Below are 144179 nucleotides of genomic sequence, written 5' to 3'. Positions count from 1 at the left end.
TGACCTTAGACTAGTGCATACATGTCCCATAATTCATCTGAGTGGAGTATGTTCCTGTATTCTCCATCATTAGTCATTTGATCTTGAGATGTAAAGTCTAGTGATTTTCCCTTCATCATAATAAAATGATGTACTTTCATTGAAATGTTGTAAACGTGTGTGTTCTAGGAGAGTACCACCCACCACCCAGCCCTCCCACACCAGGTAAAGAGCAGGGAGTCCCAGCACGAAGGGGATCCGATGGAAAGTTGAGGGGTAGGAAAAGAGCCAGTGACCCGGCTCCACCTCTGGACTCTGACATAGAGGTAAAGGATTAGAATTCTTTCAGAGTATTCATCTTTGCTTCCCTCTCGGACCATGAGGGTAACAACCCGTAACTGTTCTTTCGCCGCAGCGCGTGTTTATCTGGGACCTGGATGAAACCATCATTATCTTCCATTCACTCCTCACAGGAACGTTCTCCTCTCGATTTGGCAAGGTACGACCTCCTTCCTTTTGACATTTAGTTGTGCTGCAACTCGTCACACTGACAGCAGTTAATTAGAAGACAAGACAGTTTTGGCTGAAAACAATACAAACAACAAATCAGCGTCGTCTTGTCTTCCTTCGTGAAATGACCTTTGGTTCTCAGCAATCAAATGCAATCTGCGACCTTTAGTTTCCATCCATGGGCATTTTCACATGCTGCCTCTCTGCCTTCTTGTTTCTTTTCATAATGTGCTGGATTGTTTAGCCATCCCAGCATGCTGCTGCTGGGCGGGGGGGGGGATTGACAGCCAGTGGGACCTTTACATAACACATAACAGACAGGCAGCTGACAAGGGGCGGACAATGGTGCATGTCTTGGTTTTTGGCCGAGGATCCGTGTTTTGAATTCTCACAGTCCCTCTGCGGGTTGACACAAGGCTGATGGGAGTTTGGGAAAAGCGTTCCTGATCGGTTCAGACCCCCGCCAGGCCGTGCCCGCCATTGTTTCTTTGACTTTCTTTTCTGCCACGGAGAGGGGTGTGAAAAGAAACAAGAAAGAAGAGCCACCGGCAGAGAGATAAGGCGAGGGAGTGGATGTGTTGACACGTGGCCCATGTGCCAAATATTTCTGGTTCCTCCCGCCACCATAACAACCCGCCGATGGGTCGAGTGACATCAGTTAAATCTAGAGGTGGAATTGAATGAGTGGCAGCAGAAAAAACAGATTCAAGTTAAAAGCAGCTGGCAAGCTAGCAGGACTTTTGACTTTTTTCCCCTCCAAAAGTTTCACTTTTTTTTTTTTTTGCCCGACCGCGCCGCCTTGTGCCCAGCGTCTGTCTACATTTAACAGAACAGGCTCATTCATATTAGAGTCGGACGATTAAAACGTTATCATAAACAAATGTTTGGACTTAAAAGCAAAGGCAGGTCTGGGCCCAGTCTGAGGAAAGACTAATGGGTGTGTTGAAAGACAGTTGTTTTCACCAGCTTGGTGAGCCAGAGGTGAAGAGAGAGAGAGCCACATAAGGATTTGATTCCCTGAACTATTATAGCTCTTCCATTATCTCATCTATCACACACACTGCAATCTGCTCCGTACTCTCGTGTGTGAATTTTATTCCCCATGAGGTGGGTCAAGTCTCCCTTGCTTTACCCACCTCAGTTTGGGAATGAAGGTGAGAATGGAGAGATGTCAGTGCTTTTTTTTTCTAGTCTTTTCTATTTTGTCCTTCTACTTCTCTGCAATGATGAGAAAGAGGTGTTTATTGGTCTCACTGCGTAGAGCAGCCCTCGTTTGTTTGGAGGAAGGTTATTACAGATCATTATTTCAATTACCAAACGAGCACAGTCCCGTCTTAATCCTTTAACCCCCACCTCCTTCACCCTTTCCATTCATCCCTTTGGCACAGCGTTCCTCCCCATCACCATTTCCTTCTTGTCCTCCTGTTGAACTTTTGCCACCCTTTGTTCTTAATCGTCTTTATCTCTTTATACCCCGCCCCCATTTGTACCATGGTGCTTTATAAATGTCATCCAGCCCATTTTTCTTCCAGACTACATCTATGCTCGTCATCTCAGGTTCAATTATCTAGCATTCACCTTTGGCTGACACGTCCTCTTGTCCTACTGCCAAAGACAAGCCAAGGCTTCCATTAAAACAATGTGTCACACATAAAAACGCACGCCTGCTCCTGTTGTCTTGAATGACGGCTCGACGGTGCCGTTTGTCATCCTGCCCAAGCTTTGCATGTCAGCTGTTTCTCTGGGTGATGAATTATAATCTCTTTATGAAGAAAGAAGAAAGAGCACAATTTATCAGAGATACCTAAACCCTTCTTTTATGACATGACCAAGCAAGTGAATTCAGGTAGAATCTGTAGTGCATTGTTTTTTGTTTGTTTTGTCTATTGAATCCACAGTTATGAACGGAAGCCTGTGTCAAAACAGCAAATCACACAACCGCACTTTGATGCCACACAAGGAGAACAAACATTTATCAGAGAATTTTAAGATGAAAATTAATTATCATGAAGCACATTTTTATAATTGTCATACAAAGACATTGTGCAATATCAACAATATGTTCATCTTTCATTACTTATATTGAAAACATTGAATTTCGTGACTATTTGATCGATATTGTAAGGCAGGGGCATAAAATATTTAATTTATTAAGATCAGCTATAGCGATTAACCCTTCGCCCCCTCTCAATATGAGAATCTCATTATCCCCAGCCTGGCAGAGTTGTCAAATTGTGCAGCTTTAATTTTTAAATATGTTTGTGTGTGCCTGGTTAAAAGGAAGATTCAAATTCACGGTTGCTATTGTATATTTACACCAATGCATATGTATTGGTGTAATAATCTTAAACCTTACACACATCTGAGAGATGGGGAATTCACTGGAAGATCACTCCTGCCAGCGTGGTGCAACTGTCTCGGGCAATATTAAAATCAAATGATTAATGATTAAAGAGTGGTTTGTGTGTGCGTGTGTGTGTGTGTGTGTATCAGGACTCATCGAAGGCAGTGTCTCTGGGCTTGTGGATGGAGGAGATGATCTTCAACCTTGCCGACTCGAGACTCTTCTTCAATGACTTGGAGGTGAGAAATGGAATGTTTAGATGCTGTAGCTACAGGGTCACAATTCGTTTTGCTGAACTTGTCTTTTTAAACCAGAGGCTGTTATCTTACCTACTTCATAATTCAGCGCAGCACGCTTCTTATTTAATATTTTTTTGGGCAACTGTGGATTATATCAATGAGGCTGGAAAATAAGAGGCAGTCAGGCATCATCGGGCATCGTACGATGACTTACTGGTGACCAGACAGCCAGAGGTTTGACATTTGGGTGCCGTTTTATTACCTGGCGTAAAGCACAGTAGCATCCATTGTAGAAATCCCCCTCGCACAACATCCATCCTGTATTATTTCTTACTGTAGCATTTTCCAAACAATTTGCCCTCCTCAGTTGAACCAGAACGTTAAAAGGAGGGGGTTGTTCACTGCTGACATGCAGTAAGTGCTCTTTCAGTCAGACCTAACCCGCTGCCTAAAAACCCACCACGGGTACAACCTCTAAAAAGGGTGACTCCTTTTTAAAAAACTACCAGTCGTTATTAAAATACAGTTTTACTACCTGCCAGTGATTTTAAGTTTTTTTTTCCAACCAACATTCCTCTGCCTTGTTCTGACAAAGAAAATAGATTAGCGAGGGACAGAGAGAGAGAACAAGTACACTCTGTGCTGTAATTATAGGTGTGTCTGAGTATATCTGAGAGGAAAATTAGCCAAATGGGAGGAGAAACAGTCAAGAGGAGGGACAGAAGCCAACAAATCCATTTGCAAAGCTGGTTCTCGCTCCCTCTTTTGTTACGTAAATCTTTATGGCACACCTGGCCAACAACTGCTGTAAAGTTTGGACTGCAATTATCTTGTCCCTCCCGTGTCAGCCGCCACATCAGTGGCCGTAAATGTTATAGCTGTTCTCATAATCGTAATACCAGCAGAAGATCACAGAACCTTAATTTGCATGTCTGGCTGCAATTAGTATTTAATAAGGAAAAGCAGAAACTGGCTATGTCTGTGCTGGTCTTCATTTACAGCTCTTAAAAACTGGATTGCCCACGTATGGGGGAAATGTGAACGTGGTCATTCGTATCGGTATAGTCGCAGCGCTGCAGGGAACTGGGGCACCTGAGCAGGAGATGGCTTTCATCCCTTGGGAATTGAGTTATGTGTCGGTGGAGGGAAGATGAGGTAGCGTATCCATCTGGATCAAGACGGCTGAAAGGGGATAGGAGGCCCCGTCAGTCCTGGGTCACAGCATGACAACTAGAAGTTATAGTGCTGTGCGAGCTTGTGTGGGCGGATCAGTGTGTGTGTGTGTGTGCGTCGTTGAGAAGACAGAGAGCTGCTACAAGTTTGAAGCGGGTCATAATAAAGAGGAACGAGTATTTAAAGAGGCAGTTATTGATTTCTCCTGACTGGATCGGATTAATTAACAGCTGGTGCTCGTCAAAAATAGCACAATGTTATACTAAAAAGAAAACTTACTTTAATTCAATACATATTGACAATACGCCCTCCAGCGCCTCACTGCGTTGTTCCGACACCTTATTTTCTTTTCCTCATCTTTTTTATTTCTGTAGCTGCTCTCGCTCCCGCAGGCTCCCCTATAGAGCAGAGGCCTGCCTGTGCAGGGCGCTGCTCTGACATGGATCCCTTGATATATCCGCTCTCCTTTTCATTTGCCAGGAATGTGACCAGGTTCATATTGATGACGTGGCATCAGACGACAACGGACAGGACCTGAGGTAAAGCTTCCGCTGCGTTTCTGGACCTGCTTACCGAGTTACTGAAAATCCGACAGCTCTCCCGTGAACCAGACTTGCCCTCTAGGTTTTATTGCACTTGGGGAAAGAAAAGCAGGTGGATGAGGAGTGTGTTTCTGTGTGTGTTTTCACGCATATAAGCATGTGCATTTCTTTTATTTCCTTGACTTGCACGGCCGTCTAATATGTCGCAATGTTACCCACTGCTCTCATTTCTCCTCAAAACATCTCTTTATCATCCCCTCTGCTTCCCTCGCTCCAGATGTTTTATTGCATGAACTTGTTGAAGCACTTAAGGATATTTTCTAGAGTATTTGAGAAACAGCCAGACTGAACCAAAGGGCATTTTGAAGCACTTATTTTCTTGAGCTTCATCCTTTTCATTCCCAAAGATGTCTTTCTATTCATCCCATCCACACAGAATGTATATACGTCATGATTTCCCACCAACAAAGCTTCATTCATGGCCCAAATTCAGTGTTTACGATGTTCAATAAAAGAAAAAAAGAGTTTTATGTCCCTGACATTTTGCGGTTGCGCTGGCACACCTCCCCAAATCTGATGAACAGTTTATCTTGCATTCTAGTTTTAAACAGAATGGATTCAGTCTACAGTTTCTCGAGAGCGACACCATGATATGTCCTCGCTGAATGCTGATTCTGAGAGCCCCCCCCCCCCCCTAAATTGAGATGATACGGTATGATATAAAAATGCAGATTAGTGTTATGATCTAAACTGTTTTCTGTTCTGCGATCTTGCAGCACTTACAATTTCAGTTCAGATGGCTTCCAAAGCCCAGCAGGGGTTGGATCTCTGTGCCTGGGTTCAGGGGTCCACGGAGGCGTGGACTGGATGAGGAAGCTGGCTTTCCGATACCGCAGAGTCAAGGAGATCTACAACGCATACAAGAATAATGTTGGGGGTAAAGTTCTTGTTCTTTAACGTTTCGGAGAATCATCCATAGTTGCTCACAACTTTCCCTTTGCATGTGCATAAAACATGAAAATGTTGGTCGACTCGTGAGATGCAGCCAAATTTCATTACTAACATATTGCATATTAGAATACGTGAAACATGATTAGGTAATGAGCTGAAAGGAGTTTGCTGTCAGTTATTCTGTGTGGGCCCTCCTGCACTGCTGATTACAGCTGGCTGCTTTGACACTGCTAGGAGTGTGAGTTTCAGACTCAAGGACGTTGTGCAACAGAGGAAGAAAATAAAGCCTTGCAGTGTCTCAGATGAGAGATCCTGAATGCATTTGTTTATAAAGGATTATGTCCTGCCTATGTTACGGAGACTAAGCATCGAGCTCGTGCTTCTTCCCGGTTGGTAGGTCTGCTGGGCAGCCCGAAGCGAGACGAGTGGCTACAGCTGAGGAGGGAGATGGAGGTCCTGACAGACCTGTGGCTGACTCAAGCACTAAAAGCCTTGGCTCTTATCAACTCAAGGTTGGTTCATGCTACCTTGAATTAGCAATAACTTTCAAATATTCCCTTTTTTTAATGTCACTATTTATTTCCTGATATAGCCTAATATGTGCCATTGAAGGTCTTATTAATTCGCCATAGTCTAAATGCCTGTGTCCTGCCCTTTTTAAGGCCCAACTGCGTGAACGTGATGGTGACCACCACCCAGCTAATCCCAGCCCTCTCCAAGGTGTTACTGTATGGACTGGGTTCAGCTTTCCCCATAGAGAACATATACAGCGCAACAAAGACAGGTGAAGACCACTGAGGGATGAAGGGAATGATTGGGGGGGGGGGATAGGATCAATGTAGATCTTCTGCTCTCATCTTTTATTTTCTATGCCATTAATGTATTAAATACATGTCTTGAGTCTTTCCTCAAAGGTATCATATTTGAATCAATCATCTTTTCAAAGGAAAAGAGAGCTGTTTTGAACGCGTTTCTCAGAGGTTCGGCCGGAGAGCAGTGTATGTGGTGATAGGAGACGGAGCTGAAGAGGAGTCCGTGGCCAAGAAGGTATAATTCAATCGGTTTTTTATAACTGAGTTCTGAAAAATGGGCCTCGACTAATTGGTTAACCTTAAGACACTGCATTTTTTCAGCCTCTGTCTCTTTTTATGAGGATGTTTGCACTGAAATGTCAGACTTTTTTCTTTACTGTTTTGGCATTTCAGCAAAGCTTTTTTTCCTTTGTGCTTTTGCAACATGTCGACCACATAAAAACCACAGTTTGTATTTTACACCTGTCCTGCATCTGCAGGAGAAACTATACTTCCCTTTAGTTTGCATGAATTAATTAAACTTAAATGCTAATCAACCCTGATTTTTTTTCGTAGAAGAACATGCCATTCTGGAGGGTGTCGTGTCGGCCTGATCTGGAGGCCCTTTATCATGCACTGGAGCTGGATTACCTCTAGAGGGCGCGAGATGACATGTTTCAACTCAAAACCAGAGAAGCTCCTGAGCTCAGTTCGTATTAAAGGTGCACTCGACTGATGTTGTGTCAGTATTGATGCTTTACGATTTGGCACAAGTCAGTTCATCCCTAATGAACACCGAAGAGGATCGTTCTCTCCAAAGCCAAAGGAACGGTGAGGATCTGATGCAAGGCTGGAGCTACAGCACAAAGACATGAAACCAAAAGTGCTGAGAGTGCTGGACCAAAAATAAAAGACCAAATGTAAAATAAGGGACCAAAGCATTATCATCGATCCAGGGAACTATGATTTAAATGTATACATATAAAAAAAAATACTTTTAACCTGTCTTTTCTCAATTCAGTTCATCTCAACTTCATGAAAATGTTGTACATCAGAACATTAATGCACTGAATGCAAATTTTACATCCCGTTAGTTACACAGCGAGAACGTCTCCATAGGTTGAAAGGTCCGATTGTTGTTTATTCTACTGTGCTTTCATTTGTTGTGAGATTGAACCTAATTCCACTGGCCAATGTTATTATCAAGAGAAATTTGGAAAACCAGACTTAAAGTCACTATTATTTTATATTGCTTTATTCATAATAGATGAATGTTACATACAATTCTAGGTAAACTATCTTAACTATATCTTACCATTAAAATGTGACCTATTTATTTTTAGCTGCATTCACAACACAGAGTGGTATGAACAGTTTCTGGGATTCAGGATGCCTTCAATGACTAAAACTATGCTGTTGTTAAAATGTTTTCTGTATTATAGGCTGGTGCTCTAATCTTTTCTTTTGATTCTGGGTCGTGTATGTCTCCATGTTGTAACTGCCCTTCTTTCCTGTCCCTGTTTAAGTTCCCAATAGCCTGTCTGTAATATAGAAGAACTCGTATGGTTGTGCATGTGCTGATTACACTGTCTGTCAGCTTAGCTATGATTTGTATATAAGGCTTTATTGTTGATTTGTTTCGACAGGCAGTTAAAATGGATTAATACAAATAAATTAATTGAATTGTGGGGAAAACACGCCTCATTTTTCATCACAGTTCAGCCCAAACGTGCACTACAGTTCAAAGGTTTGGGGTCACCCGGAGAAACGAAGGTCACTTTCATAGCTTCTCTAACCAGCTAAACTGTTTTCAGCTGTGCTAACTTGATTGCACAAGGCTTTTCTAATCATCCATTAGGCTTGTGACGCAATAGGCAAATAGGTTGTCCCATTAGAACACTGGAGTGATGGTTGCTGGAAATGGGCCTCTATATACCGATATTGCACCAAAAACCACACATTTTTCTTTCAAAAATTTTCTTTCAAAAATAAGGACCTTTCTAAGTGACCCCGAACTTTTTCCTGCCACGGACCAGCGCGGATTAAATGAATTAAAAAAGAGGAATCTAATCTCACCAATAAACTTTATATTATGCACTTGCAATAACTGTTAAACAAATATTACACCAATATCTACTCACCATTAGTTGTGGTCTCAATAATTGTTCTGTCCTTCATGTTCAGGTTTTTTTCTTTCATAAATTCCACATTCTTGTCTTTTAATCCAGGGTTCTTGTTTTATAATCCAGGGTTCTTGATCTCTATGTGCCGAAGCAGTTTTGACCCCTTCATCGCCTCGTTAACGAAGCCAGCCATCTGTAGATAAACCCGGTATAAAATGCCCCGCGGCCCGGTGGTTGGGGACCTCTGGTGTCGATGAGTGATGAATGAGACTTGATGTGCTTACTGTAGTACTTTTTCTTTTGGAAATGTCTCCATCTTCAGGGCAGGAATTGAACTACAAGGCCAAAAGTCCTATGCGTTATCCAATTCTGCAACGATTATAAGGTCAAGGTCAAATTAATTTCGAGAGAACGTTCAAAACAACGATCTTAAGACAAAGTCCTCTACACGCTGAGAGTAACCAAAACAGAGATGATTAATTTGTCAAAGATATATTTCAAAAATGATCACAATCATGTCAAAATAAGGTTGTGTATCTGAAGCTGTGTCTGTTGTGTTATTCTAAAATAATTCATGCGTCCACCTCCTAATTCAGACCCGCACCAAACATTTATATATTTTTTTGTCTGACAACAAGCCCCACATTTGTGCAAAACTTAATAGAAATCAGATGATGATGATGATGAATATATTTATTAGATAGAATGTTAGAGTACAAGTACAGTCAAGCAGTAGCATGTAATACAGTACAAATACAGTCAAACATCCTGTCTAAGAGGAGCATTTCAAAAAAGCCCTTGCGGTCTTGTTTCCGTTGAAAGTCCTTAGTGCTTTATGCTTTAAATGTTGCCAAGAGATGAATTGAAAAGATAACTATCTTGACAGAGGTAGTCACATAACATATGCATATATTTGATAAAAAATATTTTTATTAAAGCAAAAACGAAAAAATAATCAATTAAAATAACTTGATGCATCTTTTAATGTTCAAGTAACAATTCTTATTTTAAATGCAAACTTTCATGGCTCAAACATTACTAATTTAATAAATAGTCAAATATATATATTTACATTTAAAGTTGTACAAACCAATAGAAAAACAGGTTAAGTGGCAAGAATTACTAATTTAATAAATAGTCAAATACATATATGTACAATTAAAGTTGTACACACCAATAGCAGGTCACGTGGCAAGAATTAGAAATTTTCTCCTGCGTCTGATGCTGGCAAATGGTTTTCATGTTCTGGCTTCAGCTGGTTCTACAACATAAATTAAAAGTACGCTCCTAAGCAAAAGAGTCAACTCTGATTTGAGATAATTTAAGTGTCACTCAAGTGTCACATTTGAGCAAAAGAAACAAACCAATGCTGGTTTGTTTCAATCATGCTCTGTTGACAAAGACCATCTTGAAGCCTCTGATAGTTGAGTTGATGCTTTTGAGCGACAAACCAGCCTGCAGCATCTTTGTTCCCGCCATCCTGGGATTGAATATGACTTCCTGCTGCATTCTTCCTCCCGGACGCAGGGGGTGCATCCTGCAAGAAGACATGCAATGTAAAAGTTGATACTTTGAATTATCACTCTCTTTTTTTTCCACAGTGAAAGTTCTCAACCTTTTCGATGATATGAATCATTCAATTAAGACATGCATGTTGGTAAACAATGAAGATCATCATCGTTACCTGAAGTGAACCTTGCTCTGGATCAGCCCGGCCCCAGCGACAGTCAGCACTCCGCTCACCGGGTGTGAATACGGGTTGGTGAAGGTCACGGTTGCTGCATGTTTTTTGTTCTTTATGATGGAGTCTTCATCCGCAATCTTAAAGAGAGAAGCGTGTTTGTTTTTTAGCCCTGATGATTACAAAAAAAATATTCCTAACACAACTAAACTAAACAATTCCTATAAACTTTGGAAGCATTACCTCCAGCAAGGAGGCCATGTTTTTGATGGCGTTTTTTTGTTCGTTTTTTTTAAACAGGATTACGGAAAAACCGTTGGAAGGATGTTGATGGGAAAAAAATCTGAAGACGGGTCTTGGTCTGGATTTACAAAATAAAAATTAAAAAATCCGGATTTCAGAATTGAGGCTTTTTTTTTATAAGACCATTTACAGATCAACTCCGATTCACTTTTACTTTTCATGGTTGGTGTATAAAGATACCAAAAACAATTTAGAACCTTCTGATGATGCTCCAGATCACCGTGTGAACGGTGTAAATCCAATTAGGAGGGAAATGAGCTGCTTGGCGGAGGTCTGTGCTCTGAATGCTTTTCTAGTTGTTGAATTTTATCTTCATCCATTTAAAGAACAAAAAAAGAACAAAAACCCAAAACTCTTGCTTTCCTAATCCCTCAACAATGTTGCCGTCTACTGATAAATAACAGTCAGAATATTGCACACCTGTATGGTGAGCTGTGGACTGGCAATATTGAACTCTTCTGCAGCTAAGACCCTCTCCTGGGTGGACGTGTCCTGCAGGACCACTGCAAGGTTGATCAGGTCATCTCCAACCACATCCTCATACTGCACCGGGAGGATCTGTTGGTGGATAAGCTTGACTGGAGAGACAGAAGGGGAAAGGAGCAGGCTAAACAACACCGTTCCTTTAGGATTTGAATTTTGAGTGTGCAGGCGAGTGAAAAACGAAGCTACCTTCCATTGGCGCTAGCTGTATGGCACCGTGGGATTCCATTAAGGTGTTTGTTGGGCTGTGGTTGTACTCTTTCACTTGGGCATTGATGTGCACCTTCATCGTCTTTGCGACTCTTTGCATGTTGGTGATCTTCACAGTGAAGCAGACCGGCTCCCCAGCAACAGGATATTTATCCAGCGTCAGGGAGGCTGCTACTCCCTTAGACAATCTGGCTGAATGAACATGAACAAAGTTTGAGCATGAGAACATGTCTTACATATTATTCTTTTGCAAGTCTGATCAATGTATTCAAATTACCTCTTCTTAACGTTGAGTCTTCTGAGGACGTCGAAGTTGTGGATCTCAACGTTGCGGTCGGGCCTACAGTGTAAAGATCAAAAGTAATCTGTGAGTAACTAAGTGTGCCTTCGCTTGAATATTAAGCCATTTCATGACTGATTTCATGCTTTTGGCTCATACTTTTGATGTTTTTGTAATCTCCGGTGATGTTCTGCATTCTGGAGAAGCCAACGGCTTTGGTGCAGATAAAGGATCCGACCCTCTCTGTATCTTTGGCGAGACTGACCATCCGGCCCTCGCTCAAAACAATTGAGTGGACATCGGCATTCACCTCAGCATAGACAAAGGGGACGTCATATAACAGCTCAAACCCCCGGTTCTTGATAGCTTTGACCGGGGCCGGGCCACAACAGAACACTCCTGAGATAGAGCAATGTCAAAAGGGAAAGTCAGAGTTAGTTTATTCAGACATTTTAGAGATAACCAAAGAAGAAGCGCTTTGATTGTCACACACACCTCCACTCCTCTCCTGAGGGGTTGGGTCCAGGACCTGCCAGCCATCCAGTCCAAACCCCAGATCGCTGCGAGCCATCCAGCACTCCACCCAGACGTGGAAGTTCCTGTTTCCATGAGATATAAGAACATTATCACAACACGTTCACGCGCTTTACCTTTGTCTTGAACCGAATGAACATCACAGATTTCAAAAGCCATGTAATAAACGATAGACAAACTGTGTCCGAAAAAACTGTCAAACATATTCAGAAACATTGAAAACACCAACCATATGCTGTCCTTGCCGCAGTTCAGCTTCTGTCCAGTTTCGGTGTAGTACTCCTCGATCACCAGGTTGTCGTTGGTGTCATGAGCAGAGTTGAAGTTGGTAACAATGCGACATGGAATGCCAAGAACTCTCATGACTGCAAAGTTATTAAAACACAGTTAAAAACACAAACGCTGATGAAAACATGTGCAGAACTACTAAAAAATAAAAAAGGTCACAATGAAGTTTGTTATTATTTTGTGCTGCTTGGGTATCTTGTCAGAATTACCTGTGCACATGACAGCTGCAAACACCCAGCACTGCCCATACTTGACCGGGCTGTGGCCCGTCTGAGCCCACTGTCTCAGGATCTCCCCACTCCCAGTCCAGGAAGAGGGATGAACCCCTTGTTTAAAGTCACCAGACCAGTTCCCTTTCAACACGCCACGGTCATCCTCGCTGTTGATCTGCAAGGATGGCGGAGAAAAAAAAAAGGTCAGTTCCCAAAGGCCATGAAGTATATGACAGTTTAATAACCGTCGATTTACCAAACAGCATAAATTACAGCGTTTTGGCACGAGACATTTATTATTTGAGAGCTTTGTGACGCTGGCAAGATGGGACTTGTTTCTATTTGAGGTTCACATGAGTTGTTTTTAATCACAGGCGGTTTGCACTCACCATAGCGGACACGACCCGACTGATGTAGACCGGGTTGTTCCGTTTCAGATAATCCATTCTTCTGTTGTGTTGGTGCTGAGGACTGATCTGGAGCAGACTCAGGCATGTCTCCAGAACATCAGACTCGTACTTCACAAGGGAGAGAGAAATAATTCAGAGAATTAATGTAAACAGAGACTTCTGAATAAGCGGATTATAATAAAGGAACGCAGACTTGCTCTCAAGTATATGAGATTGCTGAGCTGCTGCGAATGAGCATGCTGCCACTTTACAACCAGGGCCAGTCTAACCTAATGCACCCAACATACATGATTTCCGATGGTGGGAGGAAACCAGAGCACCCGGAGGTAAACCATACATGCCCTCCTCGCTGTGAGGTAACAGTGACCACCTTGCGATCGAAGGTAGGTTCAAGTTCAAAACTTTGCTGAAGCCTTTATGATAATAGAGCACTTCCCTTTAAATGGTAACAAACTTTCAGAAATTTGACGGGCAGATTGTTGGTTTCATACCTGATCGAAGGACCACGGTCTTGACGTAGGGTTCATAGATGTCCCCATAAACAGCAGTCCAGAATCATTCAGGACATACTCCTCTCTCTGGTCCTCAAAGGGAATAAAGACCGTGTCCTCTGTGGAAAATAAAACTTGAATTTGAATACAATAAACAACACACATCTCTGTGCACACCATAAATGGTTCAGGCTGGTGCTATGATGAATCCACACAAAGAGTTGATGCAGCCCGCTCACCAGGACACCAGGGGTTGCAGAGGAGAACGAATTTGCCAGAGGCACAGGTCTTCTTTCTTCTGTTCTGAGTGAACGCACACAGCTGAAATCGATAGCAGCCCACAGAGGCAGAGGCAGGAGAGGTGATGAATATGGAGGGATTCTGCAAGTCCACATTCTCTGGGGCAATATAGGCTTTCCATTTAGAGGAGGAAACTTTCTTGGAAAAAGTGACTCTCATCACCACAAAGAGGCGCCCTAAGGAGAAGAGCAGGGTAGGCAGTTAGCGGAAGGACTTAAGAAAAGTCTGCTCTCGTACAAATATCCATCCAAGGAAATCTAGATAGAATAAAAAATCTGAACAACCTAGCATAACTTTGATTTTCAGAGAGTCTGTCTTGGGATTGAAGGGTCGACCACCCAGTTGAAGACAGACTTTGAACGGGGCTCCTCTTCTGACCACCGCCATTTTGGAGTTGCTGAAACTCTCGGTCCTGTGTTTCTCCAGGTTTTCATTATTTTCCAAACTGACATTTTTTATCGTGAAATCTGCAAATAAAGAAGCATTACGTGAAAAATGTTCAACAATTACATTTCTCTAAAAACAGATTATTATATGCAATGATCAAAAAAGGTTCACAAAGCAAATGAGCAGAGAACAGACTTTACATTTCTGAAGACGAATCTCACCTTCCATTTGACAGTATCCTTTTCTCGCTGCAAAGACGAATGCCTCTCTCGTCACCCGCTCCACATATTTAACGCTTTGCTCCACCCTCAGAAAGCATTTCACATGAGGTAGATAATTAGAAAGTGAACCGGTTTTTCATGATGGTTGCTAAGGCCCAGACAAAACAAGAAGCAAGGAACAGGGAACGGTACAGCCAATAGTTCAGTATGTTCAAGATTTTAACCCTCATTACGTGAGTAATGAGACTCTCCCTTTTCAACTTGGAGAACACAACGTTAATGGGTGTGAAAACACGCAACAAGCTGGAGATACGGGTATGGACAGAGAACATGCTCGGAGACATGTTTACCTGTTCTGATATCATTCCTAAGCTTGTGCAATTGTTCTGTACCAAATCCAAATCATCTCTTAGCATTAAGAAATATTAGCATTAACCACCTTCGGCCTGGTCTTTTAATTATAATTACCTTTTTTACATATCCTCAAACAAAAACAATATATTTAATATTTTACCTCATAATTTTCAGTGATTTATGTAAATCAATGTTTAATTTTTTTTAATGACTGCAATTAATTTGCAAATGACTTCAAAATTTGAGTTTAATTTAGTTTTTGTGCATTGGTTGAACTTTTAATGAAAATGTTTTAGTCTTCTACAGAAAGTTGTTCTTATGGGTATAATGGTCTATTTCACAAAGTGGTGAATGGTAGCTCTGAAATGATAGGTCCAAAAGCTAACATGTAAGTATATTGGTATGTGTAACACATTTTTAAAAATAACACAATGACTGTATCAGTCAAAACATTTTTTTGTAAAACTGAGTGCAGGCTTCAAGGAAAAGTTACTGCTCCCCCAGAAGAGAGGCAGGAGTTCATGAGAAGCATTTTTCCCACAATGTTCACACTCACACGCACAGGCATCTGGTTTTAACCACAGGTATGCAGGCAATGCATACCTGTGGTGTGTCACATCCATTACGTGACACACTGTCACGTAATGGATGTCTACTTGATGTCATGACAATGGAACATTTTGGCGACATTGTGTCTCCACCATCAGTTGTTAAATGTCTCATTTAAAAGGAATAAATTAAAACAATTTACACAATAATTCACTTTCAGATTTCTACCTATCCTCTTCTCGTCACTCTCATTGCGGTGACTTTATAATAACATGATAGCTTTTATCTTCACTCTCAAATCACATGTCAAACGGTTAATATGTATCAGTATCGTGATTAGTGATGAAAGGTTCACTTATTCACAAGAGGACGGGGCAAAAGTCACCACTTTGTGAATCACGTGATTACCGGTATATAAAAGATATCGCTACAAAAGTACATTTGTAACTTTTTTGGAACCGTGGTTGGAGAACTTTTCACACAGAATGACCCCTTTAGAGGTTTGTATTAGTGTGAATATTAATTGATTACTATTGCAGCTTATGGTTTGTCTGCAGAATTACTGTAGTTTGTAATGGCATTTTTTTTTTTAAACATTTCCTATAAATATACTGTATATATGTTGTAATAACAAGTTGTAGTTTATTTTATGTACTGAATTGTAAAGATTACTGTGCTTTTGACGAAAAAGAATAGAAAGACTCAGGTCAGTTTGAAACAGAATTTCTTTCATGATATAATGGAACACTTTTTTGATTGTTTGCATTTGGAAAGGAGCAGAATGGCCAAAAGAAATGGAGAAACTTTCACATCTTTATTACTTGCAAAACAAGAATCATAGGTCATCCTTGCAACACAGAATATACTGTATTTTTAACACTTAATACTGCTGTACAGACAAAACAGTATATCAGTGTAACAGCTCATATTTAAGATTAAACAAACTTGATGTCAATAAAAAATATTGGTGCTATTGATTCTGATATACGATTCTGTGCAACAGCAGATTCATAGCATAATAAAAGCATTTCTGACGGTTTTAGATTAAACTTTGTTTGGGCTTTAATTTTGTTGCGTAGGATATACTACTGGAAATAAAATTTGTATGGAATCACCCTTATGTAAGCCAGAAGAAATACTTGAGATGCAAAAAGAATGCCTTATTTAGCAGGAAGTTGGGTGTCAAACAAAAGGTAGATTTGACAGACAAAAAAAAACATTTATAAAGCTTATAAACTGTAATTAAGCATTAATGAAAAATATATACAAACATTCAACAATATTTGAAATACTTGTGAATAAAATTATAATTCCATTGCTTTAAAGCCTGAAGTTGGTCCAAAGTGAAAATCATCCGTTTTATTTTTGAGTAGAAATCCTTGGTTTATTATAAACTAGGAAGTCTGAGATGTCATGCCACACATTACTGTCACGGTAGAGGTAGTTCATTGAAGACTGCAGGGATGGCTGGAGGGTGTGAGGGTAATATTCAAACAGCCATAACACAATGCCCCACACCAGCATGGCAAACAGTGGGAAAGTGTCGCGTTTAGGCTGGGGGATAAATCCTTTTTCAACAAGTAGTCGAGACAGTGCAAATAGGATCCTGGACAGCAAGTACATATTGATCTAGGGAAGAGGAAAACGTTTTACAGTATTGAACATATTTCTTAAGAAACTACTAGATTAACAACATAAATGCATGCAAAAAGAAATGTCGCATCCTGATAGCTAACCTACCTGACAATTGATATTGTTGTTATCTCCAAACACTAACCACCCCCCGACACAGGCAGCCAGAAAGGAGTGAGACTGTAAACTCTTTCCCTGTAGCCGCTCCTGCAAGGCTTGCAGCCCTTTGTATGTGAACACAAAGCAAGCCAGATTGCGAGAGTGGGTGTAAGTTGCCTTCAGAATAGCATTAAGCTTGTTCTTCAAACTACAAGAGGAAAGAAACCAGATCAGACTTTCAGCGTCATTGAAGAGAATTAGAATAAAAAGCCAATTTAAAAAATGCAGCGCAGATTCTTACCTGCCACTTCTGAATAGAAACGTCATCACTAGGGCATGCGGTGCTCTGATTTTAGCCCCATACCTAAAAGCAACCCAAAACAAAACACAACTCAATGCAATGCAATGTCTGGAAACGCAAATAAATAGATTAATATATCCAGTCCAGTATTTCTAAATGAAAGAAAAGTATTATTACTACTACTACTACTACTACTACTACTACTAACATTGCAATACCAGAGGCTCCTGACGGGTAGAATTAGCGACCTCTGGCAACCACAGCTGATTCGCCTTTTAGGCACCAGCTAACATGGAATCTAAACCATTATAACTTTACGAGCTGGTTTATTTATAAAGTATTTCTACTCACACGGCGCCATTTCTAAATCCTTTCAACACTGCCAGCGCTGCTTTGTATTTCTCTTGCTGCAGAAGACTGTTAATGGTGTAAAGAACAGTTTTCATCATGTCAGGAGCAGCCATGACTTTCAGTAGTGTCGACAGGACATAAACGAACGTTGCACACACACAGAAGCCCGGATGTGTGTCACAGGGAAAACTCGCCGTAGTGTGGTATAATAACTTGCGTTCCTATATAAAAGGGGCTCGGCTTCGTTTTACTCTTTTCATGCTTGTATTTTTTAAATATGTGATTTTGAGATAACAAATAAAATGTTGGCATAGTAGAACAATAGGAAGATGTGAATGTAAAAGAGTTTGTTACGTTTTTCGCTTGAGGTGAAGCTTCCAAGCATTAGTCGTGGAGCTGTTATCATTTAGCGCTTGATGATCACGAGTTATTGTGTTTATTAACAATTGTGTCTATTGCATTGCATTGCTTTGACTTGATTTTTGCACTGTGCAGAGCCTGTTTAATTTCATTGCATCACTGTGTGTAATGACAATAAAGTGCTATTCTATTCTATTCTATATTTCAAAGCTTTGAAGCCTTGATGAACCGAAAGGTGGTAGATTGAAGCAAATGCTTATTTGGAACTTGCCCCTTTTCTTACAATATCCAAAAAAATATTTATTTCCCCTTCTCCTCTTCTGGACTATGATGTAGTGGCAATCCAATTCTTCAGGAAATTAGTCAATATATATCGGAAGCTATGTGTAATGTATATGGACATATATCCATATACATTACACATAGCTTCCGAACCTTATAAACAATATTTCCCAATTACAATATTTTATAATTTTTTTGTAAAACATTTACAGAAGTACTTGCTTTAATTTTATATGAAAACTCATTTGACACTTATACAGATTGTATTCTAATACAGTATTGAAAACAATATTCCCCGATTTAGTATGCTGGAGTGGAATCTGAGCAAGAGCTTCATTCAGGATTTTCTATTCAGAATTCAGATACAGCAAGGAATAACCCATTAAAGTAAACGTTTGATCTGGATAAAAGATTTTTGAACATTACAAGGCATTAAAAGAAAAAATAGTATTCATTAAAACAGTATTTTCCTCGGGACTGCTGTGAAGAACTCACGAACCGTCTCATCACCCCTGCCAATTTAATGTTTTTCAACTGCATTTTAAATAAAGTCAAAGAGATTACATTTCACATACAATATAACTGTTTAGAAATATGACATTACTTATTGTAACCACATTGATTCTACATGTGGGGTAGAATTGACAAGTAACAGTAACATATTATTTCAAACACCTTGCTGTTTTTAAGGTTGATTTGCATGTGCTCCCTTATTTAATTTGCATAAATGTACAAAGTAAAACTCTTATGTAGTCAACAAATATGAACTTGTTGTGTTGACAACAATAAATATTTCAGTATCGAGAAAGAGTCCAGTGTTTTAGTCATTTTATTATTTCTCAATCAATCCAGCCCATTGTTACATGAAACCCATTCTCCAAATAAATAGTATTTCGCAACTGAATTTCACTATTCAAAAAAATTTGAGCCCCCCCCCCCCAAAGAAAAGATAAAACAGTGATTCCACTATCAACATGATTTACATTGCAATCAGTAACGGCTAAAACACAACTTTGCATATTTCTTTACATTTTACAATCCCTGGCGCAGCAGGGAGTAAGCAAAGTGGTTAACTCGGTGTCAAGGTGCTATATTATACGTTGAAACCTGTTAAACCAGTCAATATTTTAAAATCACAAAACCTTGTGTGTTCTTTTTACAATAATCACTTGGCAGCAACAGATTTGCAGATGTGGCGTGTGTATTGAATTACCGCTAGTGAGGGGACAAGTGTGTGGAAACTGGAAAGTGAAATATCTGACAGCATTCAGCAGGTAAAGGTGAAGGTGATTACACTTAGTGTAGATGGAGCGGTTACACCAGCAGCTAGTATCAAAATGATGAATTAAATACACACAGCCATGTGGTCAATACAATAGAAATTCATGTTTTGTTTTTTTATTTAAGGGAATTTGCTGAAACTGAATATCGAGTTATATATTTTTATATCCTCTTAGGTCACAAAATGAAATATCTCATTTACAACCGACTGCTTTAGACAGATATTAGTTATTAAAAAATATTAATTTACTGATTGAAATGTGTCTACATTAATATTTTAAATTGAAGTTGACTTGCCATTTTATTTCAAATGCATGTAGCTCATTGTGTTACCAGTTAATACAATCAAATACAACCAACATCTTAGAAGTGACAACTGGTGAGAAACGTGTAACCATTCAGGGGATAAGAAGCGACTACGCGTGTCAATTTAAGACTTTTAAGTCAAATAACTTACAAAAATAATCAGTTATAATCCTTTGGTAAGTTCCGTAGTCGTTTCCTTAAAGTGATACTCTTATGCTAAAAGACACATTAAGTTTCGTGTTAGTGAAACAAACACACTACTGCTGTACAAATCTGAATACCGAACACCCTATAAAACTAGGGCTGCTTTCTATGACGTTAATTGGACTATTAAATTCTACCGGCAACACAAAGGGCTATACTGTTTGGGTGAATGTGTTAAACTTTGCATGTATATTTACATAAACTGCATTCGTCACTGAACATAATTATCTCTGCTAGCCAGCTAAAATTAAATGGAGGGGTAGGTCATGATTCAACAAGTCGTTTTCTATTACACCTACAGGTTATTACTCCCACTTAACTAATAAAGTTCATAAAAATCAACAGACCGATAAAGGAGGTGATCGATCGGCTGACATTAAAAACAGCAGAGCATCTGGAGCAGGCAAAGTCTGTCAAACCAAACCAGCTTTCACCATACACTCCCGACTTCATATCAAGAACAAGGAATCAATATATAATGTTTAAAACTTAACAGAGTCATGAAATGAAACTGTTTGCTTTATCATTGGCAAAAACAAATTCTCTACAAAACTATTGCACATAAAAATACAGTCCTCTTTACAACCACAACCTTCTCGTCATGTGCCCAGTAATTAAGATGTAAAATTCAATAACAATATGAAGAAATCAACCCGTCAGAATGAGAGAAATTTCTTTTTAGCAGGACTGATTTCAAGAACGTTGTTAATTAAAGCAGCCTCAAGTGCGCTGCGGGAAATGGCCTTGTCAGCGTTTAAAATATAAAATGTCCATCAATCCATCCAAAGTTTCAACAAGTGAAGAATAATACAAGTTAATCCTGAAAGACCCAAACTACACTGTATATGTAATCCCATGAAATTGAAATATGCTTCTGATGCACTATTAGTTATGAAGCTTTTAAGTTTCAGTGAAAATGCACAAATATGGGTTCTCCTCAAATTATTGTAGTGCAGAGGCCAAGCATGTCCAAGGTCCGGCCCGCGGGCCAATCGCGCACCGAGATCAGATTTTATATGGATTTTAAAAGTTCAACCAATGGAAAATGAAAGTTGACCATGAAGGCCACTGCTTCCAGGAAAGGTGGAATATTTTTATCATGAAAAATCAGGATTTGCCATGTGAGTGTTTCCTTGTTAATCCTATGGTAAAACATATTAAGACATCCTATCCGAGAACAACCTCGCCTAAAAATACAGGCTGAATTTGTTGAAGTAATATATCACAGCGATGTGTTGGCCAAATGGATGACAAGACTTGGCTTTTTGGTTGGCATAACAAAGCATCGGAATGCGCTGCCGTTTTGTTATCAAGAGCAGCTTGTCACGCAAAGTTGCATTTTACAGTTTCTGCATGTTTCTCCTGGAACTTCAGATCATTTGTGTTCCCTGAATGTGTTCATCTGAATGCTTACACTTGGAAACGTCATTGTTGGTTGCATGTAAATGGAAATATTAAATAACAAAATATTAATGCGCATCTTTGATTGTATTGAATTTGGTCATCAGAGACTGCTGGCCCTCACATTATCAGATCTGCCCCCCCCCCACCTGGCATAGCCCCAAAGAGCAGGATTTTACATAGTTTATTTCTTCACAGACTCATGCATGCATGTGATCAAAATGCACCTGCAACATACAGTGAGCGCCAACAGGACGGGTTGACAGAGGTTCCTCTTCTGCTCCATTGCCTGACAGTCGGACGGGCAGGGTCAAGCAAAAGCCCGTAGATGCAAAACTGAACTAGGGTGTGCAGGATTTATATGTCCATTAAGGGATGAATGAACTTAAGGAGGCGGCACGCTGGCGTAGTGGATTGCGCTGCCGCCTAATAGCAAGAAGGTTCCGGGTTTGATTCCTATCTGTTCCCGTTTTTACGTGCCTTTTCTCCAACCTTCAAAAACATGCAGTGAAGGTGAAGTGATTACTCCAAACTCTCCGTAGGTGTGAGTGTGTGCCTGAGTGGTTGTCTGTCTTTGTGTGGCGCCGGAACGCACTGGCGACGCGTCCGGGGTGTACCCTGCCTCTCACCCGCACTCAGCTGAGATAGGCTCCAGCAACTCCCGTGACCCCCGCAAGGCGGATGAAGCGGCTGTGGACGAGATGAATCATCTCGTCTACAAGAAAATGGATGGATGGACGAACTTAACGAAAGCACGGTCACGAAATACGGTGATGCGACAGAAAACATAGACACAAGTCCAATATACCAGTTTTTAAATCAGGTCCTGGCTGCGAGTAGAGTCCATTGAAAAGCGCTCGTGTGAAATGGATACGGCATCTTCAAGGCAAGCTCCATCATCTTGTGTTACTCCTGTCCAAAACCTTCAGTCTCTTCAATGGCAAACATTAGCTTCTCCTTCAGCTGCTCGTAGCTCTTGTATGGAGGCAGGTCCAAACGATTAAAGCTGCATGGGAAAAAAGAAACGATAGGAATTAGAAATATGCATATGCATGCTGGATTTCATGTATAACTGAGAAAACATTGATGCTGCTAGTTTGACTGATTCTGCTTTGCATAAATTTATTGACAAAGGTTTTATGATTTATGAAATTCTGACATCTGGTAAGAAATGTTCTCTCAATTTTAACAGTGTATCTATTCTGCTGAATAAACTCTTTAAAGTTATTATTCAAATTAGAATAACCAAACAATCTGATTAGAGCAAAACATGACCTTTAGTGACAAATTAAAGACAAACAATATTGAATGATTTACAGATGGCGCAATGGTTTGGTTGATCTGATGAAACGCCCGAAGCTTGGAAACTGAATTAAGAGTCAGAATAACCCATCTTACCATGTGTGGCTTCGTGGAAGCCAGTTCTCTTTGCCCACTTTCTCAATGCAGAATTTTTGCGGCCCATTGCTTCCTGTATTTAAATCAATAGAGCAGAAATATGGCGTGAAACATTCAATTCTGGTTGGCATATCCAATATGTGAGTGTGTTTTATATACCCATTAGATCAGCAAAGCCACCGACAGGAAGACGGCAGGTTCCTGTGACAAACTGCAGCAGTCTCATCCTCTTCTCGTTGTCCATCTCCTTCACAAACTGTCAACAGATCATTCTCCGTTAAAAGCAGATCCAGAGTGAAAACTATATCGTTGGCCTCGTAGCATGATGGCCCATTATCAATAAGCACTGCCTAAGATTTAGCCTATTATGCGATTAGGCTAATGATATATGATTCTAAATTTCCAGATTAAATTTGGTGGAAAGATATAAATCCCCACCCTACATGACTGTCAAATTCCATAAACCTCGGTCAATAATCAACCGAGATACTGAGGAACAAATGTTGATGCTCCATTGACTGCAAATGTTAACAAAATATTCATAGTGATCCAGAATCCAGGATCATCTCCTGGATTAATCTGTTCCTGGTAACATTCCCAACATTTCCTGAAAATGTCATCAAGATCCATCTGTAACTTAAGTTATGTTGCTCAAAGACAAACAGACAGACAGACAAACAAACCAATCCCCACCTCCGTGGAGGTAATAAATCTGTCATTAGACACAAATGTCATTTGTCATTGTCACAAATGAAGCACAAATGTAAGAACCAACCTGCCAAAACCACAGGATCTGTTTGCTGCTTCGAGCATAATGCCTGTAGATCGTGTTCCTCTGCCAGTCCACCAGGTCTATCTCCTGCATCCCGCACAGCATTACCTTCACATAAGAAGCACAGTCAAGTGTTGACCGGGAATAACTCCTGCGTTCCTTTCAAATGTTCCTGTTTAAACAAATGCTGTAGAGAATGGGCGTGGTTACGTAAGCACCTCTAATTCTTTAGCATCGAAGTACTGGAGGTACTGCTGGGGCAGAACTTCATTGAAGCCCTCAAAAAATGCTTGAGTCTGCTCCTCCACACCTCTGGACAGTCTCCACTCTGCCACCAACCTACATGAAGAAATGGGTGCAATTACAAGCAACACGATATTGGTTAAAAAAGAAAAGTTGTTAAATTATCAAATATAAGTACCACATTTTAAATCTCAACTAGAGAAGCACTCCGAGCGCAGACCTCCGCCGAGCAGCTCATTACCCTCCTAATTGGATTTACAGTACATGTTAAAGTTTTCTATTTTTTCCTTACATCATTCTGGATCCGATCCCGATGATATTTGGTGGTGAGATAGAAATCCCCACCCTATATGACTGTGTCAAATTCCATAAACATCAGTCAATAATCAACCGAGATATTGAGGAACACATTTTGAAGCTCCATTGACTGCAATGTTAGCGTACATTTCAAAGTGATCCAGAATCCAGGATCTCTTCTGGATCATCACCAAATTATAATCAACTGTTCCTGGTAAGATTCCTAACATTTCCAGTAAAACCATGCAGATACCTTTTTCAGTTATCTTGCTAACAGACGGACAGACAGACAAACGCCGGCGAATACATAACCCCCGTCTCGGCGGAGGCAACAATACAACACACAACACATCAACTCTCTATTTAACTGCTGTTGTTTCACACCGGTGTTTATAGACTTCATTCATTATTGACCATTACTTAAAACCAGAACTGGCTCACATTTTGCACACACAAAGTGTTTTGGGATTTTGAAACAGTATGTTACACCAAAGCTATCAATGTAGTGTGTGCAGCATGAGAATAACTGAGAATGTGAACGTGGTGTTTGGAGACAAGTGGAGGGTGAAAAAGCTGCACCTGATGTATTCCTCCTTATTCTCCTCTGTGACCTGGATGTTCCCTCCATCTGGCTTCAGCTCATGAGTAGTGACCTCCCCCAGAATCTCCTTGTCAACTGAGAAGAACATCTCGAGTCCACATTCTTCTATGTTATTATCTCTGTGGGATAGTCATGGTCATTATTAACATCTCGAAAAACAATGCTGGTAATTAATACAATGTCGACTGAGAAAGTCTCCACCGGACTTAAATGTGTTCATCAGAATAAGAAACCACCCAGAGATTTATCTGCATGAGGGTTTCAACATTCACTAGTCGCAGTTTTTGTGAGAAAGAAAGAAAAAAGAAAAAACTTGACAATGATAATTGGAGAAATGTAATTTCTGAATTGAATTTATAATCACTAAAACGTGGTCCTTTAATTATATTTCAATACATGGATGTCCTGTGTTTAAGGAAAATAATTGATGACACCATACATTAAAAATAAAAATATTAGTTCAGAAAATACTGAAAAACAGTGGGTGTCATGGAAACATCTTAAAGACACTACCGAAAGAGGCAATGTAGAGAAACAGTGATTCTACGTCATGAGGTAAATGTAGACCATACCTCTGCTATTTACATTACAGACATTCATACATAATATCGTAAACGACATTATAAACCAATGCCCCCAAATCATCGTTGCTATTTAAAGACTGCATGTGCTGAAACACACCAAGAAAACCAAACCGTTGCCAAAGCAACACCAAGTTTTAGAAAGCCAGACTCACTTGATCCAAATGAGTGAGTTGTAAAACTCTGGATCTATGGACTCCAAGTCTTTGAGAGCCAAGGGCTTATTCAGAATGCGCTTGTAGAAAGGGAGGGAAAAACCAGTGTCGATGAATTTGCCATGGAACAGGGCCTAGAAGTGAAAAATGAGGGTCAGTCATTGCTTTGGTGGCAATCCCACGCCATTTCAAATACTGATGCCACCACCAAGCAACCGTGTTAATAAATAGTGCAATTACCATGGCAATGAAGCGTCCGATGAACTTGAAGTACTTAAGATGATCAGGGTTGATGTAGGAGGCGGGGTTTATCTGTAGGCAGTAGTTGTCTTTGCCTGCATACTCGAACAAACAGTACATGGGGTTCAGTACCTCATGAGAGAGTAAGAAGAACCACTCCCTGAAAGAAAAGGGAAAAAAAACACAGAAGACAAGTAACAGTTAAGGCTAAGTGGCTTCACAACATGTTTTCAGCCATTTAACACGTAGCTGTATAAACTGATATTACCTGGCCACACCTCCATAGTCCAAGCCTTCCTCGCCAGGGAAAATGATCCACAGTCTCCGCCTCAGATCTTGGGGGTGGAAGCTCATGATCTTTGAATGCAGACACAAATTCATGTCTCGAATATCAACAGGATCACACTGGTCAACGGAAAGTCACTTAAAATGCTCACCTGTTGGAAAGAGTCCTCAAACAGTGTCTTCCGGGAGACGGTGATTTTAATGTGCTGAGGCATAGACAATTGCTGAAAACAAAAAGAAATGTCATGGAGCATGAAGTTAAGAACCCAGAATAAGCAGCACCAGGATAAAAACTCCTTTATCATTAGCGATCAGGCTCCTGTTGTGCAGCTCATACCTGACACCAGAACCTGAAGTATTGCACCTTGGCTTTGAAGTCCCTGACATATGTGATCTGTGGACCATTCTCCCTATGGAAAAAAAAGTATTTTCAATTTTCATTCAACGTTGGCATTTATATAAATGATGCATGTGTTGTGTGCGAAAATATTCATTTGCATTTGTGGCTTGCCAAAAACAAACAAGGGCTCACAGTGATGATTTCCCCGTGCGAGGGTCGATGTAGGTTGTGGTTCGCCGGTTGTGGTCTACAAAGTAGGGGATGCCATCCACAGTGAACCTCATCTCCCAACCCTCAGGCAGGGGCTTATCATTCAGGAGCCTGAACAAAAGAAAATGCACAATGATTTGATATACGAAAGCCATCAAAGAACAGAGATTAAAATGTGTCGTATAGTTAAGCTTTTAATTTAGAAGCACTGTGAATAATAGGGTTTCTCAACATTGATGTTTTCTGGACGTAAAAGGTGCAAGGGAAGCAGGATATTTGACTGATGTTGTGAAACACAATTTAAAAGCTTAAAAGTATCACAAGTCCAATATTGAATTTAATTAATTAATTCAATCCTTAATTTGCAAGGACAAAATCGGTGCCACTTCTCTGTAACCGACTTTCTCTTTCTCTTCTGAAGACGCCGAGCATGTTTCTGACTCTTAAAGCCTAGTCACAATTATTTATATTCAGAATAATAAAATGTGCAACAGTATCAAGGTTTACATTACGTAACACACACACACACACACAGGCACTGACCCTTGAGTCCTGGGGTCCTCCCACTGGGTCGTCCGAGTTGGGTGATGAACAAAATACACTCTGCCATTCGTGTCAGTTCTTTTCTCTGACATAGGACATAAAGGAAAACAAAGATTTTAACTATTTGATTCAGTGGGAATTCCTTACCATGAATTTCTGCAATGCCACACCAACACAAGCTGTTTTAATCATGAAAATATAAGGCCTGTGATGTTTACCCCAGCCATGTGGCAAAGGTCCCAGCGGGTCAAACTCTTTATTAGCTGTGACTGCCAACTGGTCCTGGAGCTGAGCCAGAAACAGAGAATGGCACATCTGAAACAGTGACACTGGTACAAACCTGCAGTATAGTTCAAATATATCAAGAAATGGAAATGACCCCCAAGGCCATTTCATCTCAGATACTGATGAGCGTTTACTTTTTTTCTTATCTGTCAAGCGTGTGGCTTAAAATATGCCGGATACGGCAGTCCCTTATTGGAATCATGCAGAAGCAACTGCAATAAATCTGACAGTCAAATAAGACAAAGGTTTGAGAGTTACAGAAAGTCAGGACAGGCAAATCAAAATATAGACAGGTTTAACCTTACCATTGCCAAACGCTGGGAACAGTCAAACATGATTAGGACTTTACTGTATTTCTGCTAGGAAATCATTTAGATAATGTTCAGAGCTATTCAGTTTCAAGTTATCGCATAAGACATTTGAAAGTAAACGTATGCATATGGACAGATTCTGGATTTTTCTAGATGACATATTTCAGCCCATCAAAAGAAGCAATTTGCAGTGTGCAGTGAATTGAACTGCTCTCACCCCATAAATGAACCTCTGGTTAAACTGCTGCATGGCTCCCTGCAGCTGGCTGCGCTGGTGCTGCCACTCCTCATAGTTACGCACCGACTCCTGCGTAGGGCGTTGCCACGTAGTCGTTCGCGTCATGTGGTCCACATAGTAAACCCTCCCCATGGGGTCCACCCTGCGCTCCCACCTACAGAAAAGGTAGAATAAAAGCAACAGCTATTGAGATGAAAATGCTGAGCGACCGCTACACCAGGCATTCCTAATCTGGAGATCAATTGTTTTAATCTGGACTCGTATTTTAATCACTGACATTGCATTAAATATCGAATGGCAACAATAGATACTTCTATAATACATTAAAAAAAAAATTAAAAAGAGAGTGAAGAAACGAATCCACAATTCCCTTGTTTTTTTTATTTTATCATCTTAAAATAAATTGGGAATCATGTCCCGATTTCCGATCACGAGATCGGATCATCCTTAATTACTACTACACACTTCTGCTGCTAGCAGTTGTAGCATAAAGATGAGGCGATTAAGTACCCTGTAGGCAGAGGGTCCGGTCTGTCCCAGGTTGTCCTTTTCTCAATGTGATCCACATAGTACACTCGTCCATTCTGGTCCACCCTTTGCTCCCACCTGTCGGGAAAACCACGAACAAACAAGCGAAGACAATGCAAACAGGATCCGTTAGAAGGTCAACAGAAGACAAACCGATTCCATTACTGAAAGGACAAAAATAATTCCCAAACCCGACTTAATGCAACAACACAGCATGTCATTATTATAATAATTGAACTGTGCTTTGGTATTTTACCCTGCTGGTAAGGGGCCATTGCTCAAGGGTGTGATTCTTGGGGTTGTTGTGACCACAGCTGCTGAGGAGGACGTTCCTGGTTTGGGACCACTTGCTGCCGCCGCTGGGCCAGAATCCTGCCGATTTGAACACCCACTAGCCAGAGAGGAGCCGTCAGAAGGCGGACCTTCACTCAGCTCACTGGGGGAAGAACTGCTGGAAGAGGCTGTGGAGGAGGCCACAATCAGAGGTGCTATTTAGCTTTGGGCACACGTCCTTTACAGTCCATCGTAAAGTGAGCACTTTTATCAAAGAGACAATGGTGTTTGTTAAGTCTTTGACGTCGTGTGCGCTCTTCCTACTTGGTGACGGGGCCGGTCTGCGAGGTGTAGGTAGAGGAGGCTGAGCTGGTACGCAAAAGCGTGAGGAATTTGAGGCTCTTGGAGATCGGGAAGGAGAATCCAAACCGCTGGCAGGGTGACCATTTGGTACGATAACCCATTCCTCCGAGTCACTGGAAGGAGACGTGTCTCTGCTCGACCTTGACCTGGAGATCAAAAAAATTATATGTATTCAATTTGTATTCTGTGGTCTCGACAGACACAAACGTGCTTCTGTCATCCCGAACCAAAAATGTGCAAGTATAGGCATTTAAACAAAAGGTAACTAAACCTGTTGCCAGAGTCTTCGTTTCGTCTCGCATTTCCATTTGGAACAGTAGCTAGAACGACAGACAAGAGAAATCATTTATACGAAAACTATCTGGAGTATTACCGCAACAGTACAACGAGGCATTTACCGGAACTCAATGCTCAGCCGGTACCGGCTAACAACAGCTTCTGGTAAGGTTTCTTTTTTACCATACAAAAAAAGACTATGATTTTACAGTTGATATATAAACATGTCAGTTCTCTCTGATGAATAAATCATCTAATGAACAATTACCACAAATATATTTTTCATATTTCTGTGTAAAAATATCTTATTCAACAGCTGACAAACAAAAATCTGTCAAGTAATTGAAGGCCACAATTTTACATTGCAGTTGTTTACTCTATTTCCCATTTAAAGTCTACTGAAGGTGGAAGGTCGAATCTCCAGGTAACAGATTAAGTCATAGAATTATACACATTTATGTTCTTAATAGTACACATATATAACGGATGATCAAACATAGCAGGATTGCGTTTGATTAGCCGCTTACCATTCTCTCTCTCTGCTGAAGTGAAGGTCTCTGGGTCGACCTGCATGCCGTCCAGGCAGACCGACAGGTCACCCACGATGTCCCTGGGGTCTCTGTCTGAGCACAGCAGCAGCGTCTGCACCACCTCACACACTGGGGAAGGCCCAGAACACCGTGTTATAGAAGCGCGTAAAAACACGTCAAAGCACATTCACCACCCACAGACACTGACCTATCACGGTGAATGCAGACGATGCTAACAGTCACTGTCAGCTCAAACACTATCTTTAAAAAAACACAATTATTTGAGTAACTCAATCTCTAACTACACCAGAGGCATCTGGTGGCAATGCAACACCCCGACATCCATGCATAATTTGTTGGAGCTGCCGGGGCAGCCAACAAATTATGCAACAAGTGAACCCGTGAAATATGAACTCCAGTCCTTCAGTGAGTTAGTGTCTCTTGTTTTGGATGCATGCTATGGAGAAGATGGCCAAATTCATTGATTCGTCGTCTTACTTATCCGAAGTTATGGGTTACGGGTCAGCTGGAGCCCATCTCAGCAGGCTACAGGCGAGAGGTGGTGCACACCAAAGACTAACAACCATTCACAGTCACACTCGTCCAGACAATGTAAAGTGACCAATTCACCTAAATTGCATGGTGGGAGGAAGCCGGAGAACCCGAATACAACCCGAAGAGAACCCGCACAGACACAGGGAGAACATTAAAAACGGCACACAGAAAGGCACGAAACCAAGGACCTTCTTGCTGTGAGGCAGCAGCAGCGCTACCCACTGTGCCACCATGTGAGAGTCATCTCACATGGTGGCACATGTGAGATGATCATTCCATGAGAAAATTCAACAAAAACTGGAAGTTTCAACGGCACGCCTGATGGACTGGGACATACATATAACAGTTGTGAAATTCTCCCAAACTCAGACTCGTCTTAAAATGTTTCTGAGAAACATTAAGGCATCAACTGAAGTGCACGTTGTCCTCAAGTTAGAATTTATTGGAGACGTTGGGTTGCTGTTGTTTCTTATTTAATTGTGCCATCTAACCTTTTGGCTAAAATACAACATCAATCATTTGTCACCTGAGGTAGCGTCGCTTCACTCCAATGCGCCTCAGATTTTCTAAAGCAGTGCACCACACCATTGAATGTGTTACTGTGAAAAGCACCTTAGAATGCACACTAAATGAAATGTGCCACTCAAATGAAGACGTCTTGACTTTAGCATGGCTGCAGTGAGTCGAATCAAATGTCCAAAACGTCCAGCGTGAACTGACGGAGCCGTTCATAAACAGTGCTACAACGTGAGGATCTCATACTAATCTACCTCAGATCTTCAAACTAAATTTGACATAAAAAAATAAATTAAAAAAAAGCAACCTGAATTCACAAGTGTCACATACGGTAGTTGAAATGATTAATTTGTTCAAACGGGCAAAAGGTTTTCCAATAACGACTCTCTGTTTCCACTTTTAACATAACCACAGGTTTCTAGCACAGCGGCATTAAAGGGTTTTGGTGCCCCACCAAGCATCTCAGAGTTCAGGTGCAGACATTGACTACACAACTCCATTCCCTGCCATGCAGAGGTGGGCTGACTATTATTCTGCATGACCCAGTTATGCTTGAGGTTCAACTGACAGACTAATGATCTGTTATTCTAGCTCAAAATGTTCTAGTAGGGATTAGAGCTGATATTTGAATCATGCAGAGTCGTCCCAGCCCTGCAACGCATCCCCACGTCACACGTCACATTATCGCCATGCTTGACCTCATGTCTGATTTTCTTTATGCTGCTTTTTGCTGTGTTTTGTTTCCTTCAGATGGGTTCTCTGTCTTACCACAGTTTCACTTTCAACTCATGAGTCTGTAGCATATTTCCTGAGGATCATTGTTTTGTTGTTGTGTCTGGGTTAAAGGTGGCTCTCACCTCGCACACCACACACACACATAATTTTATCCCGGTGTCTTTGGACCAATGGAGCTATGAAAAGTAATCAGGCCTGAGTGTGAACTGATTATTAATACAGTTAGGTAGTTTTTTTGTGTGTTTACGTTTATAGGGTAAGCAAATATTTTCTACATATGCCGAGTTAGAATTATGCAACCCCTTTGTCTTAACAAATATAGTTTTCATTAAATAAAAATACATCTTATGTTTGTTTGCTCAGAGTTGCCTTTGTTTTCGGTTCAATTTCGTTTGCAATGTATCTGAAACAGGAGTGTTACATGAACAAAAAAACACCAAAGAGGGAGGAACACAAAATCATACAAATGATTTACTTCGGTAACCTGCAACCAAAGGACAACCCGTGGTTCATGTTAGGATATCGATCTTATTTTCTATTTTAGCAAACACTTCATTGTAATAATCATTGTAATAACCAATAATTGACAGCTGTAGTCCAGACTCAAACCAGGATAAATGTTGAGAGGAGCGACGATGGTGCCACGCGGACACTGGCAAGTTTTTAGAATTTTGTTCAGTATTAGAAAATGAAAGTGGAGCAGTAAACAGTAAACGCAGACATGTTGACAAGGCCAGAGTAGAGGTTGTAAACGCAAGCAGGCAGTCACAAGCTTAATTAGACCAAGGAAAAGAAAACCTTATAAAAGCTCCATAAACCCTCTTTAAAACAAACAGATAAGATAAGCACCCCGACATAGCAAATGTACAAAGTGTCTGCAGTGAGGAACAGGACGACACGTTGTAAATGAGATTACAGGGGGGGGGGGCTACGGCATCTGGAATTTTATCATAGTTATAACATGAGATATGTCTTATGACAATATGAGAATGATAAAATAAAATAAAAGGTGAATGGAGAGTATAGGGTGATATCACGTAAAATCTGGAAATAAAAACAATGCAAAGAATCCAGTAAAAACGGGAAGAAATAAAGTCCTTGCGTATAAACTCACGCTTCAAGTCGTTCGCTTTAAGGGTCTCCCTGAGCTCCACTGATGCCATTCCTAACAGGATGTCTGCTTTCAACGTCTGATGGCTCCAAACACGAAAGATTAGCTTGCTGAACGGAGTCACAATTCTGTGGGAGCGTGAGACAATAAAGACACAAATCAATATCAGACAAATTAAGATTGAAAAAGAATTTGCAGCAAGATAATCAGCTCAGACAAAAATCAATGGCAATTCTTGCTTTGATTGTGGAGAACCAGGGCTGAGGCTCCTTAATTAATATTTCAACACATCACTTTTATTGTTTTGGCTAATTAGTTAATATAGTTATTCATCAGCCAGATTTGTTACGGAAAGCTTTGAAGGCTTAGCAAATTTCTCACGGTCTTCTAATTTGGCCTTGACACCGTTACATTTGTCAGCGGTATATAACTGAGCATTAAAGCTTCACTGAAATGCTCTAATTCACGCATATCCACTGTAGGAATGACCGTCAGATTTAAGAGCCTCAATGTATGGAGACTAACCTTCACTAAAATTACTGGCTGACTGTATGCATGGTTGAACAGTTGTACTCACACTGTGAGCGGCTGCTTCCATTTGGGACTGTGTGTATTGTTGCACTTGTCAGTCCTCTTTGACTGGCCATCCACAGCGACCTCCACATAGGGACTGGGGCCAAACCAATTCTTCTTGTTTTCCTTCAGCTTGGCTGAAAGAACTAGTAGGGGGCACACACACACACACACACACCATCATAACTAGTCAAAGGCTGTATTCTAGGACAGAAAATGAACCACCCATTCACTCACCCATGCCTTTAGCATCAATGAAACAATGTTGAGCATTAAGCCCGTTCTATTTTAATTACACAAGCACAGGAACTCACCTGTTATTTGCAATTGGGCTTTCATGGCTCATCCATTACACTGAAGCCTCGTTTGTCTCCACTGAACGGACCTGCAACCAGTGGCGGTATTGCTTTACATTTATTCGACTGTGACCTCATTTTTCGGGTGAACAGACATTAATAACTTACAACTGAAATACAACACGATTATTCATTACATTTAGATCAAGGGTATATGTTAATGTAATAATGCATTTAGAAGATATTGAGTGAATTGATCAATAACGTAGTGAAAACGTGCTGCCTGCTATTTACAACATTAGAGCATAACATCCTGTAGTAGCCTCATAGAAATGCCTGTCGGTTTAGCAATGTCTTGGCTGTCAACACACAAGCCCATTCTTGACTAAAGGTTCTGACCGTGACTTTACTCAGACGCATTACTGACCAAACCTCGAATACTGTTGAAGAGAACTATTAATAGAAACTGGAAGTTCTATCTTCAGGATCAACTTTGTGAGCCGACGTCCTGAACGCAAAGGATTAGCTTAGCTAACAACACCCGGCTGCCTGTCCAGCTTCGATCGATCAGTCGAAGAAATTCACGCGTTATTACGTTAAATGCTAAATATCCATACCCGTAAAAATCAGACGGTAAAAGGGCCCGCGGATTTCCGATTGCAGTTTCCGTTTAACTTGCTATATTGTTGACAGATCGCTGTCTGCCATCAGACCAGCCCTCTGCTAGCCAGAACAAGTCCAGCTACTTCCGGTTCGCGTTTTCCAAAGTAAAGGTTTACGTGTCAACAAATAAAAAAAAATATATATATATATTTCAGACGACAGCTTTCCGTGGACTTTCAAGGCGGTAAAGCCTGAACCATGACATAGTTGCCCGAAAATTAAAATCACGTCACATATTCGTACCTTTTATTACTCTAATTGTAGTACTATCAGTATGGTGTTTTCAATTATTTATACCTTTACTTTGAAAACCAAAGGGATATGACGTCAAAGCTGATAATGACGTCAACATGTACATTTTCTTTACTGAGCCACACATAATAAAGAATATAATGCAACTTGTGATCTGCTCTGAATCCTGTATTACGTGTTGGATTAAATAATAACACAATAATTACATTATATTGATAATGATGAGTGGCGCTATGTGACGCATCATTTCTAGGCACGCCTACTTCCTGAGTTTGGTCTCGTGGTAGCAGCAACGTAAGTCAGCTGTTAGCGTATTTGACCTCTTGGTGTCTATAAACGATGTAATTCGGCTAAAATAAAAAACCCATCTGATAAACAATCTTAAAGCCTCATGAAGATGTTGTCGCGTCTGTTGAAGGAGCATCAGGCGAAGCAAAATGAGCGAAAGGAGCTGCAGGGTGAGAAGATAAACGCTTATCCATCATGCTAGTGAAGCCAAAACAAACGCAATAGAGTTCGCCATATAATTCATGATTTGTTTGTATTGGTGTGTTTACTTATGCAGAGAGACGCAGGCGTGACGCCATTGCTGCAGCAACGTGTCTAACAGAAGCCCTTGTAGACCACCTAAATGTTGGGTACTCATTGTTTTCCGTTTTCTGCAGATTTCCTGTTATTTTATTTCATGTTAGTCTTTAGTTGACATCCTGGAAGTCACCGTTCTCAGTTTTTTCCTAGATCAGCAAATGAACTAGTTTGAGTTAAAGCTGCTGATTATTTACCTATACTTCAATTGATTTATCTTTGCTTGAAACAAAGCTTCATTTTGATGTTTATTATGGCCAAAACTAAAGACTTGAATATATTTATTAAGCTGCCAACTATTTTCTCTATCTTATATGATATAAAACAATGTCAGAATAAAAAATAATAATTTCATAAACAGTTTAAGGAATTAATAGGAGATAAAATGGATAAATATTTTCCCTGTCAAGCTCTTGCAATATCCACAGGTATGCAAATCTGTTTCTAAAAACATATATCAGCAATATAAATATACTCAGATAAAAGAAAAAGAATAGTAATCAAAACAAAACAAAAAAATTACATAAGTGCATGTCATTAAATCGAGCATTACTCTGCTATACTGTCTTTGGGTTCATTGCCCCGATAGAAGTCTTCTACTGTTATCCCTCTGATAAAAGCCAATTTTATTCAGCCTTATAAACATGTTCCTTGATGTCACAGGGTACTAACAATTAGTCACTTAATCAAATATAAGTTAAATTAAATTCCATCTATTCTGATAATTATTTTAATAATCTTTAATAATCTCCCAGGAATTCTGGTTCTATAACAGATTTCAGTCAAGCTGATCCAGACTTCTTTCTCTTTTTACACCAACAAAGTAAATTTATCCAAAATGTTGCAGATTAGACATAACCACAAATAATACATTAAGATTGTTCATCTTGTAATAGCTATGTTGAAACCAAGACAATTAAAGATCAGGGCTGGAATGCAAAGATGATTGAACTGTTCTTTTTATAGGAAGGATTATGCCCAAAATCCTTAATGACGTGGGGAGATTTTGTCTCGTTTGAACACTGGGAAAAAGGGAAAAATTATTGACTTACATTTCAGAAATCTAATAGAAATTCCCTCTCACGTGTCACTTAGTATATATATACCTTAATCAATTATCCAATTGTGTTGTACTTTATTTGTCTTTTTGTGTTCCACTGCAGTGTTGCCCAAGCATATGTGAACCAGCGTAAACTTGATCATGAGGTGAAGACGCTCCAAGTTCAGGCGAGCCAGTTCTCCAAACAGACTGCTCAGTGGATCAACATGGTGGAAGGCTTCAATCAGGCCCTTAAGGTACAATAAGTGACCGCAGCCAGAATCAACTTAAAACAAGTTGTTGTTTTTTCTGTTATACAATTGTCCTGTATACAATATCAACAGGCCAGAAATCTGTCGAAGCTAGCCTGGTTCTGTTGTTAGGTTAGATTGGTAGTTGTACGCCGTACCGTTACTGATTGTCTCTGTTCTCTGTTTGGAACAGGAAATTGGCGATGTGGAGAACTGGGCTCGCAGTATTGAGCTGGACATGAGAACCATTGCCACAGCTCTAGAGTATGTTCACAAGGGTGCAGCTCAGTCGGCTTCAACTTGAACTTGATGGTTTACAGTGGAATGAAGCAGAAATGCACCCGACACTCGTGATGCTAATATTTAGATGTGACCAGTTAGCAAATAAGATTTTGGCAGTTGGTAATTGGAAAAAAATAAAAATAATAATAATTTGAAGGAATTACATTTAACAATAGATTAAGGAGCCACCAGCCATTGTCCATAGCATTTTAGGAAGATTTATTTTCAGCACACAACAATTTTTGCCACGAGACTGCTGATTCATGACAATATATGTCTGATTCGTTTTTTTGTTTTTGAATGATGTGTGACTGTTTTACGTCACACGCCATATTGTTATTAAAATGTTATCATTTATTGATGGAGCATTATTTTTAATAAAGTTTTAACAACCATGTGTACATAAAGTACCTGCTGTGTCTTTATTCCCTGGGAATCAACGGACCTTTAAAAGGCAGTTACACAGTTTTGTTGTCAAATGCTTGAAAGAATGTGATGTGCCTGGAAGTAGAGCTCGTGTTTTTTGAGTAAGTAGTTTATTTAAGGAGAAACTACTACTGTACTTTTGGCTTGTCCCGTGAGGGGTCGCCACAGCAAATCAATGTTCTCCATTTCACCCTGTCCTTTGCATCGTCCTCCACAACACCAGCCACTCTCATGTCCTCCCTCACTACGTCCATGTATCTTCTGTTTCGACCTCTAGCCCTGTTCCCTGGCAGTTCCATCCTCAGCATCCTACCGATATAGTCCCTGTCTAGTCTGTCCTTACCTCCAAAATGTCTAACCTTCACCGTCCCTCTTATTGTCTCATTTCTAATCCTATGCAACCTGTTCACTGCCAAGGAGAACCTCATCATCTTCATCTCCGCCACTTCTAGCTCCGCCTCCTGTCTTTTCCTCTGAGCTACTGTCTCTAAGACGTCCATCATGGCTGTCCTCACTCCCTGGGACCTTCTCATTTACACACATGTACGCTGTTTTACGTCACACGCCATGCATAGACGGAGCAGTTTAAAGGAGGTTGGTGACTCTGATACAATAATAATAAGTTTAATAGTAATAATAGTAATATGTACAGAAAGTGAAGTAATGTAAAAGTTCACTTTGTGCGTAAAAACTTCTCTGCATTCTCCAACCCTCATACAACAAATGGTTACAGATTGGGGATTACAACTTGCAGGCCTGTCTTATGGGATAAACCACAGGGATAAAGCATTTCTCTGACCAGGGTCTCAGAGTTAAGACGGGAGAGTAAGCAGAAAGTGAAGGCGAAGAGGACGATAGCTTGTGGGGATCCATCAAAAGGTATGATACGATAGTTTTTTATATAATTATCTCATTATTAAACTATGAAATGCTGTCTCTGCATGTTCTGAATCAGATTTCTTTTAATTTAATTTAAATTTATTTTTTTCTATTAGAGTTTGAATCCACAAATGATTGAACTGAAATATTTACAAAAATGTAATCACAGATAAGTAGTTAAAATTTAAGTTTGATTCATTTTTCCTGATCCTATCATATTGACTTATGTAAATATTGTTCTTTTTATACCAATATCTGCTAGTTGTTTGAAACTCAGTTTTTCCTCTATCTGAGTTTTATCTTTGTTCATACCAACAGTAGCAGTATGAGTCTTGTATCTAATTAAATGTCTGCTGTCATCTTCATGTCTGAAGTATCTGTTCTTCATTCTATGTTTTTCCTACGTAATAAGTCAGAAAACTAATTTGTTTCCAGCACAGAGCCACTTAAGCAGCTTGGCCACAGGCATTACATTTAGGCTTTAAAACAATGCACCCCACCCTCCACCCTCTCCCTTCCTCACAAATGCCTTTCTTTCTTCCGTAAGAGCATTAAGCAAATATTTATCATGCGCCAAACCAGACACAATATTCCATCCTCCAAAAATCAGATTTGGCACAGCCATTTCAGAACATATGACCAACCTGTTTTTTTGTTATTGTTTTTTTTTAGATAGCACGAAGGTGACGGCAAGCCATTTAATCAAGGAAGCAGCATGGATACGCATTACCTCTACAATCTATTTGGGTAAGAAACACCAACACCAAAGCACTGTATTATATAATTGATTGGCTGTAAATGAACTTTTAAACCTACAAATTTAAGCATCTCGATTTCATTTTCTCAAATCTGAATCCCTTCCTTCACTATTTTCTTCTCCTCTCCATTCTCTTTCAGGGGAAATGCTTGGTTGTGCCTCAGTGTCACCTTTGTGGCCTCATGGGTCATTGTGTGGCTGTACAGAGACAGCCTGGAGATTGAGGCCATCGCTGATAAGTATGTGTTTGTGACTGGCTGCGACTCAGGCTTTGGAAACTTGCTGTGCAAGAAGCTTGATCGCAGAGGTTTCCATGTGCTGGCTGGCTGTCTCACGGAAAAGGGAGCTGATGACCTGAAAAGGCTGGCAGGGCCTCATTTGAAGACTGTCCTGCTGGATGTTACCAATCTGGACAGTGTTCAGAAAGCCATGGAGTGGACCAGGAAGGAGGTCGGTGACAATGGTGAGAGAAGATATTCATTATTTGATTGTAACACAACTCATTACATCTACCCACTTTTTGTCACAAAGTCTGTTTTTTTTTTATTGTCATCATTCCTTTAACAGGACTTTGGGGTATTGTGAACAATGCTGGACGCTCACTACCCATGGGTCCATCTGAATGGATGACAGTGGAGGATTTCCACAGCACACTGAACGTCAACATGACTGGGGTGATAGCCATGACAATAACCTTCCTGCCCCTCATCAAAAAGGCTCGGGGCCGTGTAGTGAATGTGGCATCGGTGTTGGGAAGAGTCGCTGCAAATGGTGGTGGATACTCCATCTCCAAGTTTGCAGTAGAATCTTTCTCTGATTGCCTCAGGTCAGAGTTCCAAAAGTTGCATCGGTCGTAATTTAGAGCATAATAAGTCATATACCATTTATATCTTTCTTCTTCTACTATAAAACTCTGTTTCTTATATTCTGAAGACAAATTATTCAAGTCATAATCTTCACGACTTCCATCTTAAAAGGAAGATGTGATTATTTATATATATATATATATGTATATAAGAAGAAGAATTATAAAGTAGCATGTGCAATTTAACTTTATTATTTTTTTTTTAATCCGTCCATCTAATAAATATTTCTATTTTCAGGAGAGATATAAACTACTTTGGAATCAATGTTTGCATCATTGAGCCAGGTTTTTTTAAGACGGCAGTGACGAGTCTGGGTCCCCTCGAGAGGGAGCTGCATCGTCTGTGGAACCAGCTCAGCCCTGAAGTACAAGCCAGCTATGGAGACAAGTACCTTGATAGGTGTAAGTTGTCTGACGATATTTACTTGCTAAATGAGAAACAAAATAGAGCATTTGCTTCATAAGACAAAAAGAAACTCCCTCAACTTCCCCGGACTGCCAAGAATTGATGAGATTTCCGGTGTTTCTTCATCTCTAGATAAAAAAAAAATCCCTTTATATTTATTTTCTCAAAAGATTCCACCGTGCTGTGCCTGAAGACATATTTAGAATTCCAATTAAAACTTCTTTCACACATTTCAACAATCAGAAAATAAATAATACCCTTAGAAATGCGTTATTTAAAGGTTGTTTGAAACTGTCAAAATGCAAACTGGTCTGTGAATATAAAATATCACGATTCCCAATTAGTATATTAAACACACATTTGCATATGAAGTTAAGAACATGCAGAGATGTTGAATTGCTAAATATTTCTAAGATATCTTTCAACTAATTCCAATTCCAGACATCAAGGTCCAGCGTTTGATCATGAATGCTGTCTGTGACTCTGACCTTACCAAGGTGACAAGCTGCATGGAGCACGCTCTGACTGCTGCCCACCCACGCGCCAGATACAGCGCCGGCTGGGATGCCAAGCTTCTCTGGATCCCCCTCTCCTACATGCCCTCCTGTGTAGTTGACCTCGGGCTGAAGCTTGTGCTTCCTCGTCCCTCAAAGAGCGTTTAAAACTCATGGTCACTTTGAAAAAAATGAAAGCTGTCAACCTTTTTGTGCCATTTTGATGCAGTACAGCATTTGGCTCAAATAAAATGTTTTGCCTTTCAAAATACCCACATTCCTCATGACCCACTGACAATGCAATGATTTAAAAAAAGAAAAATCGTATATGTTATATGATGCTGGATTAATTATACTTACCGGTACATAACAATAATACTGCTACCTGGCATACTGTGCCATGTCAGTATTATTTGGCATAGAAAATTAGACAATACGAAAGAAAATTATGAAATGGTATTATATGTAAAATTATTTACTGTTTAATTATTGTTTTGCTTAATGCTACACTGTGCCTTTTGAAAATGTTATTTATGGCCCATTAAATGGATGCTGTTTAACATTATAGGGTGATCAACAATTTCTCAGACTGAAAGTACCATTCAATGTGGACACAAATAAATGAACTACCATAAGAAAACGCCTTTTTGAATGTACTGTGTAAAGTACTGCCTTTGCATGCGGATTATCATGCTTTCATTTTAGTTGAAGTGCTACTTTACTACACAGTGAGACTGACTCAGTAAACTTCAGGCTTATGCAAACTGTTCTCACACTTTTTACACAATTCAAATTGTGAGTTAACTAGCAGCAACACTTTTCTACAGAAAAACTAAAATGCATACAGCATAAAAAGCATTCTGAAAAACTAAAATGTGCTAATGCCAAGGGCATAAACACTGAGACTCCTACTCTGAAATTCAAATTAGTATTTCATTTTGATCCAAAGAAACAAAAAAAGCTAGTATGTGACTGTAGATCAATATGGCAGCCTGAAAACATGAACAAAGATCTGAGATGAGTATGTATGTATGGTTGTGTGTATGTATTGTAAGGTAAATGTCGTGTCTTCTTAGTGTTATGTTGGCATGTAATCACGTTGTGGAATTCCATCTGGTATGTGTGTATGTTTATATGTATGTAATGTATGTATGTAACTGCCTTCTCATATGTATTTGTGACAATGTGATTAGTACCAGTAGTTCACTGAATGGTGAGTGTTTCAAGTGTTTTTTGTTTTTTTTGTTTACTTTATTGAACTTTATTGTGGGTCCCGGGTGTTTGTGGAGCCTATCCCAGCTGACTACAGTCAAAGGCAGGGTACACCCTGGATGCGTCACCAGGCCCTAACCAAAGTTGTCAGCAGACATGCTGATGTAGAATTCAAGAAACCATAAATGGTTTTTTTAATATATATTAAGACTATGACAATCCAAGGTGATCACAGTGTTTTCATCCAGCTGATTGTTATAAATTACAACATGACCCAATTCAAAATGCAGAAAATGAAATGACCAAATGCACATAAAATAAAATTTTATTCTGATGGAGTACAAAGACTGAGATGCACAGCATTCCTTCCTCTTCTCAGCCCATGATCTGGTAAAACAACAAAAAGCGAATTATTATCATATATAAAAAGCTCCAGTTTTTGCATTGAATCAGACAGTGGGACTCAAATCTTATGGTGATTAATACTGACGCTATTCATCCAGTTGATGTAGGCAGAGACACGGGTGAAAACTGTGGGTTTCTTGTAGGTGTTGCAGCCAGAGGCAGACACAAAACTGGTCACACCGTGGACAACCCACTTTCCGTTGACACTGCAGTTGAGGGGTCCACCAGAGTCACCCTTCAAAAAATGAAAATAAATTGTAGAAAAACTTAGACCCCGATTTACAACATTTCAACAGACTGTGAGCAACTGCCCCATCTTCAAGTGCAGTTCACTTGTGCCCTCTTACTTCTCATATCCCCTTCCAATTTGAGACAACCTTAAGCAAGTTTGTGCGGAACATGAAATAAAGTAATCCCGCATGTCACTCAAAATATCTTTCTGGAAATGAGGGTCAACTTTGTCATACAAACTAGAGTAACTAGACTGACGTATCAGTTCTTCTAAGTTCTTTTAGCGTTTCCTGAGGTCGGCTAATGCCCAAACATTAGTTCTTTTGACCTGATCACCGAGTGACACTGGATTAGGGGGGAACACCGAGAGGGAGAGAGCGGGCTCAAACTCGTAGATTTTGTTAGATTTTTACTTCACAGTTGACTCATAAATCAGGTGCTGATGTTATGAGCCCTAACCAAGAACCAATTGTAGGTTGCCAGGTTGGGGAAATAAAAATAGTTATAACTTTTTTAATAATAGGAACAGGATTAGTCTCAATCGGGTAAACAAAGTTTCTTATTATTGTCCTATAAATGCTGTACAAATCCTGCATTGACTCACAATGCATACTTTAGTAACAACTTATAACCCAAGGTTAAAAAGTTAGAAAGTTGCTGCACTCTGATTATTCATGTGGGATCTTTTTATAAAGAAACTCCACTAGTTTATCATATCTGAGTCTGTTTACTCCTTCCAAGGCTTCTCGTCTTGTCACTCGAGTCTGCTTTGGTTTGACTTTAAACTGAAAAAATGAAACAAAAAGCTGGGGGTATAGAATCATAAACCTCGGTGGGTTGCTCCTCATCTTTGTGTGGAAGAAGACAACGTCGTGTAAAACTGCTGTAAGTTTAGCAAATGTGTGGAAGAGTAAGACTATTGGTGGAGCTCTCTTTAATCATAATAAATAAGAAAAATATTTGTGTGTGCAATTTTATTTTATTTTGTTGCTGTTGCCATGACTGTTTGAGGTAGGCTAAATGCACTCATGGTGGAGAATTGTGCAGATAACATTCTGGCACATGAAACAAACTGGATACATATTGGATGCATTAAAAATGCATTGAGTATGCATTAGATCATATCTCTGGTCATACTTGTAACATAAATGTAAGATATGAATACTATATCAATGAAGGTTCATTTGACTTAAATAAAACCTATTTTTTTGTGCCGTTTAAACATATTAGAGAAAATGTCAGCTTGATATTCAACGCGTATAAGCAAGGTCTTCACAAAACAAGCCATGTTGGCAGAGCTAGGATGATGGCAGGGTTTGCTGGGTTAAAGCCTCCTCCAGTAGCAGGTTAGAAGTTTGGCAGGGCTTTTCGTGACAAAACAACCAACCAAATACCAAGGATAGATCCCAAACGGCTGAAATGCAAAAAGTCTCACCTGGCACCCAGACTCATTGCCACCTCCAGCGCAGACCATGGTGTTCTTCACGGTGCTGCCCCACCAGCCATAGCTGGAGCAGGTCATGTGGTCAACAACAGGGAGGTAGGCCTGCTTCAGCTGGGCAGAGAGATTACCTCCGGCTGCATGGGGATGGCAGGAGAAACCGTCATGCAACTGTGATAAAGGCCGTAAAGAAGTCTGCGTTTCAATCTGCATTGTTATTGTGACAGCAGACTCACTCTGGGTTCGACCCCATCCTGTGATGTAGCAGTTGTTGTTGTGGGGCAGGACCTGACCAGAGGGGGGCACGGCACCGAGCTGAACATAGCTGTTCAGTGTGGCATCAGAAGACAGACGCAGCAGAGCAATGTCCCACCTGTGAGTGACAAACACTTCCTCATATCAGTGCAGAATAAATCATTTACTTAACCGTATAACAATTCATTGTGGTTTTGTTTTAGGGTCAGTTGTTCTTATAGGGATGGGGGCTTGAAAGCCGGGTCTTGTTGAGGACCGGTTTCCAGTCTTTCAATTCCTTTGAATTGTTTGTATTTTCTTTTTGCGAAAAATATTCCCTTATAGATTCCATTGGGTGTGAAATGCCGTTTGGCTTTATTTCACAAAAACACTATGACTGCAGAGCAGCTGGAAATACTTGCAAAGAGGATATAACATCGAAAGGGAGGAAACATTGGGAATGTGCAAAAAGCATACATTTGCTCACACAGCATACGATAACTTTGAACGGATGTCGCGTTTTTGATCAGCTCAGGAGATAATGTTAGCCCAGCAGTGGCTGCAGCAACTTTAGCACATCCTCTACTGCAGGTTACTACCTAACACTGCCGAGCATGATAGCGCTATTTGCCTGATAGGTAAACCTGCTATTACTAACTACTAATGTTAAATGAATCCCTTCTCATGCATTACATTTAGACAGAGTCAGACCAGCTCAGACTTACTCCAATCTACCAATATCTCCGTTCACCGAGGCAGGGAAGAGTTAAATGCTCTTTTTTCCCCCAAATGAGGATAAATAAGAAATATTAAACTGAATTGAAAATGGAATTGGAATTGTGGAAATATTATCATTTATTAACCCTAGTTGTTATACAAATTTCATTAGGAGTTGTTACCGGTTCACAGTTAATAATTATTTTATTTGGATTAATTTCTTAGTCTATCAAATTTTATTTTAAACTTGTTATCTCTTAAACTTTAACAGATGAAAATCCAAAACTACATGTACTTTCGGGTCAAAAGCCCTTTTCTATCTCTTTCTGTCAATTTCGATCTCTGCAATTAACTGTATTAAGATATGTTTTCATGTTCATAGGAGTAAATCAAATTAGGATTTTTTATTCAGTAATTTCTGTATAGTATTTAATTAAAAAACTGATCGAATTTAGTACATTTTAAAGATAAAAAAGCCTTGTCATATATGTCACAAAATTTCTAAATTTACAAATATTTTTTCTTAATGTAATTTATAACCAGACACATTTTGTGTTTCTAATGTTTGTTGTATGTGATGTCACATGTTTGTCAAGAGTTTATATTTTTGCATCTGTGTCAAAACGTGATGAGGAACCACTGACCCCCCAGCAACGTTGTTAGAATTCCAGTTGGGGTGGAGGTAGACGCGGCTCACGCTCATGTACTGCTCTTTACCCTCCTGAGAGTTGATGTTGTGATCTCCAACAACAACACGCCAAGTCCTGGACCTATAGTTGCAAAAAAAACATGAAGAGTTCATGTTAAACTCATTCATACATTTCCTATTTGGTGGAAAATTATATTTATTAAACAAACAACCCCAATCAAAAATCAATATTTTACATGTAAACAACATTCTGTTTAAAAATTCTGGGGGACTGTAATGTTGGACTAGCAGAAGTTGACATGCAACGTGTACTGTGGAATTTAAAGGCCCGATATCATTCTCTTATTAACAATGCAAAAATGTTGCTGAGGTCTCCAAAAATGTCCCTTTCCCTCTCCCTTTCCTCCAGTGTGTGTGTGTGTGTGTATGCACATGCGTGTGTGTGTTGGCAGAGCACACTAAGCAACTGTATTGTCTCCTCCCTGTGTCGGAGGTGCAAAACCCACTATGATGTCAAACCATTGGCCTTAAATGTGAACTATGCTTCAAAGAAAATATTTTCTTGCAGGTAGAACAAGCAAAGAGAGAGGATGCTTTTTTCCCCTCATGTCTGGGGCATCTGTCCAGACAGTGAATATGTCTTGGCTCTGTAATTTAACCTCCAGAAATGATTACCGGTAATAATACAAATTAGTAAATTAGTGTGTAAATGTTCAGTAGTTTTTGACCCAGCAGCCACTAAATCAATGAATCTCCCACCGGTCCACACAGTGAGCTGCGGTCATGACCCATCCTCTGCGGATCAGGGTTCCTCCACAAGTGTGGTAGAAGTTGCTGCCAGATTGGTACTGCAAAGAGATCTGAGGAAACAACAAAAGGTCGCATTACAACCACATGAATGAAAACCACTCACCATTGGTTTTATGTACTTCTTGGCTGAATTTCTGATATTTAAAAATGTAGGAACCACGAGGACTATCTTAAGGTCACCTTTTGAACTTGTCTTTAAATAAGTACACACAACTAAATGTAAAAAAAAAAAAAAATCTAATATCTTATTTGAAAATATACCATTCTCTGCATGAGTTGATTCTTTGAGCATATTTATTAACATTATTATTTTTAAATCATGCCTTTTACTTCAAGGGATATTTTCACATTGCAATATTGCTGCTTTTACTCAAGTAAAGAATCTGAGCATCATTTCCACCACCGCTGTTGTAAAACTAAATGATTGTACCTGCCAGGGCCAGGAGTTCGGCCTGGCCACCTCACCTCCAACAACTTTCTCCTCAAAACTGTCGTCCTCTAAGTACCTGGGCTGCGGCTCCAGCTCAGCCAGCACTGCCGAGACACAGGATTACAGTAAGACATCAAGCATGTGTGTGTGTGTGTGTGTGTTTAATGAGAGGCAAAGAAGAGGAAGACAGTTCTTACCGAGGGCTGTGAGAGAGGTCAACACTAAAAACCTGAACATGTCTGTAGCTCTCCTAAATCTTTGTGCGATTAAAACATCCAGCTCCCATTCTTATATACCCCAACGCGTCCTGTGTTCTGCTGTGTTGTGTGTGTGCTCACCTGTGTCGGTCTCACAGTTATCATCACAGTGGAATTACTGCATGGAATTACTGAGTCAGCGACAAAACAGCTGTTTTCTGTTTGTTTTTTTCTGTTTGTGTAAGAAACTACTTCCAGGAATGGAAATACATTTTCCCATTTTTTTTTTTACATTTTCTTTCCTAAATTTTCTGTTCAAATAAAGCAATTCTTGTGTGTACTGTAGTGTACTTAAATGTACATGTACTGTAAATATGCTTTAAATGTTATTATTTGACTAGAATAATAGCATTAATAGAATATAACTACAGCAATTGGGGCAATCCTATGATCAAGAGGTTGGCGGTTCGATCCCCGGCTCATGTGTATGTACACTGTCGTTGTGTCCTTAGGCAAGACACTTCACCCACATTGCCTGGGCGCGTGCGCACGTGGTGACCAGCAACTGCTGTAAACCTCCAAGGGACAAATGAATAGAAAGTAAGTATTTTAACCTGTCCAAACACTGAGCAGCAGTCAGGACCCATCTTCTCCACACCACAGAAATGATGATAGTTTCCATTAGATAAATACTGGAGAGACACCTGAAGCAGGAATCATGAAATAGCATCACTGAAAAAAAGGCAACATCTCTAAGAAACATATTACAGAGAGCAAAAAGGAAAGTTGTCAAAGGAAGTCACAATTGAATAAAATAAAGCTTCTTATAGGTGTGTTCTCCCATTTCAGAAAATAGGCAATACATGCACCCACTCCGCTGGAATTCCAAGGAACGGCAAGAGCCAACAGGACGTCGCCGTGCCAACAGGAGGAGAAGCTCCATTGCACCAAAGCTTAGTGATCCCCCTCACTTGATTTGTTACCTCACTAAATAGTTTTGCAATGATTTTATGGTCTCAATTGTTTCATGGCTTCTCCATCATGTTCATTTTATAAATTCTGGTTCAATTAAGCAAAAAGATAAAACAGGGTGTCAATGTTTGTCCTCTGGTCCTCAGTCAGATGCCATATTCTCTTCACAGCTAAACTACAATCCAAGTGACTTCTGACTTAAAAAAAAAACAATACAGGGGTTGATAATAAACAGCAGTCAACAAACCAGTGGGTGATATCATGTTGACATATGGTACCAGCTGCAAACCTCACACCCTCTGAGCTGTCATTGGCTGGGGGGCTCCCCACCCACTGCCCAATGGTTGATGACCAGAAATGTTCCTCACAAAGCAAAAGAAATACATCCAGAGGGAAGGATATATATGTAACCCACACGTCTAGTGAGTTACATGTGATGACTGAGGCTTTTCTTTTATAATTTGTTAAGGGAAAAGCGAATCTTGATTCTTGTTAAGTGATATTACTAGAACGATTCTTTTTGCCTTTGAGTTATATGAAAAGTTCACCGCCACTCATCCGTATACTTAAAATGAGACCACAGCCAGCATGGCTCTGGTATTTATTTTGCTGTGAATTAAGTGTGAAATCAATAAAATGGCAGTTTTCTGTAACTTTCAGTCAACTCAAGCTGTTTTCATCTGCGGGCTGTTGCTTCACATTTAATGAACAGACATCAGAGTGAAAGCAGTCTTCTTTCTGACTCAGTCGGATAACAAATAAGTTTATATTACTCACAAAATGCCAAACTGTTCTAACTGTTCAAACAATTCTATCTCTGGACATATTGATTGTTGCTTTTTTATGTTTCTACAATCAGAATTAGAATCAGACGCTATCCGGAAGTTACAGAAAGCAAGCAGTCACATACTCAAATACACATACTGCATATAGGAATGACAATGCTGCACTGGAAATGCGCATGGATTTTGTAATCCAGGCCAGTCCCGCATGGGAAACTGGAATCATGTGTGTGTGGGGGGGGATTCCAGTCCAGAACAGGGTGAAGGAGTCAATGAGAACAGACGAGCCAGAGAGGAGTGTGTGTGCAGTTCTTGTGTATAGAGTTCATGTGTGTAGATTCCAATAAGAGCCACGGAACACTGTGACCTGTCCTTGCTATGGTTACAGAAACAGATGGGGTTTCACTCTATTCAATGTACGTACAGAAATATCATTTTGTTGTTCCGATAAGAACCTTGAATGACATGCATCATTTGTGACGTACTATCGAAAATATTTGTGTGTTAAACATACAATACATTTGTAACAGTATTCGAATGAAGAGGAAATGTGATGTTATTAACATTCAAGTGTTGGTGAAATAAAGTGTCAGATTCAATATTATACTTTGTTACGCTGCATGTCCATCAAATGACTTTAATTCCGATTCATAGCTTCTTGAAAAAGGTTAAATATATCAAAGATACATTCATGAAAGCAGTTTTTGGATGAAACAATGTCCTTTCAGTCTTTTTCGCTGTATTTGAATAAATATAGATACTATATATAAATATATATTATTTGGCCTGAAAGTCAAATTCGGACTTGTGTACTTATTTTATTCCTACAGAACAACACTAGATGGTGCTGAAGAATAACAAAACGCCCTCAATCTGTTCTTGGTTATTCAGAGTGCTCTGTAAGAGACACACAGACAACATGTGGTTCTGGGACTTTCTCTTGTGGCATCTGGATCTTAAATATACACCTAAAATACACCTAAAATACAGTTTGTACTGCAGCACTTGATGTTGCAAAATAATATTTGAGGGCAAAGTCAAAGAGTACTTTCCCCTTAGAAAAGATTTATATCTGGCGTGAGAACTGGGTTGAGGATTTCAAGAGGATTTCGCTCCTCTTGCTTGCTCTGACCTCTTTGACATTGAACAGTTGTGTCATGGGCGGATTACTTGATTATTTATGCACAGCCAATCTCTAAGTGAATATATTCATATATATATATGTGTTACTTGTTCTTAGCTGGATTCAGTGATATTTCCATTAATAGGTTTGGGGACAATTGAAATGCCTCTGATGGGTCTGTCCTTCATAAAACGGTCTTTAATGAGACAGAAAGTCATTAAAACTATGTGGATTTGGGATTATTGCCTTATCAGGCTATTAGAGCGATAGCCAGGCTGACTGGTAATTGAGCTCGCCCATGACACAGAGGGAAAAGGTCCTAATACTGCAAGACTTCAGGATCAATAGAGGTTCCGGGTTTTGAGGGGGGGTTTTTTGAGCAGACTTTCAGACTCCTTGCATACTCTAACACCCCCCTCCCCAAATCACCCCAACCCTTTCTTGCAGAGGCATAAATCAGAGGATGAGATCAAAGGCAGGAAGTGCTAATTAAAGATGTTTGCACTTGATACAGCTTCCCCTCATTAATGAATAGTCGATTTGGTTCCCATAAAGATGTCTCTCACACACACAGGAAGGAAATTAAGGTCCCCCAAAAAATTAATGGAATGCACTGATTGGGTCGATGATATAGAGTCAAGGAGGTTTATCACAGAGTAACCGATGATTATGTCAACGTGACTCTGCTTGAGAAGCTCAGACAGATGTCAGCGTCAAGCTAAAAGGTTTAAATGACATTTCCTAGTAGAAACGTAATTGCTGTTAACGTACAGCCATTGCACCACACTCTGTTTTTCGTGCTGTGTGGCACTGTTACCATCAGAAATACAAAAAGTACTGAAAGGCAGGAATGCTGTGTTGTGTGACTTGTATTAATAAATTAATGTGTTTATTTGCTTATCTGTTTTCTGCTCTGTTCCATAACAGAGCCTCTTCTGATAGCACAGTGGGTTTTTGTATTTAGTATGTTTTCCCTTTTTGGGGAGGTTGGAGGTCTGGTAGCTCAGCTTTCACAGCTTTGTTAGATTAGGTTACTCACTTTTTTTTTTTGGTAGAATAGAGGGGATGTTCTGCATCCTGCAGCGCATTGCCTTCATTCTTTTGTTTGTTTTGGATAGGTCTCTTCCTCCTCCTGACTCTTTCAGTGATGATAACATGTTTAGTTGCTTTCTTTGCCACACAACTTCTTAGAAAGCAAACCACATTGTGCAACAAGATTTAAATCAAGGCCCTTTTATTCAGAACACTTGGCCTTGATGAGAATTGTCCCTGCTGACCAAAGAAAACATCACAAGGCCAACCCTGGACTAGTTTCCCTGGAAGTTTGTTCAGCTTTTGTGCAATAAGAGAAAAAAAATTACATTAACATTAAGAACGTGGAGGAAAACATAAACTCTAGACCCACACTCAAACTTAATGGGGGTCTTGGATTAATGGAAATCCCCACAGTTTCTGCTAGAAAATGAGCCAGTCAGACACTAAACAGGCTACATTCGTCACAGAGGTAAATGTACATCCGATTCCGCATCCACAAGCAGCGACCTCTGCGTTTACTTGCCGGTGCAAAACACTTCTCCCACATGCAGTGCGGTGTTGCAGCGTTAAAATGCTGCACACGTGGCACAATGCAACACGTAGTCAGGGAGCGGCAGTGTGTTATCACATCTCCCTGCTGGGTGGGGAAACGGGGATGCATCACAGATGCTGCGCATCCTGCCGAGTGACAGCAGTGAAACTGATACACTGGCCTGTTTGCAAGCTTTAATTGCAGTTATAACACAGTGAAAACAATCAATACACGCTCCTCCTACCACCAAACCCGTTCCCTCTCCAACTGGTTTCCTCTCTCGTGTTTAATTCTTTGCTCATCTTTAATTGGCCTCCATTTATATTTATGTGGCAAAACGAAGGTCATCTTTGCACAGGCTGTGCAAATATGTGGTTTGATGGGGAAGGGATGAGGTGGTGTTAACTACTGTGCTGCTGGAGAAAGATGATCTGCTGCGGCTATGAGTGCCCGACTGATCCTGTAGAGCACCGCTCATCCATCTCTGTCCTGCTGCGCTGCATTCACCTCCAGCTGCTCGCCTCCTCTTTCCTCTCTGCTCTCTCTTCAGTGCCGCTGTGTCCTGACCCTCTTATGCAGCAGGGAAAGGGTCTGCTGGAGGGCGACAGAGGGAAGCCCTTGACACGCCACGACATTTCATCCTGTGGGTGAAACTGATTAGGCCTCATATTTTCAATTAAAATTCTTAATAGAAAAAAAATGTCAAGTTCCCAACCAAGCAATGAATAAACAGTTAGAATAAACTTAAATATATTTATTGCTAAAGTGATAGAATAAAACATGTCATATCACTGCTACACAGAAATCCAATTAACACAATCACATAGTCCAACGGCAGCTCGTGCTGCTGTTTAGTCAGACATGTTTTTATTACACTACACATTTATATCTGCCACTGGCTGCCAACATAATTATTCCCCAAGGGACAGGGAATAGAATGGCGACAATAGCTTTGTGTTCATTAGCACGGCTGTCCGTTTGAATGAGCGTCTTCTGATAACTTGTTAATTGAAAGACGAATGTGTCGCTGCGTGAGTTTTTAAAATTCATTCAGACCATTAACATACCCCCCCCACACACCCCCACACCCAGAATATAATAAGCCATCAGAGGCTGTACAAGTCAGACGAGGTGCAGTGAGGCTTCAGTGTGGTGAAATCGTGCTGTTTGATGTCGGGAGACAACTTCAGTTTTCACAACACCGCCGGTCTGACAATAAGCAAACCTCAGATCTCCAAAGCTAGCGTGGATTCTGCCAATCATTTTTTTTAACCAGAGACAATTGCAAACACAAAAGAGACCAATTTCAGAGCTTCACTCACCTGTGAAATATTGCTTTCATGCATGGTTACTATTAATATCATAAGCGGAAGTTAGACGGGGAAGATTAACTTTGACCTCAGTGGCTTTGACTGATCGAAGGAGCTGAAGAGAAAATGTTCAGTGTTTGAATGGTCGCAGTGATTTCCTTACAAATGCACGTTATGAACGTCCCAAATAGGCCTTTGCAGCTGAAATATTTACATTTGTAAGCTATGTAAGCTGTGCTTGATATTCGTGTTAGGATGCCAGTGGTTTTCTCATCCTCACGTGTCTGACGTGAACTCGGCTTCTTGTGTGTGTTCCACCTCACAGAGCTAAAAATATGAGCTAAAGCTATTGATTGTGGTCAGACAGTTTGGAAGTTCAGAAACACACGAGGAGGTCCAAAATGATGACCCTAACCCACTGCATCTCTGTTGGAGTGATCTGACACTCCTCAGACCGAACCATACTTGTATCCTATTGCCGATCAATTGACATCAGGATAAGAATTCCTAAAACATTTCCAAATATGTTGTTTTTAATATACCAAATGTGATTTCCGAACAACTGACTCTGGTTTCCTGAACCAGACCCCCCCCCCCCCCCCCCTTGCTAGAGTTTGGTTTGAGTAACGACCAGCAGCCTTCGTCATTTTGCATTTCTCATAATCTCAAAGCCAGACTTTTAAATTTGAACAAAAATAAGTGTGAATTCGGTCAAAACGAGTCATTGTTAAACTCTGTGGTCGAAGTACATGCTTGCAATTTCTTTTCAATCATCTCTTCAATGAAAAGTGATAATTAGGCGCCTAGTTTGCAAAGCCCATACATGCAGCAAGCACATTAAAATGTCTCTCTCCTGATCGACAGAGCACTAATGAAATGAGACACAAAGACGAGCGAGGGAACAGGGGTCACAGTGAGGAATATTTAACAAGTTACTAATGACAAGAAGCCATGAGGATTAATTCGTCCTTAAAGTTAATTTAAATGTTCTTTTGCTCTTCTCATAGGAGTGTAATTCTGTGAGCAGGGAGCTGAGGTAGCGTTCCCATGCTGGCCATTAATGGGACCTCAGCTGTTCACTCAAAACTGCACTGCAGCAACGAGATAAAAGGTTATCCTTATACAGATTAATTCATTAATAGTGATTGAGAAAAGCAGATATAGTTTCTCATTCAACCGTGTTGCTCGAGACATCGCCAGTGAAATGGGATCTGCCAGCTGGCAGCTCCATTTGTTAAAATGTCAAAGCAGTGAATATAAAATAAGTGGAAAGTTCTTGCATTACTGGTTTCCAAAAAATGTCACGATGCCCATCTCAGATTGAGCTCCAGGCGGTAAGAGCACAAAGTTTGTGGATAATGTTTGGAACGGTTTTACTTCCCCAAGCAGATTTGTGAATGTCAGTTGAACTATAAAGACACAGACACATAACCCAACAAGTTTCTGATATCAAAAAAGAATGTGTAAAAAATAACAAATCCAAATACCACTACTAGTCACGGATCGTTGATGCTGAAGCAACAGCGGGTGTGCCTTGCATGCGAGTGAATTGCACAGGAATTGAACAGGAATGCGAGAACAGATTACAGGTCCAGGGACCCATTTTACAGTTAGTCAGTTTATAAGATCACTTGAAGGGGAAGGCCTCTTTGCTAACTGCGCCACAGAGACTCATGGTTCAGTTGGGGGGGGGGGGGGGGGTAACGAGGCTTTAAGCTGATGGCTTCCCCCCTCCTGCTGATAAAGGTGTCCTTGACTGATAAAGATCATTGCCCACTAGGGCAGAAGGCATTTGTGTACGCCGAAAGCTGCAGATCCTTGTTATTAGCTCTAACGACCATCTGTCTATGAAGACCTTGTCTGTCATCCTCTAATGACATCATCCTCTGGAGCGGTGCCAAAACAAACTCCAAAGCAGGTTAGGTGTTGCCTGGAGACAGACTCAGCAGATGAGAGTCAAGAGCTTCTTGTTCTCTCAGTGTTCCTGCGTGTCTGAGGCTAACTAAAGAGACTTGACAATGGGACCCCAGACTGTGTTCATATTCCCTGCCAGCTTGTGACACATATGTGGCCTTGGTCAAAGAAAAATCCAATCTGCATGAGGAGAGGAGAGGAGAGAACTGTTGTAGATTGACTTGTAGTCATTTTTAAGGTATTATTCTCAATTTTAGCAATGTTTTAATAAAGCGGATTTCCATTTCCAATTGATGGCAATGATTTTGTCGCCTGAACCAAGGTCTGTCACTAACTCTGGGAGAATGATGGAGAAAGAAACATGGCATTTAATTTGATAGCAGACATAAAACAGGAATGACACCGACTACATTACGGTTGCTGTTATCGCATGTGTTAAGAAGAGGTGACTCTTTTTTTGTCTGAGCATGGCGGAGGCGTGACTTGCAGTTTTCCAATCACCAAGCCTCAAAGATCCTCAAAGCTGCTACGACACACTGAAGGGATCCTTGAGATGCTCCACCAGTCTATCCTATATCCTAGAACTAGAGTCCGGCAGCAGCCGGTCATGGCTGGTTATGTCTGGCTACACCACCCTACTTCATGGTCCATGATAAATGCAGCAATCTATTCTCTACCCCGTTAGCTCTACGCTTCAAAAATATCATGTCGAAAATGCCTTGCATCTCACAACGGTGGCTTCTTTTGGTTCTAGCAGCATTTCAGGGTGTACTTGTCCTTTAATGTGGCAGCGCAGACTAAGCTGGTACAACCCCAAACCCCAGCATCTTGACTCTGACACAGTTGTGTTCCAGGTTTTAGCATGTAAATGTATTCAACAAAAGTTCACCATTCGGTTGATTTTATGATGTGTTGCATGCAGAAATTGTAAAAGCATCCATCTTCGTTAAGAGATGGGCTTTAAAGCACACACTGGTGAGAACAGCACCGTTCTGACCAAATACTTCACAAATTAAAACACAATGCTAAGACTCTTTTAGGAGGAATCATTGTGCATTACCTTTTACTTCACAATCTGCAGAATTAAGTAAAGATGTTCCTGCATTCATGGAACCCCAGAGTTGCTGCCAGTACATCTGAGGTTTCTTTTCAATTTTTATGCTTTCAAAAGGCCATTTGTAAGATAAAGAGACTTTTATAGAGTCAAGTATGGAGATGTATTCATAAAACAGCATGCATGAATGTTCACTGAAAAATAAGAGAGGTCTATTTATTCAGGTGTCTCTGAGGAGCATTCTGCTGTCATTGGAATGATATTCTGGAAGTGTTGTGCTAAAAGCAGAGACCCATGACTGCAGATCAACTTGTGTTTATGTGCGTAAGCAATTTAATATCTACTGTAATACCAACCCCGTGTGTGTCACTGGTGTATAATGTCTACTCAGAAGTCACATTGCCTCACTGGAACATGGCTGTTGATCAGTATAAGATGCCTCATTGTCACAGTCAATACTGTAGCAAATGGCAATTATGGCCAAATTATGAACACCTTCATGGCTGAGCTCCTTTCTCTTGTAGGCAATATGGCTTCGATGACAGATTTGGCACCGGTTTTCATGCAACACATCTGTCTTATTGCTCTTGTTTGGCACCCTCTCCCACTCTGATATATATAAATGTTTCATTCAATCGACTACAGAGACTTAGCTGAGGGTATAAACAGAGATTTCTATGAGGGAGTTGTGAGATATTCCATAAAATTGTGCATAAGTGTCCATGTACCTGTCACACCTTGAGCCTGTGCTTTTCCATGCATTAACTTCAACTGTCTTCTAGATCCTCCTCCTGCAATCAGCTCATTCCAGTCGCATGTGCTCCCAGGCTCACCTGCAGCCAATCTGTTATCAGCCCGGACACTACATACACTCAGCACACTCGGCTCAGACACAACACACTTGCCAGATTGTTGTGATTCACGCCATCATTTCCAGCACTGTATCCTGATCCTGACTCCTGATACCTGCCCTGCCTGTTTTTGATGCTGCCTGTTTGCCTGCCGCTCTTCCGATTTTTCTACTGGTTTGGACTGACTACCCAGTCTTTGACAATAAAGTTCAGTTTCTGGATTTTCCTTCTACTGTTGTGCATTTGGGTTCTCACCTGCTTTTGTCAGTGACAGTACCGTATTTTCCGGACTATATGTCGCGCTTTTTTCATAGTTTGGCTGGTCCTGCGACATACTCGGGTGCGGCTTACATATATTAATATATGAACAGTCTCACGAGATTGTTCGAGATCTGCACTTCGAGAGAAATCTTGCATCATCCGAATTTCAAGAGAAATCTCACGAGATCTGAATCACGTGATCAGTTTGTTTACCTTGTTCTTAAAGGTCTGATATGAAAAACTCACTTTTCCCATGTTTCTACACTATTCTGGTCATTATCAACCCAAAAACAGCTAAATAAACCATCCAGTCAATCATGCGTAGTTTATGTAGATCTGTAATCAAGTACAGAAATCTATCTTACTGTGACATCACAGTACGAAAACATGCACAAGATGTGGGCAGATGCATGCACATACGCGCGTGTACGCAATGAATTTTGTTTAGTTTTCGTTTTCAGAGGCTTTTCTGACAGAGCGGTTTGAGACAGAAAAGCGGGACACTGTCCTGCAGCAAAAAAAACTTTTGCTCCATTGAGCCTTCAACAGTACCTGCCATGACAAAAGTTGCATTTTCTAGCAATGCAAACAAATGTGTTGACACATACTGACACAATCATTTTGCTGCTTCAATAAGCAACTACTACTACCAAAACCATGTTCGACATTTTCTTTTAAAAGTGATATGCAGTCTTCTTGTCGTGTTGACAAAGTGCTCCCATGTTTGCACTCCAAGTGTTGATGGAGATCAGGCGTGCTGCTGTGATATAACGGGTCTATTTTGCAGCTCTTTCAAAGCACCACATTGTTCTGTTTCTGTCCCAAATGATTTTAGATGTTCGTCGTCAAGGATTTGGAGCTGCAGCTTGTTCTCTGAAACATGGATGAGTGGTTTTACTTGGACCCTGATAATCCTTCTGAGCAAAGGACAATTCACTTTTTAATTTGAAATATTTTGATATTGAATCACTTGCCTTTTCAGATTGCACCAAATTTGCCATTATATTCCCTCGTTCCCCAGAAATTATCGCTCCTTGTTTGAAATATATCAAAGTAACAATTCTCCAGATTGTGAGAATTACACGCAGATATAGAATTAAAAGCGTCTCAGTTTGCCTCCTCAAACATTGCACAGTACCGCTTTGCTACAACCCGACTTCTTACCCATTTTACAGTTGCTGTCAGTGATACTATTTCTTCATGGGTTTAAAATTGAAATAATAACTTTGGCCAGAAGAATGGAAAAGATAAAAAGATAAACCTGGTTCCTTCATAGAAGGAACTTGTGGAGGGAATGCTGGAGAAGACGTTAAATGGGGAACATCGGCGACACAATATCACGTCTTCACTGACGGTTCAACAGCAATGCTTCATGAATGCGTTGCAAAAGTGACACACGACGCTGGACTTCGTCACTCGCGTGGAATCCACCTGCCGCCCTATCCTCGCCCTCGCCTGCTCGGAGCGAGTTTAATTGATCCGGGGACAGCGCGTCGCGACCGCCTGCGGTTCTTCCCTATTAATTCGTAACGCCGAGCCTTTCGTACTGCAGTTTAATTTTCAAGCAACACACACACACATATATATATATATATATATATATATATATATTTTAAAGCAGCACCAATCAACAGCAAATCGAATGCACCTGGAATAATCCTTCCCGCATCGCTGTGGAGGCAGCTGGAAAAGGAATGGATGCGAGCGGGCGAGCGGAGGCGCACGGAGACCCTCCTACCTGACGGACCCCCCCCCCCCCCAGGACGCCTCGACAACTGCTTCTACACGCCGAAACGGGGAGAAATCAGTGGATTTTATTTTTAATTTTTTTTACATGTGTTGGAATCGCGCACGGAGAGCGCGGAGAGCCATGCTGCCTCACGCACAGAGGGAATCTACCGTCGTTTAGATTTTACAAGTCCGTTTTCCGTTGTCATCGCGGAGGTGGTTCATCAATTCGTTCACTCCTCTCCCACCCGTGATCTGTTTCTTGCACAGCCGTCCAGTGCAGGTGTTTTCCTCGTTTGATTTGTGCGTGGCAGCGGTGCAATAACTCTGGTGATAACGCAGTAAGTGCGCGAGCAGAGGACAACGTTGGCATTGGTCCGTGCGCGTGTGGGATATTTCTGATGATGGAACTGTGAGCGCAGCTCGGATAAAACGCACACATTCACACACCTGTACGCGGGTATCTCGTGGCGACGCTCTGAAACGCACCGCTGGAGCGGCTGCAAGTGACGCAACCTCCCACGAAGGCTGCATGACACATGCATGCGTGGAAGGGCGTGAATCTTCAGAGTAACCTCCTTGATCGTCTATAAAAACCAGTTTAGGAGCCAAAAAACGAGCAGTGCCCTAAAAACCCATTCCGGGGGAACACGATGGATCACAAGGCGGAGTCGGAGGAGATGGACTACAAGCAGCCGGCTCCCATAGAAGTTTTCGCCAGCAGGTCCACGCTGCACGGCATCTCGCACATGTTCACTTACGAGCGGATGTATATTAAACGCAGCCTGTGGATCTTGTTCTTCCTGGGTTCCCTTGGGGTACTGGTTATGGTGTGCGTGGACCGGGTGCAGTTCTACTTCCAGTACCCCCATGTCACCAAGCTGGATGAGGTGGCGGCTCCGAGGATGGTGTTCCCCTCCATCACCTTCTGCAACCTCAACTCCTTCCGCTTCAGCCGGGTGACGCGCAACGACCTGTACCACGCTGGGGAGCTCCTCGCCTTGCTCAACGGCAGGTGTGTGTGTGTGTGTGTGTGTGTGTGTGGTTCGCATAACCTGTGCGTAAAGCGCAGCCTGTAGCCTCCAGCGGGTCTTCCTGCTGGTGTGCATGCTATCGGAGGCAAGCCGGCAGGAGTACCGGTAAATGACTTTGTAGCCTGGAACCGCTCATTGAAACACACCAGTATGCAGAATAAAGATTCCCAGTAGACAAACTGCCTGCCTCAGATTTTGGCCTCAGGGAACACCATCTGTAAGACTGATTCCAGATGTGTCTGCAATATGAAATAGCAGTCATATAATTGAAATGTTTGGCTGCAATAGCGCATGTTTAATTCGGGCAGCATAGTTCACGACGTAACTATTAATTATTGTAATGCAATTTATTAAATATCAGTAAATCGTTACATCCACAAACTCAGTGACTGATTTCTGCCACTGAATTTTAATATGTGAAGTGTATGATTTCATTTTGGGTTTTTTTTCCACTCACTCATGGAAACAAAACCTGGGCTATGTTATTATACGGGCTTGTATGTTAACTTTCTCTTTGCACATGTGGTACTACAGATGTTGAAGGTTCTGGAGCACAAGACACATAAGTGTTTAACGAGTAGTAAACATCTCTTACCAGCGCTACAAAAAGCAACATGAAATGCCTTTTGCCTCTGGATACAAACAAGTTTTTGTATCTCTCATTTAGCATTTTGATGCAAATTTTAATTTGGCAGTGTTTTCTTCTTCTTTTTCATTGATTTATTCTTCATTGATTTCTTCCCACAGAATCCTTTGGGATTTATATTCTGGTTGGTTGTTTGAAAATGTTGCTTCATGCTTTGATGTCATCTTGCTGAATTGAACCACATAAAATGCTCATCCAACTTACTTATTCTGTCTAACCATATTTCTAAAAGAGGAAAATGTAGTTTTGTGCTGCTTTTGGAACACATCAAAAGCAAGTACCAGAAAATAGCATTTTACCCGTGCAAATGTATCTGATAATACCTGACTGTTTTGTTAAATGTAATAAATTACAACAAGTAAAATTCTCTTCTGAGAGTCTTGTTCAAGTTGGGCCAGACATAGACCTCTAGGCTTATAGATGTTGGACAAGGTCAAATCCATTCCTGCATGACAGCCATTACTACTATACACTCGACTTGTGGGTGTTGTCCTGTTGGAGCCGGTTGTCCTCTTTTCAGCTTGTCCACCTTGGCACCAACTCTTCTCAATGTATTTCTATAAATGGTCTGAAGGCATAAAAGTAGTTCTAGTTCACCGACAATGCAACTCTTGGACTGTAGAAGCTGGAAGGCTTCATCTAATTTGCAAATGCGCTGTTGCCTCACATCAAGAAGGTCACAGGTTCGAATCCGACTTGCGACCATTCTGTGGTGAGTTTGCATGTTCTCCCCGGGTCTGCGTGGGTTCACTCTGGTTTCCCCAGCTTCCTCCCACCACCAAAAACATACCAATGAGGTGAATTTATGTTTGAATGATTGTCTGTCTCTGTGTTGCCCTGCAATGAACTGGCGGCTTGTCCAGGGTGTACTCCGCTTCTCGCCTGTTGACTGCTGTGATAGGCTCCAGCCTGACCCGGTAACGGACAAAGCGGTTTAGAAGAAGAAGTTTCAAGTTGGAGATGTTGCTTCCAATAATTGGAATGTGCTAACATTTGTGGTTGCAAATTGTACGTCAAAGTCTTGTCATTGGTTAAAAGATGCAGATCTCTTTTAGGATCTTTAGACTGCTGGGATAGGCTCCAGCATGACCCGCGACCCGGTAACGGACAAAGCGGTTCAGAAGATGGATGAATTAATTAATATTATATTATATTATATTATTTTATATTATTATATATTGTATACTTTTATTGTATTGTCATATAATAGAAATATTACACTACAGTATAACACTATTGTTGTTGTAATTTACATTAAGTAATATAAAATGTTGTGATGCACGGACAGCAAAGACAAGACATGCACAACCTTTTATGGCTCTCAGTGAAAGTGATCTTGGACTGACCTTAACCTGAGGCAAATTTAGAGAAAAGATATATCAATGAAAGGTTTGTCCTATAAAGTCTGAAAGAGTTGGTTATTTAATATTGTAGTGATATTTTACATCATCACCAACTAAAACAAAAACAGCAGCCACTCTGGGGTTTATAAGATTGTATGACAATATAATGTCCAACCCTCACCTTAATCCGTTCTGATTTACTGGTAAAGCAAATTCAGAAAGATCACATTAGATCACACATCATGTGAATTTCTCGAGGGAAAAGATAATGGGAGCTTTGTTTCGAAGTGGATAATGAAACGATAATGGACAAAGTGCCACTGGTGCAGTTCAAGCAATGTGAATCACGGCACTGGATAAATGGATGAGAAGGTCTTTAAATGCCCTGCAGATGATGTGAAGAAATGTCTTTGTATACCAAAACAATACAGCACACTCATTCTCTATATTTACCGCTAGTGCAGTCTACAATTCCGATCTGCTACATCCAAGCTCATTTTAATACCATCTCAAGCACATTAGTTTGTGTATTATTTATTGTATTGATCCATGCAACTCTGCAGCCGACAGAGTACCTCCCCATGCTATCTTTGACATCTATATGCCCCCCATATTACAGGTGATACCTGACAGGAATGAAATCCTTGCTGGGGGCTACAGCTGTAGTGCTTATAGATTTTGACCTGTGCGCCTCCCATCCTGCGTGGATTTGCTTCACTAAGACGCTCCGGCTGTGATGACAGACCATTAAGATATTAGCAAAGGCCTCCACCCCTGTGATTTATTAACGCAGGTTCAGTTAAAGTGCGGTCAGAAATGAGAATTGTGTTAAAAACAGGGTACAGATTTAACGGGAGAATGACAAGCGAAAAATGGAAGCAGAATTCTCCAGGAGAAAACTGAAACCAGAGGCAATTAACTCCTATCTCGTAAGCGACATGATGAACAAGCCTTTATCCCCGTGTAATTAGCACTGTTTGCTAAGCATTGATTAACATGGCCTCATCTTCCTCATTGTTTCTTTCCTTCTTCTGTTCCATTCCAATTTTGGAGAGATGACTTTTTACTTTCTTTCCAATGCAGGGATTGATTGGGTTCAAAACAATCCGGTGACAAGCTTCTCACAATCAAGATGCACGCTCTAGGCTTTGGTAGAAAACACAAATTACATTCTGTGTGGTTTTGTTTTCGTCCCTCACAGTCTCAGGAGGATACAGCAGGTGATATCCACCCATGGAGTGAAGCCCGACTGGTTCAAACACAAGGACGTTTAGAATTGGGACGCTAGAAACGCCACCCCAACTCGCTCCTTGCTGGCATTTTCATCTTGTTAAAATAAAAAATGCATCACTTTTCCAGTATGTTTTTTATTTTTTTTGCAAGTTGTAGTCACTTTTTCACTGCAGAAATATTGTTTCAAAAGTTATTCCATGATAATTAGCAAAATAAATGTAATTTTGGAGTAGATGTAGGTCGTGCGGTGTATGCATATCTAAAGTGCTTCTGCTGGAGAAACAGTTCCACATAGTAATCAAACTTTAACCAGTATTCTGCGCTTATAAAGACAAACTCTACATTTACATAAACTATATGTTAAATGGGAAAAAAAAATTCCTATGTTTAATAGCCACATTATCTGATTCAATCAGAGATACTAATTTGAGATTGGTTTTACTTTATTATTCCCTTTGTGGTTAAATTATTTTTACACTGACTTGGCCGGAGGACGCACACACACACACACACACAGGGCCTATAGACACGCAGCCGTAGAGAGTGGTTGGGTGTTGGGGAACCATATGGCACCGTGGGAATAGTTTGGTGCTTTGCTCAAGGGCAACTTGACAGTGCCCAGGAGGTAAGCTGACGGCTCTCCAGCTATAAATACACACATCAACTGTGGTCCACGCTGGACTATAACCGGCCACCCTCTGGTTCCCATGACAAGCGTGACCGGAATTACTGACGCCCCTGGATTATTGGGATTGGACTCCAAAATTTGTTCCGTAAGGGGTCAGGAAAGGAAGCTGGTTTTAGGCTTGTGTCGTGATCGTTGACCAGAGTGACTACTGCCCCCTGGGCAATTAAGTGCCAGGCAATGTATTTTAAAGATTAATGTGATCTACTTTGGCATTTTGATTTGTTGTTTGCGGTTGAAAAGAGATTTATTTGGGTTCACATCATCTCTTTGGGGCCCTTCTTTGCAATTCTGTGGTCTTGTTTCAAGCGATATAATAACTGTTACGCTGTGATCAAACTTCTGCTACAAGGAATCATAGCAATCATTCATTTCAAGGACACTGCATAAACAGTGTGATTCCCCTCAGTATTTAAATTCTCTTATTGCTAATTGGATAATTATCTGGGATTATATCAAGCAGTGTCCCTTAATGTGTGGCACAGCCTGTGGTGTTAACGGCAACTTGAGGCAATGGGAGTATGAACTGCTGCGGAGAAACTGTTTAATGACCAACAGATATCTGAGAAGTCACATTTAGAAAGTGTTTGGAAATCGATTGGATGAAACATCTGCTTATCACACACACACACACACCTACACACACTAATCAGATAAACTACGGCAGGAGCCCGCATTCATGCAAACCAGTCGGTAAACCAAAGCTCGTTTTACAGTCTGCAGTCTTGAAAACCTCTGCAAGCCATTCGTTTCTCTTTCATTGAAGACATGCTCTCTAATTCAGGTATGACAGATGCTACTGTGTTATATAGCCGAATAAGGAGCTGCTTCTCTAGCCGCTGTCATATCTGAACCACATCAGCCACCAGCAGCTCCTCGTGGGACACACATGGGTCCAAACCGCTGCAGAACAGAAACAAGTTTGTAACTGTCAGAACTGTCAGAATGGATTCTTTTGTGGCGTCATGACCTCAAATAATCTTGAGAATTCAGCCGCCTCACAGTGTAATTTCTGTCAAAGTTCACTCCGCGTCAGTGGCTGTTATTTATTTACTCCCTTCTCCCCGCGAGGCACGGCAGGGATGCAGATGCTTCTTCATTTGTTTTAGACCCTGCAAGAAAATTAAAGTGGTCCATAATCCAATTCTGTCATCCCCGCCCCTACATAGCGAATTTGCAGCGATTGCTTTAGGGACCCGTGGCAGGACAATATTAAAAATCTTTCCATATTATTGTGATTGTGAACGCTTCAGCTAAAGTCTCCTGACTCGGGGATCTGAGCGCGGCGTCTTAAGTGCTCCCCTGGCAGCCTTGTGTTGCTTATGAGACAGAGGCTGAGGATGCAATTCAATTAAGTTCAGAATAGTCCACAACATGCTGCATCATCTTATAACAATAAGAGCGAGACAGTGTTTTGATGTAGTCCCAGTATGGGTCAGAGTACTGAATGAGTTTTTGAGCTCTGCTTTTTACCAGTCAGTAATTGTTCTGTGTCTTTTGACCATTCCCAGGCCCCCAGCTGAGCTTTTCATTTAAACCTGCTGTGATTAACTCACTGCAGTTACTGTTGCATCCTTTCACGCGTTTAGCAGATTAGGTTTGTTTAGCACCCTGAATTTATAGTGTCATAACAAAGTAAGCTTTACGAGGTATCCAATCTTTGGCAGTAAACGTCGCAGCATATGATACTTACTGGCAGTTTAGGGTTCAGGTGTAATTCCTGCAAAGCAAACAGGTTATTAATTTTTGAGGTTTATCAAGAAACTGACAATGGCATGAATGTTTTAAAAAAAACAACTTTTTTTAGAAATCCAACTATGGTGATGCCATTACCTGTTCTACTCTGCCTCCCATTGTCTTGGGAGCACAGTTGTGTAGTGTGTCGCTCTGTTTTGTGATATTTTACTCACGTATTTGTGTTTAGTTCTGTTTATTACCATGTTGATTTATTAATGTAACTTTAATCAGAGTGAGATGAATGAACATGCACAACAACACATTGTCTGTAGAAGGAGAAATTTGATTTTTCTCCATTTATTCAGCATGCAAACATTTAATTATTTCATCATGACTGAGGACGGAGCTACTAAAGGTTCATCTATATTTGTTTATGCTTGCCAGGCCATATCATAATTGCATTAATGAATAATATTATTTCTCAAATATGCACAGGTCTCGTGTTTCGTGAGGCTTTCAATGAGCTCTGAGAATCTTTCCTATGCACTAACTTTAACTCTACCTCCAACATGGAGCGTGGCGGATCAGAGGAGCAGTGAGAGAAACTGTCCTCATTTCATATACAGCTCATGCCCTGATGGTGATTATTTCATTTCTTTGTGTTTCCATGAGGTAAACAACGCTGCAGCTGCAAACGGAACAGAATACGGCTCATGTAATTTGGTTGGGACACGAGTTGAGAATGCAGTGCCAGTTGAATATTAAGGCATATTTCTTTTCATTTTTTATTCATGGACTAACTTTCATTATTCCCATCATCAAGGGACACAACCTTGTTCATGTGCACTGACAAAACTTGACCTTGTGGAATAAAAAAAAGAAAAGAACAAATCCATTAAGATTTTACCACCAATTACAGTTTGAAATTGTGCCCACAGCCATGAGAAATAACTCTACTGTCAGTGTGCACAAAGTCATTCACAGATTTATTGTCAGAGGAGAAGGGTGTCTGTTCGTCTCTCTGTGTGTCTCATTCCTTCCTCTGGTTTCTCGTGATTCGGGACAGACTTATTCACGTTTGCGAATGTAAATTGAGCTGAAAATGTATTAGAATAGCACAATATGTGAATGCTATTACGAGGTGGCCGCTGTTCCATCACATTGCACTGATTTTCAGTACTTCATATAAATAGAAGGAAAGACTACCTTTATTCTCAGTTAATTAAAACGCCTTTCTTTCAGTGTGATCCAATCTGATGGACTCGGTGTGCAAACAAATTGTTCTCATAAGTGTCTGTCAGTAGTGCTTAATTTAAGCACTTCATAATTTGGACACTGGTGCCACTGACGGCCCAGAACTCGGCAGAGGTCATCATCAATGGGCGCTCCTTCCTACAAGCGGAGCCATGCTATAGTTAATTGAGGTTAATTGAGTGACTGTGAGATAGAGGTTGATGGTGGTTGTCAGGCAGAGGCATGTCAAAAATAGCTTCCCCATTCAACCCATTCAACCCGAATTACAGCTTTATGACTATTGACCTTCATGTATTTACCTCCTGAAAACAGTCCACAGGTCAATATTATTTGGCAGAATGATGATCACAATTCTGAAAATAAAATACTTTGATTCTCTGAACCCATTTCACACACACACGGTGGCTTGTGGGTTCGGCTGTTTGTCAGAGTTTGTTAACCGCAGGTCAAAGAAAGCTGCCATGTTTGATTCTATCAGAGGGAGAATGCTGCTTTTGTATCTTTGTTTTCACATGTTGATTACTATTTCGCTGAAATGCTGGTTTAATGTGTGTCATGTGGTGGCAGTGAATGTCGTTATAAACTGCGTTTGTGTTTGAAGATGATTATCTTTCAATAAAACAGCCTGTGAAGCCCCTACAGCCTCTTTGATGTCTTCTCTGTTGTTTACTATTTATATATTCACTCTAAAAATGCATTCTTTTTTTTTTTTTTACTGACGAAGGAAGAGAAGTTATAAAGGTTATGTCATTTTGATAGATTTGTTATGGGAGTGCAAATCAAACCTTGGTCGTGTAATCATTAAATTACAATGGTAGGAGGTGTGGTATGCTTCTGGGTCGGATGCTTTATTTATATATTTACAAATAGTTTTCCTCATGTCCACGTCATGAACTAACCTTCTTGTCCTTGCCCTTGAGCAAGGCACTCCCCCCCCCCCCCCCAACTGCTCCAGCTGCGCTGATCATGGCGGCGCTTTCACCCTATGCCCTCTCCCAATGCTAGGGGCCCTTCATTGTGTGCTTGCAGTGTAAACATTACAATGACAATAATACAAGCTTCCTTCCCTTCGTTCTTGTCTAGGTACGAGATCCGGGATCCACACCTGGTGGAGGAAACCGTCTTGCAGGTCCTTAAAGAGAAGGCTGACTTTGACAGCTACAAGCCCCGCCCCTTCAACATGCGCGAATTCTACGACCGAACGGGCCATGACATCAAGGACATGCTCCTGTCCTGCTTTTACCGGGGCATGGAGTGCAGCGCTGAAGACTTCAAAGTGGTGAGTCACAGTTGTTGATAGCTAAATGTCCTCTGCAGGGCCGGCTGAGGTCCGCAAAAGATGGGACTCAGCTGAGCTTAATTTCAGTAGAAGGTCAGGATTGATATAAAGTTATAGGATCTTTGAGTAATCATAGCCTAGAGTTTGTGTTTGGGTAATAACATGAGCTACTGTGGACAATCGTAAAGACAATTTACCATGAAGTCAATCTGTGAAGCTCCATTAGCTGATATCTGTCTATTCTCTGTCCCTGATGCGACTGAGCCGCAGGCTGTGACCGACTCGCACTGTGTGGACACCTTTATATGATGATGCTGTAGACACGGCATCAGTTAAAACTACTGCTAATGTGTCTTCAATGTTGTGCAGCTGTTGTCATCAATAGAGGTTATATACATCACACTGTCTTCAGTTTTAGCCGCTGATCTGACTACCCCCCCCCACACACACACACACACAACACTCAAATGTGCTGATGCGTCCACATTTGCTGCAGTTAGTTGAGGTTGTGGCAGACGGTGCTTCACATCAGCTCTCCTGCGCCATACAGTAGTGGACCTGAATAGAACAGCTCAGCAGAGAGGATTAATGGTGTTGAAAGAATTTTAAGAGTGAGAGAAACATTTTTTTTTTTAATGCAAGGAAAACTCCCATCGGCCTCTGATTCCAAACACATGAGAGTGGAAGCAGCAGAACTGTGATTAACACCAGAGGCAACCTCTGCTTGTTTGCCCCTGCCATCGGCAGCGTGCTCCTTTCCTCTGGAACAACGTTTGCTCATTTCACTCACAAGATTGGGCTCATGTGTTTTAGCTCACCTGGTGTTAAGTACAGCAGGATGGATTGATTCCTTCAATTCGTATTAATAGGGGACCTACAACTTCTGAAACATAGCCAGCCAGCATAGATGATGAGAAACCCCCGAAACTCAAGTGAAATGCAGAGACTGTACTTTTCTCCAATGTGTTAATTAAAGCTGCACATATCTAGACACATGAATCCTGAATGTGGCCAGTTAACAAGACAGTTATTGGGTACGCGTTGTATTTTAGTGCATCCCTGAGGACTCCTTAGCACTTAATATATTGGTTAGATTATTGATGTCACAACTTCCAAGTAATTGTATTTTGAATACTTCAAGACACCTATGTGTATGTGTCTGCCTGACAAGTGTGAATACGAAAGAGAAAAAGGAAGAGACAGACTCAGAGAATAGAGTCCAGGCCAAAAACCGAGCCCTTGGAATGAAACTGAGCACAGTGGTCAAGCGCTGCAGCGACTGAGAGGCACAAAGACCCGTAGCAGCAGTAGAAGGACTATCAGAAGACGGACAGGTTTGTGCTCATTTAACCTTTCACAGTCTGCAGTTCTATTGTATCTCCCTCCTCCAGCTGCTCAGTCGTTTTACCAAATGCAGTAAAGAATGGCAGCTCATCTTTCCTTTCCTTTCCTTTCCTTTCCTTTCCTCATCACATGCAGTCTGTTCAACTGTCAAAATAAATAACATGTTGTAAATCCATGAATACTATAAACACTGGATAAATTGATGAAAGTAACTGAAAATCAGGTGGAACTAGACCTTGAGTAATGAAGGAGGAGTTTCAGATGACCAATCAAACAGTGTGTTTAGTTACCTGACAAGTGCTGGCTATGAATACAGTCCTGATCTACTCTAATTTAATTATATTTGTTTTCAAACAAGATGATGTTAAAGGTCCCACATTATGAAAAACTCACTTTTCCCATGTTTCTACACGACTATTATGGAGGGTTTGGGTCATTATCAACCCCAAAACAGCTGAATAAACCATCCAGTCAATCCTAGATTGCGTCGTTCTGTAGTCTCCTACTGATATGCGGCTGGCAGAAATATTCGTTAATGTGACGTCAAGATGTGTGTGCACATGCACGCACATTCTTGCACATTCGTTTTCAGAGGCTTTTCCGACAAAGCTGTTTGAGACAGAAAAGAGGGACACTGTCCTGCAGCATCTGTTTGCTATTTTGACCAAAGACTGTCAGATATTTCATATCAGTGTCGGGAAACTGCGTTTTTTGTTTCATTTCATTGCATCACTGCGTGTAATGACAATAAAGTGCTATTCTATTCTATTCTATTATATTCTATTCCATTAACTTGTGGAAAAAGAGTATAATATGGGGTCGTTAAGGCTGAGAGTCTGGTGCAGTGGCTGCCGTTTGTACTATATATTTACTGTGTTTATTCATCATGATTCAAATACGCTGCTGCTTGCCGCTCCTCTTGAACTGTTTGTGACACAGCTCACTTTTGTTCCACCCTTTTTCACTGATGATTTTGCCATTGTTCTTTGCCAGACAATTCCCACCACTATGCCTCTTGAGGATAAATCAATCAATTTACGATTACTGTAGGACTCAGAGACATGGATCAATCAGGCTGTTAGTGAGTAATGGATGCACCCTTAATGAAATTATTTGAGAATAGCAAGGTGTAGGGCTCTCCGTGACTTTCACTCCTCATCAGGCAAGTCAAAATGAATTGTGAGGTAATGAGGATTTTTTTATGCATTTATTCAAAGTGCTTATTGATTTATTGCCATAAATGTGGCATAAAATATGAGTTGAGCTCAATAAGCTTTTTAACAACATTTCCTGCTTTTTTAAATGATCTTTAAACTGTGACAATGTCGCAAAATAATTTCTTCACATGTATCCGACGTGATTTGATGATTCTCTTGACAGAACGTTTTCCGTGCATGGACTTTTCAGGGATATCAAGCCTACAAATTCAGTTGTCTTTATTCAATGACATCGGGATTCAAGACTGATTGTGTACGAGTGAATGTCAGGAGGGTAACACAAATAAGTCTCAGTCTTGCTGCACATCTTAACATAAACTAGCTGATTGCTGCATACCTTTTTTTTTTCGGTACGAGCAAATTGAACAGACTCTACAAAGCCATAAAACCCTGCGCTCCTCTGACAGCCTGGCGGTCGTGGACCAGCAGCAAGTATTGGGTGCTTTGGCTACCCAGGTATTTAAAGCTGCTTTTGGAGACACTTGTGAACGCAACGCTTGATGCTTCCAGTGTCTGCTCCCTTCCCACCACAGCCCCTATCAGTGCGCTGTGTGGGAACACCCGAATGCTACTCTGGAGGCCGGCTGTTTGACAGACACAACGAGAAACTGGCAAGACCAGCAGCGCATTCGATGAATGACAGGCAGTCTATTCAAAGCCTTCTGTACCAAAAACCCTCATGAACATCCTGCGTGTAAACAGCAGATGCATGGATTAGCTTCTCCAGGCAATCTTGGTGATTATTCACATGGAGCTGGCAGGTGGCACACTGGTTGCGTTATTCTGCTAATTGCTATCCAGAGTCATTTTATTCTTATTATTACCACTATTATTTTTACTTGTCTGTAATTTTATACATATCATACAAAATGGCTAGGTACATTCCATTTAGCCTTTTATTTTCCCCATTAATCCTTTCAACTCACTGGAAGACAAATGAGTGGGAATCATGATTAATTATTTTGAAAGTTAAAGTTGATTCTGATTATTACCTCGGCTGATTGATGACTACCAGTAAGTGAATGTGTGCAAGATTGCATGATGTTGTTTTTGTATTCTCTGGCCCATTACTATTAATTATGACATCTGGAAATGTGACTGAGACAGGTCAAAAATAGCATGTGGGGATAGACTTGATAGCCCAATAAGTCCTCCTGGGAGGCTGTCCTTTCATCTTACCAGCTATTGTGTTAGGGTTTTCTTTGTCTCTTGAGGCCATCCACGACTTTAAAAATATCATTCATTGTTTCAACCCCATGTTAAACAAAAATAAATAAATCATGAACTGGTTGTCTTCTCAACCCAGATTAGAAAAAGCAATGTATTATGGAATAAACATGTTCTACATCTATTTTTGTATTTAATAATTCAACCTAAACATCTGCTTAATTCTTATTGTTTTCCTGATGTAGTAATTTTTTGCCAGTTCAAACGAGTTTCTATTCAGGGATGGGTTTTGACCTTACTGATGAGAAATCTGTTTGCTTGAAAGAAAACAAAGGGAAGTGTCTCCTTGCTTGCACCTCACTTTAAGACCCCAGAGGCAAACTGTTATTTGGGCTTTATAAATAAAGATTTATTGATTGATTGACTGACCGACCTCAGGCACGTTTTTCTAAAGTTGAATGTTTTTAACTGACACCATTCCTGTCATTCATATCATCCAAGAGAGCAAGCGTACATGCAAATGTCCGTCTACCAATGTCTTCGCATTGACTTTAAAATCTTCTTGTGCAAAACAAAAAAGTGCTTCTTGAGTTCAGTTTGAACACAGGGTAGACTGTATGTTGTTTGGAAAACTGTGACTGATATAATCTTTCAGCCGAATGGAACAGCCTCTTGCGTCTCTTCTCCAAACAGATGGCTGCATTGGATCAACTTGCCCGTATCTTTGTTAATGTTCATAATCTCTAATATTAGGCCTCCAACTCTTGTGGGCAGTGAACAGAAAGTATTCCATTTATTGTCTCATTAATCTGGAGAAGGGCAGCAAGGTGGCACAGTGGTGGTGCTGTTGTCTCACAGTAAGAACATCCTGGGTTCAAAGCTTTTCTGTGTGGAGTTTGCATGCTTTCCTCATGTCTGCCTGGCTTCTCTGTCTTCCTCCCACCTAAAACAATATGCACTGTAGATGAACTGGTGACTCTATTGTTGACCCCGATAAACTGGCATATTGTGCAGGATGAACCGAAGTGCCGCAGTCAGTCAGCCAGTCAGACAGACAATCATTAATTCATATGCTTTGTGTTCCTTTCTTGTCACTCAAGGCTCAAACAACCTCTGTGTGTCCTTGTTGTCATCTGTTCTCATACCAAAGCCTGGAGGCAACAATTCATCCATTGTTTATTATTTTTGTTTTCAGTGTTTTCATACATCAGAGATGCAACCTTGCAAAAATGGGACATTGAGAATTCTGTTGTCTCCGTCGTCAGCCTCTGGCTAAGAGCAAAGTCAAGCTTTGAGAAAGAGCATGATGAAAAAAATCCTCTTGTAATATGACAAAAGCAGATTTAAGTTTTTAAAAACCATCATTTTAAAAATATGAATATTTTTGTTTGGTTTCTGACTACTTTGCAATATATTTTCTCAAAATCAAAAACCACGCTGTGCGCAGGATCCTGGGAGTGTGTGAGGTTTTATATGTTCTCTTTTATGAGACACCATTATATGTTTTGATATATTATCTGTGAGACGTCTATGACCAAGTTAATTTCCCATTGTGAGACAATAAAATTGGCCTTGATCTTTCTGTCTGTCTGCCTGTCTGTTTGTCTGTTAGCAACATAACTCAAAAGATTACAGACAGATCTTGAAAACATTGTCAGGAAATGTTGGGAAAAGAACCCGGAGTTCATATTGGACCCCTTTTATGTGATTTTTGGTGAATGAATTGAATGCATATTTTACAAGATATCTTTTTTTTTTAAGTAAGTATTTAAGTAAATTGGGAACCGGATTGCTCTCAAAATGGGATTTAAGTTAGACCAAGACCCATCTTCAGTTGTTCTTCATCAAGACCCATCCAGCAGTTTTTCCGTAATCCTGCTTGCAGACAGACAATTAAACAAACAGACAGAAAAATGGCATCAAAAACATAACCTCCTTGGTGGAAATAGCAAATCCGTTGACATACTCAGATGTGGAATTGTCTCCATAAGACGACACTTGTTAGAAATCTGTATATCTAAAATTAAATGCACAGTCGGCCGAAACACAAGTGAACGCACTTTGCGAAAGATTGTAATAATATCTGCAATCCAGATGACATTCGTTGGTGAGATAGAGGCCCCCACCCCACATGACTGTCAAATTCCATGAACATCGGTCAATAAACAACCGAGATATTGAAGAACAATTTTTAAAGCTTCAGTTACTGCAATTTTAATGTTGCTGACAACGCTATCAAGATCCATCTGTAACGTTTTGAGTTATGTTGCTGACAGACAGACAGACAAATTGCAGCAAAGACATAACCACCTTGGCGGAGGTCATTTTTGACACATTGAATGCATAGACTGACCAGCGCAGACTCAACTTGGATACTGTTTAATAGGCAAGTAGACATATTCCATCGACCCATCAATGACAACTGATGGCATGTATTTTCTTCGCCAACATTGACCCCATTGAATAAAATCATTAATTTGAAACTCAGTAACGCTGATGATGCATGTTTCTTTTCTAACCTTTTCCCTGTTACCTTTTAATGTTTCCGCCGCTTGCAGTCTCTTTATCTCACTATTTCCTTTGGATGGATGTTTTTTTTCCCGGCAATGGGGGTTGGCAGAGGAATTCAAAAGCATCAGAAATCACTTACAGATTGCTGACCATACAGTTCTCACTCACCCAGTGCACTGTGTGCCGACCTGAGAAAGGTGCTGGCAGCATGTTCATGCAGTCCATCAAATTTATAGCTCTTTTCAGTATTAACTATATTTGTGTGTGTGGGTGCGTGCGTGCGTGCACCTACTGTCTTTAATGCTAGCTTCTTGTGTTCTTGAGTCCTTATTAGTCACATGTAGGAAAAGGTGGTTCTATAATGCTGCAGCTGTGACCACTGCAGCATTCCTCTTTTAATATGTGAAAGTCATTTTGTCCAAATGCCAGGCTGTCATTTACAATGGATGTGCCAGGGCTGGGTTACAAATCAGTAGATGGGGAGGTGGCAGCAGAGTGGACACAGCTAAAATACTGCTGCCGCATCCTTATTCAATCACTGAGGACATACTCCCGCTTTCCCAAAGATCAAGCAGCCGGGCAGATAAGTGCTGCGATGATTATATATGTTAAGGGAGAATGAGTTATGATAACCAGATATGTCGCCTAAGCAACAATGGCGGGATCTATAAAAGCAAGTTTTCTTGGGGTCTTTTTTTCCCTGGCATGATCAGAGTCTGTTGTCATCTTGACAAACACTGTGTATTGAGGCTTCTTTATGGAATGTCATCCAACATTTATTTTTAGGTGGAAAAGTGGAAAATTAGGCCTTCCCCTATCTACTAAAAAAAAAAAAGCTAATTGGACTACAATTGAGTTTAGTTCTGGATATAAACAAGTACTCGCCCTGTGTCTCCCGACTATTTGGGAGATGAGCAGAAAAGCCCAGCTGTAATGTCTCTTGTCGATAAAAACAAAGCACTGTAACACACATTTTAAGTGCCAATCAGATTCAGATTGTCGTTGGCTCCGGAACAAATTGAACATGTGTTCCGCTTTGTTCCGGTTTAATTCATTCTTAACTTCTTAACCGCTTTGTCAGTTTCCAGCATGACCCACGACCTGGTAACAATCTCAGCAGTCAATGGGCAAGAGGCGGGGTACACCCTGGACAAGCAACCAATTCATCGCAGGGTCACACATAAAAAGACAGATGATCATTCACACACACACACGCCTATGGACAATTTAGTGTAACAATTTTGCCTAATTTGCATGTTGTTGGTGGTGAGAGGAGGCCGGAGAACCCGGAGAGAACCAGACATGGGGGAGAACATGCATACATTCCTCACAGAAAGGCCCCATATTGGATTTGAACCTCTGACCTTTTTTCTGTTAGGGTTAAGAATAATTCTAAATAGTGTAGTCCTTACAGTTAGTTTATTGATTATTCTAACTTTGATTTCTATTCTTAATCAACAATTCATGTATTTAAAGCACATGCTACTGGAAAACCAGTGAACACAGTGAGTTCCCATCCGTAAACCTCTTACGCGATGGCTGTTTTTGTGGATTTTTTTTCACATCCAAGTGGCTGCAGGCAAACTGTTAGAATGTTTTCATTCCTAACTAGTAGTTCCACCGCCTGTGTCCAGCATCTGGAAGGGATGTTGGATGCAGTGGAATTAGACCTCTCAGAATGCTGAGAGTGAGTGAGCAACAGGGAAAGAGAACTTCATCCCTTCCTTTGCTGCAACTTAGCAGAGAGCAAGCAATGCAAGGCAAATCTAGATGAGGCCAGGGGGAGGATGAAAAGGTTTAATGGAAAAGTAAAACAGAGGAGGAGAGGAGGATGACCTTGGACCTTGCAACCATCCCTTTTGCATCTCAATCTTGCAAAAACATGAAGATCAAAGCGGAGCTCTGATGGATATTGAGGGGGGGGGGTCTCTGAGGTAATGATGAAGCGGTGAAGGGGAAAAAATGCAGATGCATCTTTTTTTAAACTCAAGGGAGAAGGAGATGAGCAACGTTCTGATTTCTTCTCCGGAAATGTACATGTGAGAGATGATTGACTCGTCTCTGTGGGCTTCCTGGAATCAGGGATGTTTGATCCATTGCATGTTTAGATTATATCTTTAGCAGCATGAAACAAGAAAGACTGGTTAAGATAATGGATCTGAATAGGTCCGGGAATGATTTTTTTGTTTTGTCAGACTTGTTCTTTTATGGCTGCAAAAAAACAACAACAAAAAACAACTGTTTCCTCACATTTAAGACATATTAGCACTCAGACAGCATAGATCTCTGCCCAGCAGCTCATCCCCTCCTAATTGGATCCACACCATCCACATGGTGATCTGGATTCTTCATACAGAAACCATGAATCAGACTTGATGTGTATTTTTAACTCATTTTTGAATCCATAAATGGCATTTTCAATGTTGAAATTAAATATTTTTTACCGACTCCATTCTGGATCCGATCCAGATGAAATTCGTGGTGTGATAGAAGTCCCCACCCTACACGACTGTGTCAAATTCCATAGACATCGGCCAATAATCAACAGAGATATTGAGGAACACATTTTGAAGCTCCATTGACTGCAATGTTAGCAAAAATGTCAAAATGACCTAGAATCCAGGATCTCCACTAAAATGTAATCATCTGTTCCTGGTAACATTTGCGACATTTCATCAAGATCCATCCAGAACCTTTTGAGTTATCTTGCTAATGACCGGCCGGCCAGCCGGATGGACAGGCAGACAGACATACAGATGCCGGTGATTACATAACCTTCACCTCACCTCGGCGGAGGTATTAAGAGCGAGGACATGAGCGTGGCTTGTGTTGGGGAGGACGAAAGTACAGTAGTAGTATTAGTAGGACTAGAAATATGGAGATAACAGGAAATGTGAGTTTTATTATCTCAAAGCAAAAGAGTATTTCTGCAGAAAGATCATATCCACACGTGACAGAGAGAGATCGGTATGGTTCTGTTAACCGTGTGATGACAGATATCATGGAGTCCATAATATGGAGTAGAACACAGTGATCATGTCATCATAAAGTTAATTATTTTTTACATATGGGAATGTAAATTTGGTGTATATGTTAGAAATAGCCATAACATTTTATTAAAAAAAAAAAAAACACGACTTGCTCAAAGCCCTGTAGTACAAAACTACAGCCTCATGCTGGTGGGTCACTCTGCCGGATTAATTAAGCTTAGTGCCTTGCGCTGAGTGATCTCAGTGGTACTTGATCAGCTAATGGAGCGTGTTTTCGCCTCTCCAGCCAGAAGTTTCTCAGACATAAGAATCTCAGCAGTCCTCACAATGTTTATTATCCTCACCTCTTGGCTACCACTGCCTCATTATTTTTGTTTGAGCATGAAAATCACCATCGATTCCAGCAGACTTCTCCTCGAGGAGCACTTTGAGCCTAGCTCCTCTGAAGTAAAATATCACTGACTGACATTGGAATGCATAGAGAGAGATGAGGATCCGATTATAGGAATACATTTGTAATTCTAAATGACTGATGGCTTAGGAGAGGTTTCATTTGAGCCACCGTCAGCACTTTAATAGTAAAACCAGCAAAATATGAATAAAGTGACAAGCAGAGGGCCGGTAAATATTCTCATAAATGAGATTTGGTTTCCCACTCCTCTTCTTCATTCTTCTGTCTTAATTAAAATGAGCGTCTTCTCCCTTTTCTTCTTCCCATCACTTGGTCTCCGATCCGTCTGGCCCATGTGACACCAAAGGAGATAATAAAAAGTCGACTATTCGCACCAGTGTGAAGGAAGATGACTTCATGATGCCATAGCACCACGGCACTGCAATTATCAGTCAGTGGTGATAATAGCGCTCAAAGGGAGGTATAATGGCTTTTAGATTTGAATATCATCATCATCATCATCATCCCAGTCAGGGTAAAGACAAGCCACAAACTACTGTACATGCGTATTCATTATGTGACCGTTGTACTATGAAAATATTATTTTCTTTTCATTGGTATTTTCAAAATATTTTTTGCCCACAAAAACAGCCATCGCGTAAAAGGTTTACGGATGGGAACTCACTGTGTTCACTGGTCTTCCAGTAGCATGTGCTTTAAATACATGCCGGTCTAAATACAGCTCGACAGAAACATGACTTTTAGTGAAATTTCAGCCAAAAGACGAAGAAACGGACGATGGAATTTAGTAGATTTATGCAAGATTACATTTTACATGTGAACCTAATGATCAGATCCAGTCTTGGCGAGGAGGTGTGTGTGGGAGGCGTGTGTTTTCTCAAGCTGACCTCTGAGAGTTTGCTAACACAACCCTCAGAGGGTGAATACCAAATGCTCTGCAGGCAGGCTCTATAGGTCAATGTCTTTCAAAGCCCATTTCCAGCCTCGTCTACCCTCTTCCCTCGACACTCATGTTCAATGTAAGGAATGGTGGAGTGTCAAACAGCATGCTGCTTTCCTTATCGCCTACTTTACTATTTGAAGTGTCTTCGTCGCTATGTCTAGCTGTACTACAGAACCCAAACATGAAATGTAGAAAAGCCACAACTGCCATCTTAATCACTGTCCAGTACTGTCACATCTATAGTGTTTCTGTGTGCAGGTAGGGTGTGACAGTTTTGGAGCGCTGATGAGGCGGGGGGGTACACAGAATCACCCCAGGGCTCAGGGTGTAGCTTTATCTTTGCTTAAGGTGGTATGGTTCTGCTGAGAAGATGTACTCGAGCAGCCAAATTAAATAAATCGCTGGATATTGGATTTGGCTTTTCAGACAAGGTCAACGCTGAGCACAGGCTTGCCTGTCTGAAAAGGTCAGTGGTGTAAATGCTGTGGCCGGTGGGGGCTGACACGTTTCTGAGGTCTGCACCACTTGTCCTCCTAACTCTCCGAAGACCTCAAGCTCAAAAGGCCACGGGTGCATCGCAGTTAACCAGCAGTGCATGATGTGAATGTCTGCCTGAGTGTGTTTGTGAACAGATCAATGGGCATGTGTGTGTCTGCAGTGTTCAGGCAGCGTGGGTGTAACAGTTTGAGACAAGAACTGGAGCGTGTTTATCACAAATATGAGCCAGGAAATATCATATTTTATCATCATTATATGCTGCAAAGGAAAATGTGGCAAAGCTAATCAAAAGCATACATTGCAGCCATACATTGGTTCACTCTACAGAATGGAATCACAAATCCATAGTGAAATTGGATTGGAATTGGCTTCGCCTGAATTCCATCTCAAGTGTGTTCTTTTCTCTGGAGGTCCAAACTTTCAAGCTTGACATATCTTCAAGAAATAGAAGTAGGTTTCAGTCACCTCAAAGGTCAGCATAATTATCATTCATCATTTGGAATGTGTCACAAAGCAGATATGTTTGAAATGAGGACCTGGGCAGGGAATGTGTCCCGACGTGTCCCCACATGGTCCTCGACCCCCCAAGAAGCTTTCAGAATAACTACAAATCAGATATGAGGTCATCCATTAAATGTCTCATTTAGTTTCCAGAAAATCCTTGTGCTGATTGTATTTTTTTTACATGAACATGTTGAATGGACTGAGTGGAAATGTCTTATGAAAAAGACTGATGTAGATTTTGTGTAGTTACCCTCATCCTGACTGGACAACAATCTCCTTGACGTGTCTTGTTGTCCTTCTGGGCCATCTCTTTTTTAAAGTGCATTGGAGTAGCCTATTGTATCCCATGTCCGTATTACTTATCATTTATGTTTTTGTTTTGCTACAGTGCAGTCTTTGCGACAATGTGAATACTGAATATTTGCAATGGCAGTATTCCAGATACAGATTAAGGATTTTACATCCATAATGTGTTCCAATCACTGACTATTGAGCATTCCCTTTTTGCAATTGTAGACAAAGAGGATTTGCATTCCTGGTTTTGCCAATTGTAATTGTGAAATCATTTTTTTAAGGCCGTTGTTGATGTTGTTGTGTGTCACAGCCATCGTTGTGTGTCGTTACCAAATGAATTGTGTGATCTAAACTGAACGGAAGATAAAGTATATGAGAGGAAATCAGAAACCTGGTCTAAAAAAGGCACATATAATATCTGAGGGGCTTCTCAGGGCATCACATCAGAAAATGCTGACAAAAAACATTTCTGGTATATCCGTCATTCTCAATTTGAAAGACCATCTGTAAGTAGAAAGAAAGAAAGGCTCTTTTTATGATATTTACCAATCATTTGTCACGTGTTCTCTAGAATTTAGAGAAATACTAAGAAAAATACATTCGAAGAGTCAAAGAAAATGTAATATATTAAAATAAATACGTTTAGAGAAGACCTACAAAGCGAGTAAAAAATTCCATTTCACTTTTCCCATGAAAGTCTGACAACAGGCTTGTCTCCCCCTCAGCATCATTGATTGATGCTCGGAACACGGCGGCATCGCTTCACCCGAAACACTGAAACGGAGGATAAATAGATTCACTGGGGTGACGAAACAAAGGTTCACTGTGGGGGGGTTCATTTAATTTTATGCTTTGTGTGCAGAGCCGCCTTCATCGTGGGAGGTGTATTTCTCATGACCTTATACATAATAGATTAGTTAATTGAAATCCTGCATGTCCCAGTTAAAGTTTGGTCCATCTTGAATTCATGAATAGTCTTCACTTTGTTCGGCTGGGGATTGTTGCCCCCTACTTGCCTTACGGAACCCGTCTGTCCTTCCTTTGCTTTTTTTGTTGGGTTTCCTAAGGCCCAATTTCTCTTCTCTATTATGCACTCTCCCTCCTCCTTCCTCTCCCTCCTCCTTCCTCTCCCTCCAAACTGTGCCTTTATTAGCTTTTCTCTGAACCCTTAAATCACTATTTTTAATTAATAGCATTAGCGATCCGCAGATGTCGCCCTACTATTGGTGTTTTACCCGCTCAGGAATCACTCTTTTGAAGCCTGGTAATCTGACCTAATGGTCTATAGCTGAGATGCCAAAACAACCTTTTGGCCAAACAGATTTACTAATAAACAATCTTCTCCATCGCATAATCCACTTAAGGGCTGAATCTCTGGCCTGTAACCCATTCTGGCGAGCACCACCTCAGCTCTTGAGCATTTGATGCAGTTTTACCTGTTGTTTTGATTGCAACAGGGCCCGAGCGGCTCGGTAGTGTTGGACTATCAGTCACCCTGACAGGCTAATAAAGGGTCTGTTAGTAAAGAGGAACTAGTAATCCACAGCTGGCTTTCAGGCACTCCCTTGCTCTGATATGCTTAAAGTTCAGCTTTGATTTTGGCTCATCTGCTGCTGCTGGTCAGATACTTTTGGTGCTTTTACCACACCTGTTGAGAGCGACAATTTTAGCCGTCGATAGAGATGTTTGTTGAACCTGTCGAAAGAAAAAGATGAAGTGTGAAGAACCGTGACAAATATAAACTCACCGCGCCAGCGGCCCAATGGGACAGGTTTCAGACCAAATGTCACATTTTTGCTTCGATTAGATTTTTTTTTTTTTTATCTACCTGCTCAATTGTCTGCCGTCAGGCCATTCTGCACCACTGCCAGACCCGAGAGGAGTGATTCGGCCACTCAGGTGGTTCCGTCTGGGGAAATTGGACCAATGCATCACACCTCTGCAGATTGAAGATAGAGAAATTCCATTAGTCTGTCAAACGTCTGGAAAGATGTTGAAAAGAGATGGGGGATGTTCAAAGATAGATGGGAAACAAGAGAATATTTTGATAAAAAAAATTCCAGCTAGTGGATACAGGATAAAAGGGTAGTGGCTAGAAAGTATCACCATTACAATATATCACTGTCAAAGCAGTGAGACTAGTTAATGGGAATCTTTACGTTTAACAATGTGACATAGCTGTGAATGCGAGCTCTGTTGGTTTGGGGCATTTGTCTCAAGACCGGGGAGGTTTCTGTGGAACCTAAAGTCTCTGAGCAAGTGGACGACAAAAGAATGAATTTCCACTATTGGAAAGTAAATTACTTCCACTGGCCACTCATGTTATAGGAACCCTTTCCATACACCTGCTTGCTAACTCAAATAATTCACCAGCACCATCATATCAGAACTCAACTGGACATGGTCTAGAGGTCCGGTAGCTACTCTGATCAAATTGACTTTGACAGGTTGTGTCAGAGTTACCTCTATGAATTTATTTTAACAGCTAAAATGTGATTATAATTTCTCCCATCTGTCATGTTGGCGTTTTTTGCTTTCCTTTTCCATTCACAAACTGTCAGGGGTTGAGGCAGGTGAGAACCCAAATGCACGACAGTAGTATGGGAACCCAGGTGTAGCGTCTGAGCTGATGAGAGATTAGCTGCAGGTGAGCCTAGGAGCACAGGTGACCGGAATGAACTGATTGCAGGGGGAGGATCCGAGAAGACAGGAGAGGTGAGTGCATGCATGGAAAAGCTGTGACAATAATAGCTATTTTGTTTGCTTATGTCCTACTTGTTGCACATAGCAGCTCTTTGTGAAATGTAGTGGTCACAGTAACTAAAATCCCATAGAGTCCATGGACAATGGTGCGAAAAACAAACTGTGCAGGGTTGTATCTCAAAAAGAAGCCACTGGCTGTAAGCAAACAGAGTCTCTGGTTGCACGAAATGTTAAATATTACAAAGGAAAACCTTCAACTACAGGTGATGGTGAAGTATTCTGTTAACTGGGATGCAGCAGGCCGTAGGCTACTGACTGAGGATGAATCAAATGATAAAACTCTGCATTCATTGGAAGATGTGCTGCTGATAAATCTGCAGTGATCCATGACACCACTTCAACATGTACATCTTCACCCAGTATTTCAGGCATTTGAGGAATAGGATCCCGTAGTGGACTAGAAAGGCCCAGGGTCCACGGATTGTATTCCCATTTTGTAGAAAGATTCTTAGCAAAAGTGCAGAGGACATTGAAATGCTTGGTGGACCCTTTTATACAAAATCTGCACTGATTGTGTTCTTCACATGCCTGATAAGGGAGTAAAGAGAGGACGCACTCATCCACACTGCAGGATCCACATATTGTACGAGAGACCTACAGGCAATCATCAGATGCAAGTTGGTCTCTGAGAAGCAAAAAGAACAGTTTCCGTTTTGAGAAGAATGCTTCTTTATTTGTGAATTTTGAGTGCTTTCCCACAAGGACGTTTACTTTGATCCTCTGCTGCAAGAAACTCAAAGCCTCATTTCCATAGACAAGCAAAGAACCAAAGAGCTCTTATTTTCTTTTACCATTTAGCATATGGTAGATGTTGCGCCAGAATGGGCTTCTGAAGCTCTCTTTAAAAATATTTTTTCATTTTGAAATCTTAAAAAAATATATTCTTGAACTCTTGCAGATGTTGAATATTGAGATTTCAACAGAATGCACATCCAAATTATCATCCATGATATCAAGTACCGGTAATGTAAACTCTTCTCTGGCGAAGGAATTGCTGCTCCACCGTCCATTCAGAAAGCTGCAGAGTCGATAAGATGTCCCTGACCCCAGCAGCAACAAGTTGACCCCAACCTCTAACTCACTGCTGACAAGAAAGAACGAAAAGACAAGTTGAGGATGAAAGATGGCAAGACAGCACTGTAAAGAAAAGGGAAAAACACAGGGAATATAAAAATGTCAAGGTGGGAAGATCAATAGAATGTCATGCATAATTAATTTATAATAACATAGCCTAGGAATAATGATTTTTCCATCTCTGAAAAGCAAATGGTTGCCTGGCATTGCATGTCAACTTTCAAAAGCAACAGCATATTATTATAATTTGTTTTTTTTTACCTCTGAGGTTGTGTTTTTGCCAGTATCTTATTTAGCATGGGCTTGGTAAGAACTCATTAAATATGAGTGCAAATCTCACTCAAGGGTTGCATTTACAGCTTATTTTGTTAATAAGACTCAGTTGAGGAGTCACCAATTCATCAGTGTGTGGATAATATGAATACGATTGTAATCAAACGATGCCAAAGATATGAACTGAATGGAAAATGAAACATGTCCGTCTTTTAGCCACATGAAAAGCTGAAGTATCAGCTCAGTATTGATACATAGCTTGATGCATCTAGGCAGCCTGCATAGCAGTGGATGAATCATCTCGTATTAGTGACAATGCCCAGGTTTGGATTTATGTCACGGTTTACTGTGCAGAGAGGAAACATTTCTACGAGGACATCCTGGGTGTCTAAGAACTCACTGCAGAGGGAAGAACATATAACTCTCCATAAAAGAAATGCAGAGAGGTGTCAACTGGAAACATGTGTCTGTCACCACTGATGCTGTTCCCTCTATGGAGGTAAAAAAAAAAAAAAAGGAACAGTGACTCCAAAGAAAAACAACATCCCAGACCTCTTCTGATACCATCGTATGATTAATCAGTTTGTGCTGCTCTCTTGCAGAAAGGCAAGATAGCAGCAAAGGTTATGACTGCAATGATGAAATGTATATTCTTTGTTATTGTGCTGTGTCTCTATGAACTGCAAATAATTTTTTTACAAAATAGGTTATTCTGTATACATTCTGCTGTGTTACATTGGTGCTGCAATTGAGGCTGTTTTTATTTTTTATTTTATTTTGAAAGGTTATTGTCATTTTCCGCACTACATTTTGGAAGGGGAGATGATCAATGAGCACCGTTTAAAAAAAAATTAAAATAGATTTTAGAGTCAAATCTGTATAAATATAGTGTATTACCCTTGACATATGTTTATTGAACAGTGGAATAGCATATTATGTCAAAAAGGAAGATTTAGGAGGACAAGTGGAATTTGTTTGTACTGTAATTTAAAAAATAAATCTGAGTTTATATACAATCATTTTGTATTGAAATATTATTGATTCATGTACAGCAGGAACTAAGACCTATTGTGTCAAACCACAATTGCATATTGATATCATATTGAACACATACAATGCTGATGTATGTGTTCAATGAACATGGAACAAAACCATCCATGCATTTTCTTGAAGACCTCTATTTCTAGAGCGTCGCAGTCAAAATAGTAACCAAAAAATAAATATATTCTCTCGATGTCTGACTCTTGCTGCTGCACCAGAATTCATGGGTCCCCTATATTCTGAATCCCAATCCCTGGGTCCTGGTGTTTGTGCACTGGACGTGGGGAGGTCGTGGCTGGATAGTTCTGTCCTTCAAGTTGGAGCATTCAATGGTTCCTTTATGTGTAGTGTGTATAACAAAATGTACATGAACTTGCTATTCTTCAGTCTTTTTTTGAATGTTGTCCATATAGTTTGCACGAGTTGTCTTTGGGACACTATTTGTAGCATTTGCTGAGGCATTTAGCCTTTCTCAGTGCAAAGAGGACCCACCAACAGTATGCATATGAAGACTCTGCTGCATGAATGGGAGTCATATTTGATTTTCTTCAGATTTTTGTACTCTAACCTTCAGCAATTGTTAAACTCACATCAGCCGGAAACAACAGAGCACAGAAGACACACGAGACGCCTTCGTCTGCTGTCTTATGGAACGCTTTGCACCTCTGATTAGGGTCAAATTTTCTTAGCAGCTGGTTAATCTTTTTATGTTCTATCTATTAATACTATGTTGTTGAACTTTATCAGATCGCTCCCAAAAGGGATGAGGTCATGGCAGCTGTCAAATCCAGTAAAGCAATGGGAGTGATTTTTCCAAACACTTGACTGTAGATAGAGGACTTTGAGAAAAGCAAGGAGACAGGCACGGAGACACATTTTTATATCTACGCAGTGAGGATGAGGAGAAAGAAACGTAGCAAGAGTTTTGAAAGAAATCAAAGCATAGGAAAACACATCAGATGGGCAGGATGCTGACAAATGCTACAGGATGACTGATTGCTGTGGTATTACGTGAAGACCTTGGCTGTGTTTGTATGACTGTACCATATATTGTTTGGATGCGGCCGTGATGTGTGTTTAGCATTGCTTGACAGGGGCTCACAATGCATTTAAGAGCACTGAGTGTGTGTGTATACCTGCTTATCTCTGTGGCATGAGCTGTGTATACGCCACATGCCACACACACTGCTTAGAAAGACGGCAACGCTGAGAATAAACAATCAAAGATACTCACTGCAAAGACCACTGTTGCGACAATGCACATTGTTTTTATTTATTTGACAGCTGCTCTTTTTCTATCCGTATAAAAGGTTAAAAGCTTTAAATTATGATTATATGCAACCATAGATTTTGCCCTAGCTCATCTGTTTGGGACACTGATATAAGCAAATACTCTTCAATCTTCATTGCTGGCATCTTCTGTGGTGTTTATCCATGTATTTCTCCTGCCTGATAGTAGTGTCGCCACCTTGGCGACGGCTTTTGGGAGAGGTCAAGACCAATTTGGAAAGACTAGGGCAGAAAGTGTGGAGCTGCGCCATTTGTTGAGTTCACCACACACCAAAGACCTAACGTTGGCAGCAACATATGACACGGGACTGGCTTGCGAGGTAATGAAGCAAAATGCCCAGCAGTGGTCCCAGAAAACGTTCATCGCTAACGCTATTTTCAAGATGTTGTTGGTTGACGTGGTTACACATTGTCCAAACTATCAAGGATCTAGTCTTCAGCAAACCTTTAATCATTACATTTGTCGGTGCAAAATCATAAGGGAGAATTCATTTTCATATCAACATTTATTAGATCTTCTTGAAATAGTTCATGATAATGTATATAACAGTGTTGGAAAGAGGTGTCCCTCTTCCATCACCGTTGGTTCTATTCTGCTAGAATATAACAGGGTAGAATTAAATTAGTGTCACCAACTTTTCTCCTACCTTTTCTCTAGGTATCTACTATTTAAACATGATGAATCATTTAGTTTTTGAACCTTGCAGGACCTGTGTGCCATGGGAGACCCTACCAGGAGCATAAAGCTCCCAACAGCATAGACCCTTGGATCATTCGGGCACTCAAATTCCCCCCACCATGATAAGGTGGCATTTCAAGGGGGAGTGTATAAATATATTCATAATTTATAAAAGACATGTATTCTGACTCTTTTACAATCAACAGATCTGACTAGTAGTTAAAGATTTAAGAATTGTGTAAAAAACAAAACAAAGATTGACTGTGACTTGGCTCATTTTCTGCCACAGAACAAATGAAAAAGCTGTGAGATTTGTTGGTACACGAGCCAAAACCATCCTTTTGTGGCATTGGTCCACGTGTTTATTGACACGACACGGACCAGACTAAGATTTTCATACTGTATTTAGTTTACATTGTAGTCTCTCATGTCATACTATTATGTCACGAACATGTTAATTACCATCGCTGAAATCATGAAGTTGCTTCATTCCCATGGAGTCCAGTGGCTTCTTTTACTGGCAGGCCAGAACCAGCTGACCTGAATACCTCCAATGACCTGTTGTGGGCTGCTGGATATCTTACCCTCTGTTTTTGTCATCCTCACACTCCCTCCATCTTTGCCTCCCATATGCACATGCAGGCAATGCCTAGTGGCACTCTCAGCACCGCTCTAGCTCATTCTCTGTCTTACACATTCCTCATCATACTAAAATGTTACCCACTTGGGGGGGTCTGTTTTGAAAGCCAGAAGACTTTTTCATCATCATGTCGATGGGGAGCACACAGCGATAAGATGTTTCTGCCAGAGTGGTTGGCCTCAAATCTGGGAAGACCGAATTGCGTGCCCAGCTGTTCGGATAGTACTGTGACTTCTACATAAAAGCAGTTGTATAAGTTTTAAAGAGGTTCATTTTGTACAAATGAGATAGAGACTGAAGGCTACAGACAGGTCAGAGACGTCAGTCAGAAGTGAGAGGCTGACTAATGCATCGTTAGATGTCAAAAAGGAAAGAAATTAAATACGAATTTAAATTGCATGGTCAGCACAACCGCACAAAGGCTCTCTCTTCATACCCAGCACAAGTCAATTACCAATATATTGATAAGTACATTTTACATGTCCTCCACTATTCACATGCATCACAGACGATAGAAGGACAAACACTAACTCACTGTCTTGCTGGTTATGAGGCTGTCAGTCTGCTGCTGTCATACAAAATCCTGTTGGGAGGTTTGGGTAAATGTGACAGATATATTGCATCAGCCTGTGTGTGTGCGTGCGTGTGTGTGTCTGTTTTACGACATCACAGACAGGTTGTGATTGATGTTCTACCTGGCCAGCCTGATTAATTACACTCCAGGTCGATGTCACGAGGCGTACTCCTGCAGAATACATATATGGACACATACACACACACACACACACACATGACCACCCACCACCAACGGGCCTAGATGCACACGATGCAGATTACATCATGCTTCCCACAACTGCATTTCCTCTTCTGCATGTCCTCAACCATGTACAGAATGAATTTGGCTTGCTTTGAGCGTTAATCTATAGTGTTAAAGTATTCAGCATGCAAGTCAACCAAGTCTCTGCACACATAATAAAAATATAAGAGATTAATAGTTTAATGATCGGGGAGGTCATTAATGCTATCAATAACGGCAGTTAAAAATGTGATTTTGTCCCGGTTTCATTTAATGCTGTTTTTTGCACCCAGGGTCTCCTCATGCCCTACATTGATAATACTGCTATTTCCAATCAAGGTCCGGCTTCGTAGACAGCGATGTGTCATGTGCCCTGGTCATCTCAACATTTATTCAGTCAGAATTTTGCAGTGAACAAAAGAGAGAAGTGAAAAGGAAAATGGGTCCAAAAGATTCCCTGTCATGCCTGTCTGCTATCGGGGGGGAAGAGCTCCTCAATGATTTCTGTATTGGCTTCTCCCAAGCCGTTTAGCATCGGCGTTGTATTCATCAAAACAAGCTGGAAGGCAGCTTTGATTAGGTTATTTCTCGGCTAAATAATGACCATTATTCTTTATGATTGTATAGATTCTCTTCGTGTTCGTGTTCAGGAAACAACCTCGGGCTTGCTCTCACATGAGAGTTTTCCTCTCAACAATTTAATGGGGGAAAAAGAAAATTGCAAATGTGACTAAATATGATTGTGCTATTTCTTTTAACAAACATGCATTTTAGATTGCACAGTTGAATTAGCTTTTTCTTTTGCATGTGAATCATCTCGAGAGTTACGTGTCTCTGGTTTGGTGTTAAATTCTAATTATTGTGAATCACAATGCTTCTCGAGTCACCTTGGGGAGAATTGCTTTTCTGTTGCATTTGATTAAGATCCCAATATGTCAGGAGTCATTTTTAAATATAAAGCAAGCCAAGTCTGACTTTCCAAGAGAAACAGCCCTGTCAAACATTGATGAGGAGGTAAATCTTGAATGGAAGGGGGGGTTACATTTCAAGAGAAGCTTTCCCCTCTGTCTTTCTAATAATGAAATGGTCTCCTCTGTTAAAATACGCACCTCCTTTAAATGTCACTGTGCACAAACTGATCCAAAAACAGTGTTTTAGAGTAAAGTGATCGATGCGTCCTGAGCTAATTGTATTTCTGGGATCCACGTGTATGTGAGTATGTACATGTGTGGGAGATTCATTAGGTGAGGGTTTTGGCTGATTGTTTAAGAAATTGAGTGGAGAAGTAGACGTTTGAGAGCTGCAGAGTAAATGTCATCAGTGTCACGGAGCCTGATTTGCAGAGTGCTTGAGCCGGTTTAATAACGGCGGCGATTCGCCTTTAAAGTTCCTGATTTAGTGTTCTGACTAAATAACTCTCATCACTGTTCTGCTTCAGGTGGTGCTGTTGGATCGTTTCTGTCATCTTTTCTGCCAATTCAAACTCCACAGAGAGAAACCATTGCATGTAGTTGTTGACTTACGACTGTTCGACTTTATGACCGCGCTGGTATGTCTGGTTACGACATACTGGAAAGCGAGCGAGCGAGTGAGTGAATCCAGTGTAGGACAGTTTCAGCCCCAGCTCCTGGCAGCCGCTGCGACCAGCAGTCTCATCCACGATGTCTAGCAAGAGGAAATGATCTCCAGCTACTCCACAGCATAATACACTTGCGGTACTCTAACATGGGCCGACTTATGACCAAATAAGTCTAGACGACTAGCTGTAATTTGTTAGCGAGGCTTGTAAGGTTTCTGTGTTCCCTGCTGCCATCTTTTCTGAATTTGCACACGTCACAGTTATAAAAATGTTTTCCAAAATTATGCCGCTTCTCTAAATGCACTGAATGCATTGTAACCTCGCTTGGTTAGTGCAGGCCCAGTTGTGCAGCTGCGACTTTTAGGTTGGTAAGTTGCGCCTGTTAAGTGACAATATCATTCATTGCCACCTTGGTTGCAATCATTTGAAAAGGATATACCATTAACACCAAGCCTCTAAAATCCAGAATGCCTCCACAAGTTGTGTTCTTCGTGTAACTTTCCAAAACACCGTTCTGAATAAAGTCAAGAGTGGAGTGAGAGAAAGAAACAGAAACAGAAAGAGGCAGAGCAGTCTGGTGTCTGAAGCAAGAGATCAGCGCTCTAAGTATGAGTATGGGGGAGAGAGAACCGAAGGATTAAAGTTGTTTATGAGCAATCACTAAAATCTGGTGTGGAATTCAGTAGAATTAAAAACCCAAAATCGCAGGATCCCCTCTGTCAGTCTCCAGCAAAATAGTCAGTCTTTTTATTCTGCTTGTGTCAAATAAAAATGTGTTTTAAGCTATAATTGTGCCATGGTAATTACACCATCATGAAAAAAGTAATTGATTTTTGAAGGACTGAGTCAAACTCTTGGGGTCAAACTCAATGTATCAGGACCTGCTGCCACTCTGAAAGATTATTGGACCACGCCCAGCCCCGTTTTCATCCAGATAATTATTTGGTCGGCTAACTTGCAGGACCCTCTAAGTGTTGAAAGCATGTTTATCGTGTTTATGGACCAGAATAGTACTGAAAGCTCTGCAGCAATGTTTGTGCTTGTGTGTGCTCAGGCTCACATTTGAAGTATTATGTAGCCTGAGTCCCCCCCTCACCCCCGACCATCTGTTGTGGAGAACAGATGGACCTAATTTTAGACCTAATTTTAATTTTATAGCCAGTGAGTAATGCTTTTTGATTTGTTACACCAGCTCACTGTACAATATGTTTAATTACTTCAGACACATTTCATTGCAAGATGTTTTGCTTGGTCATGACTCTTAGGTTTTGTTTTTTTTCATTATTAAGAAAATGTATTGTGCTTTGGCTACATTAATTTTGCTTAATGGAATGGAGATTTATTGAAAAGCAAGTGTTTTGCACGGCCTGAGATTTGCATTAAGGATTAGCATCGTAGAGCTATCAGGTGACTCTCAAGGTAAAAAGGCAGAGAAGAAATGAAACTGTTTGCCAAGCTGTTGGACATACAGTTTCAGTAGTTTTTTGGAATGTAAGAAGCAATTTTAAACTTTTTTTTGTTGGTGCCAATAAGGGTGCAAACAGATAAGACACTCAATTATGTTGTAAGTACTGAGACTCTTTACCATAACCGACTATCCATGAAATTATGTTTACACCCTAGTACAACAAGCCCCATGAAACAACCGCACATGCAGGGGCCCTAACATGCAGAGAGGGAATAGGGTGAAGGCACCGCCATGATCGCCACACCCGGAGCAGTTTGGGGGGGATGGTGCCTTGCTCCAGGGCACCTCGGCAGTGCTCTGGATGAAGACTGGCCCCTCTCCTGCCGCAAGTCCACACTCCACATTTCATCCAGAGACTGGGACTCGAACCGCTGAACCGGTGGACGTCTCCGCTTCCCAGCCCAAGGCCCAACCGTCTGAGCCGCTGCCGCCCCGTGGCGCACATTTGTAACTATTTTGTTTGTGACATTCACCATTTTAATGGCTTTGGGGTTTACATAATTTCCTGATTTGATATTGAACTGTAGGTTATTTTGTAACTGACTCTGACTGAAATCCAAGAAAATCATCAGTGATTTAATTGTTCCAGTGTAATTAGGGAGTAGCATCCCCCCCCCCCCTTTCAACACTTAATTGGTTTTATCAAATAAACCGCAAACTATTTTTGGAAGGCAAATTAAGAAAAACATTTAAATTGGGTGCCCAATTAATTTCACCAAATTCAGCGTCAACATTTATGCATTCAAACAGCTGGCGTGTCACTGACTCACACAGGTGAAACCTCCGATTATAACAAAGACTTGTTCATCTAAATGTAAGATGACAATGTCAATGAATGATGAATGATTTTAATGTGCTGCCTTTGCAAAACTAAACTAGAATGTCTTCAGCAGTTTAATTTCAGGGATTTATTTTTGATCCTGTAATGAACTTGTCACAAGCAGACGGTGAAGGAATGTCACCGCCGCACCTCAACGCCACAACATCTTTCATCTGATGTGTTATTGAAATAATACCTCCGCATCTGTTGAGCTGTGTGTGAAAACACTGCTCTCCAGATGTGTTTCTATTTGTGTGGTCATTACCTCCAAGAAATCCAAGATGAGGCAAGTTCTGAATCACGTCTTTGGGGAGCGTCACCACTGATATTGTATTATACTGGAGACACAAACACACACAGAACAGGTGATCAGAGAAAGCAGCAGGGTATGTCATGTGACCAGCAGGTCAGGGAGAGAGGGAGTCTCATTAATGAGCCTCAGCCTCATTAAATCTAGTGTTTGCATTCCTAAATAGCTGGTCAAAAACTTGCATTCCTAAATAGCTGGTCAAAAACTCCTGTCAGAAAGCTGCAAACCTATTTCACATCCAGTCACGCATGTACAAGATAATCTGGCCATCGTTGCTCATTAATTCCTATAATTATCCTTCAGCGGGTGAACTTCACACCTGAAAACCCAAGGCCCACATTTTTCTAACTGTTAGTGGGGATAGCTGCAGGTTAATGGCTGCTGGTGCTGCTGGATCGACCACTGGGGGGAAGGTTAGCCGACCGTAACGCATGCACTCAGAAAAATAATGTCATACATGCACACAAGCCAACACTAAGCACATTTTTAAAAACAAATGCTTTACTTGTAATGAGACGAACAGGAACAGGATGGAAGGAGGATGAGCAGAAGGAGAGCCAGGTGGAGGGGTGGAGGAGTTTGCTACCAGATTAAAAGAGTGGGGAGTGCTTCTCCCTGCTCCACCTCCTCCATACCACGATCAAACTATCAGCTCGATGTTTTTAAAGGGATAACAGAATCCTGTATACTATATACAGTAATATTACTGAATATCATGAACTGTAAACACAAGTACCAGCAAGTAAAAAATAATGCATCAAGTATTTTTGTACAATTGTCAACCAAATAAAAAAGAAATGCAGTAAAAATATCAGGTTTTACCAGGTTGTCTGTACTTGTGTTGCCTGGAGCACTCATCAAACGATGTTTACGTCTGTGTTTGTGAAGTTTTACCTCCGTGTATTTGACCTCTTCATCTCCATTAAGTTGTTTACTGGAAACTTTCCAAGCATCCCGACGGATGAGAAGGCTTTTTACGATTAACCACAGGACTACCTTTGTGAGAACAAAACAAATCCTCAAATAATCTGCTGCATAAAGTATTTCAGCAGCATTCGTAAAATGCACTTTCTAGTCTGTTTCTAGCATGTGATGCATAGCTTTGTCTAAATTTGTATTGGATGCTTCTTTTCTCATGGAAAATAAAGTGTATGTTAAATTGAATACTGATTTACTGGTACATGTAATAAAATAAGCATCACACAAAAGTTATAAATCTCCGGAGCAGGGTGTAGTTGTCATCGCTGAAGGCAGTTTCTCTGACCTTGTTGAGACTGGTGAATGAAACAGAGTCTCAACATTTTGCATCATAATTCATGATGTAAAATGTGCATCATGAATTATGCACATTTTGCTTTTTTTCAGGGAAAATAGATGCATATCCACTTCTTTCCTTTGTTTTTGTATGTGAAAACTTAGCCCTTGGTACGCCGTAACTATTATGTATTGAAAAATCCATGGAACTGTCCGTGGTGCTGAAAAGGCAAACCACTTTGTGGCTGCAGGTTTTTCCTGTCAGTCCCATCCTCATGTCAATTCCATCTTGGATCAGGATATTTTAATGAGGAAATGCTATAAATGCCGAGTTCTATGTGCACAAGACTACATTATGAAGTAGTGCCTGCCGCTCCTTCAGCGGAAAGCAGTATTTATACAACTGCTATTTTCACTTGAGACCAAACTCCAATAAAAAGGAGTTCACACAGCAGCGTTTAAATATACGTGTCATATTTATCTGTATCAATAAAGAAAATATACTGTAAATATTTTAAAATGTAGGATTTCATTTTTTGGCATAAGCTGCTACTTTATATAAGATAATGGTTATATGCAACCATAGTATTTGTGCATTGCTGATGCTTCATGCATAGAACATCATGTAAACATTTTGTATTTTGACAGTCTACATTATTTGATTTGTCATTTGATTTTCATGCTTATCTTTATAATATAATATGATATAATATCTTTATTTATTTTGCCTTTTATATTTAGGTGCTGTTCTGAAATTCACCATGAGGAAACTAAGGAGACTGTTGGGATGTGGCTGTGCTCATGCTGTGTTTGTGTGCACTGTCTGTAATTGGTCAAATAATGCTCAACTGTTGCTCAAAGGCTGCTGTAATCAATATAGAGGCAGATGACCAAAGGCCAAGGAGTCATCTTCCCACTCTAATCACCACTTTAACCTTCAGCATACCTGCAGGCCTGACAGGCTGCTAAATCCATCTTGGTGCTGAGACGTGCACACTGATACAGCTCTCTGGGAGGGTATGTGGCCCTATATGGGAAAAAAATCCATTATTTGATATTCTAATATATATATATATATTATTTTATTTATTTATTTTTTTGGAACCAATGAAAATAAACCAGAATTTCTTTTGCTAAATCCATCACTTCATGTTCCATCGGTGCTTCTGGGGTGGTTGGGTTGTGAGACTGAAGCCAAAGAACTGCGCTTTTACCCACTCCTGTGGTCACATTGATTCATATCTCCGAGCAGCATTTCAGAATTTTCCCACAAGGATGTTCCCTCCTTCCATTTATCTATCCTCATTTCCCTGAGAAAGGAACATGCATTTATCCTATGGTGTTTCCTTCTGCCTTTCTGTGCTCAACCTCCTTCATTTCTCTTCTTTTGTTTGTTGTTGTTTTGTCTTTTTCCTCTGCTATCCTTCTTCCACGCCGCACACATCGGTGCCACTGGCTTTCTCTCCCTCCACATTGTTCTCCTGCTCAGAAAAGTCCATCTGTTTTTAATGAGCTCTGCGTCTGCGGATTGTTTGGCCCGAAGCTGTCCACTCCTGACCCGTTGGCATTTACTTCTCTCTGCTTTCTTCTGTCTCTCGCCTCCTTTACACTCTTTTTTTTCCACCCTCTTTCTGTAAGGCTATCTTGACACTTGGATTAGAAATGAAAATATGGAGGGGATTCGTGCCTGCTGGACACATTCACTCAGAGCTTGTAGCTCGTTCGGCACAATGACAACGTAGCAGCTAGAACAGCTGGTCGAACAGTCAGACATTTGATCTTTAGACTGCACTGCATCAGACTGGGAGGCAGTGGGCAGTTGATGAATGTAATGACCTTTAGCAACATATCAGCGGCAGCTTGGAGACGGGGACTCGGTCACCAGCCAGAACTGGAGGAGGTATATTGCTGCATGATGCTACTGCTGTTCGTTTCATTGTTGTCTTCTGCAGCACTCTGCACAGGCACTATGTTTACAATCTAGAAAGATTGCTTTTTCTTTCTCTCTCTTAGGCTTTAGTTGTGTTACAATAATTCACATATTCAAATGTAGCTCCGGTGTAAATAGCTTTTATTTTTTCATTCATCTCAGTGAAGATTTGGCCTGAAGAAGTTCATCGTCATCCTTCATCTTGTTTAAATCCCGACATTTCCTCACCATCAGATTCTGAAATTGACTTCTGCTCATCTTGCTTCGTAGATGTGAGTCAAGGTAATGAATTTTCATTTGCCGTGTTTGGATAGTTAATTCTGTTCTGTGGTTTGCATGACCTACATGCCTGAAAGGAGTCTAAGCCATTTTCATGCACAGGTTGCAGCTGCCCAATTTTGGCTTGGCGTTTTGGAGACGCTTACAAGCAAAAGGGACTTAAGCTTTCCTCAGGCTCACAGGAACACTTGGGCTGTCGTCTCCTCCTCAATTAAAAGCCACTGTATGTCACAGTTAATTAAATAATTATACACTACATACTACATACAAATTCATTCCAGTTTTACTTATACTTATGGGACTGACATACAGTTTTGGATAACTTTTCCTCTTTTTTTCTATCACGCTGAAAAAGGGACTCGGTCAATGGTGACTGAACATTTAATCAATAAGGACATGCAACATGACGCACAAGTCACAGGTGAAAGAAATACACCAACCAGGTGGGGGGGGGGGCAGGCTTTGCTGCTTGCTTTTTAATTTGCCCTCATTGGAATTTTTTTTTTTTTTTTCCAACATCACACAGTATTTTATTTTTATTTTTTTCTGACAGCAATGTAGTGAGTGGTCATTAAACGCTGCCGTCCAGCAGGGATGGAGGTTCGTAGAAATAGTTTAAATCCATTAGTGTTTCTCCACAGTTGAAAGCCACCCCCTTGAAAAGGTAGATTTTTGCAAATGCAGGCACGATAAAGTATTTTACAAGTTCCCCTCCTGAGCATGCATAATGCTCATCAGATATGTTGCACTGTGCTCAGCAGCCCGAGAAAGACTTCATCAGATATATTCTTTAATCAAGCCCTCGCTTTGCTCTCTCCGTCTCCATGCCTGCTACGTTGAAATAGGAGCAAAGCCGTTTGCGATATCACACATCAATGACGGAGAAACGCAAAGTAGCACAGAGGCTCATTTCCATATTTGACTTCTAAAGCAATCTGGAGAATCTGTCAAACCCTCATGTTGCAGCCATCAGCACAGCAATGCAAAGGTGAGAGCAAGGCACTGTTTAGATCCAGTGTGATGCTGTGGAGGTTCTGTTAGAAGCTGATTTTCATATTGTTAGCTGCACAATGTGGGTTTGAATCGCAACTGGGAATTCAGAAATTAATACAACATTTGTGTGGCTCTGAAATGGAATGCAGGCTGAAGAAAGTAAAGGTCTGCTCATCGTTGTGCTCTGGGGGCTAATGGAGTGAAAATCAGCCTTGACTTTAAATAAGATCCAAGGCTGTTACAAAATAATGGCAGGCTGAGTCACAAAGCTGTGTAATGATTGTGTTATAACCGCCAGAGCCCCGGTAACTCAGCCTGCTAAGAGTGAAAGGGTGGACAAGGACATGGCAAACGGAAAAACCTTGTTCATCCAAGTCACAATGTTGTGTAATGATACTGATATGAAAGCTCAACATTGTATGCTGTTAAAATATGACACTGTACAGGGTATTTGTACAGGGTACATGGTATTTCTGTAGGGTACTAGGTACTGTTCATGGTATTTCTACAGTGGTAACGCATGTTTATCTACTACCCTATGGCCATCAGGACAAAATACCTGCTGTGATTTTCTGTGGAGCTCCTCATTGGTTTCCGTCTGTGGCTGAAAGTGCCTCAGTATTATGTTTGTGTGACAAACAGACGATGAGATGAGCAGTGTTCATGATAGTCGTTTACTCAGCATCCCCTCCTAAGACTTAAGCTCTAAGCCCGCACCCGCTTTCCTGATGCTCTCATTCATTCTGCTGGCATCAGGTGCCCTTGCCTCAATCAATTTCTACCTTAATATGTCAAGTTCAATCACCTCTTTTCGGAGTAGATTTCCTGCCAACTGCTTTCTGTGGTAAACCTGCCTCGCCTGAAAAATCTTAGCCATGCACTCTTTCCTTCGGTCACTGTGCTCAATGTACAGACGTGGATCGCGTGATCTTGTTCTGAGGTTAACTATCTGATGCTCTGTCAAAGGCACATCGGCACATGCAGATCACTGCCACTGTCGAAGAGCAATGCAGCTCAGAGGCCAGGATGCGCCGAGCTGTGCTCAGAGGAAAGCTGCTCTCCACTCACTCGTGTTTAAACGAAGAATTAATAAGCCTGTAAACAGTTTATTGTTGTTGATGGAAGGCGTCACCCATGTTTGCATGAATGTTATATATTTATGCATCTGCACATGTCAGCGTCTGAAATCCAAACCAGTGCAAATTCACAAAGTTTAGATCCATGGCTGTGGTTAGGGAAGTCAGATGGCACACTGAGCTGACTTTGTGGCTCGGAGGCAGGGAGGAAGCTAAATGGAGACGTATTTGTGCAGGTATAGTTCTGCTACGCTACGGCTAATGAGGAAAAATTGACACAGGGGTTTTTTCTATTAAAACAACAACTGCAAGAGATGGGGGGGACGATCTAATCACAAGCTCTGTGAGAAAAAACAATGGTGAATCGCCTGTTCTCAATCAGACTGGACAGCTCTGCCCCCTGGGGTGTGCTTGAAAACAGGGTTAGAAGTATCATGGAAGAAGAAATGATTGGCGGAAGGAAAATTAAATGGAAGCGGATAAACAACTTTGAAGGCTGATGAGGTGTGGTTGGTAGGAGAAGGGGGGACGTAGGAGGAAGAGAAAAATACAGAAAACTAGATTTAAGACCACAAGAGAGCCAAAATTCAGGAATTAGAGATTTCCTCCAGGAGAGTTATTTAAAATGTTTTTTCCAAGGAAGAGCTGCCCTCTGGCAGAAAATGTTGAAGGCATGGTGGAAAAATACAGCCAGCGCTGTCAAATCTAACATATCAAGGCCGAATCAAAATGTGTCGGGGAAGGGAGAAATATATTTGTGATTATGTCTAGAAAGTTTTATGTCAGAATGCCCTCTGCCCGGTCGCAAACTTTAACCTTTTTTTTTAACAAAAGCAAACTTGGTCAGTTCCTTTGAGAACAAAAGCCAAAGAATTTGACAGGTTGTGAGGAAATGTTGTCACTTGAAGCAAACAAAGGAAGCGATTGAGTGGTCTGCCTCGTGTTTGTGCAGCATCCTTGAGTGATATATTAATAATCTTTGTTTCTGGAAAAGATTTCAGACTTAACAAGATTCCTCTGGAAAATGGAAATGAAAAACATGGACACATTCTTCGAAATAATGTAGTATATATTCTGTGAGCCTCAACATTATTTTCTCTTAAATTGTGCCTTGCGCCATCTCAATTATTGTTTTATTAATCAACCAAATGTCTGTTTGAAGATAAAAGCAGAATGCACATTTAAATCTTTTGGACCAAACTGCGGGTCTTTCAGATGAGAAGATTCTTCTTGGTTTTCATTCATTAGTTTAAAACACAATTCCAAAAAGCAAGAATCTGTAAAATTACTGCTGCTCTGAATCTGTGCTGTGAAGATATTGTTTCTTCTCCATTTGCTTTGTAGTTTGTGGAAAACTACGATCCACTGAGATAAGGTATTTCAATACACAAACAAATTAATGGAGGGGATTGTCTGGGAGATTTTTTTTTCAATTGATATGGCAATTTTGATGGTACATTGTTTAATAACTTTAGAATTGTGCAAATCACATTTGACAAAAATTTTGAAGAAGACGCTCCATTGTTGTCATTGTGGGACAAAATTCTGACGTTAAAGTGGACGGTTAACGCCACAGTAAGTCAGCAAAATCTTCCAATATCATTTTATATCGTGAAAATATTTTTTTTCATCATTAATAATTGCTTTACTGATGTAAAACAATATGTTGTGATCTTAAACAAGGATTGCAGAAATGCTGTGTTTGAGAGATTTCAAGACAAATTCACTTCTTCTTTTTCTCTCGGCTTGTCCCGTGAGGGGGTTGCTACACCAAATCAACGTCCTCCACTTCACCCTGTCCTTTGCATCGTCCTCCCCAACACCAGCCACCCTCATGTCCTCCCTCACTACGTCCATGTATCTCCTTCTGGGTCGACCTCTAGCCCTGTTCCCTAGTAGTTCCATCCCTAGCATCCTTATACCGATATAGTCCTCTCTCCTCTGGAAATGTCCAAACCATCAAACTCAAGACAAATTCACACTGGTCATTAACTCTTTTTTTTTTAAACATTGTGATCACAAATTATTTGCTGGTTGCTAGCTGATTGTCTCTACAATGTGCATCGAGCTAAGGGTTGCCTTTTGATAATTACGTCTGAAGTTAGTCACAGCGCCCTTAACGGTTCGACTTCTGCTGAATCTCTGCGTGATCTGCAGTAACACCATGATGAAGAAATAAAATTAGTAATAGGGATTTATTGGAAAAGTCAGTGCGATGTATCCTGATGGGTTATCAAAAATATCCTCTGCCAAGACGCGTCAGGAATCATAAGTGCATGGTGATATAACACCAGTCGACATTATAGTGCAGCGCTTGTTGAGCCTGCAAGCTTCCCCCTATTTCCTCTTGTCTTTCTTCTACTCCTCTATCCCTTCCTTCATCCCTCATGCGTTCCCTTTATCCCACCCCTCTCTCAAAGCAATGCCTGATTCGTTTTCCCGGTAACAGCCTCAGTGCACTGTGATTTATATGTTTATGGTCATTACTGACGTTGAGTAATACATTTCCGTTTTTCTGCTCTTCTCCATCTTCCCCTCTCTCTCTCTTTTTGGCAGAGCCCTTGGGTCCTGTGAGGAATATCAATTACTTGTTTCCTGTTTGATCACAGTCTTTCTCTTTATCTCATTGCACAACTTCAAGTCAAGCAAAGAGAATGTTTCTTTTCAGCTGTTAGTTTTTTTTATTAGCCAACAAAGACCAAATACCTTTTTATCTAATAATAGCATCGCAACTTGTTCTCATGAGCAGCGCTTTACCAGCTGCTAATCTTGTCTGACTCGATATTGATGAACATGGCTTAAAATGTATATTTCAGTCTTTCAGCCTCAACTTTGAATTGCTGCCCATGTTTGATCTCTTCCTGGCGGTGAAAGCTGACGGTATCTACTCCAGGATATGACCCGTATCTGATTCCATCTAAAAAAAAAAATGACTGCAAAATTAAAAGAAGTAGAGAACTGTAACAAAAACATCTCTCGTTTTTTTGCTGAGTTTGATTTAGTGCATCTGTATTAAAATCAACTGCCGCGTGTCGGTGTTTCCACTGCTGAAGCTGTCACGCTGCCAAAGAGGTGAGAGATGTTGGGAAGACTGTTCATGCGAGATCTCTGATAGAGATGAAATGGAATGCAGTCCGACTGTCAGGAGTAACTCAGGTTTAACTTCATGACTCAAGAGACCGGTGCGATGCTTTGGTGGAGTTTACGTTAGCTGAGTCCATGTTTTATTTACTTTTGCAGGACGCATTCTCCCAGGTGGTGAAGACATTCAGTCATGAGCAGGAGGTTAATGCAGTCCCCCGACAGCCCCCCCCCCCCACCCCATTATTTCAAACAGTGACAGTTGGGGAGACAAGCAGTGTCAACAGATGGGAGTAGAGTATCACCATACTTCAAACCCTTTACATTGAATGAGAGGAGGTTTAAGGAGCAGTGGGGTACCGGGAGAGTCAACCTCCTCATTACTGTCTCCTTGCCAACCACATCAAAGCGGCTTCTCGGAGTCACCCACTAGAAAGTTGCCAGTTAGCGTCAATTTTAGATGGAGAGCAAGCCCGGATTTTCATTTGGGCGACTTCATATTTTATCCAGCTACAGCGAGCTGCTCTCTATAATATCCAGCTCTCTCAGCACAGAGCCCTAATGAACCGAGACTCCTAGTGCAGCATGCTCTTTTTTTTTCTCTTTGAATTTAAATTATCCAGCCAGGTGGGCTGCCAGCAGCATTTATCAAAGAGGACCGAGGCACCATCTTTATAGGCAGGATTTTACTCCCATAAGAGAAATGGCGGAAAGTTGCTTGGAAAGCGATAAGGGAAGTTCATTTCCTCCTATAACTAGCATACTATTGATAAATACTAAAAATACATTTTCATTCATCCACTTTGGTTAGGGTGGATATCAAGCTTTGTGAGTGTTGAATCTGTGTCTTTGCGCGGTCACTTCTTCCTCATATTAATTTTTTTTGTTGAAAGGAAAGCATATGAAGCATAAGAAGCTTATTCCACACTCGGAGGAAAACTAGTAGAAATACAACAAAGTTGCAAGTAGCGCTGGTCCTTATCGTTCGGATAACAGGAGGTGCTTCTCTCGTCTAAGCTGAGATTTCACCAAGGAATTTCTCTTGCCTCTGATGCAAATATTATTGGGCTTGTACAGTGAGCATGGTGGTGTGATACCGAACGACTTGAAGCTCGGGACATGCTTTAATGACCGCCTCTTGTTGATGTAGATGCCGTGTGGGAATATTCAGTTCATGTCATTGATGAGGAAATAGAGGGAACATCTTTGTAGAAACTATTAAACGTGCTCACAACATCCGCCAAGGAAAGGCACAGAGCGTTACAGTAAGACTCCAAGTATGGAGTGAATGAATAATGCACAATGTAAAGCGTCTTTGGGTGCCTTGAAAAGCGCTATATAAAATCAATGCATTATTATTATTATTATTATAAAAAAAAGAGGCAGAACTGTGCACTTTGCCATAACAATAATAGAAGTGACCTTCAGTCCTGAGGCGCTTCCAGTTTCTGCAGGCTGCATTTCGTCGTCTTTCTCATCTCCCTGTTATGAATGGCAAGCACGCCACAGCATAGCCAAGCACTCTCATCTTTATTAATCCCGCCCCCCCCCCTAATGCCTGGTGCTCCAACCGAGCATGGGAACAGGGAGGGCATATTGATTTTGCCCCCTTCTCATCAGGAACTCTGGCTTTTATTAGCGATGAGGAAGTGCTAAATCTCATATAGTGATCATCCCCCCCCCCCCCCCCCCCCCCTCCGTCAAGGCTTGTCCGCATCCCAATCTTCACAAGTTGATGACTTTCTAATCTTTTCCCATCTACGGCTCATTAGGGGCTGTAGTGTATCAAAAATCGCATTTGTTCTTCAGACGTTATTGGGAGCTCTGTGAAAGCAAAGTTTAGGATACAACAATTAAAAGAAAGCAAAGAGCTTTGAATGTGGCTTCACTTATCAGTCAACATGCATAACTCAGATTTAATTTAATAATAATTGGACAGAGACTTGTGTTATTAAGTCGGCAGGTTGGCATTGAGAGCAGGAGTCAGTTTCCTTTCATCCCCCGTGCTTACTTTACATTCCTCCTCATTTTTATTTGAAGTCATTAATTAGTGTGAATTTAGAAACAACAAAACACCCTCCCGTAGTTGAGCGACCTCATTTCTTTTTAATGATGCTCTTTTGTGTTTCTTGCATTTAATGTGCAAAATAGTCAAGAGTGGACAGAGGCATTGTAAAGTTACAGGGCAGAGAGGTTCTGCTCGCAGAAGCGTTATTTAAACCGAAACACATTCAAATTGATTTACGTCGATGTGAATTCCAGACGTCGCACGATGCATCAATCACAGCAAATGCTGGAGTGCATGTGTGTAAAATGCAATAAACTGATTGGTGATCACACTGTCAGATGGCGGAATAAAAATATCTGACATGTGAAATGCGTTCAAATCTCGTGTTGTTGAAGCTGCCCTGTGAGCAAAGGTGGAGCGATCCACAGCCGTCTGATGCTTCTGCAATTAGCCAATCATCAACAGCTCTGATATATATATTTTTTACTCATAGATGCGATATAATGTAGTTAGCAGATAAATGAAATCTAATATAGTTTGAAAAAGTGATGAAGATGTCAGACTCCTGCACTCAATGACTCCCTTAGACCTGCAAAATAAATCAAGATACTCTCAATGATCTAGTTAAAAACGCCCCCTCGCAGCGCTTGTCATATTATCTGACATGACAAATGGATGTGAGGCTCCCATCCTCTATCTCTCCAAATGTTTTACTCCCTCTAGTCTGCCACCACCTTGTCTTTGTGCCTGTCTTCCACCTTCTTTCTTTCTTTACGGCTCTCCCATCTCTTCAGCTTTCCTCTCCCGAGGGGGTCTCTGGGATGAAGCACTGCTGAGTTCTTCAGTGGGGCGGGGCCAGGGCATTGAGGTGTGATTGGCTGAGAGGGCAGCCAATCACACTGCCCTCTCAATTGAGCATCCGTCCAGGAGTGACGGTTGGATGAGAGAAAATGTTTGTTTAGCAGATGCAAGGGTCCCACATTTTGTGGCAGTGATGTCGCAGTTGTTATCTGTGAGTGTCACATTTAACCCCCCCCCAAAAAAAGAAAAATCACTCTAAATGCACTTCCAGCTGTGGCTTGGCATGCGTGAATACAGTGCCACACTGATGCATCCTGCAGAAGCAGCATTCTTCCCTCTCAATATCTCCGGCCTTGGTTTTTGTCACGCTTATAAAGTGCAGGAAGGACGGTTAAAACGTTATGAAAGCAAAGATTTTTTTTTCTGGCTTGACACTGTAGTCCAAAAAAAAAGGCCTTTTATATTTCTTTTCCTGAAGAATGAGCTACTTGGAAGGTGAATAATGTCGAATCCATTCCGTTGACTATATCAGCGCCTCTTGTAACGAGATAAAACATCGTCAACTGGCACGGTTGTAAATGCTACTTGAAATATATTCATTTTGTGATGTCATACCTCAGCAGTAATAGCAGACGCTTACAGAATGCATATTATGCCATATTTTCCTCATATAATAAAGTCCAGCCTGCAGTTTACCTCAATTTGTTAGAAATAAATTATGTGCATGAAGCTTTGAATTTCAATCTTGAAGACAAAACATGTCAAGCCTGCCAATTCCTTGCTATAGTTTAGCATTTTGCTTTCCAAGATTGACAACTTGTGCTTAGCAACCATAGTGAAAATGATGCGCCGACAACAGCGGAGCGTTTTGTTGAATATGTAATGACTTTGAAAATTGTACAGAAAATGTAATATTCCCATGTGGTAAAAGGAACAAAACAGGAAATGACAAGACTACCCAACAATTCCTGAGTGTTGCCTGCGTTGGGCTCAGACAGAAATAATGATGCAGGCTGAATCTATTATGCCTGAACAGAGCATGTCCAAGAATTATATGTATAAGTTAGAACTATAGAAAGCTGCAAAAAAATAAACACTGTCTTCTTAAATGATTGAGAGTAAATGTACTATTTAAATATACTATATGATACTACTATATTGCCAGAGCTTCCTCAGAGTTCATTAGCATGTATGAAACGATGCAGATAGAGGTCCTGAATGCAGAATCGGTAATCACTGATATTAGAGATCCCCAAGCTGTGTGGGTCCAGGCCTGCCCTTATGAATTGGCTTTATGAAAATGCCACAGTGACATATTCAAACCGTTCAGCTCGATAGCTGTGTCCCTTTTGGCTCTTCTGTTAAGAGGCGGTCTGGTGCCCTGCCGGTATACTAATGTTAGTAACGGATGCACACACAGAGCGGCAAAGAGAAAGACTTACATTAGTGAGTAAGATGTCACAGATAAGGTTGGAGAAAATTAAAGAAGAGATCAAAAGAGAAGAAAAGCTACCGTTGCCCTCGGACCCAGCTCTGTTCACATTTGACATGTCGAGCTGAACTGGAGCGATAACAAGAATGTGATGTCTCTAACTCTGATCCAAATGCATGCAAATGTTTCTACTATATTCTACTGATATTCACCCCATATGGTGCCTACATTGGTTTTTTTGTTGCCCTGTGCTATGAATCCTATTCGGTACCCGTCTCTAATGACTTCAGCAGCATCCCTCTACCTCTTCTCTGTTTGAGACTCCTCTTGTTTTTACTCTCAGCCGACTCTCTCGGCAGGCTGATTTCCACCAGCAGCATTACGTCACTACATACCCATCACCGCATAGTACAAATTTGAAGCGTGTCATAAATATTAACGCCACTTGATGTGCAGCATGCAGACATACCTTCAGCAACACACACGTCTGACAATGTCTTGGACTTCAGGCTGCATCACCATGAAGTCTGTGAAGCCTTATCTTAAGAAGCGACCTACTGTGCCAGACTGAGGCAGCACTCGGGCCAAGACGCTGCAACGGGTGAAGGTAGGCAGCAAAACCAGCAGCAGTCTGCTGCGGAAGAGATCTTTTTTTGATGGCTTCTGTTGGCAGTGTCAGCGTGTCAGAAACGAAATGTGCTCTGCAGCGATAAACAGACGGTAACAAGAACCAGCTGCTTCAGGGAGTGGTGTCTCTCCCATTGCTTTCGGCTTTCAGAGATGAACCAGCCACATTCCGCCACTAACCATTGAATGAGGCATTATCAGTAATTAGTCTTTTTTTTCGTTAGGGTTATTATTTTCAGGATCATTTCCTGGCATTTTATTCTTTTTGGATAACAGTATGAAGTGAGGTGGGCAGCACGGTGGCGCAGTGGTAAGCAGTGGGGGCTGTTGCCTCACAGCAAGAAGGTCACAGGTTCAAATCTGACTTGGAACCTTTCTCTGAGGTCTGTATGGGTTCTGTATGGGTTCTACCGCCACCAAAAACATGCAGCTTAGGTGAACTGGATGTACTAAATTTCACGGTAGGTGTGAGTGCGTGTGAGTGCGTGTGAATGGGTGTACCCCACCTCTCGCCCGTTGGTGGAATAGGCTCCAGCACGAACCGCGACCCGATAACAGACAAAGCATTCTGGAAAAATGAATCAGCTACAGGAACCATAGTTAGCCCACTGTCATGTACGCTGAAGGGGCTAGCTTTAGCATTTCAGCCATTCTTTGCACAAATGCTTCAGGAGAGACCGTCCAGATTTAAATGTCACTGCTTTGCATTTAGGATGCGTTTTCTGATATAAAAAGCTGGCATTTCCAAGTCTGTTCCGGTTTAACCCGGTGGTTCCTGCAGCTCGATAGGGAGTTTTTTGCAGAAGCATGCTTGGGCCTCTGTGCATGTGTGCATGTGTGTGTGGTTGTTTCAAGGGGCCCTTGTGCTTCAGAATTTTGTTGAATGTTTGTAGTGTAAAAAGGTGTAACATATAATGACAATAAAAGCTAATCTTAATCTTAGATCTTTTCAGCTACAACCAGTAAATATATTAATTTAGATTACTTTTGTTCAAGTGCTTTCAGGGTGAAATTGGTCTTCAGCACTCTGAGTTTTTGATCTTCTCTCCCTATTAATTGATAGAATTCTATTAATCGACACACTCTATTGAATCTGCCACCGTGAATCTGGCACAATTTTGTTCTCATTTCCTCACATGTCCTGTCTTTGGAGGATATGTGCAGCTTTGCTTTAAAGGTCCAATATTATACTCCCTGAAACAATTTTATATACTGTATGACCTTGATGACCTCCAAAGACCACACCATAGCAAAACTCCAAGCAAACTCTGGACACCTGTAGCGTCTGCTCCCTGTAGGAGCTGAGAAGTCTACTGTGATGTCATGGTTGACCTCAAATCTGAATAGCTGGAGAAGGAAAAATGTCAGGGGCATCTGTCGACAGACCAGATCTGTTGACGGTACCTTTAAAGCTGTCACTTAGTGTGTCTTTCATATTATTTTTGTGTCCCAAAGAAATAATCAGTCAAATCAATCTTAAATTTTGTTTACTGCATGTTTCATGATTGTTTATTTTATCGTAAAAGATGAACTAAAACTATAAGTGAATGGAGTTGAAGAGGAATTGTGTTGGCAGCACATTAGTACACAAACATTACAACCAATGGATAATGAAAAGGGAAGTAGATGAAGTGATTAAACACGTGTTTAAGCTTTTCCTGCAGGCAGGCTAGAGGTTTTTCTTTTATTTTGGTGGAATTAAAAACTTGATGAATATTTATGTCTCTTATTTCTTTGCCTCAAACTATCCAAATTTCTATCGAAGGTATCCTCCGGTGCCTCGTCTGAACTTTTCGCCGTTTATTCTGCGCTCTGCCTGAGCTACATTAGAAATGCACAGAAACTCACATAACAATTAGTCAAAGTTCTGTCTCTTTAATTTCCTTCCATCAGGGAAGGAAATTGCATACTTAAGAGAGAAATGGCCTCGGCTGAAAGTTGACAGAATATCATGTTTTGGAAAACAGCAGCACTGCCTTCGCTCTCTGTCTCAGTCTTCCACAGCATCGACTGGGAAATGACAGAAACCCACTGTGTACTTACAATACTGGTTCTGTTTTTTCTAGACTATTGAATGGGAACCACAAGTAACCTCAATGTGTGTTTTTTGCTCATGTTAATACAGCTGATGTCCTCATTTAATGAATTGTGTGTGTGTGTTTGTGTGCGTGCCTGCGTGTGTGTGACTATATGCACTTTCTGAGTAATGGGCTTTATGCATCCTCTGTTGCTGGCGGCTAGGATGTAGTCATGGCAACGTCAGGTCTATCCTAGCTGAGCTGGTAAGACGAACTTGAAAGGATGAGTTACACCTCTCTACTCGTCTGCCGTGCTCTCCTCTCACTCTGACTATGGCTAAATGCGCAGCCTTGTGTAAATCCCAGCCTCGGGGTGAGACGGCGTAGCTGCAACCACGCACCCCCTCTCACCGCGCCTTTTGACCTGTTGGGGGAAAAAATACCCCCAAAACATCGGGATGTGGTTTTTAGTTCCTGTTTTCTGTGGTAGCTGAGAGTTTGTAAACTCGAAAAGATTTATAATGCTCCAAAGCTAGGTTAAAATTTGAGTACATGGCCAGTGTCACTTAATCCCCTATGCTGCTAGGATGATAAATACACACACACACATTCATACATTCATACATTCATATAAGTGATGAATGTTTTTAGCTTATTTGGGGGAATTGCATGAGCATTAATATTCCTGTTTAATTCAAAATGTTTTTTCTTTCAGGCTTTTTAAACGCAGTTTTGAAAGCTTTTGCTGATGTCTTTTTATTATTTTTCCACACTTTTCATTTAGTTATAAAGCTGCTTCATCGACGCTGATCTAAAACACAAAGTGGCTTCTTTTTTGAGATGCGAGCTGTAACGCCCAAAGACCGGCATGTAACAGCACAGCTGGCTTTTCTTTTCCCCTCACAGTGCAGCCTTTCAAGTCTTCCAGCGGTTTCATTACTCAGGAGAGACCGCAGCTTTTGATGTGCCGCTTCTGCCCCCTAGTGGAAGTAAAAACAAAAACAAAACATGAATCGGGGTGAAAATAATTTGAAAGAACTGAGCTTTGATTAAAATGAAGCCATAAAAGGGGGATAAATGAAGAAGTAGTGATACTTTGTTTTGGAAATATCTTTGGAAAAATATGTGGAAACAGAAATATTTCATGTGCATCAGCAAATCAATCTGTGTAATTGAGATGTTTTGGTAGACTTTTTGATTGCAGTTTGATTTTCTCCTGTGCCAAATCTGAAATGTTTGCATCTGTGAATATTGATGCAGCAGAACCTCTAACGAGGCGTGCAGCCGGGGGAGCTCTGTGACATTTGTGTTAGGTCAGTCCAGATCCAAGAGGTTATATTCAAGAAGCAGAGGCTATCAGGAGCTGCTGTTGAGCCTGTTCCAAGATTGGCTCGGATCAAGGCCAAGCCATTCCTTGTTTTTTCCTGTTCTGCTATCATCAGCAGTATTTTGTCCTGTGATTAATAATCAGCTGCAGCTAAACACATATTGACAAACTCCGCTTCCTCTGTCACCCTCGTACCTCAGATAAAAAACGTTTTGATATTTAACTAATCAATGGATTAGTATGGGTGTATTTTTATTTCATTTTTTTATTTTTATTCTAATTATTGGTGGGTTCACAGTTTATTGGAGATGTTCCCTATTGGCATCACACGCATGGTATTATTAGCTGTGGGGGGGGTATTGCAAATAATGCTGCCCTCCCCCCTCCCTTTAAATGCTTCTCTTCTTTCATTTCTGGCGTTATCACATTTCTGAAAATAATCTCAGCAGTTTGATGGAGGGGGGATCAATACAGATGGATTGATCTCTTGCATTTCCTTTTCATATCACAACCAACACCACCTCAGGGAAGCTGTATTCATCGTCATATACAATAATGAGATCGCCATTTAAAGTGCTTTTTCTCCCTCCTCTTCACTCGTCTTAGTTTCAGTTAATCTGTTTCGCTACATTTGTTATTTGCAGGACACGCGTTGGTAAAATGAGCCGTTCGAAATGAAATAACAGCGAGTGCACAAATGTCTGGATTAAATTCCTTGAGCGTTCTTCTCGGCAGTTGCTCCGTTATGTACGTGTTATCTCTCTGGGTATCGTGTTTGAATCCACCACGCATGTTATTTGGCGATCTCATCTCTGCTTTAAGACCCATCATGGGCACAAGGTCATATTTTGCATATTCCAGTGTATGAATCTTCTCTTTTCATTTGATTACACGACTGTACTGAGATCAGTATTTAAAGGGGAGGAGTGAGCTCATAGCAAACGGTAAAACCAGCAGTATAAGCAGCCTGTATAGCGATTTTGCAACTTGTCATTGGCTATAAAGGTCTTTTCTCTCTCATCCACTGCGTCAAACCTTTTTTTTTTTTCCTGTAAATGATGAAACTCTGCCCCAGAACAGTGACCTGTGGCTGAGCCCTGTGGGAGTATTCTGTGTCCTTTTGTCATAGCCTCACCTTCTACCCCTCTTCCTCCCCCTCCTGCTCCTTTCCCCTCTTCTTCTGCTTCTTCTCCTATCTTTCTGAATTGCTCTAAGGGGGGAAGGATCTGCCCCACGAGACACAAGGGCAAACTCAGACGAGGCATATCAGTTCAACTCAGAGCGGATGTGAACAGTGGAGAGCAGAGTGTGCGGGTTGCTTCTGATGTTTTGAGCCAGACAACTAATTTCAATCTACTATATTTAGTTAGGCGGCGAACTTCTTTGGATCTTCTATAACATTTTGACCCCTTTTCCTTTTGAATAATTTCTGAATTTTGGACCCTTTGATTGTTTCTGAGTCGTTTGTATTTTTGACATATCCGTCCTGCCACCATGCCGGTCCGGATTATGTGCACCATCTCCTTCTCCGCTGATGACGAGCCCGTGGGACGATACGGTAAAGACGAGTTTGACGACCACTACAGGCGCGTGACGAAGGGTTACGGCGACTCACGGGAGTACCTGCATGGGTGCGATCAGGTGGAGGATCACGAGGAGGTAGAGGACAACCTCACTGAGGTAGATGATCTGGCCACGTTCTGCAGCGGTTGCTCCCTACACGGCGCCAACCACGTGTTTGTGGAAGACAAGAAGTTTGGCATTCGCCAAGGTTTGTGGGGATTGGTCTTCGCCATGGCCCTTGTAGCTTTCTTGATGCAGGTGGCCGACAGGGTCATATACTATCTCCAATACGATCGCATCACCATGCTGGATGAAAAGATGGCCAATAACATGACGTTCCCAGCCGTCACCATATGCAACTTCAACTTTATTCGGAAGTCTCAGATGAGCTACAGTGACCTGATTTTCATGGCCCCTTTGCTGGGCTTCGAAGACGGCATGGCTCCGGGGTTCCCCCTTGCCCCAGAGCCAGACCGCCAGCCGGGCTCTCGCTTCAGCCTGGATGAGTTCTTCAACCGCACTCGACACCGCATGGAGGACATGCTGCTGGAGTGTGACTTCAGAGGATTTGAATGTGGCCCGGAGAACTTCAGAGAGGTGAAGTCACATGCTGGGGAATATGCTACAAAATAGTCTCAAATGTTTCATCTCTCTAAGAGCTAACACACTCAAAATTGGGGACTCACTAGGGCAAGTCGGCACTTTATATAGTCAGTTAATTTGTATAGTCAAGAGGTATTTTTAACTGCAAGTGGGGATCTGGGATAAACTTCAATGTGGCTCTAAACGATGCAGAGCGAGGCTGTGATATCCTCAAGGAGTGTCTTTTTTGGTTGAATAAGGCCACCCACTAAAACATAATAAGGAGAACGAAACCGCAATGTCTTTATAGAAGTCCTCCCTTTTTAGAAGTTCACTGATAAGGAGAAAATGCACTGCATGTGGCGCGATTCGGTCAGGATCCCAAATATTTGCTGCAAATAAAAATGCTGTTTTCATTGTAAATGTAAAAAAGAGCTTGCATAATGAGAGCAGATTTCCATAAAGTGGCACACTTGGCATACAGCTGCTGCTGTTGGACTGAGATTTAGTCTTTTTTTTTTTTTTTGCCTGGAGGAAACTTAAGGGCGGCCTTGTGTTCGACACGCATTCCCTGAGTTTCTTGTATTTTGGGTTTCGCGTCTGCCGCCCTGCTCTCCCTCGGGTTTGCTCAGTCAGACAGCTTGTGAGTGGAATCCTGAATCGCCCGGACGCGCTGACAGCATTCAGCCATAAGCTTATTGATCTGCTCAACCTTTGCACAGTTATGGATCGTAACAAACAGGCTACTGATGCATGTACTTGGGTTGCATCAGTATGTAAATATTAATGAAAGACACGCTATCTCATTTAGTTTAGGTAATTAATTACCTTTTTTATCTTGCTTCAGTAATTATTGTGTTTGTGCATTTAAATGAGCAGTCATGGAGATTGTGGTTACAAGTGATGGGAGTTAGTAATGTCTAGTAATTAATGTGTTGACATTAATGGGGGGGTGCACGGTGGCAATGTGGAGGTAAGAGCAAATAAATGTTCAATCAGAGCAGATCCTCAATCTGGAATAATTAAAAGCCTTCTCATCCTTCACCGTGTGCATTCTGGGATGAATTTAATCATCCTGGAGTGAAACTGAATCTTGAATTCAACAATTTAGGGAATGCAAACGCAATTTCTGAATTTCCATTCATTTTCAGTCACTGTTTTTCCTGTGTAGAGTTGGAGTGGAGAAGGGAGGGGGCATTTGAATGTGAGTGTAATTGGTTGGGCAAAAACAACCAATTACAATTTTGGTGTCTGGAGCAGGAAAGAGAACCCGGGCAGACACGGAGCATTTCTGATGTTACAAATTAAAAAATCCTTTTAATGCTATAAATCGTAGTGTGCATATGACTTGCCGGGCTTTGGTGTTTTACTCGGGCAGGACTTGTAAAGTATCACAGATTTTAAAAAGCGAGACAAAAGGCTGCTGTTTCTGATGTGAAATGAGGCCAGCAGCCAGGCTCTGCTGGTGTTTTTTAAAAAGGCAAAGTGCTATAACTGCACTGTTCTCTACTGTTCTGTCAGGGAGCGGCTCGAAACTTGGCCTTGCTCATTATGCCACAGTATTGACAAGGGATGCTCCTTCTTGCATCCTGTGGAGAAGCTGGGACAGACTGCTGCTATTAAAATCAGTACTGCATACCCAACAACACAATGGTCTTCAGATCATTAATAATTACAGAAGAGGTTCAGGGTTTGCCTGCTACATTAATCGCTGCACTATTTTCAGACAAACGCAGGCCTGTCTGTGTAAATGTTTTACCGACTTACTTTGTTAAAGGATGATTTTTTATGTCTGTACAGCGTAGGCTGTGCGTTTGCCTCAGGCGTCCTCGCACTAAGGCGAGACGTGATATGAACTCTTAACAAGCAGATATTTCTATTGACAAACAGTTATTTTCAGGTCTAATAGGACTAATTCATTTAAGGTGAACGCCGCCTGCGTAACAGCCTCCCACTGGCCAAATAACCGATTGTCCCTTCGCCACATGCATCATTGATGCGCTGCTGCTTCCTCACCGGCTCGTTGATTTGTTTCCAGCACTAATATGCAGAATGTGGTCCGTGTTACCTTGGAAATGTTCAGATGTGATAATGAGCTGCATCCCTCCTAAGACACCGAGTCTCTGCCTGGAAACCGTTGCCGCATGCGCCCGTTGCACTGTTTGCGAAGCCGTGTCTGAAACAGGAGATTTGTATTTGAATAATGCGTATGGGCGGAACGTTGAATATCAGATTCAAAGATGGACCCCTCAGTGTTTCGACATCTGTCACTCAAGCCTGGATGTTGACATTTTCTAGCGTACCCATACCACCAATACGATCATTTTTACAAGGTGAATAATTCTGCTTCCTCGAGCTGCCAAGTGGCATTCTGGGAAATGATCAATTGCACCAGCAGAGGTCTGCTATAGAGTGCAAAAGAAATACGAGCAACGTTGCTAACGGGCCAGCCATTCCCTCGTGACATGTCGGAGAGGCTTTGTTACATTGACTTAGCAGTACATATTATGTGTTTGTTTTATTCTAACAAAAAATCCATTGTATTTATTTTCCATAATTTAATTGACAGTGCACAGTCCCAACGGTGAGGGCACTGGAATCCTGTTAGCGTCTGTTTATTATATCTGTTAAGAGCCACTAATGGAATACAGGTTCTGCTGTTGATGTGTTGAAATGTGGAGGGAAACGGATATGAGCTACAATTGATTGATTGATTGATTGCTTTTAAGTTTCTCTTGGCCTCTGGGACTCGGCGTCTGTCCTCGGTGTTTGTCCACCCACCATCTCCGCCTGGTGTTTGTCCATGCAAAGGTATGTTTTGCCTCCGTCTGTGTTTTTGGCACTCTGGCTCAGAGCAGGGTCAGTAGTGAACCTCGACTAATGCCCTGCAGATGCACGGGTCAGATTGCATCATTTCTGCCCCAGAGCAGAATGTGAGCCCCCCTCAGAGGACTGATCCAAATCCTAAGCTTCCTCCTCCACCCTCCAGCCCATTAGCTACATCTTGCCTTTCTTCCAAGCTCAGCATTGTGCCAGGGGGGGGGGGGGGCTCTGGTTACGCCCTTCTCTTGTCTTCACAAGAGCATCAGTCAGACCGACAGACACTGTCAGAGCAATACGAAATACCAAAGTTGGCCTCGCCATCTGGTTTGGAACTGTAAATAGTTGCTGTGGCTCAGGACCCTTTATTGTGGCGGGGGCATGATCACATCATGGGAAAATGGAACGTAATTATCTTCAAACACGTGCCATGATAAATCAGTGTGAGTGACTCATCTAAAAAAAAAAAAGCATGCCACCAACAAAGAGTAGCTGAACATAGCAAGGCCAACACCAAGTGTGCGGTGAACTCACTTCACACTGAGTGCAATCTGGATAATGAAACTGTCACTTCCTTAAATGGAAATTGATCTTTGTGCCTCTGTTTATACCGCATAGTCATGTTGTGATTTATTCCCTCTTTCCATTGTGCGAGGCAAATGCTCACGTTGCGGCTTGATCTATGTGAGCTTCTTGCAGTCTCGTTTGTTCCTGTCCATCTGGCGGTCCTGCTGCTTAATGTTTTACTTACAATTGCTTCTCTACCCCTGCTCCACCAAGACCATGAGAAATGATAGACTTTGAATTTAGGCTTATGGAGATGTGTTTGATTAAGTACAATTATGGGCTCGGTCAGACAGTGGCCTTTGAAAGCACTTGCACTGCTGAAGAGCACCCCCCCCCCCCCTCCCAGGACAGGGCCATTAAATATTTAAGCCAACACTGATGTTCAGATCGCTGCCTGTGACTTTCTCTCATCTTCTCTGTCATGACTGGCTGTTTCTATATGAGGAGTTCAGAAGCATCCCTTTACAGCGTAGCTTGTCACAGTTACAGTTCATAACAATTCAGTGCTTTAAAAAATGGTTTTGGGATTTTATTTTTGCATTCAATTCCAATCAATGACATTACATCCAATGTAATAATAGAAAGGCCTGTCCTTTTTTGGCTTGCCATGCAAAGCAGTTCCTGGTAGCTCTCATGCTCGTCTGCAGCTTTCTCTAAACTGTCCAGCTTCTCATTTTGCTTGCCAATTTGGGTAATTCCGCTTTGGTTTGCGTGCGTCCGTATCAAAGGCTGGCCACTAGGGGGCAGTGTTTTACAAATTAGTGCTTGATCTGGCTTTCATGGCATTCTTGGCACTGAGATGCAGCATGCTGTTGATGTTTTCTGTTTTGTCTAAAGAGGAATAGGCTTTACCCAATCCCTGAGAAACCATTGAATCCTTCACCAGCTAAACATCAGAGCTGCAATGACCACTCACTCGCCTGTTAAAGCTTTATTTATGAGCAGAGAGCTGCTGCCAGTGGGAGCGCAGGGGTTGCACTTTTTAAGAACTGTTTCCCAGATGGATTCAACTCTCTGTGTTAAAGAGATTTTTAAAAAATGGATATTGAAACTCAAACAAAAGCAGACGTTCAATATTTATAAAAGAGACTGCAGTGCTCTGACATGAGTCTCTCTCTCTCTATCTCTCTCTCTCCCTCTCTCTCTCTCCCTCTCTCCCTCTCTCCTCTTCACGGATGGGTCAAAAACAGATACAAAATTTCCCTTCCAAGGGAATAATGAGTGTATTAAAAAAAAACACATCAGCACTAGACCATTATATATATAGCCGGGACATTTTATCTGCACAGACAAGTCTCCATACCTTTCTTCAACACGAGCAAATGCAGATGCTAATTAATCATTAGAATGCCATAAATGAAAGGAGAGAACATTTACTTAACACATAAATGATTCCTAATGAGGTGAACATGAGGGATGCTGCCGCCTAGTTCGTGGAATAATATATATATACCATATGGGTAAGTCTGCCATGCTGGGCCAATAGCCACAAGCTCTGAGTTAATTAGGCTAATGACAAAGCCTTAATGGCTTCTTATAGATTGACATTGTGCTTAATGTCAGATATTAAATACATTTATATCAGAGGAGCTGTAAGAAACAAGGTGATGTCCTTTTCAAAGCAGTGGATTCTGGCTTAGTGAATATCTCTCTCTCTCTCTCTCTCTCTCCCTCTCCCTGTGTGTGTGAATATGCATATCTCTCACGCATTATCTATCACATGTGAGGGTTGGTTCCTACGTTACATTACTCGACAGACATCCAGTACTGTTCTATTGACTTTTGCATTTCAGGCTGCCTTTGCTAGAAGAATTCATCTAATTATAGTTCAAGTGGATGAATGCACAGTGAAAATAGAGGTAAAGTGTGTCTGTCGAGTGTGTGATACAGTAGTGTGTGTTGGTGAGTGAGCAGATATATACTACCTCTCCTCTGCAGTCTTTTGTAAATGGTAGCTTCTGTCAGTTACGACCAGGAGCTCCCTTGCATCAGTGAAGAGCCAGCAGGGCTCCGTACTTCTCTCACTTCATGTGATTGACTTTATGCATATATTTATGAGTGTGAGAGAGAAGGAGAGGCAGGAGGAAGATAAGACACAAAATCCATTTAAAGTACCAAAAATACTAATCATGGCCCTTTTAGAATGGCGTGTTACATTTTGGATGATAATTATTAATGTGCTGTATAATGTCACATAAATGTTGTACGGCTGCTGTTTGTTTCTTATTTCAATATTAATGATTTGACTGTACAGAACACCGCTGTCAATGGTCAGCTGTAGACGCTTGCACCTCGCTTTACTGCAAGCAATACGAAAACCAAAGAGGGAATCTTCAATAGAAAGGCACGTGAACCGAAGAGCTGGAGCTGAGCGAGCTTCAGCTGAACTTGAGAATGTGTGTACTGAGAACATGGAAACTTCTGCATGGAAAGAAGTCGACCAAAAGACGAGAGGAAACAAAAATGGACTGGGAAAAACTTGCACCTTTGCGTCAAAGCAGCGCCTGGTTCAAGAGGCTGCTCACACTCATCTGCACAATGGATAGGCAGTGGCAAACTGCCATGCATGCAAAGAGTTCAAATTTGTCAACAAGTCTGCCCTGAGCAAATGTTAGTTTAAGGTCCATTGATCGAGCCGTTGCTGTTTCATCCCCGAATCTCTGAGCTGATCTCAACGAGTCTGGTGCTGTTGCCTAGGCGCCATACTGGAGGAGCAGCTGATTATATTATTCAGTTCCACAGCCTAATAAGTCCAGCTGATGCAACTCGTAACACCAATAGCATCGCTCCGAGTCGCATACAGTGACAGAATGACAGAAATCAGCAGGGAGGTGTGCCCTTTTGATCCAAAGCCTGACCTCCCTGATCACAGGTTTGTATCCGAGCATCAGCTTCAGGCGGAGAAAAGCAAATTATTCATGCCAGCAATTAGCAGCCGGGCGCTGCACACCTCACACGTGCACATGAGCGCGCATACACTCACAGGAGACATGACGTGTGTCTCCAGAAGGAGCATTATCCTGCAGGCCAAAATGAAATCGGAATGGAAGATCAATTTAGATGCAACCAACTGTGCAGCAGGTCTGCAGTCTACATGTGTGTGATTTTTGTCATCCTCCTGACATGAAGTGTAAACACATGTATGTGCTTGCCTTCTTTCCAGCAGCAGTTTTAACAAGATTCCAGTTTTTTTTCAATGCCAAATAAGTTTCTGGGAATAGAAACATAGAGTTTCGACATATGTAATGCAAATTCGAATGAAGTATCTTGCATGAAAACATTCCGACAGGAAATTGTAGAGTGCTTTGTCTGTCAGAATGATCTTAAATATTTATCCGTTCCTACTATAGTCACTTTTAAAATCGTTAATTTCAGGAAGGTCTTCAGGATTATAAGTATCTATAGGTTTAGGAATGATATGAATGTGCTTTTCATTTAATTCAAGGGCGACACATACTACACATGTCAGAATATCCTGTATATAGTACCAAAAACAAAAAACAAATGGATTTAGTTTTAGGAGAGGGATTGATTTAAAGAAGTCAAACAGAGAGAGACCATTCACTTCACAAAAGGCCATTCATTCATTTCTCCCTGAGCAGCAATAGGAGGCGTCAGGCCCATGGGGGCTCAGGCGGCGTACTAAAGCTGGAAACCATATCAGAAAGTCATTTATCATAACCATTTCCCCTTTCCCAAACTCTCACTCTGCCCAACTGTCACGATGCTGCCAAGATGAATTAGCTGCGTCATTCTGTGATTCCCTGTGCAGGCTGGGATATCGTTAATTCTGCTCTGTCCATCCACTGTGCTCAAACAGCATCCATTCTTAGATTCATGCCGTAATATAGTGGCGCTTCCAAACAGAAAATAAAAGCTTTTTGAGACCGTCCTGTCAAATAGAGTAACAATAGGGCAGCAGAACTCGGTCGCCGTTGAAGACTCCCCACGCTGACCGTATTTAAACATCTGTTCAGAAGTCGGCCGGCGCAGCAGCAGTTTATTTTTAAAGGTTTTCAATGTGGCGTTAGGCTTCCCAGTTCTTTACAAAGTAATCGCACTGCGCTCAAAAGCCTCCCAATCGCTTCTCTAATGTTCTGGAAGATGGGTGAATACGGGCTTTTAAGCTCTCACACTGGTTTAATATTCTATTTTATTCTCACGATCCTTTTGGCACTTACAGTTTATAATTAAGAGTATAATTACATCAATAAAAATAACCAATTATGTTTGCTAGAAGATAACTCTTTTAGTATTATTACCTGTGAGACAATAGCACCAATGTGCCAGTGGTGCTCTTCTGCACCCACAAGAGACGAGAGAAAAAAAGAAAGTATGGTTCAGTTTGTTGGATTTGTTAGAGCCGAGGTTCATCGAGAGCTGCTGCTGAAATCACAACCGTGTCCATGTAGTTCTCACTGATTCAGAGCTGAAACAGAGAAATCACTTACATAGGCTAACTGTTATAAGGCTTTATGTTTTTGAAGTACCCGGTGGTAGTAGTAGTAGCTCCTCATATCTTTTTTGCTCAGTGCAGCTGACAGACAATATTTATCTTTGTTTTAATGTCACCAAACGAAGTCGTTTCACTCTGACCTCCCGAGTTGGTTCTCCGGCGTCGTCTTTCCATGAGGATGACATTTACCTGACACGGCGTTTAACCTCAGGGGACTGAGAGGCAGTCGGCGATGTGGCCTTTAATGTCTCTTTGTCCCTCGCAGCAGATCACGCACACAATTGTCTGCTAAATTGTTTCTGTATATCACCACCTGCTCCTCTGTCGGCCCCCCCACGGCTGCAGGAGCCGGACAGCTGCTGCAACTCTGTCCCATGTTTTCACTTGACTGTCCTCAGAGACAAATAAAAAAGAGGCAGCGGCATCCACAAGAAGTAAAGAGGAGATGGCAGAAAGAGAGGAGGAAGGTAAAGCACAGAAAACAAAGGTGTGGTTGACTTTAAAAAAAAAAAAGACACATAAGAGAGGATTGGTAGGATACCTGGCAAACAGGTAGTAATGTAAGTACTGAGGTTATACAGAGACATTATTTGTATTTTATTTTTTATTTTTTTTGTTCAGTTTTGGCACTCTTGTGTCAACCTCAAATTTGAGCCACCCTATTAAAATCAAATACACCATGCAATTCTGTGTCTTCCTCCTAAACATAAATCAAGTGACAACTTTTGAATATATCTAGCTTGATGAAGCTCTTCCTCATCCTCGGTGTGCTTTTAAGCATTCACTGCTTCACTGGCGATTGAGGATGAAATACATAATCCTTCACAGCCCAAAGAGCAGCCGTCTACTGATGAATCACATCTTCCCATCAATCAAGCAAATAATCCTCTGTGGCATTCAGTAGCCTGTGATGCAAATTGACGACATCAGTTAGCAAAGGATAGCGAAATTTGGGGGACCATGAATTCACACTGCACGCCGTCAGCATGCTAATGGAAGCCCTCGTCGGCTTTATGTGTAATAGCTCTGGGATTTGTCTCCATGGCACTTTGGGAGAGACAGATTCAGTGATTATATGATTGTACTGTACATTGTGTGTATATCTCTCAGGGCCTTTTGCGTTTGCCGTGAGATTGTCCGTGTCATTATCCGTTTAGCTGGATGGATTACCCTTTCGTGCAGCGCCTCTCCTTTGATACGGCTCCGATGAGCTGACAGGGGAATCAAGAAAGAACAAATTACACTAAATAGATGTGGTCAGGGTCAGCTCTGATCAATCTGGATGCTTGCCCAAGATATTTTTAAATAATGATTGATCTATACAAAATCCCAGACTTTTAATGCTTATAAGGCAAATGTTTTTTTTCTATATTCTCTTATTCTTTCTTTCCCCATAGGAATAACAAGAGTAGCAACGTCCTCTGAAAGGACATTATGATATGTGTTATCGCACATTAGCAGTGAGACTATGAGACTGGAAGCATGAGTCGGGAGGCTTTTACCTTTATGAGCCAGAGAACATGCAGAGAGATGGGCGTGCTGGTGGTTTCATCTGTTCCTAGCCGCATTTGACTCGCCTCTCATCTCACTTTGCATGTACAGTCATGTAAGTACGTGGGCAAGTGAAGCATCAGCTGAACAAACAATCGCCCAACGTAGGACATATTTATAGCGGAGATCAGGACGGTGGCTGCGTATCTCAGTTTCATTCGGAAAAGCGCAATCTTGTCACAGAATAACTTGAAACTTCAATTGTTGTTTTTTTGTCTGTGGTTTAATCCATGAATCTTTTCTCAACCCTTTATAACCAAGCTTCGTTTGCAATGTGCAATCAAGCATCATGAATCTGGGGCGTCTGTGGAACATTGAGATTCTGGAATGGAAAACTGGTACACACAACTGTGCCTGCACACAGAAATGAAAGTAGAACTCGAACCTTTGTGGTTTGTTTGTTTGTTTTTTGTCATATTTGGTACACCACCAAAACAATGAAGAAAAAAACACAACTGGTCAGGTTGAGACAGATCTCATGGTCGATTAACTTTTGAGCTTCAGTATACGATTTAGAACCGTAGAACTGGGGTTCATTCCGCTGTAGGAACTTAGCTTTTTTTATCTGTTTAGATTTTCTAAAACATTCCATTCCAAACGTTTTGTGGAAAACTATCCAGTGGCTTTTGTGAAATTAGAAAAATGCCCAATCATGCAGCGTTAAGAAATTTTGCAAATCCCTAAAGAAAAATGTGCAATAAAGAAAGGTTGTTGATGCAACCCAGTTAGTGCGTGAACCAGGCCGGCAACAGTCAGTAACACAGTTCCCGGTGCTTCACTCTGATTTTCCTCTCAACGGCTCCACTCTCTTCCTGCTGGCATTTAATTCACCATCATTCATCGTTTCAGTCCAGTTCAATCAAACTTTATTAAAAAGAAAAATAAAGTGCCCTGACTCTTCACAAGTTCATTAGCGGGGATAAAAACAATCCTGCTAATTCTAACGGCCAACTCCTTCCCCAGACAGAAGGGATTTAATAAAAAAAAAGGTCAACGCTCTCATAAAGACGATCCACTCTTGGTCAACGATGCAAATTTGCGAAGATTAATTTCAGCAGCCTTTTGTCCTGCCTTTTGTCCTCATCTGGCTAACGTGTCCTCACGTTAGCCAGATGAGCTAAACGAAGAGAGGAGAACGGCAACACTGTGGATAATACAGTCCATCACTCCTCCACCATTCCAGCACCTCCCCGTTCACCCTCAGCCTAACATATGATCCGCTTGAGCGTGGGATTATTACCAACAAGAGTGTGCTCCGCTTCAGCCTTGCCTACAACAGTTTTAGGCATTTCTTTCCTAAACTATCGCCTTTTTTTACAACCTTTCTACACCTTTTTGGAAGGACGTCACCATGTTGCCAGATCCATACAATTAATTGGATTCATCCTGCAAGAAAGAGGACAAGGCGAGAACAAATGATTCACTAAGTACGTCTCATTCATGCTCTCTCTTTCCTCTCATTCACACACCATTGCCTTTCTCACCTCCTCCACTTCTGCAGATACACACACGCTGTGCCTGGGCGGGTGTGACGTTCAGCCTTCACTCGGGATAGGAACACTGTGATGATGACCATCCAAGCTTGAAACTCCACTTAACTATAGCCTCCCGAGAGAGATGGTGTTCGCAAAACGCTTCGCCTATGGTGTGTTCAAGCCTCTGTCGCTTGTCTTAGACAGGTTTTTCCTGGGGCACCACAGGGTCATATATCCTATTAAGTCGGAGTGCAGCTTCAGGATTTGCATTAATCAGGCAGCACCGTATTGATGACCTTTTTTGTTTCACGTCTTGCTGAGACTAATGGACAGTGGAGGTTGTAAATCAGTTCACTAACAACTGGTGTCACCAGATTATTTAGCACCCTGCAGCGAATGCTTTCCTGCAGAACTGAATCTGCATTGTTTAAAATGCACCCAGTGGGAAAGAGACCGCATTCTGTACGGCGGTGCCCTTTCATAGTGCAGAGCCAGAGGGGAATATCGTGCATGTGTGTGTGTGTGACAGGCTTGAAGAGGAAAGCAAATGGCCAGTCGCTTAGGAGACCGTAATGATTTCATTTATTTCACTGAGGATATTTGGAGTGTGAGGGAGGAGGGAAACCAGAGGTATCAAGGAGAAGGAACAATAAGGACATGTCTTTGATCGAGAATGTCCCCGACTGGAAGGGACTAACTTCTTGTAATTTTGACGATGTATTATTCCCCCGAACTCCTGTTGCTGCACAGAAGCGCATTCAATCATTGCCCCCCCCCCCCCCCCCCCCCCCCGGACGCGCTCGGAGGACTGTGATGAGACTGATAAAATGATCTCCATCAGGACCAGAAGCCGCCGCTCAGAGCCCGAGAGGACCGATCATAGACGTGCCCCCCCCCCCCCCCGCCCCCTTCTGTCTCCCTTTCCCGTTCTCTGTCTCTCTCTCTCTTTTCAAAGTCGCTGACAAACAGCAGCCATCAAAAAAAAAAAAAAAAAAAGAAGAAGCAGAAGCGCAGAGGCGATCACAGCGATCACCGATGCTGAAAGCGCGCACCAGCCTTCCTCCGAAATGTGCCGGTGCGATTCGTCTGGCTCGAAAGCCCGAGCGGGATCCCTGACCGAAGCCGGGAAGCTCTTCCTGAAACACACCACCTTTCACGGCTTGAGGCACGTCTTCCTCAGCGGCTCCTATCCCCGCAGAGTTGCGTGGCTGCTGGCTTTCCTGGCGGCTCTGGCGCTGCTCTTCGCCTGGTCCTCCAACAGAGTCCGCTACCTGCTCTCCTCGCCGGTGTACACCAAGGCGCACATGGCGGCCGCCAAGAGGCTGGTCTTCCCCGCCGTCACCATATGCAACCAGAACCTCTTGCTGCCGCGGCGCATGAGGAAGACGGACATCTTCAGCGCGGGCAGGTGGCTGGGACTCTTCGGGCGCAACTGGCAGGTCACCCCCGCTGCGAGAGAGGCGCTCACGCCGACGCGGGGGGACGCGGGCGCGGGGGGCGAGCCGCCCTGGTCCCCGCTGTCTCGGATTCTGGACTTTAACCACTTCCTTCCCCCGCAGCGGGAGTCCCAGCCCTCCATGCGGCAGCTCCTGGACCGGCTGGGGCACCAGCTGGAGGAGATGCTGCTGCTCTGCCGGTACCAGGGAGAGCTCTGCGGGCCGCGCAACTTCAGCACCGTGAGTGCGTCTCAGACACGTTCATGCGGCTTCTGGAAGTTCGCGCAGCTGTTTCTCATTTATTGATGAAGTTATTCATGAATTGCTGGTAATTGACTGTCAGCATCTTGGCCGTCTTGCGCGGGTTCATTGTTTAATTCATTCGCTGTGAATGTCGTCACTGTGAATATTTTCTCTGTTCTGGTTGTTCAATTAACTTCCCCACACGTACGCACGCGGACACACACACACACACACACACACACACACACACTCCAGTCACGTAAATGTCGTTGTAATATTTCTCTGTGGACTGTGGTGAACTCCTTCATGAATTTACAGTGATTCTCACATAATGGGACTCCGGGCTCGCAGTATTTCTCCTTTAATTGCTGTATTATTACTGCGTACCACTTGTTTATTGTGTACATATTTGCATTTTGAAAGTGTACTAGACCAAGATTCTATGTGGGCTTCAGAAGATGTTCTGCTTTCAAGACTGACTGTTGTCAATCTAAGACATGCACCAGTTATTAGGCCTGTGTTGCTTCTATCAGTGTGTGTGTGTGATCTGGTAATTTACGCTTTCATATTCAAAGATGGTCTATTACTTAATGTATACTGTTAAAATCTAAAATAATCCAGAACGCTTTATTTCCCTTTAATATTTTGCTTCTCAAAAATAGCAGTGCGTGACAACGTGTAGAACAACAATGTCAGCTGCAGGATGGCAAAAGTTCAGTCCACAAGGACTTGGCTTGAGGCCACAGTCTGGAGTGAGGACTTGTAGCTTCACCTCCTATGCGCTACTGAGGTGCCCTTGAGCAAGGCCCCGAATTTCCCAGAGGGATCAATAAAAATAGAATAAATCTACATAATAAACAACAAAGATACAAATAAATGTCCATAATTTAGCATAAGCAATATCTGTTCATATATAAACAATCAATACATCTGGAAATCCTTAAGTTCATATATCAGAGGGAGATAACAGCAATGATTTGCTCTTAATTGAAGATGCCTTTGATATTCCACTTCCTCCTTTGAAAACTGTGCTTTTATTCTCATCTGGATGCTTTCCTTTTGGAAATGTCTTTGAATGGCAAAAATGTATTATAAAAGGAAAAATAATTTTCATTCATCAATGAATGAAAAAACTCACATCAAAGACTCCACGGGGGCCTTAAGCAGTGGCTTCATTTGCTTTTTGTGTTGATAAAAGCAAATATTTATGCTTTTTCCTTTTGAAGGCACCTTAATTCTGCCCTGATGGTTTGTATTAACGTAATAAATAAAGAGGAGTTATATGCTAAACTGCAAATCTGTGTTAGTTTAGCAGATAATTTAAAAAAAAAGACAATTAATGAAGAAAATATTTAAATTGGAAGACAACAGACATACCATCATTGGGCGAGACCAGCCATTGTGTAAATAATATTTTTTTGGGCATGTTAGTGCATCATCTACAAAGCACTGGTCAGTAAAGGGTCATATGATATACGTCATTGCTCACGCCCCCCTCCAACATTCTTCTGTCATCATAAACAGGGAAAAGCCGCTGGTCTTCTTTGTGGCATCTCCCCATTTGCATTTGCTCATCTCCATCTGTCACTGTTTCACCAAGAAACATAAACTGTGAAAGAACATTTCTCCCCAAGCAATATTAAAAGCTGAATAAATTAATCAGGCCGGTATTCAACCGTCTTTTTGCGTTCATCAATGTGGGGTGATGGTTTCTTCTGTCATTCATCACTCCTGGATCAATGTGTATAAAGTTCTTGTGTTCACAAGAGAGCGATCTGCTCCTAATGAAGCCTTTTGATTCGTCTAGTGATGCTTTACAACACTCATTTAACACTGTGATGAAAAACAGTTAAGCTGGGTCTCAGTGGTAAACTGGCAGCCCTATTGATTACGCTCCATCATCTCCCACAGAGCAATGGGAAAGCCAAATGGTCCTTTCTCGTCTTTCTCCCACCTCATTACCCAAATTTATTTTTCGGTTAAGTAGATTTTCTTCTTTTTTTATGTGGGGGGGGGGGGGGGGGGGGCAGTGTTTTCCATTTTCTGCCAGCATGAACGATGGGTTATTTCATGTTCTGAGCCGAACGTGTCATTTGAAACTGCTTCCCTCTGTGGGATCCTTCAGTGTGTGTGTGTCATCAAACCATAACCCCAAGTAATGCATCAAACAGATGTTCACAAATGTAAATCTGAAACCAGGAGACACACGTTATCACAGTCAAACACATGCCTTCCCACCACAAACTGCAGGAAAGCTTCATGTCTTTTAAAGCATGAACGAGCAGCAGCAACCTTTTTTTTTTTTAGATGTCTTTGTTTTGGGGATGTGCGCTTATGCATAGATAATCGATAATATACCGCATGGCCTCGGGGTGGGTGAGATGAACCTTTGGCTAGTCTCGTGCGCCAATAGAATCATTCACATTTGAGAAGGGGGATGTGGAGGAAGAATACAAGGTTCCAGCCCAACCTTTCCTCCATGCAGCCCCAGTCACATCCTTTATGTGATTGGGGATGGTCGTATCCCCAATGACCATATTGGATATGACACAATCCAAGGAGCAGGAGGCACTGGTGAGTAGTTAGTCGAAGGCAGACAGTGCATGGCTTCTGATTATGTTAGGGTGCAGAAGCATTGACAATCTGAAGGACCTGAAGTGACGGGTGACACAGTGAAAAATGGCATGCGTCCTACCTTAAAGCAGGAACCACGAATTCATGTTTCGTTTTCTGTTCAATGAAATGAAAGAGCATGAACTCTGGTCTGAGGGCATCAAAAAGACAGACACACCTGCTCATATCTGCTGTGTGTGTGTGTCAAAACAATCTACTTGCTGAGTGTCGAAGGCGCCAAAGGGGAACACCGCCGTGAGCGAACTGCACAAGTGCTTCCTCGCAACAGATGACAGAGATAGCATGAGTCATTTTCCTTTATCTCGACCAGTCATTCCTCCCACTTATGAGAGAACCTCATTGGAGTATCCAGGAATGGGACAATGAAAACTGACCAGTTAGAAAAGCGCTGTCGGCGCTCGTGATTGCCTTGCATGCAGAACATTCTGAACTGACAAACAGGAACGACCTCTGCACAGAAAAATGGTCTTAGACGGAGACTACCTCCATTACCAATCCCAAGTGCAGCATTATGTGAGGTCATTCAAGCACATCCCTCTCACTAATTTGTGGTGAGGCGGGGCATTATGTGTTCAAGTAGAATTAAAATGCACTGCTGCGTGTTTAAAGTAGTTTGAGAAAAGTCTGAAATCTCCTAACCGGCAGGATTTATCGGTTAATCTGTCTCATATAAGTGCACGCTATGTAAATTAGATATGTGTGTGTTTACTAAATGTTTCATGCCGCAGACTCAAGAAGACAAGTTAGATGAAGAGGTGGGTGGTACTTAAGAGGATGAAGAGTGTCTCTGGGGGTACATTACTGTTACGTTTGGGAGCCACTGGTCTATAATTACTGCATTTCCTTTTAACTCACACCTGCTCCCCGCAAACTTCTAAGAAGATTCTTAGAAAGTGTGCCATGAGTTCAGCGGGTCAAAATTTAGTTTAGGTGCTTTCGTGGATCTTTTGGCAGTTGAATTCCCCCAGTCGCCAACTTGATGATTACTCGAAAGTAAAATGTTTGACTTATTGTTTGTTTTTGATTTGAAGATGTGGTGAAACTGCTGCTTTCCCAGTATATAGACGTCAAATTATCGCGTTAATTGCGATTAATTAATTACAGGCATATTGCACGCATTATATTTTTTAATCACGTAAATCTAATTTTTAATCTCTAACTTGACTGTTTCTGTATTGTATTGTCTGTATGTTTTATTTTATTTTATATTTATTTGGAAATTCACAACAAAACACAGCAATATTCCCCCTGGTGGTCGAAACAAAGTGTTGCAGGCAGCACTTGGGTCGCAAATACAGCAGAATGTAAATGGCTCAGACTAATTTAAAACAATAAATTACTTTATAAAGCTACATTTTGTTATAAATCAATCTTTTGATCTGCCACAATAATATAAATGAAAATGCCTCAAATTGAGGACTTTTCTCAGCAATTTTTCCGGGAGATTAAAAAAGAGATGAATTAATGAAAGATCATAATTAATTAATCGCTTGACAGCAATGACAGCAGTGGCGGGCGGTCAGGGCCTGCAAGGCCTTCTCTGCTTGCCTAACATAACCAGAAATCAAGAATACATGATCATATTTATGATAAAATCAATTTAATTTTATGTATATATATATATATTCTTCACATTCATGTTATATTATATTACAGTCATGTATTTTTAGGTGAGAGTTTTTATCCAATCAGAATTCAGCTAGCTTGTGTTGCCAGGCGGATTTTATAGTACCAGTGGCAAGTACTATCCGTCCGAGACCTTCAGAATCAGCGCTGCTTGCCGTCTGTGTTGTGTGAGTGAACGGGCTCGTAGAGTTGAGTTGATAGACAGTTGCAATAGCCAATCAGATCACGAGTTGGTGAAACAAGTCCTTCCTGCTTGTCTCACGTCACAACTCAATAACGCGTCCTGTGATTGGTTCTTAGAGTTGATAGACAGTTGCGATAGCCAATCAGATCACGAGTTGGTGAAAGTAAGGCCTTCCTGCCTGTGATTGGATACTCCGTGTGAGAGGGCAGCACTAGGCATATTGCGTCATCAGCCAATGGCACCGGTACGGCGCGACCGACCGAAGATAAAACCACAATTATTCCTGCGCTTTTAACCCACAATGGCCGAAGGAGGGGAAAGTGTGTATTTGGTTGTGGATATTCTTGAAAGGCTATTTTCAAGACGGACCTTTACAGAGAAGCCACTAGCTTCGGCTCACGAGAGCTAGCTTCAAGCTAGCTCCGGAGCTAGCTAACCTGTCCCGGGTGGGGAAAGGATTGGTACGCCGCTTCCAGGCTTCAAACTTTTGGTTACAGCTTCCGAGAGTCGCAGCAAATTGTTCTGCTGGGAATGCCTTTTGTTTGCAAGGGATCGATTTAATGTTTGGAGCAACGCTGGATTTAGGAACTTTAAGAAAGGAGAATGGATTTTGTTTTCAAACGGGACAGCTGTTTTGGTGAGTACCAACATTTTATTTATTTAACATAACAAAATAAAATCACAGATATACCGTAAATGCAATGTATGTAAATAATGTGGTGCGCCGGTGCAGCTGTGTGATTGTAGTGGAAGTACAACACGTTGTGTTGCAGTCTTTCTTATATTAAACTGCAAGTTCGCAATTTAAAGCTTCATGGTGGACTTTAAAACGTTTTGGAAAAATAATGTTAAATTCCCTTTTATTTATAACTTTGATAGTACCACGTATAGTGGTAAGTTTTAATTGCTGATGCAGATTATTGATTTTTAAACGCGCCGGAAAAAATATCCTGTGTTGTACACGATTGAGGTGATGCAGCACCCAGTAGTGCGTAAGTGTGTGTTTGTACATTATTTCTAAAGCAGTGGTGTCATAAATGATGGTATTATGAGGGGTATTTATTCAAGTCGGACTAAGTAGGACTTCACTGAAGGCCTAGGTGTAAAATGCACCGCCCGCCACTGAATGACAGTATACTTTGATTTTGGCATTCTAGTATAAAATGTCTCTTGTGTTGCAGAACCCTCCATGAAGATTGTCTGAAGGGTGTCAATTGAACCCCTGACAATATATTTACCTGTCATAGCACAATGCACTTCTGTGGCCGACACTAATGAAAAGAGGAGAAGGAGTTTACTGGCAACTGTAGGGAACAGATTGTGCATCGGCGTCAAAGTTTCATGTGAATGATAGCCGAAGGCCGTCACTGTCTGTTTGTGAATTATTTATATCAGAGGGAGGTGGTGAAATTTCTACGCCCTGCAAAAACAAGAGAAGTCGATGACTCCCTCTGAGTCGTTCTTCATATATGCAGGGTTGATTTAAATGTTTAGTTTCTGTGTTTACATGATTCAGAGTGTCTTATTTGAATTAAAGGCACTCTTTAAAGATTAGTGTTTAGACAAATGTAATGCCAGATTTAACTTAATGTTGCAAATTTAGGCTAAATGTTACCATTGAGTTAAAACATTCCAAATGTTAGCAAGATTAATTTGATGGATTTTTGTATTTATTGTTATTTTTCAAATTTCAAATTAAGTTTAAAGTTTGGCATTAATGGATTTCATTCTTCAGGAAAAGGCCACACTTTTTATATTTCTTTTTTATATATATATATATTATATTTCAGAGCTCCTGCTACACTTTTGGAAACTCTACACTGCACAAACATCGACTTGCACAGACAGGCTTTTCAGCAGACACACATGGAGCTCAAAGATACAGAACACAATGAAGATCCTGATTCCCCAAGGTCACCACAGGCAGCCGCTGATGCTGCTCCTCACTCAATGCAGGCAGCACAATCCGCTGGTTACCACAGCAACTCTGACTACAGGCCTGCTTTTGTCAATCACCTTCCTGTACAGAATGACGGCAAGCAGGGGTGACTGCACCTGTAGCTACCGTGCACACTCCTGTGTGAACATGCTCAATCGCACTATAGTAAGAATGAGTCTGCACACTGATTTCTTTACTTCTATATGCTTTTCTGTCATTTCCTCTTTATCTCAATGTTCAAGTTCACGTCCGAAAGAATCAATCGTGATCATCTGTAAATAATTAATTTATAGATGGAAATAGTCTTAATATCTTTATTTTGTTTAGATTTCAAACTAATACGTGGCTATTTTTCTGTTGCTTTTTTGTCCCCCCAGTTCATTTCCAGATATTTTGAGCAGCCGATGTGGGTGGTGCTGCGATATCGTAGATTTCTCCACCTTATGTTCCAACCAGCAGTGATAAACAGTGATCTGATTGTGGTGAGATTCCACTCTGGCAGTGAGATGGATCTCAGGGTCCTTTTATTGATTCTATTCTAGAGTCTCAGCCAGCATTGCAGGCGCTGCTTTTTGACTCAGTTTTATCACTTATACACTCAAATGCTCACATCTCATATTGTGTCCGAATATCAAAAGGTCTTTTATTACATTTCCTTTGCTCCTAAAAGCTCCGTAACCAAACCTTGAAAAGAGGTTTGCTCATGATCGACTATTCTCCTCTTTGTCACCAATAGCATTCAATTTTAGTTTCTGGAGCAGAAGGTGTTTGTGACATTTAAGTGTCATAATTTCTTCTTCTAATATGAGTCACACATTCACACATGAACAGTTTAAGTCACCAATGTGATAAACTCCTCCTCGTGTGTTCTCTCACATTACACTCTGAAGAAAAACAATCCCAGTGCTCTTTCTTTTAAACGTCCTTTCATACCGACTGTGGCGTGATGGGAGTATGTCCTGTTATCGTACCAGAAAGTCTTATCTCTTTGTGTTACGAGTGCAGAATTGGAGGACATAAAGGAGACTTATTTTAGTTATTGCTTTTCTGCTCCTTTTCATCTCATCTCTTTGAAGCCCTTCTGTGTTTCCATTTACCATTTCCCCATAACTGCTGAAGGTTAAAAGTTAATTGTGAGCAAGAATGCTTTTATAAAGGGCTTGAAAACAAAGTAGTATGACAAATATATATATATATATAATTATATTTTTTCAGCCACGGCCTTCCATTTTGTAATGTCTGGGATTCAATTACGCTTCCATTAGTTCTCTGGCAATCAAGTATTTGCCAATAGGTCACGGCTTCCTGCTGATCGCTATTGTAGCTGTTCAGCAGATGGGTCTTGGCAGCGTATTCCACAGCAGGTTATAAAACAGAGCGCACGCCAGAGGGAAGGTTTGGTTATAGAGTTCAATGCGATGCCTTTGAATTCCTACTGGCGTGTGCAGATTTGTATTGTACTGTGGAGATGAAACTGACACTGCAGCATATTGAGCTCACTTGATCCACACTCAGTTTGTCAAGCTGCCTTGAATCCACTTGGAGGAGAAGACAAGCACATTCGGCGATCGTTTTATAATGAAACAATCACAATTAAAGACAATAATATGCCGCACTTCCAAATAGAAATTACGAAAAGTGTGCAATGAGTTATTTTTTTTTTGTCATCCATTACTATAATTTTCAGTAGCGAATCCTCGTGTGGAAGGAAGTCGGCAAACATGACTAAATGAGATGTAAATTTGTCATCGGCTCTGTGAACATTTCCACAAGGGACAAGTCACTTTCCATCTGCAGTGGGGCTGTTTAACTAGATAAGACGTCAACTCCTGTGATCACATCCGACCTGCCGGCTGTGACTCTCGAGGTCATCCACCAATCGAAATACAGTATCTCGATCCACAGCCTCGGCAGTCTCCAAATGAAATGCCTTGCGGGAAGAAGCTGACTTCCAAATTGCTCCATGTGTCTATCCCATCGGTGTGTGTGATGAACAAGTGGCGTCTTGCATGAAAGCCTCTGTCTCCACTGTGTGGCTTGATGATTGCTGGTTTATGCTGTAATACATTATGTGTGTGTGTGTGTGTGTGTGTGTGTGTGTGTGTGTGTGTGTGGGTGTGTGTGTGGGTGTTTTATTTGGATTATGAGGCCTATAGATCAGATATTGAGAATATCTTTTACGTCTAAAATTGATAAAACATTGCAAGTAAATAAATATAAATCTAGGTCTGATGCAGAGGCCTGTTAGCTGATTGATTCTTCAATAGATTTCTTGATTAATTTATGAACATTTGATGCATATAAATAATAGTAGCGACACAATATTTATTTCATTTTTTCCCGTGTATTTTTACCGTTATGAACCCTCCCTGCACTGTTATCAACCCACCTTCGACTGTATTACCCTTTCCCATGCGCCTACAACAACTTGTATATTATAATACAGTAACATTTATTCATTTATTTAACATGAATGAATGAATGAACTGTAAAAGTAGTTTATATTTCAAAACTTTAATGAAACTTTCACAAAAAACAAAAGTGCAAAGTAGACACAACTTAAATGACTCACACGCTGATGCTAACAGGATGAGCAAGGCGCGACAAGGGTAAATCCAAAATCATCCCAATTCTTAAAATGTCACCAATGAGCTTCCAAACAAAGAGAATAACTTCATTATTTTGTAGGATTTACCTCGTTAGCTGGTGCATCCTGATTCCACCTGATTGTAATGCATTATGTCATATTCACACAGGCATATATTGCATCATGATCAGCTCTGGGTGGGAGCCACCAAGATATGTGGTTGACTGTGTCTTTCTGTATTTCAGATCTTTACACGATATGGGAAGTGCTACACCTTTAATTCAGGCCAAGATGGTCGCCCCCTCCAGATGACGATGAAGGGTGGGATGGGAAACGGCCTGGAGCTGATGCTGGACATCCAGCAGGACGAATATTTGCCTGTATGGGGAGAAACCGGTGAGCTTAATTAGAACACAAGCTTGGGAGACACTTATCTAGGTCCTCTCGCTCAACAAGTTGTTTATGCACCTGATTGATGAAACCATTGCAATCATTCTATGCACTCTTGTAAATGTTCTAACCTCTACTTGTCAATAGATGAGACATCATTTGAAGCAGGCATCAAAGTTCAGATCCACACCCAGGATGAGCCGCCGTTCATAGACCAGCTGGGCTTCGGAGTGGCGCCGGGGTTCCAGACCTTTGTCTCCTGTCAGGAGCAGCGGGTGAGAAAAATGAAAGAAATAAAATATGCCACAGCAGGTTTTATTGTGAAAATCTGCAAGTTATTATTGTGCTTTTTATTCAGCTCTGATGATTTCAAACAGAATCTGTACATCAAAAGATCCCTTCCATCAGGAAGGATGTCAACCTTAAATGCCAAACATTTCGATTTGCATAGCAATAAGTGTTGAAGGAAATCCCGTTTTTAGAAACAATTATGGAATTTACTGAGGCAGCGAGACAACTTTCAACCACAAGCGTTATCAACTACCCCAACATGCATGCTTCATTTTTTTTGGAGATTCCTAGATGCAAAGAAAAAGCCTTTCCATTTTCAGCCTTATCTGCTTCAGGAGCCGCTGGCTGGACATGATTGATTTAAGAAAATAAACTCTCTGAACTGGTTCAAAAAGGCCGAGGCAAATGGAACGACTTCTGGTCACACAAAGTTTTATTTTACCCAAGATAAATCTGATGGATCTTTATAATCTAATAAATCCAGCGAGTCCCTCGAATCCCAAAATCCAGGACGCACACAGGCAGATTGTCATTGATCGTGAATTTACTGTAGATCAACAGCAACATTGTGCTGATTTTTTACATCTAAGGGACAAGAAGACCATAAACTAAAATCTGGCTGGTACTTACCAGTAACTATGGAAGGTAGATTTACTACATATTAATTTATGTTTTGCTACTTTATATGACTACCTTATTAATTTATTCTACAGTATATTACTGTGTATTTTATTTAACTTTTTACTTTTTTATTACATTTGTCAAACAGCTGTATATTCTGGTCAGTACCTTGACACATTTATGAATATGAGTTATTATCAATTCCAACAAAAGTGTTTTCTTCATTAAAGAGCAAAGACTTCAGAACAGTCACACTCAACCAGCAGCTGCTGCAGCCAGGTTTATCTTGTCACCCTTCGGAGGGTACCAAAACCAGGGTGTAGAAGATTCTGGACTAGAATAGCAGCAAATCATTCTGGTTCTGGTTCATATTCATCGCTCCCATGGTGCGGCTGAGGGGTCTGTTTGTGGGCTCTTGTGCTGTTCTGATTGTCACACACTTGGAGGTTTAACATGATTATAGGCACAGGAACTCCCCCCTCTTGTAGAAATGGGTCTCACTCATTGAAATGGAGCGATTCCTCTGAAAGGTGAATAATGCTGCTGGTGAGACGGAGCGAGCGCAGCCAGACAAATCATAGGTTCCGTCCCCCAATGCGAGACAGGAGCGTGCATAATGAAGGGAGAGTCTGGGAGGCTCAGTCTTTCCACGTCCACCATAGTCAGTGTGATCCAGTGTCGGCAGGCTGCAGAAGGGTTTTGCAATGTCGCTTCTGCAGGAAACTGCCCCTCAATTTTTTCTGTTTTTCTCTACCCCCCATATGTATTTCCTCTCCAGCAATCATTACAGTATCTTTTATACAATCCCCCATTTTAATATTATTTCCCTCACTCACGTTTTCTCTGTTTATTTGTTTCCATTGGCCGGCAGGCTCACTCTTCATTAACCTAATGCAGTTTGCCCAGCCAATTCACTTGCTACTTCAGCAGTCCTGTAGTGTAAAGCTGTTGGGTGGGGTCTTTTCAGCCAACCAAACTGTCACTCACTAAGATTCTAGGGTGGGGGTGGGGGATCTTCACTTTTCCACTAATTAACATAAATAGTTAGAATCTAAAGTAACCGCAAGGTAGTTTAGGAAAGCAGAGGAGCAGCTCCCAAAAATATATGGAAAATGAACTTGCGAAACTTGAAACCAGAGCCATTTGAGTATTTTACTTCTCTAACATTCAAAATATGGTGCGGCCTCACACATAAGAACATTTTATTAGGGTAAAGAAATACATGCATCAACATTTCTACCCATTTCTCCAGTAATCGAATGGCTTTAGTAATCAAGCAAGTCATTTTCATCCTTTTATTATTTCTGTTTTCCCCCTAATAGGCCTACCTGTCTTTGTAATTCATTATTATTGTTGCTCTCGACTCTTCATTAAATGACAAATAATGTAGTTCAAAAACAAGCAACGCAATGAGGAACAAAATTATATTATATCTTGAAAATGTCAGCAAAAATGTAATGTTTTTAGCAATCATTATCCTGATATCATTGCTACCGATGAAATTCAAGAGTATATTCGGAAGCTATAGCCGGATATCCCAATTCATAGCAGTAAGCTTAGCCTTATTAACAGGTTAGCATTACACCTGAGAGAGTGTAGAGCCATCCCTTGCTCTAGTTAGCTCTGGGTATTAGAGTACATTAAATTATGGCATTCATTTAAGCTCAAATATTAATGCAAAGTTTATATGATCGTGTTTTCCAAGATCCATTCAAAAACTCTTCACACTCAATGTCCTGCTACTCAATCCGTGTGTGAAGCGTGAAGATGTTTGGACTAACAGTTATCTCTAAAACCGGACAGAAAGAGAAAGACTCTTTCAGTTAGATTTAACTGTCAAAGATCAGAGACTCCAGATGCTATTGATTATGTCTGTTCATAACGTTGAGTATTAATGTCTCAGATTCAATTTTGTCAGCTTCACAAGGCAGTGAATGGAAAAATAGTTTCACAAAACATTCATTCGGTCTGTGAATGTTTTTCTGTCTTGGGCAGAAACTATTCAAGCATGTAAAATGATTTTTATTTCACGTGCTCATGCAACACCTGCAGTCAAATTAAAGGGGGCATGTGTCCGTGCTAAAAAAAAATAAAAAGGCTATTGTGAAGTTGATTTCCATAATAATTGATGAATAATAAGTATGTAATTAAATGTGTACAATGTGTGTATCTACTGACCGAGTACACAGGGTTAATAAAGACAGTGTGTTCTTCTTTGTGAAAACAGAGATGTCCACGCAATGTGGAGGTTTTATAGAACAGGTTGCATAAGAGACATAGACACAAGAGCATGGCACCGCACTTTGTCCACGTTGAGTGTAACTTACCACCTCATAGCTGCTACTGCACAGCTGATATTCATTTCCTGTGTCAGGAATGGGAAGTACAAATGGAAATAGAGTGAGAACAGAAGAACACCTACATAACGCATACACATGTATTCACCATGAGATTCCTTTTGCATGGTGCATTGAATAAATGTCCAATAGTATTTTTTATATGTAGACAGAGCAGCATGTGCAAAAAGTACACGGTGACTGAGGGCAACAGCATGACACAGGATGGGATGTTCAACAGACAGCATATGCTCCGTAGCTTAAGTGGTTCAGCACTGTTGCTTCACCCTCTCAGCTGACGTACCTGCCTCCGCCATGGGGGGACTGCAAGGCCACGCCACTGGACTCGGACTTTTTCAACACCTACAGCATCACGGCCTGCCGGATCGACTGTGAGACACGATACCTGGTGGAGAACTGCAATTGCAGGATGGTCCATATGCCCGGTAGGAACCGAAGGAGCATCCGACATGTGTGGAAAAAAGAGATGTTAGGTCTGTCGTTGCCGTTGTTAAAAGTGTCTTCATATGAAATTGTGGTGACAAAAAACCATTGTGAAGAAACAAAGGGATTTTTTTTTGTTTGTTTGTTTGTTTTGCCAGCAACTGCAGAAAACCGGATGCTTTCACACACCAGCGAATTGGAAAATTCAACTGCTTTTACTTTGAGTCTGCAATGATTACATCTGGCATTTGCTGTCAACCTCCTACATTTAATCACGGTGGGGCGTCTCAAACAGCAAATTGAGAAGGAGTTTGGTTCAAAGGGAATATTTGGCTTTGGGCTCTGTTCAACGACGCTCATTTGTCCACACCTGTCCCTTCAATCAGAGTCGCATTCAGCTCTGGGCCAACCGTTCCGTCGATGTGATAATCAGGATTAGCTGCATTTTATAAATGTAAATCTGCAGATTAAGCCAGTTCCAATCCTCTGCCGGTGAATTTTGTCGTGCTGTTATCAGTCCTATCTCCCTGTCATCCGGGAAGGGGGGGTACAACAAAAGATTGTTGGCAAGGAATAATTTCCTCTACTTCTAAGATGTGTTTTCACCTGCATTGTCCTCAGAAAGGGAAAGTAATGGCTCGACTGCCGGAGAGAGAAAGATAGAAATGGATAGATAGACGGGGATGACAGAGACTGAAAGTGATAATGACATGAGAAAGTACAAAAGGTGGAAATTACAAGATGGGACCAAATTTGCTGAAATTATCCAATCCTGATAAGGACAGTAATGACACACACTTAATTATAATCCTGTCCTGTCATCCTTTGTGCCTTAAAAAAAAAATCCTTCCCTTCTTTTCTTTTTTACTAAGCCCATTGTGTTTCTCCTTCCCGTCCTCAGGAGATGCTCCATATTGCACCCCGGAGCAGTACAAGGAGTGTGCAGATCCCGCCTTGGGTAAGGAGATAACCCAGCATGTTTGTGTGTGTGTGTGTGTGTGTGTGTGTGTGTGTGTGCATGCGTGTATCCACAATTCAATATGTATATCTTACTGTTCGGAGTGTTCTGATCCATGCTGATAACAGGTATCGCTGCTCCTTCAGTGTCATGGTAGTCATTTTCTACAGTGTGCCTCGGGCCCGGCACAGAGGCTCTCCCATTCACACCAAACTGATGCCTTTGAGGCCTCTCACGCCTGTCTGTTTTTTTTATTGAATCCGTCATGACACACACTGCTGTCTCTGACTCTCCTGCTGAATGTCTGATGTCTTTTGTGTATCTTTTAAGGATCCCTAGGTGTTTTCAGTTCTTTTTTTTTTCCATGGCTTTCACTCTGCTGTCATTTTGATTGCCAGTCTCGGGTGATGATAAACTGTCTGTCGCTGCACCTTTAGGCTTTCAGTCTCTCCATTATCCCTCTGTCTGCGTCATCTGTAGACTTTCTGGTTGAGAGAGACAATGATTACTGCGTGTGCGAAACGCCATGCAACCTGACACGCTACGGCAAAGAGATGTCCTTTGTGAAGATACCGAGCAAAGCATCGGCCAAGTACCTCGCCAAGAAGTTCAATAAAACGGAGCAGTACATAGCGTAAGTAGCGTTCTGATGTCTTGTTTATCAAATGAGCAAAAGGACTGGTTCATTCTTCACTCAGTCTTACACATCATCATCCATGGTGCTGCAGTTTAACATGTCTTTCCCGGCTGGCTCTGAACCAACGACTGCACATAAAGATGTCCAAATTTATACAATATGGGGAAGAAAAATGATACATCCAGCTGTTACAATTTAAATGATTGTAATATAAATGAATTTAAAATATTAATTTGCTTTGGTAAATTCTCTTCCCCATAGGCAGATACTCATATTAAACTTTAGATTCAGCAGGAAACAGTCTTCTCCAGTCAAACTGTGAAGATGCACCGTTCTGCAGAATGAAGCTCAAACATCCAAGTGACGATAGGAAAACACATTTAATTGGACGTGAGATTAAAGTGTTGCTGTCACTTCTGGGTCTGGGATATAATTCAGGAATTCCTTCATGTTTATTTTTATTTTTTGCGTTTATTTTTATTACAAACTCTGTAAATGCGCTGGCAAAGCATTCGGTGTGTATCCCGTCTCTCGCCCATAGCAAGCTGGGAATGTAGCCTAATTGAAATGACTTCTTAGTGTATGGTTGATTTTTAATATATTCACCATTTAGTTACATTTAACCATTGTATATGAATTTCAACTAATTTAAAGCATAATTAGCAAAGGTTGTAAAATAACACACATAAAAAATATTTGGCTCCATCAAATGTTCTCCAATAGCTTTAATTGGATCACAACATTTACACTCATTAATCACCAATAAAGATGCATTTACGAATGTCCTGACAGCTGTAACAGCGTAACCTGCGCTTTCATCATACAGTTAAGGATATAGAAAAGGGGTCTTCCAGAAATTGCCTAACTTGATTAATCATCCGCTTTTGAGTCTTTCTCACCCAAAACTACTGAACAGATCAGAAAGAAATAAGGAGACAGTGCAAAAGCACTCGAATCTTTCATCTCTGTTCACACTGAAGCCGGATAATTAGACCATATGTAGTCAGACTGCTGCAGAAACCTTCCACTTCTCCTTTCAGAAATGTTTTGTAAGTCCCGGTGGATAGACGCATGCATTTCTAACCAGCCGGAGGGACATGGAGTGTTCTTGTATCCTGAGCTGCACTGGGTTTACTGGTTTGAAGCTGGCATCTGTGACGGCGGTGCGTCTTTCTACTGGAAGCCACCAGCAAAGAGAGGGAGAGAGAGAGAGAGAGACCCACTGCCTGTCTGACAGCATGTATTCCAGGTTACTAGCGAAGCAATGAGAACAAGTGACAGAGTGGAAACCTAATTCAAGCTGTATAGGCTGACACCTAGTCAGTAATAACAAGATGAAAACACTTAGATCTGTTAGTCCCAACCATGGGTACTATTGCCCCGGGGCAAAGGGCTTCTCCATCCATCAGAGGGTACGTGTAAAGATTATAAAGAAGCATTGGAAAAGTAAAGGAACTGAAACTTGATTTAAAAAAAACAACAACACATCAACGTATTGAAATAGCTGCAACACATGAAGACCTTGTCTTGTTGTTGTGACTGTAAATTAGTCTAAACTGTTAAAGGATTGGGTTAGTGGTTAAAATAGATAACAAAAATCAGTTAGATATTAAAATAATCGAATTAAAATATCAGCCGTGCATATACATATCCTACCTTGGGACAATTATTGATGACAGAGTGAAATTAGGAGAAAACTGTGATGTGGTTTGTAAAAAGGGTCGGAAACGTTCGTATCATCCGAACCATTATGACCATGTTCTATTGTGATTTTTTTTCAAATCTATTTTATCGTTCTTGTTAGTGTCACGGTTCGGTCAGGCAAAGTTGGACCAAAAAAAAAGGTCCATTGACCAAATTGTTAGATGGTCCAGTTATTTACAGGGTGAGTCGGAGCAGAGTGGAGTTCAGCGTCCCTGTACAGCGGGCAGCCACAGGCGCTGCCGCTTTCAGCTTCCTCCCTCTGAACGGAGGTGTAACGCCCACCAAAATCCAGAATCCTGACGCCCAAATATATCTTTGTTCCAAGCCGGGTGTTTTGCTCATAAGTTATGCACTTCTTTTATAGGTATTATTGTCTTATCTTTATTTTATTTTATTTTTTTATGTCCTGATTTGTGGAGCCAAGGGTATTCTAAGGTATTTCACTCTTGTGTAGTTCAGCTTGTTTGGTTTGCCTGTCACACGTTTGTACCTTGAATGTGAAAAGGAGGATTTCATCATGACGGCAATACAAATCTACCTGTGGGTACAAATAACTGGATCTGGACCTGAACCTGGACCTAAACCTGGACCCGGGTGCGAGATGAATCTGCAACATTTAGTCTGGCAGGTATCTGCCTCCCCGTCTTTCCCTGTTTATTCAAAAATTATCAGACGCAAGTAGATAAATGGGGAGAAGAGAAAAGAATGCAAAACCCATATGCAACTCAAATATATACAACAAGAAGCCACATTTATTTGTGCAAGGCCTGCATTAATGATAGACGTCACACATCGCTGGCTGCCCCCACTTTCACTCAGCACTGCGGATCGATCTGTGTTTAAAGATGAAATAAGAATAAATGGTTATCTAAACAGAGCCATGCTGTGATAAGTCATACTGTGTGAAGGTGTGCCTGGGCTCATCTCACAGCTGTATGCATTTCTCAAAATGTCCACACAGTCAAAGTGCCGAAGCTGGAAGTATGTCTCCCACAGTTAATATGAACGATCAGATGCCGCCTGCATGCTGAATGTTGGCGCGCCTCCGTCTCGGCTTTATCGGATGCAATTTGCATTTAGTCATTTCAGCTCAGCCTGAGGCTTTCCAGAGTTCCTTTTAAGACTGCCACATCATCACTTGTCTTAACGTAAATTTGGGCAATAAACTGTGCACCAAGTACAAAAAAATAAAAAAAATAACCCGAAAATGTGGAATTGCTGTTTTGATCTGAAGTCTGATTTTATCCCACAGAGAGGATATTCAGGAATCAAAACAATAGTCTTCCTTGCCCTGGGCCTTCAAACTAATCACCATTATTTTCTTTCTGCTGAAGTCAAGACTTTTAGATGTGACACAGTGCAAAATCCAACAGCTGCCATCACTTCCCTTGTTTTCCTCAATGACCAGGGCCACCTGGGGGGGTTGTTAAAGACAGCTCCGCAGGGGGGGAAACCAAAAAACTCACCACTCATGTTTACCTCAACACTCAGATAGAAAGTTGTTTGAATACATGTCTTAAGGCTGTGCCTCTCCCTGTGCTTGCAGTGATAACATTCTGGTTCTGGATATCTTCTTTGAAGCACTCAACTACGAAACCATCGAGCAAAAGAAAGCCTACGAACTGGCAGGCCTTCTGGGTAAGGGAATGGAATGTCACGTGCCTTCTTGGGATAATGCTGTGTGGCAGCAGTGACAGCAATAAAAAATCACCTGCATGTTTACAACAGAAGACACAGAGCAGTCACTTTAATTAAGCTGATTGCACGTCACCTAAATTGTTTGCAAACCTCTACAGAATGCTTTCGTCCTGATTGCTCAACTTTTAGATCCCAATGAAGATTAAAAGCATGTTCAGAGCTGATCTCTTTTTCTTTTTCTTCCATATTGATGACAGTATAATTTTAATTTTCTTATTCTTTTCCAGGTGACATTGGGGGCCAGATGGGTCTTTTCATCGGAGCCAGCATCCTCACTGTTCTGGAACTCTTTGATTATCTATACGAGGTTAAATATCTTTTAAAAATATTTCCTTTTTCGTCATTGAGAGACTCTCTGCTAGTTCATTGCATTTTTTACACAGCTATGCAACGCGCTGGCGCTGTAATCATTTTTTGATCAAAAAAGTGGCGTTTTTCATGATTCAATCCATACAAGGACGTGTGATGAAAGCTCTGCCTCACATCCCAGTCGCTCTATCTCTGCATGACACACACACACACACACACACACTTCTCAGCTACAGCACTGCTGAATACATTAACATTTTAGATGAATTATAATTTAGATTAGGCAGGATGTCTCTGCCCGCTCTCATTTGACTAACTCTGTGCTGCATGCTTCCTCTTTGCGTGCCTTTCTCCCGGCAATGCAGAGAGCTTTTGTGTGTCGGCTAGACCTTGATTTCAGATGTGTGAGTGCATTTGTGGAAGACACATAAAGGGAGAGCAGCCTCTGCTCCTGAGTGGGATCAATGGGAAAATGTATTTATTGAGACATTTGAATTTCACTTTTACCCTGACCCTCAAGGTCCAAAGTGTGCAGGATTCAACTATGCTGCTAAGACAACGAAAGAAGAGGTTTTTGAATATTGTGGATTATTCTTTCAGATAATCAAGTACAAGATGTGCCGATGCATGAAGAAGAAACACAAAAGCCGTAACAACAATGACCGGGGAGCTGTGCTGAGCCTGGATGATGTGAAACGCCATGTTAGTAGGCAGCTGTTATATATTTCATTGTGTCAGACCTCATGTTCTCTTTCTGCTTGGCCATTGCTGTCTCAACGGCACCTGCAGTCAAGGATGAAGAGAGAAAGAGGGAGGGATATAGGGAAGAAAAGGATTGAGAGGTATAACAGTGAGCAAACAAAAAAAATGTTTTGGGATAGAGAATCTTGATACAGAAGTAAGAAAGGAAAGTGGCTGGAATTTAATCAAGTTGGACCAGAGCGGCAGGGGCGAACCGTAATTAAAGCTTTGGAAGGGTGAGACAGCTCACTTATCTCCCAGTGTGAATGAAAGCCAGCTCTCTTTCATTGGAAGTCTTCGCCTAGCCCGAGAAAAAGAGAAAGATGTGTTCATCTTACTCCGCAGCCTTTCCATCCACCTTTATTCGAAACTATTTCCTTTCACCCGCTGGCCCAGATTGTTGTTCATGTTGTTTCTTTGTGTGTGTGTGTTTATAGCTACAAGGTTTTCCCAAATGCGTTTTCTGATTCCCCGTATGGTGGCCCACCCCTCTGCATGTTTGCTTTTCTCTCATCGCAGTATTTCCTCTGCTGCTGATCGTTTTCTTTCTTTCTTTCCCCTCCACCTTTCCCTCCCAGGCTCCTTGCGAGAACTTGCGTACGCCGCCAACGTATCCCGGCAACATGCTACCTCATCATCCTGGCCAGGCCAACTTTGAGGACTTCACCTGCTGAGCAGAGTCGGGTGAAGCATCAGATCGCGCCATAAATGCAACCAAAGCCACTGCTGCTGCGACAACTGTCCGACACAGGGTGTGCAAGGAGCCAACAGAGGCACTTTTGACCTAGAAATAGAATAAAGGAGACAAATCAAACCACAAACTGGATGAAGGAACTTTTCAACTGAGGCAATGTGAAGTGGAAATCCGAAATAGTCAAGTATCTGTTATATTTCCGGGGAGGGGGGACATTTCATGCAGCACTCTAAACTTTCTGTCTCTTGTGTTTTCTTCTGGAATACGGCCACAAACGATTGGCCCGTGGAGAAACCTTGCCGACAAACAACTCTTTCAACTGACAAAAAAAATAAAAAATGTAAATAGGAAAACAAATAAAAAAGGTACAGTTACGTCAGATGGGATATCCATAGCGCTTACCGCCTACACGTATCAACGTCTGTGATTGTTACAGTGCTCCATCAAGCAGCAGCTGGACACTGTCATTTCTGTCAGAATGTATCTTTG

The 144179-nt window shown here is 41.3% G+C and overlaps 8 protein-coding genes across 8 annotated transcripts in view; 4 read left to right on the top strand and 4 right to left on the bottom strand.

Annotated features, from left to right (window-relative positions):
• Positions 1-8214, top strand: part of eya2 (EYA transcriptional coactivator and phosphatase 2) — a 12809-nt gene extending 4595 nt beyond the window's left edge. Inside the window, exons 5-13 of the mRNA XM_068742024.1 lie at positions 169-305; positions 395-478; positions 2983-3072; positions 4726-4784; positions 5564-5724; positions 6136-6250; positions 6401-6522; positions 6685-6785; positions 7106-8214. Of these exons, the coding sequence (XP_068598125.1) occupies positions 169-305; positions 395-478; positions 2983-3072; positions 4726-4784; positions 5564-5724; positions 6136-6250; positions 6401-6522; positions 6685-6785; positions 7106-7186 (950 nt within the window). The 3' untranslated portion in view covers positions 7187-8214. The remainder of the gene's footprint in view (positions 1-168; positions 306-394; positions 479-2982; positions 3073-4725; positions 4785-5563; positions 5725-6135; positions 6251-6400; positions 6523-6684; positions 6786-7105) is intronic.
• Positions 8215-9330: 1116 nt separating this feature from the next.
• tgm5l (transglutaminase 5, like) lies at positions 9331-14468 on the bottom strand. The gene is made up of 14 exons (XM_068742448.1): positions 14453-14468; positions 14129-14311; positions 13784-14020; positions 13545-13663; positions 13033-13161; positions 12641-12818; positions 12373-12508; positions 12105-12208; positions 11769-12008; positions 11607-11669; positions 11309-11521; positions 11057-11214; positions 10337-10473; positions 9331-10189 (listed from the first exon to the last, which is right to left on the bottom strand). Exons 1-14 carry the CDS (start codon positions 14457-14459, stop codon positions 10036-10038), a joined length of 2058 nt encoding a protein of 685 aa, XP_068598549.1. The 5' UTR covers positions 14460-14468; the 3' UTR covers positions 9331-10035.
• A 2218-nt stretch (positions 14469-16686) lies between these two features.
• pxmp4 (peroxisomal membrane protein 4) lies at positions 16687-17857 on the bottom strand. The gene is made up of 4 exons (XM_068742892.1): positions 17739-17857; positions 17388-17450; positions 17096-17294; positions 16687-16984 (listed from the first exon to the last, which is right to left on the bottom strand). Exons 1-4 carry the CDS (start codon positions 17849-17851, stop codon positions 16715-16717), a joined length of 645 nt encoding a protein of 214 aa, XP_068598993.1. The 5' UTR covers positions 17852-17857; the 3' UTR covers positions 16687-16714.
• A 4497-nt stretch (positions 17858-22354) lies between these two features.
• Positions 22355-33870, bottom strand: itcha (itchy E3 ubiquitin protein ligase a). The gene is made up of 23 exons (XM_068741960.1): positions 33846-33870; positions 33536-33677; positions 32962-33086; positions 30039-30170; positions 29507-29555; positions 29197-29375; positions 28856-29060; positions 28582-28677; positions 28051-28225; positions 27456-27525; positions 27238-27322; positions 26677-26805; positions 26482-26554; positions 26297-26368; positions 26128-26216; positions 25860-26019; positions 25620-25753; positions 24862-25002; positions 23961-24081; positions 23746-23850; positions 23130-23226; positions 22971-23043; positions 22355-22578 (listed from the first exon to the last, which is right to left on the bottom strand). The coding sequence occupies exons 1-23, from the start codon at positions 33868-33870 to the stop codon at positions 22479-22481; spliced, it is 2577 nt and encodes an 858-aa protein (XP_068598061.1). The 3' UTR covers positions 22355-22478.
• Positions 33871-35022: 1152 nt separating this feature from the next.
• Positions 35023-37295, top strand: bloc1s1 (biogenesis of lysosomal organelles complex-1, subunit 1). The gene is made up of 4 exons (XM_068742684.1): positions 35023-35200; positions 35308-35380; positions 36491-36623; positions 36811-37295. The coding sequence occupies exons 1-4, from the start codon at positions 35134-35136 to the stop codon at positions 36919-36921; spliced, it is 384 nt and encodes a 127-aa protein (XP_068598785.1). The 5' UTR covers positions 35023-35133; the 3' UTR covers positions 36922-37295.
• A 1624-nt stretch (positions 37296-38919) lies between these two features.
• Positions 38920-40894, top strand: rdh5 (retinol dehydrogenase 5 (11-cis/9-cis)). Its single transcript, XM_068742467.1, has 5 exons — positions 38920-38951; positions 39102-39424; positions 39529-39787; positions 40065-40228; positions 40674-40894. The coding sequence occupies exons 1-5, from the start codon at positions 38920-38922 to the stop codon at positions 40892-40894; spliced, it is 999 nt and encodes a 332-aa protein (XP_068598568.1).
• A 1351-nt stretch (positions 40895-42245) lies between these two features.
• cela1.6 (chymotrypsin like elastase family member 1, tandem duplicate 6) lies at positions 42246-46996 on the bottom strand. Its single transcript, XM_068742984.1, is given in 7 exon segments — positions 42246-42325; positions 42429-42578; positions 44010-44152; positions 44252-44388; positions 45611-45736; positions 46375-46475; positions 46856-46996. Coding segments are annotated over 7 exon segments (810 nt in total). The 3' UTR covers positions 42246-42313.
• A 12271-nt stretch (positions 46997-59267) lies between these two features.
• Positions 59268-143670, top strand: asic1b (acid-sensing (proton-gated) ion channel 1b). The gene is made up of 11 exons (XM_068742235.1): positions 59268-59629; positions 67570-67765; positions 133113-133263; positions 133405-133532; positions 136801-136951; positions 137851-137907; positions 138388-138541; positions 141795-141886; positions 142174-142253; positions 142856-142957; positions 143575-143670. Exons 1-11 carry the CDS (start codon positions 59268-59270, stop codon positions 143668-143670), a joined length of 1569 nt encoding a protein of 522 aa, XP_068598336.1.
• Positions 143671-144179: the final 509 nt, after the last annotated feature.

Source organism: Brachionichthys hirsutus, chromosome 8, assembly GCF_040956055.1.
Source record: "Brachionichthys hirsutus isolate HB-005 chromosome 8, CSIRO-AGI_Bhir_v1, whole genome shotgun sequence".
NCBI lineage: Eukaryota > Metazoa > Chordata > Actinopteri > Lophiiformes > Brachionichthyidae > Brachionichthys > Brachionichthys hirsutus.
Note: the sequence above shows the minus strand (reverse complement) of the source record. Positions and strands in the feature narration are given on the sequence as shown.

Coding starts and splice junctions, on each gene's coding strand:
- tgm5l (XM_068742448.1), bottom strand. Junction 12,819..13,032: donor GTCGGGTCGTGTCCGCTATG/GTGAGTGCAAAC, acceptor CCATCCTTGCAG/ATCAACAGCGAGGATGACCG. Junction 12,009..12,104: donor CCCTCAGGAGAGGAGTGGAG/GTGTGTGTGACA, acceptor GCTCTATCTCAG/GAGTGTTCTGTTGTGGCCCG.
- pxmp4 (XM_068742892.1), bottom strand. CDS start 17,851: ATGGCTGCTCCTGACATGATGAAAACTGTTCTTTACACCATTAACAGT. Junction 17,451..17,738: donor GGATTTAGAAATGGCGCCGT/GTGAGTAGAAAT, acceptor GGTTGCTTTTAG/GTATGGGGCTAAAATCAGAG. Junction 16,985..17,095: donor ACAACAATATCAATTGTCAG/GTAGGTTAGCTA, acceptor CCTCTTCCCTAG/ATCAATATGTACTTGCTGTC.
- itcha (XM_068741960.1), bottom strand. CDS start 33,870: ATGAAAGCCCAATTGCAAATAACAG. Junction 25,754..25,859: donor TCGGACGCTTCATTGCCATG/GTAATTGCACTA, acceptor TTTCACTTCTAG/GCCCTGTTCCATGGCAAATT. Junction 23,851..23,960: donor TCGATGCTAAAGAATTAGAG/GTGCTTACGTAA, acceptor TCTTATGTGAAG/GTAATGCTGTGCGGGATGCA.
- bloc1s1 (XM_068742684.1), top strand. CDS start 35,134: ATGAAGATGTTGTCGCGTCTGTTGAAGGAGCATCAGGCGAAGCAAAAT. Junction 35,201..35,307: donor TGAGCGAAAGGAGCTGCAGG/GTGAGAAGATAA, acceptor TTACTTATGCAG/AGAGACGCAGGCGTGACGCC. Junction 35,381..36,490: donor GTAGACCACCTAAATGTTGG/GTACTCATTGTT, acceptor GTTCCACTGCAG/TGTTGCCCAAGCATATGTGA.
- rdh5 (XM_068742467.1), top strand. CDS start 38,920: ATGGATACGCATTACCTCTACAATCTATTTGG. Junction 38,952..39,101: donor TACCTCTACAATCTATTTGG/GTAAGAAACACC, acceptor ATTCTCTTTCAG/GGGAAATGCTTGGTTGTGCC. Junction 39,788..40,064: donor TCTTTCTCTGATTGCCTCAG/GTCAGAGTTCCA, acceptor TTCTATTTTCAG/GAGAGATATAAACTACTTTG.
- asic1b (XM_068742235.1), top strand. CDS start 59,268: ATGGATCACAAGGCGGAGTCGGAGGAGATGGACTACAAGCAGCCGGCT. Junction 142,254..142,855: donor TCTTTGATTATCTATACGAG/GTTAAATATCTT, acceptor TTATTCTTTCAG/ATAATCAAGTACAAGATGTG. Junction 142,958..143,574: donor TGGATGATGTGAAACGCCAT/GTTAGTAGGCAG, acceptor TTTCCCTCCCAG/GCTCCTTGCGAGAACTTGCG.